The 142,880-nt window shown below is 35.6% G+C and overlaps 1 protein-coding gene and 1 long non-coding RNA gene across 18 annotated transcripts; one reads left to right on the forward strand and one right to left on the reverse strand.

Moving 5' to 3' along the window:
• Window positions 1-2,872: 2,872 nt before the first annotated feature.
• RBM26 (RNA binding motif protein 26) lies at window positions 2,873-85,707 on the reverse strand. 16 transcript variants are annotated; one of them, XM_042978920.1, is made up of 22 exons: window positions 77,379-77,641; window positions 55,242-55,360; window positions 54,490-54,626; window positions 52,358-52,446; window positions 51,470-51,687; window positions 49,514-49,774; window positions 48,509-48,748; window positions 47,911-48,081; window positions 47,391-47,546; window positions 42,604-42,715; window positions 41,352-41,511; window positions 38,538-38,702; window positions 37,716-37,847; window positions 36,426-36,497; window positions 28,667-28,792; window positions 28,211-28,285; window positions 26,394-26,561; window positions 24,728-24,832; window positions 21,402-21,602; window positions 19,005-19,091; window positions 10,397-10,510; window positions 2,873-3,065 (listed from the first exon to the last, which is right to left on the reverse strand). In XM_042978920.1, exons 1-22 carry the CDS (start codon window positions 77,462-77,464, stop codon window positions 3,045-3,047), a joined length of 3,015 nt encoding a protein of 1,004 aa, XP_042834854.1. In that variant the 5' UTR covers window positions 77,465-77,641; the 3' UTR covers window positions 2,873-3,044. The 16 variants fall into 16 exon arrangements, with proteins under 16 accessions (XP_042834854.1, XP_042834844.1, XP_007098446.2 ...); XM_042978910.1 differs by having other exon boundaries at window positions 2,873-3,068; XM_007098384.3 differs by lacking the exons at window positions 2,873-3,065; window positions 77,379-77,641 and adding exons at window positions 8,011-8,668; window positions 85,209-85,707 and having other exon boundaries at window positions 37,716-37,838; window positions 47,911-48,051.
• A 12-nt stretch (window positions 85,708-85,719) lies between these two features.
• Window positions 85,720-100,701, forward strand: LOC102950157. Of its 2 annotated transcripts, none has more exons than XR_006214785.1 (3): window positions 85,720-86,283; window positions 100,089-100,205; window positions 100,528-100,701. It is a non-coding gene; the product is annotated as an uncharacterized LOC102950157 (long non-coding RNA). The 2 variants fall into 2 exon arrangements; XR_006214786.1 differs by having other exon boundaries at window positions 85,720-86,088.
• Window positions 100,702-142,880: the final 42,179 nt, after the last annotated feature.

A 142,880-nucleotide genomic window follows, 5' to 3' on the forward strand; every position in this document is an offset into this window, starting at 1 on the left:
TTTTACCTTTTTCAGTTCAAGTTTTATTATCATTTTGAAAAATAAACAAAAAAAAAAGCTGCTACAGCTTAACCAATTACTTTCGCTCCACTCAAAGAGCAGGGAATTTTTTCCCCATGCCAACACACATTCGTGAAATGGGATACTTATGGGCACAGGTATTAAAAACTGGAACAACCCAGTCTCCAGACAAGAAAAGACTCCTTTGGTGTTTTTAGGTTCAACAATCCACAGAACTTGAGTACAACTAAACCACTTATTAAAGGAAATCTTGTGCCAGATAACATGTTCTGAAGTAATAACACACCCAAAACAGGTTCAGGATTCTGAGAATCAAAAGTAAGTATCTATGAATGCTTAGCTGATACTTAAAAATTGTATCTTTAGAACATTCACTAAGGTGCTGGAATGAGTCTTATAGATGTAGAGAACAATCTACACAACCAACGCAAAACTTGTACAATGTAAATAATACATCTCTTTTCAACTCATCAAATGTTCTATAAATATTTAAGAATTACCCTGCCTCCTGTTCAGCAAAGACAGATGGGAATTTGAAGCAGAGCAGGATTACACCATATTTAAGACTAGAAAAATTTTCCATGTGAAATATGGGAAAACTGAGCCATGCTGAATGTATTGTTGTTTTTATTCTAGCCAGATTAAATTCCTCTTATCAAAAGAGCTAATGACAAACTGAAGAGACTATTTTCTTTTTTGGAAGCTGGGCACAAATAAGCATACTGTCATTCTGTATCGTATCTTTAAATTATGGGGTGTTTCTAATGGACTGGGCTCTTTTCCTGACTCACCACAGACCACTTTTATAATTATGCTGCTAGATTAGAGTAAGTCACAAGTGATCATACATTAAAGCCTAGCAAAGTCTAGATAACAGGTTCAAAAATGATATTGAAAGGTTTTGTAGCACCAATAACTTTTTCCTAAGACACTTGAGGGGCTGCATCACTTTAAAGTATTATTTATCTTGTAAACAAGATCAAAAAATATTCAGTTGATCTGTATTTTGAGCATAAATATTTATAAACTCTATTTAAAAAAAACAAATATAGCATGACTAGAGCCGCTAATAGTGTAAAATCTAAGAATATTGAAAAATATAAAGATATATAAAAGGCTTCCATAATGCAATCATGCAGAGGTAAACTGCTTCAATCAATTACACAAAAGTGATTCTGTACAGTTATCTACACATAGCTCCATGAGAATCCTATTTAGGAAAATGAAATAATGAAAATCCTCATCTTTAATTAATCAACATATAAGGATTTAAATATGTAATGACCTATTGGCTCTCACAGAAATTTTCAAAAAGCACAATGATCTTAATGAGAATCAAATCCTCTCGATTTCTGATTCCCAATGGCATATTCAATTTTGTTTTGCTTTATTTTGTTTTTAATTTAAAAGCAAGGGAAAAAAAAAAGAAAGATGACAAAGTAAAGTTGAGGGGGCTGGTATGTGGTCCACATCTAAGAACCAACTGAAACTGTTAACAAGTATGGTCTCTTCAGACTATGTTCTTTGGGCTTCTAACCTAGCAAGTAAATCACTATCACAGGGGAAGAGAATTTTCTTTCCTTAAAAAGAAAAAATACTGAACTAATCTGGGAAAATATCTCCGAACTCCTTGTGGCTATATGCTAGTTTGCAAATGTGAACTAAAACAAAAGTCTAATTTTAAAAATGCCCTGCAGGCTACCAAGTCATAATTATATTAGAAGACTTTCTGAAACATGTACTTTTCCCTTAAATCAAGCCTAATATTCAGGAAGCTGTTGTCAACTAATGTGGATCAAAATAGATAATTTACATTATGATTGATGTGTTCATTCTTTTTATTTTTCACGAAGACAAATGCATCGAATACTCAAAAAGAAGTGTTTGCAGAATAGTCAACTTGGCACAAAAACTATGAAAATATGAGCACGGCTGAATGAAACTAAAAAAAAACAAGGGCAAATAGAATCAAGTGTAATTTCCACTTTTCTAATAAAGAGCTGCTACTAAGAACAACTTCCAAACTTCTCAAATGCCTCATGAGAATCTATGAAGAAATACTCAGAAATTAATTTTCTGAAAACTTCTTTATATGGTGCCCATTACAAAAAATGGTATTTTGGGTGAATATTTAGGATAAGATTTAATCATACTCTTTATAAATAATTTTAAGCCACACTGCTTATAAATAAATATGGACATACACCTTTTAAGACAGTAAAACTATAATCTTTAACAATGTTACACACACAACACAATTTCCCCTTGCTTTTAAGATTGTCTTTGATGTCTTGATTGCAAGTGAGGAAAATATGGACAAACTGTGTAAACCAGACATTTAATAGAAATTTCTCAATATTTATAATCCACAGATCATCCTGTATTATTTGAAAAGAAAGAAAATTATTCTCCTTGTTGGTTTTGAAGAGCTAAGAAATTTTTTAAAAATATTATTTGGGTAAGTGGCCTTGGCAACAACCTCAGTAAGTGTATTTAGAAGAAATAGGCAAGTTATTATAGTGTATAAAAAAGTATTTTAGCATCTGTTCAAAATCATTTAAGTGACTACCTTAACCCCAGAAATGTATCCTAAAACCCAGAAAAATTAAAACCAAACCCATGCTTAACTTTTTAATCATTTTCTTCATTCTAAATTGTTCATGCTAATGAACACAATATCATGGCTTTATAGATTTCTTAGACACAATTTTCAACGTGGCTGAGACTGAACTTATCTCATATTAGGAAACCAAAAGGTCTTTTTCCTTAGTGTTTAAAAAATAAATGGATATAAAGTAAGGGGAGAAGACGTTTAAGAATAAAGTCAGACAAAGCACACACTCAGACATACTTCTGGACTCGGATGTACCAATTAGAGAACTGTGAAGAGACAAAATGCCAATTATAGTACATGTAAACATCTATTCAAATTGATAAAGAGCAAACATAAAATGATAGGATGATATTTTAACAGTCGTCTCCAGACAGGAACAGGTCTTGCTGTTGTAGTCACAAAGCTAAATTCAGGCAATGATGATCTCTCTCTGCTGGAAAAAGAGAAGACTATTAAAAACACTTTGAAAATAGTAAGTAAATCTAAAAACTGAATCACACCATAAATTGATCGCCAACTTTTCTAAACATTAAAAAAAAAATCTATTTCAGAAAGGAATCAAAATCAAAGTTGAAACAAATTCCACAAAGAATCAGCTTTGGGTTAATGATATTAACAAAACCTCTCTGCATCATGCTTCCTTAAAACATTAAGCCACAAAGATCTCAGCACTACAGCATGGCTGTGGTCTACAATTTCTGCTTAGGAAATGCAGTAACTGACAAAAGAGTAAACTGTTATAGAAGTATGGGTAGGCAAAGTAGTTTTAAGAAATTATGAACAAATTCCAAGACACTGTATATAAAAATTAAAGCAAGAACAATCTTCTTAAATTTCCCAAAGATTTCAAAGTAATTGTGAGTTGGATCTACTTTCCTTAAGCTCCATATGATAATGACTTCATTCTTTAATTAATATAGGACATAAAATTCTATACTAAACACAATGATTAACAACCAAAAATAAAAAGAACACATCAGAATGAGACAGTGCTTGGTATACAAAAGAAGACTAACTTTGGATGATGGGAAGATAAGTGGATGGATGAAATAAAGTTAATAGGGAGGAGTAATTAAAAAGAAACAAGTAATCTTAAATTGATACAAAAAAAACGCAAAAAATGCTTTCAGTTACACTAAGTAATGAGTACATATTACTGATAAACTGCAAGAAAGTTATTTACCAAATTAAGAATTTTTCTACTAACAAAGTATGACGTTTTCAATTAGAAATTACTGAGAATGGCAGTCATTTCACCAAGATTTATTTCTTTCTTAGAACTTTTAGGTAGCTAATCTGGAAGATAATCTGTCATCTGATAGGTGTATAATGATCGGAGAGAGAAAAAAAAAACTACTCTTCTCTAAAAGCCTGTATACATACCTTAGAATAACTAGCCAGTTCAGGAAGTTAACAAGAACAAGGTAGTTCCTGAGATCTGGGAAAAGGAAATTTTCCTCTCTGCCTTACACACATCATTCCCTGATGGTTTAATCCTAGATTGAATTTTCATTTTTATTTATAGGGCTTTAGAAGAGTAAGAGAAGCCCTGAGAGAAAAGACCAAAAAGTGAACTAATTTAATTAGCCAGAATTTCATGCAGAATTTCATGCAGCCTTTGTTTTAAAAGGCTAAAAGGGAAGGGAAGGGAAGGGAAGGAAAAAAGCTTACAAATATTTATACAAATTCTAGAAGGACTAAAACTAATTTTCTACAACTGGTTCACATCATGTGTAAGGGGAAGGAAAAAAAAGAATATATAGATTGATAAAGTTTGTATAACACTCTAAAATAACCATTCATATTTCCACATATCAAACAAGCAACTGTTTTTGCTTTCTTAAGTAACCCTTAGAGTCAATGATTAGTGTTCCAAGTAAGATTGGAAATACAGTTCCCATAAACAGTTCTAGTCACAGGAAATTTCCTACATTTAAGCTCAGCCATACTTTCTACAGGTCATCAGCTAAAACACTAAAGTCTCATCTTTATAGTAAACTACTGGTTGATACACTTGATCATATTACAGTAAAACAAGAGCTATGGAATACTCTCCCATTCCTGCAACATGATTTCATTAAATGGTTGGGCATCAGTTAAATACTAAAATTAATTTTTTAAATCTTACAATTATCCAGTAACATTTAAACAACACTGCTTAAGTAGACATAAAATATTGAGTGAAATATGTAAAATGACAACTCAACCATCCCTTGAAGTAATCCTAATCAATCTTTTAACCAATAATATATAATTTCTCTCAATTTTTTCCTGTAAGCAGTGACTACTACATTGTTCTCAATCCTTTTTGACTTCAAATTCAGCTCAGATCTATACTAAAACAAAGAACTTGTTGGGAGAACTGTAGAATTTAAAATGTGTTTCAAGTTTTAGGTAGCATATTGTAATAGGAAAAGTGTTTTAGCCTTTGAGTTTAGAAGCAAAAGGAAAAGTTATAGGTAGGAAAAGTCTAGTGAATTTGGAAGTTTATCTATACTCTAAAGGTTAAATGAATTTTGCACCAGCCAACGGTGAGCATTTGGGAACACTTACATATAAAACTGTACCAAGACATGATATACAGATTATCATAATCAAATCTAAGTTGCTTCCATTGATGACAGAAATAATGGCAACAGATAGGGAGAACTGGTACAGATATATTAAATTGTTTTAGATCAAATACTAATATACCACCAAGGAAACTGTAGATGTGCAAGGGACCTTACAGATCATCTAGTCCAAGCCTTTTCATTTTACAGACAAGGAAACACTCCTGGTTGACACTTGCTTAAGGCCAGAGAGTTAGTTGCAGAGCTGGGACCATAAGCTAAATCTCTTATCTGGTATTCTATGCGAGGTCATCTTTGGATATAAAGAAAATTAGTGGGATGGACTAGATTGGTGGCTCTTGGTATTTCTATTCTTATACACTGACAGAAACCAAAAGCTGTTTTACTCCTGAAACTGACAACATTTAATACTCCAAATTATTAATGTCTCACTTAATTGCTGTGGAAATTCCACTAAGACTACATGTACATTCCTCCAACAGTATTTGTAACCCCACTGTTGCAATACTTAACTGTATCACTTGTTTAGCAAAATAGTCTCAATAACGGAGAAGACCTTCAGGAGAGACTTTTGAAAAATTGATAAGAATTAACAAGGGTGGTAATTGTCACTCCATTATTGGAGATTTAAATATGCATTCATTCGTTAATTCATCCAACAAACATCTGAGTGCCCACTATGAGCCAGGCTTTGTGATAATCACTAGAGATAAAAAGATGAATAAGACATGGTCCCCTTCCTAGAGGAGCTTGTAATTTAGTGGGGAAGACAGACATATAAACCAGATAAATTATATTACAACATAAGTACTGTAACAGAGATATGAACAAAGTGCTGTATTAGAAGGGAGTGTAAAGGTATGAACTAGCTAATGACCAGGAAGTCTACTAATTTTGTGCAAGAACTACCACATTTACTGCAAACACAATCTCATGCTCAATCAATAATTAGGAAGGAGTAACAATGTAGAAGTAAAAAAAATAAAAATAAAAATTGGCACTGAAATCAGAATGCCGGCATTTAAATCTAGTCCTTTCACTCACTAGCTGTGACTTTGGGCAAGTCACTCCAACTCTATTAGCCTAAGTTTCCTTATCTGTAAAATGGGAATCAGCAACTACTTCAAAGGGATATCTTAAGTTTTAAATCAGAAACATGATAGTACATACAGAGTACTAGTATTTATAAACATATTAATTTTAAAAATCCAATCATTAAATACTAAGTAATATTTATAGCTAAGATCTTATTAATGAGAATAATAATATAATTGTGACCCTAATGAATGTGTGTAATGTTTAATCCCCATACTTTGGGACCAAACTGAAACGCTTGTTTTCTGATTCATTCAAAGCAATATGGCTTAAGAAAACATTTTAATTTTGGGTTACTAGAGAATTTAAGACTAGGGAAACTGATAAGCTATTTATGGATTTAAATAAGTAGGAAGTAATTATTTTACAATAATTTTTAAAATATCAGGCTAAAATGTATTAATCAAATTATAAAGCCAAAAAATCAGCATGGAGATTTAACTGGCCTTTGAAAGATTTTCTTTCTTTATAATACCTGTTTGGTGTAAAGAGAAGAAACGTGAGCCTCTGCCAATTTGGCACCTTTCACGACTACTAAAAAGAAAAGAAAACAAACTTACCTAATGAATCAGAATAGCACATAGTCAACATACAAGAGACTACATAAAAATATATCACAGATCTAAGTAAAGAAGTTTTTGAGTAAAGTCACTATTTTGACAAAAGAAATTGATTTTGAAATTTTAAATATTAACACGTGTACCAACTGCAAGCCCAAACATTCCTATGAAATAGCATTATCATCAGGAACATATATACAACTTTAACCCTAAATGTGGGAGGAAAAAAAAAAAAAGAGGAACAGCATCCATTATTTACCCCACTGACAGAAGATTATGGTGTTTGGAATTACAGTTGTGACTGTGAGGATCCCAGTATGGGAAGAAAGTGATTTTTTTTTTTTTTTTAATGTGACATTTAATATAATCACTATAATCTCAGAAGGGGCAGGAACACTTGCAACTGAAATGATGAATTTTAAAAGATAAACAGGTAATCTCCCACCCCCTCAATCTACAAAGAATGCATTTATTTCCTGAAACTGCTGTTTTATCAATGATCACGTTCATTTGCCAGAGAAATCCACTTAAAAATCACAATATTGTGTCAAATGTCAAAGATTTTTATACAAAGTATAGGAAATGCACACTTAAAATATCAGACTGGAACACTTACCAAACAGTGTTTTCCTAAAGTAGTATCTATAGTACATTTCTTTATTCATACATCTTCAAATGGTCAAGTTTTCTTTCATACATCCAAAATGTAATGTGATGTTTTCTTATTCACCAAATGTTAGCTCTACTTGAAGTCTGGTTCCAAACTAATCAGCCTGCTTTTAAATTTTAAGACAGCTGTTGAAAATTTATAGGATCAAACCAAACTGAAGTGGTATAAATTTTTAACATTGGATTGTACATTATTTGTAAAGGTACCAGTAATCATTATTAATAAGTTAGTGATTATAGCTCCTTTTGTGATAATTGGGGGGAAGGGTAGATCACCATCTGGAATGGTCTATTTATTTTAATTTTTTTTCTTTTCTTTCTTTTTTTTTTTTTTTTTTTTCTTTTTTAAAATCAAGGAACATTGTCTTGGTCTTTGTGGGCTTTTTTTTTTTTTGTCATTTTCTTTTCTTCTCTTTTCTGTTCTTTTCAAGAGACCATTCCGCTTTATTTTTAACATCTGAATGTATAAGGACTCATATGCAAAGCAGTCATACACCGTTATCATTAAAACCCATATGGTAAAATACATACACAAGTCCAACAAAAGGCTAATACATAGTAAAGCCTAAGCATACTACTATGTAATATTATGAATACATAACTTGGAGACTTTAGTTAGAGTACTATGTTATCTATTCATTTTTGAAAACATTCATTAAGATTTTAAATGCAAATTCATTCCTTATTTGGAGTAAAACAAAATCCTCTAAGTTATAACAAGTATTGGTCATAAGTTTTTAGACCTATTCATTAAATTACAAAGAACCCAAAGAATTCTGTAATGTTCAGTAGAAGTATGTAATAAAAACATTGCATATGTTTCTAGTGTGATGTCTTTAGCAATTGTTTACTGAAATAAAATGCAAACATCAATCTTTCAAAATACAGGATCAGAAGGTAGTTTTCTTCTCTTTTGTCTATTTGTGAAATCCATCTTCATCACATTTTACCAAAAAATTGTTTTTACAAATATGTAAAAGTACATTAGATAATACTAATGAAACACAGGTAGAGTTCTAGCATATGCAGATCAATGATCAGTCAAATCATCTTCTCCAAGAACGAGATTCATTGTCCTCTTCTTCTTCATCATCATCTTGAAGTAATGAGTCATCCACCAAAGACTCTTCCTGAAACTTTAGGTTAAAATGCATTTAGGAATTTACCCAAAAAAAAAAAGAAAAGAAAAAAGGTGACACTTTTAAATACTGATTTCTCTCAACAGAGTCGAATACAAAAGGTATTTCTATAGCTACAATATTCAAGAAACAAAGAAAAGCAACCTTTATCCACTCAATGGTTTCTCTACAGTATCTATTCTATTGCTTCTAGCAAACAAGCACTAAAAAAATATCTAAGTAAGCTTTTTGTACATGCCATTTCTCCTGCCTCACTCAATCAAATTATGCCATCTTCTACACCTACAAAACATTGCTCAATACCTTTTGTTGGAAAAAAAAAAAAAAGAAAAAAGAAATGAAAAAAAAGAAAGAAAGAAAACATCAATAAATCTTCTCTGACTTACCCTAACCCTGGACACTAAATCAACCAATTAACTTGTAGAAAAGTCTATCAAGATTTATATTTCTTTTCTGCTATATGTAACAAACATTTCTTTTATAGAATTCCTTGCTTTTCCCCATTCCCTTCATAAAAGCTTCTCAGACTGCTTTTCAAACTTTTCAAAATACCTAATACCAGGAGCTCTCCTGCTTTTCTCCCCATTCAATTCAAACTCATGGAAGGACAAAGGTATAATCTAAAATATAAAATGACAAATCATGTATATGAGTTTCAAAATACACATTTTATTCTTGCATTTGACTACGGATATGTATAACAGCCTTGAATGCTCTTCAAACAAAATGAAGTGCCATTACAAGAATCTAACAAAGGTAAAACATGGAATCAGTTCCCCACCTTACCTTTATTTATTAACTTCCTCAACTTTTTCCTACAGCTTATTTCATGATTAAAATAGAGTTGCTTATTTTTAAGTGTATGGTTTCAAAGTGCTCTCCCATTTCACTGTTCCTTATGCTTACACCTCTAAGCCACCATACTGATTGCTGTACCCAAGAAAAAGGGACCCTTCCATACCTATTCCTCTTCCACACCTAAAATGCCTCTCTCAACTATATTCCCAGTCCCAGCTCTTGGTTATGGAAAGCTTTCTTATCCTTCAGGGTTCAGCTCCACTGTCACCACCTTCTTCAAGATTCTTCTGGACAGAAATAATCACTCCTTCCCGTGGGTTCCCACAGCGTATTGTTCAAATCTTTATTGAGCATATCACTCTGCCTTTCATTATAATTAATTTTTTATGTGTCTGTCACCACCCCCCTTTCCAGATTATAAGCTCCTTGAGGATAGGGACCGTGTCTTATTCATTTTTGTGCCTATCACAGTATCTACCATTTAGCAGGCATTCACTCTAATCAACTAAAACAATATGAATTAAAATAAAGGAAACCTGAAATGTTAATAAAGCAAATAAGTAGGATATATACTCTAAACTTAAAATATTACAAGATTTCCTGTGGATAAAAATCTAATGAATAATTATTGTTTTCTAAGAGTAAATGAAAACTGAGTATGTGTGTGTGTATATATATATATGTATATATGTATATACACACACACATATATATATATGATTTTCTTTTTCTTTTCTTTTTTTGGATTAGCAATCCACAGTTCTCATTAATCCAGAAAATTTAAAGTTGTCTGCATTTATCTGATATCCCCTGCCTGGAATATGGCTCAGGAATAAAAGTTTTATGTTAAAATCACAGCCATAAAATCACATTTCATAAAAAATGTGAACATTTGAGGGCAAAGACAAATTAAAAAAAAAAACATACTTCCTCTTCATCAGGTTCAACTTCTTCTGTTTCAACAGCTGAAATATTAGTTATTGGTTTATTCCATGCCAGTTTTAGATCCTGCCCTTTGAAACGAGCTCCATGAACTGCAGCCTAAAACAATTAAGAACATTAGAATGTAGAACATTAATAATTTCTGAAGAAAACAATGAAATGTTACAGTACTTAATATTTAAATCAGTAAAACAAAAGTGAAGACAGCTATCCGTTTACTTTGTGGTTATTTCTCCATTTACTATTTATAATTATATTTATAATTTACTTTTTATGGTTATTTACTTCTAAAATCAGTCTTGTGATTAGAAATACCTTTAAACAGGAAACAAGAACACTTTCTCATACTTCAACGGAACTACTTTACTACTGGCCGGTATCTGACTAGAGAACTATGTCTACATGTTTATAATACAATGATAACTGCTATTCAAGCAACAATCTCAAACCATTTCAAGATCTTGGCTGTAGGTTCTGAACTGAAGTCTCAATGAGAATCAATAGGCTAAATGTATCTTAATGCATTTTAATTCTTGTTAATTTACGAATGACATATGTAGTAACTACAAACTGGAAACCTTTAACAAATATAATAATTTTGCATGCGTAAAGTATCATATTATTTTAAAATTACATCAGTAGTTTAAAGTATCACATTATTTTTAAATATACGATGTATGACATATCACTGTTACAAAACGTAAGTATCTCCATGAGAAAAGAAACCCTGAATGTTTCTATTGAAACTAAAGTACTTCCTACAAAGCTTTCAGAACTGCATATGATATAAGTTAAACTTAGTATTTGTTACATTAAGTGGCTGGTGAAGAAATCGTCCATTCAAATTAAAGTAACATGAACTAATAATATAAATCAATGTTAGCAACATACTGAAATAACTCATAGTCACAAAAGATTTATAGTACAACCTCAAAGTATAGCATAATGTGAAATCTAGAAACAATTACATGTTCAATGACAACTGATCATAAGTTGTATGACATTAAAGTCTCTAGGTATAAATTTTAAATCTGCACATAAAAATCCGTGATAAATTTAAAAGATTCCGCGCCTATTAAAATGCAGCTCGGGAGGAGTTTTTAGTCCATGGCTTCATCACAGTGTCACGTAACTGAAAGAATTTTTAAGTACTTATATATGATATTCCACTTAACAACTTGCAAGTTTTTAAACCTGTAACTATTACATAAAAATATACTACAGTAATATATGTACATATATATACATATATTACCATAAGGAACTCGAATAGACTCATGCAAAATGTCTACTCAGAAAGTCCATCTTTTCATCTAGTTAAAAAAGGCCAAAAATTTCAGTGACATTTTCTATAGGTTCTTGACAAACATTTCTGATGACCTAGTATTATAAATCTCTATATTTAGCACACACATCTTCAAATTTATAAGGTGAGTCTACAACTCTCTAAAGTTTTAATTTTAACATTTTACAGGATGATTTTCAAAGTTAGATGTACTCAACATTTTATCAATGTTCTCCATTAGAAACTTTTGACTATTTGGCTGTATAAATTTTTGAGATAACGGAGTCCTTGCTTTGTGAAGAGGCAAATTTATTTTAGATAATCTGTGACATAAAATCTTTAAAGTTAAAAAAAAAAGTTCTGCAATCCATCCATTTTATTATTTAAAAAATTCAAATATTTCAGGTCACATAATATAAAAAATTGTAATTCATGATTAATCTTCCCAAAGAGATAACCACCATTCCATGAAGAATTTGGGAAAAAGCTCTGCAATACACTAAAAAAAGTCCTGTACACATACTAAAAGGGTTTGTGTATATACATATGTATGATATGCACATGGGAACATACTTTACATCATACTTAAACTAATTTCTTGAATGGAATTTTGTCATATTTGGCAAAATACTCTTATCTCAAATGGATCTGGATTTTTGTTTATAATGCATGTTTTTACTGCTGTTGTATTTGTCATAAAGAAGCTTAAATTTTCATGTTCTGTAATTTATCTATCTTGTGCCAGTCCTTTAAAAAGCTTTTCCACACTAGGATTATTTTCAGAGATCCCCTAGCTTTTTACTAGTCATATGTATTAAAAAAAGAAAAAAAACTTTTATTCATCTTGATTTTGATACCAAAAATAAAGACATAATAATGTACTATTTTTTTCCTAACAGTCCATTGTCCTAACACTCTTCACAGATTATTCAGTAAATTTAAATTCCCTGACTTAAATAAAGCATTTCCTTGTAATCCTCTATAATTTTTATATATACTTATTATGTCTTTTCTAGACTCAATTTTGTCCTAGTCTCTATCCATACCATTACTATATTCTTTATTTCATAATGAATTTGGTATGCTTTTCAGAATATTTTTGGTTATTCTGACATTATTTTGTCCTATGACCTGTGGAATCTTTTGGCCAAGTCCAGTATCATACTGTGTTACTGATGCTTGATAATATAGTATCAGCTAGATCAGTGCTTTTCATTTCTGTGGCATTTGCTTCAAGAGTTCTGCCACCATTTTATTAAAATGTACATTAAAAAATGAACTTCATAACTACTTATAAAATGTTAATAAAAAAACATGTTTAAATATATTCCAGGGGATGCTTATCTGAGCAAGGTGGCAGTGGTCATAAAGGTGGAAGTGGGGCTCAACATAAAAATATACAAAATAAGAAAGGAAAGTGGGAGCAAGTAACTTCAGAGAAAGATATGAGGAAGATTCAGAGGAAGAAATTAAATTTGCTCATCTCAATGTAAACAGTTGATAATCCAAATGAAAAATTACCAAAGTACCAAAGTAAAGCCAGAAAAGGAAAATATATATATAAACAAATCTTTTCTAAAGAAAAAGGTTTTAAAACGATACATGGTCTAGGGGGCGCTGGGTGGCTCAGTCAGTTAAGCGTCCGACTTCAGCTCAGGTCGTGATCTCGCAGTCTGTGAGTTGGAGCCCTGTGCTAACAGCTCAGAGTTTGGAGCCTGTTTCAGATTCTGTGTCTCCCTCTCTCTGCCCCTCCCCCACTCACGCAGTCTTCCTCTGTCTCTTAAAAATGAATAAACGTTAAAAAAAAAAAAAAAAAGATTACATGGTCTAAAATCAGTAAACCCTGATAATTTCACAGATAAATTCTATTAAACTTTTGAGAAAATATATCTCCAATGCTACTTAAAATTAACTCAAAGCAAAAAATGGAAACTTTTCAAGTAGTTTCTATGAAGTCAGGTAAAACGGATAACTGATAAAAAATAATATCCACTCCCCCAACCTACAAACCAATTTTACTTTTGAAAACTGAATTAAAAGTAAAAATAAATACAAGAATAAAACCTTGCCATTTGCAAAATCATGGATGAATCTGGAGACTATTATGCTAAGTCAAGTCAGAAAAAGACAAATGCCACATGACTTCACTTACATACAGAATCTAAAAAAACAAAAACAAACACTCTTAAATTCAGAGAACAAACTGGTGGTTGCCAGAGTCCGGGAAAAGGGTAGGGGAATGGTGAAATACACATAGGGGATTAAAAGGTAAACTTCTGGTTAAAAAATAAAAAGTCACAAAAATGAACAGTATAATACAGGAAATATTAAAACCGTAATAATGTACATGGTGACAGATGGTGACTACACTTGTGGTGAGTACTGAATAATGTAGAGAATTATCAAATCACTATGCTTGATTGGAACTAATTGGAACTAACTTGGAACTAAGAACTAACTAATTGGAACTAACTTAATTGGAACTAATATAACACTGTATGTCAAGTATATCTCAATAATTTTTTTTTAAAAGTGAAACAAAACCAAAAACAAAAACAAAAAACAAAAAACCAAAGAACAGACTTCAGATTTCAGGGATTTATCAAAGAAATACAATACTGTGGGAATTTATACCAGAAGCAAATAGTTCAATTTTAGGAAACAATATAAATAGATGAAAGAAAACAAAAACCCTCAAATTTCTAACAAATACACAAAAGTTATGATATAAAATCTGTTTTTGATAAAAACCCAAAAATCTCTACAGCATTCAAAAATGGGAATCATTTGGGGCGCCTGGGTGGCTCAATCGGTTAAGCCTCCGACTTCAGCTCAGGTCATGATCTCACGGTCCGTGAGTTCGAGCCCCGCGTCGGGCTCTGGGCTGATGGCTCAGAGCCTGGAGCCTGCTTCTGATTCTGTGTCTCCCTCTCTCTCTGCCCCTCCCCCGTTCATGCTCTGTCTCTCTCTCTGTCTCAAAAATGAATAAACGTTAAAAAAATTAAAAAAAAAAAATGGGAATCATTTGCATGCTACCTTCACCTAAAAAGTCAGCATCATATATATTACTAAAAGTATTAAAAATGTTTTCATTCATTTACCATTTTCATTCATTTCATGAACAAGACAACGAATGACATTTCATGAGTGAGTAAATGAGTAAATACACAACTACTACTACTACTACTGTTATTTAACATTTTTCTTTTTATTTTTTTAAGGTGTTTTTTTTTTTAATGTTTATTTATTTTTGAGAGAGAGAGAGAGAGAGAGAGAGAGAGAGCAAGCGAGCAGGAGAGGGACAGAGAGAGAGACACAAAATCCGAAGCAGGCTCCAGGCTCTGAGCTGTCAGCACAGAGGCCAACGCAGGGCTCAAACTCACGAACTGTGAGATTATGACCTGAACTGAAGTCAGACACTTAACCAACTGAGCCATCCAGGTGGCCCTATTGAATAACATTTTTCTGAAGGTACTAACAATTAAACAACACAAAGTAAGAAGTTATAAACATGAAAGACGAAGGTAAAACTACCATTACTTAGTGTTATGATTGAATGAATACTTGACAAACCCAAAAGAACAAAATATAAAACTATCAAAAGATAATTTGGTAAAACAACAGTTACATATTTAATAAAAACAAATAGTTTTTCTACATACAATCAAGAGAAAATACAATGGAAAAAATACCTCATTTAAAGTAACTTTAAGTTAAATGATTGGGGAGAACTACTAATATATTTACCTATACAAAGAAATTGTACATATTGTTTATATATATTTTATATTATATAATCTGCAACACATGTATATTACCTACATCTTATATATAAATAAAATACATACAAATATATATATATCTAATCTATATAAAGAAAATCTTTAAATGCTCTCAGAGGATAAAAAAAGGATTGAAATACAATGATATGCTTATGCTAGAGGAGTATTTAGTATCATAAAGATGTTAATTCTACTATAAAGTATTCTTCTTTTTAGAACCAGGTAAGTAATTTCTAAAGTTTATATGAAAAATAAACACATAAACATCTACCACGAAGATTCTGAAAATGAATAATAATAGCTGGGCATAATAAGAGGGAATTCAAACAACAGCCTTGAAAAGCTATTAAAATATATTATAAAGTTTAGCTTAATTAAAGATGAGGAAGAAGCACATGGAAAGAAAACTGATCAATGGAAGAGAACAGTACTAAGTAAGAGTACCCTTACATCCTACAGGTGAAATTATGGGAAAACTAGCTTTACTCAATGAAATCAAGTAGACACCTAGTTTATTCCTTACATCAAATAAAATTCTTATGAATTTTCATAAAAATGTTTAGAACTAATGAGCTAATTTTCTAGTATATAAAGAATTCCCATAATTCATTCAGAAAAAAAAAATCAGTAGAATAGACAACTCAGCAAGATAATAGGCAAATGACACAAATAGTTGACAGAAACAGAAATAAAGAGTATTTAAACACGAAAATGTTCAACTTCAATCATAAAAGTGTATTAAAAATGAAATGAGTTGCCATTTTTACCAAAATAAAATTGCCTGATATCTCACGATGGCTTATGTACCCATGTATTTTACATAAGCAAACCACTATGCAGAGTACACACATATGGCAAGTGTATGGGGAAAAGGCACTCGCATACATCTTTGGTGGGCAAGCAAATGTGGTACAACCTATATGGGTGGTGGGTGGTGGGCAATTTCAGAACTTTTAAATGCATATATCCTTTCATCCAGTAATAACGTTATCAAGAATATATCTTATAGTCATATTCACATACATACATAGAGAAATATTCACCAAGAATATTCACCGCTACACTGTAAAAGAATAAAAACAACTTAAAGTCCATTAACACGGTTATGTTTGGTATATCCATTTGGGGACAATCTCTCACTTTTCAGTCATATTTGAATGTCTCGTGTACCTTATTTTGTACTTTCACTTTGAAATATTGTGCATCTACGGATTATAGAAAATACAGAGACATTCATTCACTCATCTAGGACAATGGTTCAGTAAGAACAATGATATATTTGGAAATAAACACTGAAAAAGGTTGACAATTTTTTTTTCCCCCTTGGGAAGACTTATCACTTACCTTGAGTTTACATCCTCTTATATTTTTGGTGTTAAAATTTTATTTATTCTATAAAATGATGATGATGGTGCATGAAATTTTGTTTGTACTTTTAACACATTTTCCTTGATAAAATTAAAAACTGATACCTCTATGTCAACACACTAATTTTTAAATTCCTAAACGTTAATGATCCCGGACATCCAGAAGTTTGAAAACCAATGCCTTAGCCTATATACCCTGCTTGTAGAAGATCAGCTTCAACTTAATTTTCTATTCTCTTCTACAATAGGAAGGTTACAAAATTTTAAGAATTTTTTGGTTTAAGCAAATGATTATGATTTAACAACTTCCATAACTTAATTTCAAATGTGTATCATGGCAATGGTAGTTCTTCGTTTCAGCCTACTGAATAATTCCAACTAAAATGGTATTTACTCTGAAAAGGTAATTCTTTATTATATCTAACTTATTTTGTCACATATTCAAACTCCATATAATTCAGCGTTAAAGTCTTGTTTATGCATTAATCCCTAGTCTTTTGAATTGATTGCTATTCATTTGGAAAACATGAATTGTATTACACACACACACACACACACACACACACACACACACACACCTGAGGTGGAAAAAGCAACACCCAAGAAAGAAGGTATATGTCAATAAATCTTGTAAGAGCAAAACTTCCAATACTTATTTCAGGGGTAAGAGGTTTTTATTCCTCAGTCACATAAGCAAGGAGAAGTTTTAACAATGACAGCTACCATTGTTTTATGACTACTGCCTAGAAAATAGAACATAAAGAGACATACTCAAGCTACCTAACATTACACTGAAAATTGTCACTAAAGCATCAATTAAAGGAAGCTTATTCTTAACTTATACTCAATAATACTTTTTGAAAAAACCTGATCAAAGATTTACTTTGGTTAAGTACCTGACTCCTTCCTCTCTCTCTCAAAAAAAAAAAAAAAAAAAAAAAATTTATAAAGTATTTTAAAAAGGGTTTAGTTTTTAATGTAACATATATACATACAAGTTTTAAGAAGTTTTAAACTCTCATCAATAATACTCTCACAAACGATCTTTAAGTGAAAAGATTACCCAAACGAGATTTAAAAAAACATAACTCTAGGATCCATTCCTATTCTATAAAATGATCCACTTCCTACATCACTGATCTTAAAACTAGTTATTCCAGGGCCCCAGCTGAATGCTTAACTAAGATTTTTCAGACCCACACTCTTTTACTGGTTATAATGCCCCAAGAGCAACTCCCACCAGGTTAGGTCCCCAATAAGGTATCATTGTGTTGTCAAGGAGTATTCACTATAAAGAAGATAAATCAATTTAGAAAGTTTTTTTAAACTTTAACTTAGACCACAATCAAGTTAAAACTTCTGAAAGGCATACCACTCTTCCATTCACATTAGGTTAACTGTTTGGAACTCTTACAGCATTTTTCCAAGGACAAAATGGTACATGTATCTCTCTATAATCCTGAAGAAAGAACACACAAGGCTAAAAACATTTCCTATAAATCTCCCACACCTCATATCCATTTTCCTTTTTTTTAATCTTTTAAACCCAGATGAAAGACAAGGTTGCATATACTTGACCATTCTTTGTAAAGACAATTCAAGATACATAGCTTAAGATTACTATAAAGACCCTAAAAGCTAGAGCTATATATCATACGTTGCAAAAAGTTGTAGAGGCCTAGTTGGGGGTATGCTAAACTAGGGACACTTCTTTAGAGTTCAGCTTACTGGGACTAGTAAGTGGCGGATGACAGATGGCTTAGAAGGACTGCCATCAGGATTATATCTTAGCTTCTACCTTATCTCTCATCACTCATTCTCCCAAAGCAGACTTTGTTCTGGGCCAGCTGAGAAAAAGTGTAATGGAAAGTGGGATGGCCCTATCCCAGGTAAAAGAGAAAGGAAGGAGAAATGCTGGTGTCTCAAGACAATACAACTTAACATTCAACTTGGTAACTATTCTATCATGTTATAAACAGAATTGCCTAACTGCTTTAGGACATTCTTTGTGGCCATGAATTCCAATTCATATGACCTATCTACTGTCAAAGTGCAGTTATCTAGTAAGTTAAAATGTTTTCCTTTATATAAAACTTAAAAGAAATATTTATAAAACATTTAAATCTGAATTTTCAATAAATTAGATTTCTAATACTTACTGCTTCAGCTTCTGCTCTTGTCTTGAATGTAATTACTGCATGAAGTGAAGAGTCATCAATCTGACAATCTTCAATTTCACCATATTGCTTTAAATTAAAAAGAAGTATTTTCTCCAAATAAATATTTTGAAACATCCAAAATCCTAATGGTTTTTAAAACACCAATAAATGTAACCCAGAATATATAACAATTCATGGTGATTAACAGAAAAAAAGATGAATAATTCATTTAGTACTTGATGTTACAAGATAAAGAGTAGTCCTGTTTACAATTCTACACTTTTTAGAATTAGGGAAACTTATACTTGATTGAACTGTGCTTTAAATCAACGAAAGAGCGTCAAACACTGGGTTTCCTTATTGCCTTTCCTTGTACACTCATTATTCCAATCCCATAACGTGCCACCTTCTTTCTAAAACAGAATATTTAATCCTCAGAATTCATATTTTTGTGTGTGCCGTTCTCAATTTAAAGATGGTGCAAATAAAAAGAGTCAGAATTTAAATAATTTTCCCAAAGTAATTCAGTTAAATACCAGAAGAGTCCAGGTCTTTTAAGTTTAACATTCAAACTGACCCTGCTTTCACTCTTAACACATACTCCTCTACACCACACTCTTATAAAGAGTTAAACATGTTAAACAATGCTTGCTTCTGGTTTGCTGGATTTTATTTTTTCCATATGTAGAAAGATTTTTCTACAAACAACCTTTATCATATAAATTTCTAGTCCTTTATATATCATCACTAATACCTTTCTTCTTTTTTACCCCAAAATAAAATTATAATTATAATCTCATTAAATACACACGCACACACTCTATATCGAAAATTTCTATGAAGATAATGGACTCTAGAATCTGTTCTGTCAGGTACTAGCTTTGTGAACTTGAACAAGTTACGTAATCTCTTCATGCTTCATCTTCATCTCTAAAGTGGGCATAATAAAGGCACCTACCTCATAGAGTTGTTGAAATAATTCATAATATATTGAATTATATAAAGCACTCAGAATAATATCTGACACGAAATAAATGCTCTATGATTTTTATTACTACTACTACCACTACTACTGCCACCCCACCACCACCAGGCCCAGTGGGTAAATTAAAGAAAGCATTTCGTTAATCACAATTTGTAACAGTCAACAGTCCTATGAAAATGTAGGTTCTTTTCTGTTACTTGCCACAGGTTCAAATTCCAGGTTGAGACAGAGAACTACACTTTAAACCTGCATTCTTAAAGACTGATCAGTTTTAAATGTGCATTACCACTACTAAATTTGGACTTTCCAGACTCCTCTTCCTTAAATATTAATTTTAGTAATTTCATAAACATATACCACTTTTTTCAGTAACTCTCTATGTCCCAACAAACTATAGTTTCACCTTTGTAACTTCTGTTAACAGCTTAGAATGTGACTGTCAAACATATAAATCTGAATTTCCAAAAAGATTTAATCATTTCTGTAAGCTTATTGATCCTTCAAGATCTAAGTTCCAGTTTTACTGCCTTATGAAATTTTCTACTATCCTTTTCCGATCATATGCCTGTGTAAAAGATACTTCTCTAAGTTACTACTTACAGTTTTTAATAAATGTAACTTGATTATGCCACAAATTATGTTTATAATTTACTTTAACTTATCTGTGTTAAAATAATATATATAAAATCTTTGGAAGGTAAAGAACTGGTTATTTCCTACATATCTCCAGAGCAATTACTATAGGCCTGAGGGCATGACTGACGCTTAGTAACTAACCTTTGGGATACCACTAATCACAACGTTTAAGTTGAAACAGCCTTTAAACAAATATAATTTCCATTCTGCACATGAGCCAAATGGATCCCAGGAAGTCCAAGTTAAATAATGGCTTAGCCAGGACTAGAATCTCATTCTCCTTTCTCATAAGTCAGTCAGTCTGTATTAGACTGTATACCCTGGCACTGACTAAGGCAACTTCAAGATCATATATCAACATTTCATCTTGCTTCATTTCTAAGGTCAGCTTGATCAAGAATACAGTATTAACAAATAAAATTCCATCGTAATTTAAAAAAATCTGGATGGCTTACATATGTTAAATTTTCCCTTAAAAGTATCAAATGACACTAAACTACTGAACTTTTCCCTCTGCGATAGCAAAGTTTAAATCATTCATTTCACAGTATCTGAAGGCCTACGAGGTGTTAAGAATGGTAATGTTTCTTCCAGATAATAAACAAACAAAAATATGTCTGCTTTTTAAATAATTAACAAAAGATAATTATAGATTAATCAAACCCTTTGGTCAGATTAATGGGATTAAATTACTCATCATTTTCATAATTTCTCCTTTAATCATTATCCCCAACAATGACTATCAGTACTTGTTTTGTTGGACAGTAAGAAAGTACCGCAAAATGAGGAAGAAGATCTTCTCTATCACTCTCTGTAAATGCAGAAATTTCCAATGCCCTGGGACGATGATCCACCACAGCATGACCAGGCACACCTCGACCTCGACCTCGACCCCTGCCTCGGCCGTGAGCTGCACCTCGACCTCTTGAGTGAATTCCTCTACCCCGACCAGATGAAAGAATCCCTCGTTTTGCAGCCTTGAAGAGATTATAGACACACAAGTTAAATGCCACAATTTCTAACACAAGCCACACGTTATACATACTCTATCAAACTTTTATACAATCTGATATCATATTCAAATACTGGCTTAGAAAAGGGTATCATAATTTAAGGCTTTAGTTTTTAAAGTGAGCGTAAACTTAGGTAGCTAATGCATTTAGAAAACAAAGTAATATTTAAGTCATGTTTAAAATTGTTAAATGTGCCTTTTTCTAAGTTCGTTATTTTCCAAGATCTCAGATAGTATCATTAGATGACCAGCAATTCTTGATTTCCAAATAATACACGGTATGAAAATGTTACTTCACTAGCTTAATACATAGATACATAATTAATATACAATAAATTAATTTTTCCACTTAGGACCTTTAAATACAGTGTGTCTATTTATTTGCCTGGTGGCTTCAGTAGGTATAATTATCTCAAATTATCACTTTGGTCACTTACACTAACATCATCATACAACCAATGTAGCATGTTTAACTTCTATTCCACCACAGTGCTCCACATGAAAAGCACACCGTTCCTTCATTCCACAAATATTTAAAGAGCACTTCCTATGCTCAAGTCCTTACCTTCCTGAAACTCAAATCCTAGAGGGGTAAAGAGACATTTGGCAACCAAGTTATTTAATTATATTAATGAGAAGTAATTAAAAAAGTAAGGAAATGCTTTACTTAAAGACTTGAACAGAAAATTCAAGATCTTCAATAAATATGCTAGAATATCCATGAGGATATTTTTTCCTTGTTTTATTCTCCACCTGATCCCTAGCACTTACAATGGCAGCTGGCAGACTGTAGATATTTAGTATGTGTTCAATGACTCAAAGAAGAAACAAAGAACAAGCAAGGTAAGGGTGAGGGGTAGGGGCTACAACATGAACAAAGGAATCAAGGCTAAAATAAACACCGTACTCAAAAATACAGGAAATCCAGTGTAACTGGACCACATGGGACGAAGAAATGAGGCCACAGAGATAAGCAGAACCAGATCATGAAAAATTTTAAGGATCACTAAATTAAAGATTTTTATTTTTGTCCTAAGAGCCATGAAAACCAGTGAAAACATTTTAAGTAGAGAAGTAGAGTGATAACAATAAATCAGTATTTACAATGTTATTCTTGCTAGTTTTAAGAACATAGTAGAAGAAAGATGAGAATAAGCTGGGAAAGCAGTTGGTAGGCTACTAACGTAGCCCCAACAACTGAGGATGGAAGCTATGTCTACACTGGTGGCAATACAAGTAAGAGAGAAGAAAACATATTTATGACATACTTGGAAGTAACACGTATAACACTTGGTAACTACTTAGATATGGATAATAAAGGAAAGGGAGGAATCAATGAAGATTCCCAGATTTCTGGTTTGTGTAACTGTGTAGATGGAATTTAGGGGCAAGATAAGCTCAATTCTGAACAAGGGGGAGTCTGAGGATGTGAGATATCCAAGTGGAAATGTCAAGCAGGCACCAATGACAGATCTTTTCAAGTATTAATATTTGTTTCTTCATCTCAAGACAATTCATCTTAATTAACATTAGCTAAAGTAATAACCTAAAATCCAAATAATAAACTTCACAGGTCAAGGATTAATGTTCATAACGGGAGTAGCATATACAAAAGCATGCTCTGAGGAATACTCTCTCAAAATGTTGCCTGAAAAAGGGGGTCCATGGACAAATAAATTTGAGCAATATGGAATACTGATTATGTATATTTAAGGATTCACAAATTAAAAACCTCTAAGAAATCCTATGGCAAAAAGAATGTTTAACCTTTTCCAAATTTATTTGGCCTTAGAAGTTTTTGCACTAAGATCTGTTAACAAAGAATGGAACTGGCATGTTAAATGACACACTCCGGGACATACTGCATTATAATATCTGCATATGCTAATAGTAACTACAAACTATAAAGTTTAGCGATCATACAAGAAAAGCAGAAAATGCCATTCAGTGTTTAGCTAGATCATGATAGAGAACCAAAGCATGGACTAATAAAGAATACTGGTAGAACTATTATTTACTAAAATTTTATGCGCCCAAACTTTTTATGTGGTAGCTTAAGTCCCATCAACACAAGCAAGTATCCTCCATAATAAAGAAAACACAATTTCTATATTAACATAAAAGAAATACATGTTTTTCAAAACCTGTTATCTTGTCTAAGACGTACAGGCAGCCCTACCAACTTTCCAGAGAACGTAAGATGTACACAGGGTTAGAGGCCATCCTATGCTTTCCTATGACAAACAAGACAGAGCTTTAATACAAGCAAAGTGGCTGCTAAATGTGAAGTCTGTTAACGTTAATACCTGGACGCCAGTACTAAATTCAGATCTGTCCTAGGTCAGAAAAAAAAATCACCAGGGTGCTAACAAATTTGGGAAAAAACCCCATAATTCTCAGATGAAGCAAAATAACCTGAACCATAAAAAAATGCTAACTGTGGCATCAAACGATGATAAATATAGGCAAGTACCAATTACATTGATGGCATTAATGTCTCTGTACTTCAAAATGTAAACATTTTTACATTTAATTTTAAACATCTTTTTGCTAAATGTTACAAAATGCTAATTTGTAATAATTTCATAATGTCACTAGATTTTTCTTACAAAAAATAATCATATAGCTAAACTAGAGAAGAAAGTAGTTTATTTTCCTTTATAAACATCCACAGCACCATCTATAGGCAAAACTTAAGTAAGCATGTTTTCAATACAGTTCTCCAGTAAAAGTCTGGGCCGTATAGCAATTTAATATAATATGCCTATATATGTACAGAAGATCTCTTGAAAGAATACCTGAAAAGGCTTTAATAGATTTTGGTCTCAGGGAGGAGAGCTAGAAAAGGAACCAAACTTACTAGAAGTAGAGGGACTTGGGTGTAGAGGTAGAACTGCTGCCACCCCTCATTAAATGAACGATTTTATCTACCAGGTCTGAAACATTTGCTAACTTCTTCTCTCTTTCCTGTATTTGTCAGAGACTACCAACAATTATTGATTAGGATGAGGGGATACATTTTCAAATTGACCACCATGCCTACTACATCTGCTCATCTTTAGCATACTGGGTAGTTGTGGTGAAACGTACTTCCAGCTGTAATTCCGTATACTTTCTCCTAAGTTCAGTGACTTCTTCTCCAGCTTGCATCTTCTTATATAAATCCAGTTCCGTATCAAGCAATTCTTTCTGCATCTAGAAAATGGTAATTAATAATTTAAATGACAATAATTCATATCCTACATTTATAAAATGTTTTTTAATAAAAAATGTTTTTTAATATATATATTACTTATATATATAATAGTTTCTGTATTTATATATATATATATATATATATATATATATATACACACACATATATAGAGAGAGAGATATATATATATTATTTTTTTTTTTTACAAAGAACTTTTATAAATTCCCATTTAATCCATACATTCCTTCTCTATCTCCATCCAGTCCTACAGCCCTAGTCCAAGCCATCAATCATGTCTGGTCTACACTCCTACAATAGCTTCCTAATTTGTTCCTACTTCCGCTGATTTCCCTATAATTCATTTTCCGTACAGAAGCCAAAGTGAGGTTTCTATGGACTCATATGAACTAATTTTCAGGAAATAACTGGGAAAAGAAAAACAAAAAAACCCAAAGTGTTAATGAGCGCTATACAGTATGCTTTTATGTAGGAAAGAATACATACACGCCAAGAGGGAGGGAAGAATGGGAACAGAGTGGCAGGAATCAAAGGGAAACAGTCTTCTATATATACCTTTTTATATAGTTTAACTTTTGAATCATGTTTATGTTTTATTTATTCAAAATAATGTTAAATCAGCAAGAATGAAGGGAAGGGGTTCAAAACAGACTATCAATAGAAATACACCTAACTTTACCAAATTGATAACATAACCGCAGAAAGAAAAAAAAAAGTAATCCTAGGCCACAGTTCTGACTCTATATCCTTAGTCGAATATACAGTGAACTTTTAAAGAATACAAATAAATTTTGAATCTTTTACTTAGTCGTTGGAAGTGGACTTCTTGTAGCAATTCTGGAACTATTTGGAATGTATTAAATGACTGTGCAAATGAGTACCGTATTGGTGTTAGTGGGAAGCAAGTTGTCATTATGGGAACACAAAGGTAAAATATGGAATAAGAAGGAAAAGAACCCTGGGGTGTTGGATTAGAATCAGAAATATCAATATGAACTCATGATTCTACACATGTATGTACATACACACAACACCAAGTATAAATACTATATAACTCTGAAGTTTTAAAAAAATTGCTTATCAGGTAAAATTATCTTCCTTACTTATTTATATCTAATGGATTGATCTATCTAAATTTCCCTCCTTTTAATCAATTCTATATAATGCTGTCAAAATGTTACTTTTGTTTATTAACCTTTTAGACTATGAACTTACAAAGTTCAAACTCTTCAGTCAAGTATTCATCAAGCATTCAAGTACCTGTATCACTTTGTCCTCAAGATATCTTTTTAATTATTATTATTATTATCCATAAATATTCTAATTATGGACTTTCCAACTGAAATCTAAAAAGTTTAAAAGATGAATAGAGTTTTGTTTGTATATATTTACTATTAATTAATGAAGGAGGGGAAAATGTTAGCATGTAACAGTCAGATTTTAAGCAAAGGTTATTACCTAAAAGGAAAACAATGTTAAGCAATGCAGCACTGTAATGTTTTCAGTAAGTAGTAATATGAATAACAACATAAATTAAAATACCTGAGTCTTGGTTTTTATACTCTTTGGAAGACAACGTCCAGGAGAAGCAGCTTTGACCTCATCTTTCAACTTGGTAATATTTTTTGTCAAAACTTCTAAAGTTTTCATTATTTCTGCTTTATCTTCAGACTTCATTGCTTTGTTTTTCTCTAGTTTTGAAATTAACATCTGCCAAATTTTTAAAAAGAGAAAAACTAAGATACACAAAGTAAAATAGCAAAATAAATATAAAAATAAGTAACTACTAGTTTTAGTTTACATATTTATGGCAAGGCTTACAACCACTAAGACAGCAGAACAGATTTGGTGATGCTATCTGAACTCAAGCCTTAATCTTGGCACATTTTGTGAAGAATTACATTGCCACTGGTCTCTCAGAATGTAAGTTCAAAGAATACAACCTTAAGAAATTCAACTGAAAAGCTGTCAATTTGAAGCAATACTTCAGAAAGTAATACTTTTACTTTCTAATGTATTTGTGGGTATTATGGTCTCTAAGTATTCCCACTCCAAATGTAGTCTACAACCCAGAGAGACGCACAGAAGTTTTATGGTTCCCTTCACATAATGAGATCTTAAAACAATTAATTACTTTCTTTGTCACAGGGAATAGAAACTGGCTAACGTATGAATGGTATCGCCAACGTGGACAGGAAACAAAAGATAAACAAGGTGATATGGGGTGAAAGATAGCACATATTATATAGGTTTTATGAGTCAAGGTAGCTTCAGGTTTTGGTGTCAAGTACTGTGATTTCTTTATCAAGTACTGTATATCCAAATTTAAATTAGAAAAGATACATTTTAAGCCAATATGTAAAAAGTTTCTGTGTTTTTAATATTTTGAGATGCCATAACCTTTATTACGAGACATAATCAGGAACTGGCACTAATTAAATGTCATAACCTAGAGCAACAATGTACAAAAGAAATACTGTAAGCCACATAAGTAATTTTACATTTTCTAGCAGCCACATTAAAAAGATAAAAAAACATAAAACAAAAAACACCCAACCAGTAAAGTTAATTAATACTGTATTAAACTCAGTATATCTAAAATGTTATAAGCTTCAACAAAAACTATTGAGACATTTTACTTTTCTTCTTCGTATTAGGTCTTTGAAATCTGGTATGTATTTTTTAAAAAAAATTTTTTTAATGTTTATTTATTTTTGAGACAGAGAGAGACAGAGCATGAACAGGGGAGGGGCAGAGAGAGAGGGAGACACAGAATTTGAAACAGGCTCCAGGCTCTGAGCTGTCAGCACAGAGCCCAACGCGGGGCTCGAACCCACGAACCGTGAGATCATGACCTGAGCCAAAGTCAGACACTCAACCGACTGAGCCACCCAGGCGCCACTATATTTTATATACTTACAGCACATATCAATTTGAACTTGGAACATTTCAAGTTCTCAAAAGTTGGTTGTAGCTATTAGCTACCCCACTGGACAACACAAAAGTAGAGGATCCCAAGAAAATTAAAGAAAGGTACATATCTCAACACTGAGAAAAAGTTTCCAAATTCACTGTTGACAAACTACTGTGTAGCAGCGTATCTGGATAAATATTCCTTATTTCTACTTCACCGGCCACCACAGTTCCTTTAAACCAGTATAATCCCCAGTTCACCATTTAATGTATGCTCTTCATCCCCAATACACATTAATCAACTGACATACACATTATCATTTATATACATTTCAGTGTTACCCTTATCAATTTAAAGTTTCTTAAAAGTAACTATATAGTGTGAGATTAAATTTACTCAAAATTATAACATCTATATTTTGCCAAATCTAGCTTAAATATTTTACCTTCTGTGTTTCAATGTGCTTTTCTAAAATTTCTTGTTTCCTTTTCCTTACATCCTGCTGAAGTTTCAGTGCCTCCTAGAGAAAGATATCAAAATATCACTAGTATACTTACTGTTTATTGTTCTGATAAACAGATATTCCAGAGGAGACAAATGGTTGTGGATGCAGAAGCTTGGCAATAACAATTAAATGCAAAGTTTTGGTATGCAAAAGTTAACTATGTATGTAAGTTTCTAAGACCAATCAAGAGAACCTTTTGTCCCCCTCCCCAAATTAATATTTACTGCTATACAATGAAAAATAAAAGTTCAGTGGCAGCCAACATACACTTTTCTTTTAGCTCTATTTTGTGATAAGCCTTAAAAAAAAAAAAAAATATATATATATATATACACACACACACACACAGAAAAGCTTTCCTACATGCAAATTTTGTACACTGCTAACTGTATTTACCTGTTTTTTTTTCTGTGCTTCATTATTATCAACTGCAGAGGTGGAAACAAGTAAGGTTTTCTGTGCAGCCTTCAAAGCAGCTGGATTATATACTGTTTTAGTTAGGCCAGTAGATGTAGACAACACCTACCAATACAAATTCAGTTTCTTAAAAAATGTACCAAGCATTCATGATTACCTATCTTGTTTTCTATAAAACTCAATTTTAAAACACTTTTGTCAAAATTCAGTACATTGAAATAAATGTATTATATACATATAATAACTAAAGCACATTTAGCGATTTGAAAGGAAGGGTATGAATGAGGCTTAAACTATAAAATAAAAAAATTAACAGAATATACCTATAGAAAAAAAAGAACATACAAAAACTTCAAATCAAGAAAAAAACACTGACGTGATATAGTCACAAAGCCCTAATCATTTATTTCTTCTACCCAGATCCTTCCATGAAATTTATTCCTACAGTTACTCAAATATTTAATAAAAATCATCTGATGATATATTAATTTATGTGTCTCTCTCCCTGTCTACAAAACCATGTTTTTCTCCTCTTTGTGCTTTTTCTAGTACCTAAACCTTATTACCAATAATTATGAGACCCTGGTTAACTTTAGGCACTTTTTTGGGGCCTCAGCTTGCTCATCTCTAAAATGAGAATGTTTAAGTTGATGGCATCTAACGTCCTTACAAATTCAAAAATTCATTCCATGAGGGTAGGGATGTTTGGCTTGGTTTATCACTCTATCTTCAGTGCCTAAAACAGTGCCAGGGCACGTAGTCAATACTCAATGAACACTTTTGCACCAAATTAAACTGAAATGATGATAGATCAGGATGGACAATCTTTTCCACACAAGGGTCAACTCAAGAAAATAAACTGTACAGGCTACCTTTTTTATCCTTCAAAAGCAAAAAGTTGTAGGTTCAATGGAGTGGTTAGTTACTGGTTCTTAGGAGTTTAGAGATCCCTTAAGGGAAATCCATGAATGTTATAAAAACTAAACATGGAACCATATGTGTGAACAGTGTAACTTTCCAGAGGAAAAAAAGTTTCCAAAGAGTTAAGGGAGTTCATGACCTAAAAGAGGTTAAAGGAACTACACAAACAAGATTATCAATGAGAAAAAGAGCCCACCATTTTAGCTAGTAAAATGTAAACATCCAGGTCTATTAGAGAAGTAACAAGCAGACACTATTTTCTAATCATCTATCATACAGTTAGATTAGGGAACATCACAAAGAATAGGCAATTCATCGCTGTTCTAAGTATTCAAGAATGTTTTAGCCTCCATGTGAAACAAATCTAGAATACTGTTGGGGTGCCTGGGTGGCTCAGTGACCAACTCCTGATTTTGGCTCAGGTCATGATCTCACAGTAATGAGTTTGAGCCCTGCATCGGACTCTGCAGGCAGTGTGGAGCCTGCTTGGGGTTCTCTCTCTCCCTCTTTCTCTCTCTGCCCCCATACCTTGTTCTCTCCCCACCCCCCTCAAAATAAATAAACTTAAAAAAAAAAAAAAAGCTTAGAATACTATTATACTGGTTGCATGCAATGCAGATGATGTTTAAAAATAAAAGTTCTTTATAATACTTGACATATATCAAATCTGGTAATTTTCTTATATAATGAAAAGTAATACCCTGACATCACTAACAAATAATGAAATTGTTGCATTCAGTAAAATATGGAGTAAATCTAGAGTTACTTTGCAGTCTGACTTCAGTCACTGTTCTCTGTAATACTAGAGGCAAATTTCTCCCATGCTACCTTACCATACTACACAATGTTAAACTGCAGGATTGTACAAGGATTAGACAGTAACTTCATAAAGAGAGAAACACAACATTATATGCTAAAGACAGAGTTTGAGTGTCTCCTAAACTTTTCTTCACAAGGGTTCCAAGACAAGTTGAAAAGTTGTGACCAAAAAGATTTCTATACTCAAATAAGTTGGAAGTGACGAATATCATAACCCTATCTTCTAGTTTCAAAATGTCTATTACCATAAAAGTTGTGAGAGAGCCTGAAGTAAAGAAACCCATGTAATGCAATCTGTTTAATTCAGCATTCCTTAATTTCAGTATACTCCTTTTTCAAAGTATACTTATTAACTAATATCAGGCTAAGTAAGAAGTGGTGATGCAAAGTAAATAAAAGTATATGACAAGATTCCTTTAAAAGTATCCCACTTCCTTGTTTTATCTAGAAACTCCTTCTGTACAAACAGAACATCAGCTAACATATTTCATTGAGCTCAAGACATCACTATGAAACACATTATGATAATAAACCGCTATTAAAGACAAAAAGGGTGCCAATTATAACCATGAGCACCAATACCGTAAGATATTCTGGTGTTAAAAAGTGAAAGCAAAATGTCTTAGAAACAATGAACTATATGAATCCAAATACTGCTCAGTATTTGAATCTATTTGATTCCAGAGTTTAGAAAGTCAGAGTATGAATAGCAAGGGACATCTGTATTTTCAAAAGAACAGAGTTGTGATAAAAGAGAAGAAAATCTGTTAAAAATGAAACCAGTGGAATGAAGTAACAAATCCAACAGAAAAGAAGATGCTGCAATTCCGAAGAACAAAGTCAAAGCATAGGCTGTGGCCTTTCAAACAACCACACTGTCTCTATTTTCCAAATGAGTTTCTTCATGTGCTATATTTTTATATATTGACCTTACTGCATTCACCTGTGAATTCCAAAGACTTGTAAATTCTTTTGGATTTTTCACATATACTATCATGTCATCTGTGAGTAAATATAATTTTGTTTCTTCTTTTGCCACCTTTATACTGTTTATTTCATTTTCTTGCCTTACTGAACTGGTTAGGCCCCACCCTACTGAATAAAGTGGAGAATGGATATCCTTTCTCGTTCCTGATCTCAAGAGGAGAAGTATCCAATAATTCACCATTCAGTATGTTAGTAGATAAAATTAAGGAAGTTTCCTTCTATTCCTACTTTGCACATTGTTTATTATGACTAATAAATTTTATCATATGCTTTTTCTACTGAAATAGTCATAAGAGGTTCTTCCCACCCTTCTGCCCCTTAGGTGAATTAAACCAATTTTCAAACGTTAATTCAAACTTGCATTTCTGGAATAAATCCTACCTGGCCAGGATGTATTATCTTTTTTCATATCACTAAACATTTGGTAATATTTAGCTTAGGATTTTTATGTCTACATTCATGAGCTATTGGCTTGTAATTTTCCTTCCTTGTAATATACTTGTCAGGGTTGGTGTCAAAGGTCTGTTGAATTCAAAAGGTGAGCTGAAAAGTATATGCTTCGTTATTAAAATGTACATCACTCATACCTCTTACTTCAAGACAAAAAACAATTCCCTAATAAGAAAGAAGTTTAAATCCATTAATACCTCTTTATCTTATTTCCAATGTAAAATATTACCAGCCATAACTACCATTAGTACTTGTAAAGAAAGAGAAAAACAGATTTTTCTCATGGATAAGAGTGGAAAGGAAAAAAAAAGTGTTTTGTAAAAATTACTAAAAATAGAAGACTTATATATTAAGTCATCAGAGTGTTATTTTTTTAATAACTAATGTCCAAGTTGGAATCAAATATAAAAGGAACAGTTACTATGGTTCACTGTGACAATCAAACTAAGCTAGCTCTAACAGGTTTCTACAGCAGAAATGCCTTGTTTAAATGTAATAAAAAGAGAATATGTGAGGAGTTATGTGTATATAGCTTATTAATACAATTATTGTATGGTCAACTTTTATTATAAGTAAATTATTTTAACAAATCTAAACATTAATATATGATATTCTCATAAAGCAGCAAACTGATGTTTTTTTCTACAGCAAAAACCAACCTTAATTGGGAATTCTAACGAGAATAGCATTTTACTTTAAAGTTACATTTATAAGGGGCGCCTGGATGGCTCAGTTGGTTGAGCGTCCGACTTTGGCTCAGGTCATGACCTCATGATTCGTGGGTTCAAGCCCCGGGTCAGGTCTGTACTGACAGCTCGGAGCCTGTGGCCTGCTTCAGATTCTGTGTCTCCCTCTCTCTTTGCCTCTCCCCTGAACACACTCTGTCTCCCTCTCTCAAAAATAAACATCAAAAAATATTTAAAAAATAAAGTTACATTTATAAAATATTTTCAGGGATTAACAGGTTTTTTCCCCCAAGAATATAAGCAGCTTAAGAGACAAAGGGATTAAAGAGCTTACAAAAAAAAACATTTTAATGTCAAAGAAAAAAATGTGTAGTCAGTAATCAATTGCTGCTGCAACAGCTTGATTTCCCAAAAATCCAACATAGCAAATAATTTTATAGAAATCATTTTTCTCCATAATAAAAATAATCGTAATAATTCTAACTAAATAATCTAGGTAATAATCCTGAGAGAGGTTAATGCATTAAAAAAAAAAAAATCAGGGGCACCTGGGTGGCTCAATCGGTTAAGTGTCCAACTTCAGCTCAGGTCATGGTCCAACAGTTCATGGGTTCAAGCCCCTTGTCGGGCTCTGTGCTGACAGCTCAGAGCCTGGAGCCTACTTCTGATTCTGTGTCTCTCTCTGCCATTCCCCTGCTCACTCTCTGTCTCTCAAAGGTGAATAAATGTTAAAAATTAAAAAAAAAAAAATCAAAAGTAGGAAATGATCATACATTCCCTTAACCTTTATATTTACAACAGCAAAATTACACAACAAATGCAAATTAAAAAAATCAAAGGGTCACTTAGATGACTGCATTTTATAGCTCATGAAACAGAGGGTAAGACTTGTGCAGGATCATACAGACTGTCAGCTGCTAACTAAACAGCTGAAGTCTCCAAAAGACATGCAATGTTCCTTCAGAATACCACACAATTTCCCTTTCAAAGGTTCCATAGTACATATGTTAACATGTCATAACACAGAGACCAAGATATATTTTCAGATTGCAACAACAACAAAAAAAAGTACTGCTAAGGAACAACAACATCCTGTATCACAAAAGTCTGATACACCTAAAACTGGTCTGACATACAAACATTAAATATTCAAGTGATTAATCACTTGCTTCTTAGTCTTTAGAAGAGCTTTGGGAGATAATCTGGACAGTCTAAGAAGTCTTTTTTCTAGACTAACCACGATGGTATACACACAAGTGCCACCTTATTCTTGATAAATTGCTCTATCTCTTGACAGGTACTCAAACATCATTTCACTGATCACTCTTTCCAAATAATACCTATTTAACAGCTACTGCAATACCTTAAGATTTAACAGTTATCAATTAGGTTTTAAGTTTCCTCTCTCAACCCTCTCACAAAAATGGAATTTTAGAATAAAGAATCACTCAAGGGTTACTCAGTGTTGTTCATAGAAAGGGGAAAATCTGTGTATATGTGTACTTCTTTGGTTTAATAATGACAGAAATACTGTATAATTACTAGCTTTGAGTACTACCCAAAGTACTCTTCTTACTTCAATTAAGAAGAATAAAAAAAGAATTTAAACAATATTTGATGATGGGAAACATTCTTCTAACCTTCCTAAGACTTCTCTGAATTACTAACCTCTAAGGATTCTTCAGAGAAAACCCCTATAGACTTGGGGAACAGGAACAACCAAGAATAAGCAAAAACAAAACGCTATTCTATAAACAGGTTCCCTGAAGATGACTGCAAGTTACACATTTGTACATTATGGCTTTCCTCAAAAGAGTCTTTACAGTATTTCCTAAGTAATTCTTTTTCACAAACAGCCCACTACCATTAGTGATTTTTCACAAATTTAGTTTTTGGTATCTATATTAGTAAATGTATACTATTGGTTCCAAGTTTATATCCCTTTTATCCTAAAGCTATACAAAACACATTTAAAAAAACAAAAGCAGATGCAAACATACCAGAAAGATTCTGTAAAACCTATAATAAGTACACATCAACTTCAGAGTTGAAATCTTAACATAAACAGATGTTAAGCGTAAGGTTTTTAGGCCTCTCCAGAATTGCTCAGTACTACACAAAGTATAACAGACTTTATTTTCTTTATTCCTTAGTTACTTATTATCAAGGAAAATAAACCTAATCAAAGTAAGTATTTAGATACAGCTAAATTCAGTACAATAGATTAATACATGGACAAATTCACAGACATAAGGAGGCATGATATGGAAAAAAAATTGAAGATTTCATAGAATAAAGAGATTTTCAATCTTTAAAAGAATGATTTGAATCCACTTAAGAGGAAAATGCAATCCAGGAAAATCACCACCAAAAAAAGGAAAAAAAGGCAGGCAAGACTGAGAAACAATGAGCAGAAAAGGGAGCATTAAGGTAGAAAGGAAGGACTAGAGCAGAGGTAACTGCGCCAGAATAACTGAGGTCCAATGAACTATAAATCAAGCAGTTCTTTAGCCGGGGAAATGAAAGTTTCTGCAAGAGTTAACACTGAAGTGAGTCTCTGAGCAGGATGGTGGTAGTAGAAAGCACAGGAGGAACACGCAGCTAGGACACCACAGTTAAAGGCTGGAAACTGAGGGTGGCAGAAAAAGAGAAGTGGGTGACAAACACAAGTGAATGATTCTTGGGCTTTTGAGACAGTACAACTTAGAAAATGCTGATGTAACTTCAACAGGTTGGGGTACCAGAAATTCATTTATGTGGGAAATGGTCATTTCAGGCACATCATGCCTGAAGTATTGCTGAGGTGCCCAAGATGAAAATCAGATACACAGAATTAGATTCAGATTCAAATTTCTACAATTGCCTTAGTTTAACATGGTAAATAAGGAAAAGAATATACTGAAGAACCAGTGGAGAAAGAAAGTCAGCCATCTCATGGGATGCTAGTCTATGGACACATGAAGTCAACTTCCTACATAATCTTAATAATGGAAAGAGCCACGGATGTGAAATAGGAGACCCACATTCCAGTCCTGCCTCAAAATTCCTAATGTATCTATCTGAGCCTTACCTTCCTTTTAAGGTGAGGACATAGAAATGAGAAAGACTACCTAATTCTATTCTATAATTCCACATACCTCAAATAAGACTAAAGAACAAAAGCATTCACTCATACCTAAATAGAAAAAAAAAAAAAAAAAAACAGTAACAACACATCTACACCGAACTGTTAGACAGGTACTTAAATAGTCTTAATTTAATCAGTGTTCATATCCTCATTTAAAAAAAGAAATGACAAACTGTCAGGCTATGCACAATAGCTGTTAGTAATAAATAAAAAACTTGCATTTACATCATCCTGTCCAGTTAAATACTTTTAAATCAATCATTTTATTTAATCCTCACAAACCCCATGAGCAAGACAAATATTACAATCATCATTTTACCAATGAGGAAGAAGAATCAGAAAGGTTAGGAGCACTGCCCAATCTCATGCTGTTAGTATGTGAAGAGCCAGAAACTCAAACTCAGGTAAAATTCCTACTTTGTGGTCTTTTCTATTAGGCTGCCAGAGTTTTCAAATCAAAATGCACAATATCTCTAAAGAAAATATAGTAAATAAAAAGAAAAAACAAAAAGAAGGAAGCACATGGACACATACTGAAAGGCAGATATTAAAATGCTAATGCAAAAAGTAAACAAAGGCGGGCAAATAGTTTTCTTTTTCAGCAAATGAAAAGCAAAAGGGTAGGAGTAAGAGGTACAGATACTATTAAGAAGCAAGAGTTTGGAACTATGAAAAAAATTGAAAACTTAAGATGCCACCTGAAAACATTTATGAAGCCAAGACAAACACATCATGCTATTCTTCTTACCTTTTCAGTTGCTGAAACAGATGGCTTTGATACAAAACCCAACCTGTCCTTCACAGATAATTTAGTTACATTCTAAAAAAATTAAAATGGACATATTCAGTGTTTCCCCAAACATATAGGTCTGTTGGGATTTTGAACATTCTGATTCTACTAATTTATACTGACTCTTTTAAGTATTTTGATGTTAATGACAAAAACTTGGGCCATTTTCAAAGTGACAGAAAGAAAATGTGTATGGAAAAACAAACAGTATGCAGTATTACTCAATCATAAAAAATGATGCAGTAAGGTATTTACTAAAAGCCCCCTCCATCAATACAGAATCATAAATTCTTAGAATCCTATGTTGACAAGTAGGAAGTTTGAACATTGTAAATATTAGATGTGAGTATGAGTAATTAAAATATATGACGGCTTCTCGAGCTTAAAAGTAAATGCCATTCTTGCCTAAAGTATGTTTGGTTTGTAGCCAAATATACTGGATCTGGTGATGATTTGAGATCACAGGACTGGGCTTCTTTTTTTTTTTTTTTTTTTTTTTTTTAGTAACTAAGAATTTATCAATTTCCATTCGGCATGTTTTCATAGAATCTCAATACCTCATGCTTCAGGAATTATCTAGGAACACTATTTTAAGGAAGTGGCATCCTATCAACATCCTACCTCTAAACAGCAAATGCTTAAACATCTAGAGACAAAAGAAAGCTAAGTTTCAGAGGCTTAGGGTGTAGAAACAAGAAATTACCACTCAAGTGTGGAAGGGAGGGGAAGGGAATGACATGTGGAGAAGAAAATCTGAAAGTCAGGAATAAGTGATGCAAAGTTCGGAGACTGTTGCATATATAACTGGAAACAAGATAGTATCAAAGCGTGCTTAAACTTGATGGTTTATCCCTTCCCTTCCCAGAAGCTTTTGGTTCAGTTTGGTGTACAATTTTCTCTGGAATAAAATTCTAGTTAAGTAAAAGATGACAGGAAAAATAAGATTTAGTACACTGAACTTCATTTTTCAGGCAGTTTTGCTTGAAAAGTACCTCCTCCACAAAGTGAAAGAAAAATAAGTATTAATGAGAGAGAGGAATTTAAAATTCAAATACTATAGGAAAAAGTAGAATATGAAAATGTTATGGTAATGGTAAAAAGAAAATTTACAGGTGGAGTTCAAATATGTACAGACTATGATATTTCTGTATGAAATATATACAATTAACTATAATTCAAATCACAAGGGAAACTAATTTACTGAGAACCTGCTATGTGACAGACACAATGTTAAGACTTTTCATTTACCTGAGGAAGGTCTGAACTGGCACTTTGGGCTTCTGCCGGTTCAACAGTACTTGAAGGTACTGGACCCAACCGCTCTTTGACTGACTGCTTCACAACAGGCAAAATGGGCTGCTGGACTAAGGGCTGCATTACCTCAGAACAAGAAAAAAACGTTAAACAAGAGGATTAGTTCATGAACTTGGAAAGTAACTTTTGCTAGTTTGTTATTAAATTGCCCACACAGATACAGTTTTAAAAGCACAGCTTACAATCAAAACCTGTCTTCCAAATTCCTTCACACATACCCATAAACGCTTTTCTTTGCATAAATTATTTGTAAAGTAGGGGAAAAAAATTAAAAATCTACCCTTCACTGTATCTTTTGTATCTTTTAAATGAAAAGGAGAAAGTTAAATCGAGAAACAAATTGCTATAAAACTCTCCTACAAGCAACTGATCTAACTTTACAGACTGATTGGCTCAATGACTGAAAAACAGAAAGAGGGAAGGAAGGAGGGAGAGAGGCAGGGAAGGATTTCCAAGATGAACACACAGTCTGAGTTTCTGGAAAATGTATAGCTGCCATATACTGAGTGTCTACTACCTACCAGGGACCTTTCTCTAACTTAGCATCCTATAATTGTCTAAACTAGGAATTCACTTCATAATAAAATGAGAGAACAGGTTGGAGACATTAAGTAACTTCCTTTAGTCTCTACAGCCAGCAGTGAAAGAGCCAGAATCTGAACTCAAGTCTACCTGACTGCAGTAACTCTGTTCTTAAACACTATGCTAAGAGCTTTCTAAGGAAAGCACTGAATTTCACACAAATCTCTCTCCTACCTTTGGAGAAGCAGTTTGTAACTGCTGGGTACTTCCTTCTCTGTGCCAATAAACCTTAATAAAGCGATTGTTTAGTACTGCTTCTGTACTGGATATTGCTTTCTTTGCTTCTTCATATGTTGCAAATTGGATAAGGGCACCTTCAGGATCCCCATTATAAGCAACCTAAGATTTAAAATATGAAGAACACTGAATTACAAATGAATCCAGTGCTTCATCCAATAAAATTCCTCAAGAGATGAGGTTCTGGTCCTTCCCGGTACTATTCTTTGTTTACCCTTTCTTTAAAGCTAGATTATTTACCATGGTCTACTTTCACTCCAGAAGAAAGGTAAACTGAGTACTGTTCAGAACAGAACCAGAGCCTCCTCTATGTAATACTTTGTAAAGAACGCTCATTGCACAAATGTTATATACAAGCAATCAAAACGTTTCATTTTTTACCCCCAATATTAATACTGAGAAATAATCTCTATATCAATGAGTGATGAGGCCAAGATCCAGAGTCAGGAGAAGCCAGTAAACTACTTTGAAAGAGGTGACTCAAACTAAAAATTACAGAAAAATCCATTTGTAAAAATTTCCATATTTGCAGCTGTCAAAAAAATATTTCCAAGAGTGTGAGAAAATTTAAGGGGGGGAAGGGATTTACATAACAATAGCAATTACACTTCACACATAAAGAAAATGAGATTCAGAGTATGTGAGTCTGCAGATCCATACAAATAACAGGTAACAGATCCAAGGCTTTCACTTCAAATTTCTTGTTCTCTCAGTAATAGTAGTGTTTTCTAAAGTGTGGTACACAAGTCATTGGTAGTGAAGCAATACAAAATAGGGACTAAGAGCACAGACTCTAAATCAAACTGCATGACTCAAACCTTGACTGCTATGTTCATGGGAGACCATGAGCAAGTTATTTAACCTGTGACTCTGTTTCCTCTTCAAAAATGGGATAACAATACTTCACTCTGTAGTGTTAAGAATCAAATAATAATTTATATAGAACAGAGAATATATAGTAAGTATTCAATAAATATTTACAAGCGTGATTTTAGGTAGCATGTTAATAATCATACATTTATTGGAATTTAAAACTTCAATTTTACCCATAGGCCTAATCAGAATAAAGTTAATTTTTAAATGATTTTTAAAAACATGTTTTGCAAATAATAATACAGGTCGTATGCATACACACCAAAGGCCTAGTAAAGAGATGAGATATTAACCTCACTAGTAACTGAGGAAATGCAAACTGAAACAACAGTGAGATACCGTGTTTTGCTCCTCAGCTGAAAAATTTCTTAAATTTAATTTTACCAGGGCAGTTAAATTGCACAAGGAAAAGAATATTCTGAAAACTTTTTGTGTCTGGATCTAAATGTGGGAGATACAATTGTATTGCTGTAAAAAGATATTCAGAGACATTCAAGATTAGATAATTACAGGGTAATACGTATACCACGGGCCTATATATTTTTTACTTATTAAAAATTTTTTTTCCGAACATTTATTCATTTTTGAGAGACAAAGCATGGCACAGAGAGAGGGAGACACAGAATCCAAAGCAGGCTCCACACTCTGAGCTGGGGCTCAGACTCACAAAGTGTGAGATCATATATTTTTTAATATATATATGTTTTTGATGTACTGATTGATAAGCAGACACAGAAATACAAAAAAAATCTAAAATACATGATAAATTGTTAATAATGTAATTATGGGGATATATGGTAAGGGGAACTGAGAAGGACACACAGTTGAAGGAGAAACACTTTCTTTAAATTCTATATAAATCTCTATTGCCCCATACCAAGAAATGTTACTTTTGTATTATTTTTTAAATGTTAAGAGGGGCGCCTGGGTGGCTCAGTTGGTTAAGTGTCCAACTTCAACTCAAGTCATGATCTTGAGGTTCATGGGTTCAAGCCCCGCATTGGGCTCTGTGCTGACAACTCAGAGCCTGGAGCCTGCTTCGGATTCTGTGTCTCCCTCTCTCTGCCCCTCCTCCGCTCGCTCGTGCTCTCTCTCTCTCTCTCTCTCTCTCTCGCTCGCTCTCTCTCAAAAATGAATAAACACTAAAAAAAGAAAAATTTAAATGTCAAGAAAGCAAAATTTTCCAAATAACATCAGCTGTACTCTCTAAAATTTATTCTTATTTTCATCAGATTAATGGAAAGAATTATTTTAGCTGACAAAAATGGGGAAAAAAAAGGCCCTACATTATTTAACACTTTCAGTATACCTAATAATGTAAACTTAATACTGAATAACCTTACAAGTTAATATACACTCCAGCCAAGGTCTGATTTTAGGTGAAGTCAAATACAAATTACATTGATATTTAATCTTGAAGGACATTCAAAAGTGATAGGGGAAAAAGTAAATGTTTAAACTAATTATGGATTACATGGTATTTGGTCCCCAAAGGTATCTGTTACATGCTTCCCAACACATACAGGCAGCAAAAATAATCAGACTGAAACTTTCTGCAGTAATAATGTGGAGAAACTAAGGAAATGAACACTACCATAAAGACTAGATTTTCCTAGCTTGATGATTTAAAGTTTTTATAATTCTATGATAACTTCTATCAGGTAAACAGTACATAAAATGTGATCAAACTCCTGCTTTTTGAAAGTAAAAAAACTTACTCAAAATCACACAATATTTCAAAAATATAGTTTCATTTCCAATTTTCCAAATTTAGAACATAAGCAAATTTTCCATATTCCTTTATAAAAGTATTCTTCTACTGTATTAAGTTTCCTCCTAAAATAAGCAAAAACCACAAAATTACTTCATAGCTCTTACCTGTAAGTTAACCAAGGTTCCAAATCGACTAAAATGTTCATTAAGTTTGCTGATATTATTTAATTCTGGAGGAACTTTTCTAAGTTCAAGTTTGGTATTTTCATTTCCAAACTGAACCTTTTTCTGGAAGCCTGGGCTGTTTGTTCTATTAAAATTTGGCCTGTAACAAAAATCAAGCTGATTAATACATTCATTTGTAAATCCTGACCCCTATCAAGTACAAATTAACGAAGTTTTACAACTTAAGCTTAATTTTTTTTTCAAAACTGAAATTACTGGTTGATAAAGAAAATTTAAAATTCTTCCAAAAACTGAAATTTCCATTAGTAGCATATATATCTTTCATAGAAGCCAAATGAGAAGGGTTCTTGTCATTTATCATGTTCCACTTTAAATCCATTCCTACTTAAAATTCTTAGCAGGAAAGATCCAGCACCCTCTTTCAATAAATTTGCATATATAATTTTTGTTGTACTCCTGCAAAAGCTAGCTTACTGAAATGTATCCTATTCTAAAACACTGATTAAAAACAAGAAATGACTGTTTCAACCACTTTCCAACTCAGAAAAAATGTCAAAACTATAGCCCATAAATTTGACTATTGAATAAAGGACAAAACTGTGGCCCAGGGAAGTTACACTGCTTGCCTTAAATCACAGAATTACAGGCAGAGCCAGAACTAGGTATTAGCCATTATTAAATGATATTAAAGTATGAAAGTGTGATCCTTTCCTTTAACTTGCAAATATTCATAAGAGAATCATCACACGCACCCCAAAATTCAGATTCCTTACCTCTTTCTCTGAAGCCCTTCCCTGACAATTTGTGTCTATCCAGCCTCCCCTGCTCCCCAAAAGATCACTTTCTAGCTCTTAACAGGACCAGCCTACATGCTAAAGCCTCCTCCCAAACCAGACCCAACCTCTTTCCTTAATGGGCTCATGACTATCCTTTACATAGGTAGTTTTCAGTGACATCTCTAAGTGAAGGGGTGTTTTATGGGGAGATGCAGGATGACAGAAAGAGGAAAAACTGTGTCAACTACCACACCGATTCCATTTGAAAATGCCTCCCAAGTGCCAATTAACTTAAAAACTTTTGGAAATCAATGTACACACTAGTGTGGCATCACCTATAGAACAAAGTTAGAGAGCGTTCATTTTAAAAGAGAATACTATACTGTCATAATAATATTCCAGTATTCTAAAAATCACTGCATAATAAAATTCCTCAATTTTCCCTGCCAGCTTACTTATCAAACCAGGTCTTCTTTGTAGGAGCTCCAGGCTCCCCGGAACCAATGGTTCTTTTCCTTGATTCAGAATCCACTACTATCCTCATACTGCTTTTATTAGGAGGCTTTTCTATTTGAAAAGAAAAGAGAGCACAGATTAATATTTTCTGTTTATCATAGCTATTTCCTTAAATGCAGAGTGAAAACAAAGTTCTGGCTTTTGTCCAAATATGCATTCTTAGAAGAAATAGTTAAATGTATGTTCACATATAGTAATTTAAGGGATTTTAACTTATTTTGAGTTCATGTCATACGTAAGTAAAGAAGACTCAGTAATTCTTACATGTCAAATTAAATATGACTTTGTAAGCTACTTTTTGAGGGTGTGGAGGGTAAAATCCGTATCACTGTTTCCATTTGCCATCACCCTCGCCATAAATAAGTAAATGTACAAACAACAAATAAACTATCTTGAGGCTTTGAGTTCATAGTTTTGAAATCAAAGGCACAACCTAAAAGATTCAAAATTTAACATTAATCCAATGACCTTTCTTTAAGAACTGATAACTCAGAGTTGCGACTGAAGTGAGTTGCCTATTTAAGTATCAACATGGTAACATAAAGTATACTTGACTTTAAAAAGTAAATATTCAAGATTGAAATACAGTGCAGAAGAGCTATATATATCTGCTACTTTCAACACTTTACATTTACTTTGTTGGAATTTGACAAGCACAGTACATTTAACCTGTTATTCCCAAATGACCCTAAAGCTTAAAACATGCAAACCTTAATCCACACAGAAAAATATAATGGATACACTGATTGCATATATCCTATTCTTAGTATTTCTGAACAAATAGCTAACCAAAGGAACTGAGGATTTTTCAGCATAATCTCTCTCGTGGATGGCTACAACTATGATCTCCACACAGAAGATCGTATCAATCTTTCTACCACACACAAGATCGTATCAATCTTTCTACCACACACAAGCTCTGCTCTAAGAATAAGTCCGAAATTTTTAATTTGTTGGTTTTCTTTGGCCATCTTCTGGAAATCCTACAGGCTTCTCAAAATTCACTACAGTATATACAAAATACAAATTATCTTTATATCAAATGTATGTTTTAAAATCTTCATTAAACATTACTATCAATGAAACTAACATTCTCCCAATCATATTGATTTGTGACTCTGCCCATATCCCTTCAATTCATCTTGCATATATTTCCTCTCATTTCTCACTGAGACAATCTTAGTACAAACTTGCATTACTTTTCACTTAGTCTACTGTACTAACTGGATTTCTGCTTCTGGATTCTCCTTCCAGAAATTTATCCTACATAAAGAACTGGCAAAATCAGTGCCCCACAGCTCTGCTGTTTTCCTCCCTCTTCAGCCTCTTCCTCTAAACTGACACTTCCCTCCCATTAACATTGAAGCAAGCTCGGGGCGCCTGGGTGGCTCAGTCGGTTGAGTGGCCGACTTTGGCTCAGGTCATGATCGCACAGCTCATGAGTTCGAGCCCTGCGCTGGGCTGTGTGCTAACAGCTCAGAGCCTGGAGCCTGCTTTGGATTCTGTGTCTCCCTCTCTCTCTGCCCCTAACCCACTTGCATTCTGTCTCTGTCTCTCTCATAAATAAATAAAAACATTAAAAAAAAAAAAAATTGAAGCAAGCTCAAATTACTCCATATTTATTTATTTATTTATTTTAATCTTTATTTATTTTTGAGAGAGAGACAGAGTGTGAGCAGGGGAGGAGCAGAGAGAGAGGGAGACACAGAATCCAAAGCAGGCTCCAGGCCCTGAGCTTTCAGCACAGAGCCCAACATGGGGCTCAAACTTACGAACCGCGAGATCATGACCTGAGCCGAAGTTGGACGTTCAACCGACTGAGCCACCCAGGCCCCCCAAATTACTCCATTTTTAAAAGAAACTGCCTAAAACTACTTCCTCTCCAGATACAGGTGTCTCCCTCTCTCTCTCTCCCTCTCCCTCCCACCGCCCCCCCCCCCACCAGCTATTTCCTAAGAGGTGTCTGTCTACATTTGCTAACTTGCTTCCCTACCACCAATTTCCTCTGGAAATTGGCAGCTGCTTCCATTACTGAACTTAACTTGTTCATCCTAAATTCCCTGATGTCCTAACTTGTTGCTTAAGCTTATAAATAAATCCCAATCCTTCTCTTATTTGACCTCTCAAGAGTATTAAATGCTGTTGATCACCTTCTTCTCCTATCTTGATTTGCAGGACTCTGCAACAGGATTTTTGACCTTACTCCTGTCTCCCAAGCCTGGCTCACTAGGTTTTTTGAAGTCTTTGAGCTATCAAATGTCCTTTTTTACTTTATTATGTTCTTTACTTGAAGGTTCACTAAGAGAGACAGTAGTAAGTTTTTCCCCCAGTCACTCTGATGTGTTTGTTCCAACTCATCTATGTTCTCTATCAGATTCTCTTCCATTGTTATTTATTTAAGACTGTTAAAAAACAAAAGCAAATTCTTCTTGGTATATAATTAGCAAACGTGTCTATTAGTTATATGTACTGAGTTTTCACCCCAATATCCTTTTAATGAATTGGTTTTTTTGCTGACAGCAAACGAAAAACCACTCAGCCCTTATTTCTATATATATCCAGTGAAAGGAACATCCATCAAATTCTCTACCTCCTTAGAAATCTGAAAAGAACAATTCTCAGAGCCCCTCGGTCACTTTTATACTAGGAATTCTAAGGCATCAATGCACCTATATTTTTTCATTTGTTTAATAATGAGAATTCCTCATAAGTTTAAAGTATGAAACATAATGATATAATTATCACATAATAGTCTGTGACAAATTTAAATTAAGGCCATCTACAGACTATAAGAAATGTACATACAGTATTATATAATAAACAATATTAAAAACTTTTAATTATGCATCCAGGACAATAAATTTCAAACCAAATAGGCAAAAGATGAAAACTTCTTAGGGGGAGAAAGAATGACAACAGTTGAGAAAACAGAAGTATAAGTACTACTCAATTTAAATGGGCTGCTAAATCAGTTCTGTGGTACCGAGAAACAATGTTATTACTGGAAAATATATTCCTAAACCAGGTCACAAAAATAGTACGGGATGTATCTGAAGAACAGTACTAAAATAATCACTATGTACAATGATTCTATAGGAAAAGGCATTTAAATGTCTAACCATATATACTAGACATTTCTCTCTCAACAGGGCCACTTCCTGTAACTTGTAACTACAAGCATGTGGAGCTGAAACTACCCTCAGTGCAACTTCTACATTGTTGCAAGATTGTTTGCAGGGAGTGTGGTCCTTCTTCCTTTTCTTAATAACCAACAAAAAAGTTTGCCTGGCATTGGAATGGGTCTACTAAAGACTGATCTGTAGTAGCATATATTTATGCCATTCCAAAGCAGCAAGGTAAGAGCTGACTTCACGTGGGAGGTTCCAGTAAGAGCAAGAAGTGTTGATTGGCATGATGAAAAGAAAATACGTGCTAAGTAGTGACCAAAGAAAAAAAGGGTTTTCTCTGAACTAGTCAAGTAAGAGATTTGAGGGATAAAGAGCCACAATCTTAAGTGGCTTATAACTTTCATTTATGAGAAATCTTATGTCCCTTACATAAAACTGTTAAAAAATCTTTTCTTCTCTAGTTGTTGTTAATGATAGCTATTAGAATTCCTCAATGAGAATTTAAAAGGTATGAAGGGAAAGGTGGCATCCACATGAAATGCTTTCCTCTGATGTCAAAGATGATATAAATTAAACTGGATATAAATTATCATGTTCCTCATATCTCTATTATAAAAAGTGCTTTGAACACTGAAGTTAGATGCTCAGAATCCGATAGCTTCAACAAACAAATCAAAAAATGCAAAGTATAGTAATCACAAGCTTACTAAACCACATTAGGTATTGACTGTTATTTAACAAGTTGGGTTATTTTATTTGTGATTAATGAGGCATGACTTTTTTTTTTTTTTTGACTAGAAAAAAAAGACAGCAATACTAGAAAGAAAATGGGATTTAAAAATTAGTTGAATTAAGGAAAAAGATCTGTAAGTATTGGCCTACATAATATTTTCCATTATGTCTAACAATCCCTCATCCCCTGATGTCAAATACTATCTGTAACAAACGCTCCCTCTTTCAAACAAATACCAGTGCTCTCCCTCCTCTGAACCTTCCTATCAGTTTGCACCCCCAGGACAGCAGTTTTGCTCCCAGCAGTCTATACATAGGTCCCCCCAGCTTCTGACTTTATCATCAAAACTCTTATCGTCTTCTCTCATTTAGAAATCTTATCATATAGTCTGTCTCCTGTAAGAGAATTTTAGAAGCTAATGAGTCACTTCCTAAAAAATAATTCTTTTTGCTTAACGTAACAAATTCAATACATGTAAAATGCGTATCAACCACAAGTTTGTAAAGCTGATTTCATTATCCAATCTATGAAAAAAATATCTATTTTCAGGAATTAAGCATTATTTTCAAGAGTTTAAATGAACCAATTAAGACTGCAAATGATAGAAAATACCCCAAAAAGCTACCTTAGAAAATATGCACTTTTCGGAAATTCCTTTCCCCTTAGGTGGCAGAATAAAGTGGCACCAGTAACAGAAATAGAGAATCACACACTACCTTTTCTCTTAAGAGAGACCAAAGCATCAGAGGAATAAACTTAATCACCATCCCTTTATCAACCCCAATAAATGCAAAACCACATTCTTTACAAATGTCTTGCCATTCATGATATGAAAATGATAAGAACAGAAGATTAACTGGGGTACCTCTGGGTGGCAAATCCATATCCCCTGATGTCAGTCCTATCAAGTTAGGCCGCTGTGCGTGCACTCTGTGTCTATACATAGGTCTGGAAGTGTTTGTTATGCTGGGGGCTTCAGGATTGTAGCCGTCTGTGTCATATGTATCTGGTAATACAAAAACTGTAATTAAAAAACAATTATAAAACGCCACTTGGTAATATTTTTACGCTGATAATAAAAAAAAAGTACATTACACAACATATTCTAATATACAGCTAACATGCTGTATGCATTAAAAAGAAAATTTAGTTTTATAAAAATGAAAATGTTATTAAACCAAATATAACTTAGTTTTTAAAACAAATCACAAATGAGGACTTGCATTTAACATCCATTCGCTAATCTACATCTTATTCTATAGGATTTTAGTGAGAAAAATAAACCTAATAGAGCTAGTCAGTCTCTAGACGTTTTTATATTCCTACCTAAAACTCTGCTCTAAAACTTCATTACATTATGAATACAAAGAGGGGCAAAACTGCACCTGCAGTAAAAAGAGAGGGTGGAGCAGGAGGAGGCTGGTGATGGATGCCAGTCGTTACTACGGTAGGAACAGAACTGGTTGCAGAGTTTGGGGGAGCATCCATGCCAGATGGCTGCAAAGGAGGAAGTGGAGGTGGTGGTCCTGTCAAAACCAAAGAATAAGAAATATCATCTGAAAGCAAACAAATAAAATAAGTTACTATATATCCAAACATGATATTCTCATTTATCAGCACAATTATAATATCTACAAACTCCCAAGTTCTTACAACTGTATTAGTTTTCTAAGGTAAGATATCCTGTTAATGTATACCAAAAACAGGTTTGTCTTATAAGCTATAAAGGACTACTGGCAGCTGGGATTTATCAGGGACGTGCATTAAGTCAGGGCCACTCCAAACCACAGTAAACCATAGGTCTGGCAAAGCCTGCGAAGTCAAGAGTATATTCTAAGTAAGAGTACCTTGCTCTTAGTTTTTAGCAGGCAACTATAGGATTACTTTAGATATTTTTAACAAAAGCAAGCATCAAACCATTAACTTTGTAAAGACTATGAAGAGACAGATATTAGGCACCAGCAAGCAAATGTAGTTACTTACCTGTGACAGGTGGAAGGCTGGGTGGTAATGGGCCTGGTGGTGGCACTGGGGGTCTCAGATTCACAGGTGGGGGTGTAAGAATTGGTGGAGGTGGGGGAAGTCCAGGAGGAGGCGGTCCTTCAACAACTGGAGGCTGTGCTGGGAAAGGCAGCATGCCAGGAAGATTCACATCTTCTACAACTACGGGGTCACTTCCGTGGTCAAAAGGGCACATGTCTCCTCTCATACAGAAACCTTTTTCTGTAAGGAAGAATAATTAAAAATATGGTTAAGTGCTGGATATATAAATTTTCTATAAGTTATCAAAGGCAAGACTTTTAAAAATAAAAAAATTTTAACATTGGGCCAGTTTAACTATGTGAGAGCTAATTTCCAGTAATATAATTTTGAAGTAGATAATATAGCTAACACACACATTAAAAAATACATCACCAAATTAAAATAAGTCTACTTAGCTAGCAAGACATAATATATAACTTTTATAACATAATATACATATTATAGTATATATACTTTTTGTCACTAGAAATACTTCATTTATATCTCACCAAAAACTTTAAGACTATTGCAACTACAGCCTTAATACAAATTATAAAACTTTTACAGTAAAACTTTAAGAGTCTTCATTAATAAAATTCTTATACAGGTGAGTCACATGTCTAGGTTCTGCTTACATGCCAATAACTATTTACTTCTAAAGAAGTAAGTTTTGTCAAGAATGTTTCAGTAGCAGATTCTCAAATAACTCAGTAAATATTTTTGTTTGGTAAACTTCAAAAATCTATTAAGATTTATGTGTAAATAAGCAATATCTTTAAATTGGTATACAACAGTGGCGACTAATGAAGGTTTAAATAATATGAGGAATTCAAGAAGTGCTAAGACTAATTTACCACCATTTCCAATACATTAATTATCTTTGAGTAACTATAAAATCTAGACTCATGGAATGCTGTCAACTGGAAATACTGACTCAGTACGTCATGAAACATTAGAAAGACTTACCATCATAGTCTCTACACCGTTTCTTTGGCATGGGTGGTCTTACATATGAGTTATGGTCCACTTGGTCTTCATGAAATTCAGACCAACTTTCGGTAGTGTTATTACCATGATGAGTAGGAGCAATTACTGTAATAGTGCTGCTCAAAGTAGGTACAGGGTAGTGACCAGATGATATATTGGGTACCGAAGAGACTGGAGTATAATTGTTTTCTAGTGGATCTGTTCTATCCAGGTCGTATTTAGGTTTTACTAGATCCCTTTCTGCAACAAAATATAAATGACTTATAAAATTATACTCTATTAAAAAGAAGTCCCAGATCTACAAAACAGTGGTAATTTTGCTGAACAGAAAAAAAATGTTCATATTTTACACAGTCCTCCTTTTCTTTTGAAAACTACTAAATGAATATACAATGTTCCAAGATCAGCGGTTTCTTTTCAATATGACCTATACTATAAAATTACATATGTTGCTACACTTAATGAACATTTTTTCTGTTTACAGAAAAGAGATTTTCTTCACTACAATCTTAGTATGCGTAACTTCAGCCCACAAAACATAAACTAAAATATGGTTATTTTCTCTGTGATGAACATTTGTCATCTACCTAAAGTTCCTAGCATGCCTTTTTAATAAATACCATGCATTATTAATAATATTAATGGTGAAAGCTATTTATTGAAGATAGAAATGGATGAGCAAAGAGGAAGGAAAAAAAGTTCATATTAAACATGAACAAAAACATTAGCTAGGCTGTCTATGGTCCCAAGGAAAGAGAAAAGGATTAAGGAGACTAGTTACATAAAGCGCTATGTGGAAAGGCCTAGTACACCTAGATCACAGAGGAGGAAAACACTAAGAAAAAAGTAACAGCGAAGTATAAAGCTTATACGCAGACTTGGTATAATAGAAATAAAAACTGTTTCCCAATAACTAAAGGTGACCGTACAATATAGGCTGAAAGAGTAGCAAAAAATCTAAGCTTGAGTAAAGGTGTTTTATTTGAAGGTGTTTTAGTTGTTTTTATCTCCTTTGGTTTCTTCCTTTCAATAACACACACTGGAAGAAAAATTATACATGTTGGAAATGACATGCTCTTGCAAATACACACAGCTGAAATGAGAAATTTAATTGTTTTCTTAATTTTAAGGTATAAACTGAATACATTTATACAATTTAATGAATTTTATCTATGTATACACATGTGAAACCAAACACCGTAACCAAAATAATATACACACTAATACATAATCATCACCCCCCAAAAGTACCCTTTGCTCCTTAGTAAGTCATCTGTCCTTTACTCCATGCCAGGTGACCACGGATTTGTTTCCTATCACCATAGATTAATTTGCATTTTCTAAAATTTTATATATATATTCTTTCTCATCTAGCTTCTTTCACTCAGCAGTATTATTTTGAGATCCATCCTTGTGTCACACACATTATCCAAAGTTCTGTTCTTTTCATCCACTGTACGGATGCATCAGTTTATCCATTCACATGACATCTGAGTTGTTTCTAGTGTTTGGCTACTGCAAACAAACGTACCATGATCACTCATGTACAGTCTCTGTAGAAATACACTTCTGTTTCTCTTAAATACTCAGGCGTTAGGACAGCTGGGTCATTCAGTATGTATAGATTTAATTTTTAAGATACTATGAAAGTATGTTCCAAAGAGTTCAGTTTATCTCCATCGTTACTAATACTAGATAGAGTCAGCCTTTTCACTTTCAGTCATTCTGAAAGGCATGCAGTGGTGATTCACTGTGGTTAAAATGTGCGTGAAATAAAAATTTTAGAAGAAATTTTTAAAAAAGCATTCACTTGGACCACAAAATACATCAAAATGGAAAAAATGAAGACAACACTAACAAAAATTAAAACTCAAATACAGTTTTTTCACAACAGAAGAATGCTAATCAGAACATACATATATATGAATTATTTACCCCGGCTTCGTGTTCTGCTTCTGCTTCTAGTCCTACTTCTATCCCTATCCCTGTCACGAAGTCTCTCTTTACTCCAACTTCGACTCCGACTCCTGCTGTAACTGCGACTTCGGCCTCGTCTTCTATTGTACCGATCTCTGTATGAATCTCTTCGAGGAGGGTTTCGATCATAATCTCTTTTGCGAGAACGATCATCTTTTTTCCTCTCATCACGACTTCTAAAGAAATAAATGATCACTTTTAGGAAAATAATTTTTAAGTGGATACAGGAAAAGAATCATTAAATGCAAAAGTATTATTTAATTCTTATAATGTTATGATTCTTTAACCCACCGCAAATATAGGAAACTCAAACTGAAAAAACTGAACATGATCTGCTCAAGAACTCTAAAACACTTTAAAGGAAAAAAAACCTCCCAAATAACTCCGTCCTTTCTTATACACAAAGACATTTTTACATTTAGCATCTGTACATCATGTCGTATAGAACATACGATCTTGTACATATAACTCATACTTACAGGCATGTATCACATATAATTGGCCTCTAAATGCTTTTGAAGCCTTAGTGGGGAAAAATAATTTATTCACACTAAAGGGAAAAATTCATGCAAAAAACATTCTCACACTAAGATTTCACTGGAATTTGAAGATGGAAATAAAAACAATAGCAATAATTAATGCATGCCAAGCACTTTTTTAAACATCACTTCCAGAACCTACAAATCTGACACAAATACTCTTGGTAAGAAAGGACTGAGTTGCACTGTCCTAGACCAATAGAAGAGTACACACTACTTGCCCCTAAACAAAAGATAATCAGTCTAAGCATTCATATAAAAGATATCCAATGTCTGAACAGTGAACATGGTTCAATAAATCGATCACCTATTTTCTCTGTATCGGGAACTTGACTGGGGAGGACTATGATTTAGCCTTCTGGAAAACTTCTTCTCTCGCTCTTCCTCCTTTGTGATCTGATAAACAAAGAAAAATTTGCTAAGTTTAGCAAGTTATTCCTTGCCATATTACTATTTCAGTGACTTAACTGATATTAAACCAGAAAAGTGTTTTCTTCTAAAAGCATTAAAAATATACATTTCGAGTACAATCATTTCATTTAACAATAGAAAAAAGGCTTGTTGAAAGTTAAAGTAAATTCAAACAAGACTCAAAAATGTTTATCTTAGATAGTAACAGCTGTGAAAAAACATTTAGACAAGTGTTCTCATTTTAACATTATTAGTCTAAAGCCACTTTTATTCCTTCTTTCAAAATTCCAACATACATTCATGTTTTGGTTTCATGAATTTGGTCTGGCACCAAACACATTAATATAGGAGAATGCATTAGAACTAACCAAGTCAAAGGGCAGCTAGGTGGCTCATTTGGTTAAGCATCCGACTTCTGCTCAGATCATGATCTCACAGTTCCTGAGTTTGAACCCCGCATTGGGCTCTGTGCTGACAGCTCAGAGCCTGGAGCCTACTTCGGATTCCGTGTCTCCTTATCTCTTTCTGTCCCTCCCCCCACTTGTGTGTGCGTGTGCGCGCTCTCTCTCTCTCAAAAGTAAATAAACATTTAAAACAATTAAAAAATTTTTTTTTCAAAAATAAACAAAAAACTAACCAAGTCAGAAATAGAGACATATGAAAAAACAATAAACAAGGTGAAACAGTTCTTCAAGTTTCTCATAGCAATACAGCAACTATATATTCCTCCTTTCTACAAAGGGCCTCCATTCATATTACATTATTAATAGAAAGCACCCCTGGAAAATATTCCCTTTACCAATGCTACTTTTCTGAGGCCAGAATTTTCCATGCTGTACTGTCTAGAACACAGGTTACATAGGACATTAACAGGTGTTACCAGGAAAAACAGGATTTAGAGGATAAACAAATAGAGGAAATATTGAACATGTGGCTTCTGTAAATATGACAGGGCTCAAGGTTTTCCATTTTTAACAAGAAGTCTAAGATATTCTGATGCAGGCAGTCTACAGGATAATATAACTGTGTCCATTTATGCCAGTTGTTCCGATATCCCTCTGGGAGGAGCCTCTCACTGTCAAAAGTGTTCTATGTTGGATGAAAAATGGAAATCCTATCACTAGGCCAAACTTCGAGAAACACTGCTTAAAAGCCTTTTTTAATGCAAGTCCATAGTGTAAGATACTATGCATAAGAGAGTTAAAAGTAAACCTGAGACTGTTAGCCTCAGAAAGGCCTGCTTCTTGTAAGATAAGCTCTTGGCTTGCATCTGTGAACTTTGATTTCTGAAGGGTTCCCATCATTCCCTGACAATAATAGCTCACTATATGCCTGAATTGTTTGTGTAAACAATATGGTTTTAGGCTGAACACATGCTCTCCTCTGGGAGTTTGAAATGTTGGTACATATTAGGCCGAAGGTTCATGTGTGACCAGCCCTAAATTGAAACCCTGGACACTGAGTCGCTAAGAGCTTCCCTGGTTCACATGTGTTGAACTACTTGTTAAGATCTTCTGTGATTCCACTGGGAGAAGCCTATGGAAGCTTGTGCCTATTTTCCCCCAGACTTTGCAACACCCACTTTTTCCTTTTCCCTATGCTGATTCTGCTGTAAGAAATCACAGCCGTGAGTATGACAACAGGCTAAATCCTATGACTGCTCCAAGGGATGTTCTTGAGAAATCTCGATACAAATACAAAAAGTAAAATTCAGTTTAATTATTCCATGTATGTTAAAAAAAATTTTTTTAATGTTTATTTTTGAGAGAGAGAGAGAGAGACAGACAGACAGACAGACCATGAGTGGGGGGAGGAGCAGAGAGAGAGAGACAGGGAGACAAAGAATCTAAAGTTGGCTCCAGGCTCTGAGCAGTCAGCACAGAACCCGATGAAAGGTTCAAACTTGTTCATGAACCATAAGGTCATGACCTGAGTCGAAGTCGGACATTTAACCAACTAAGCCACCCAGGCACCCCTAATTCCTTATATGCTTTTAAAGAACATCCAAGGTTTAACACAAATCCTTACCTCTTCTTTTTTTATATCTTTTTCTTGGTGCTGAAAAAATTCTACCTTTAAGCTTCCTGATGATGGCTGCTCTGGAGGAGGTAGATAACTCTTTGTATTCACAGCATCAAAAAGTTTTTCCACAAATATCTGTGTCTCTACAAATAAACCCAAAAAAAACCACAGATTAAAGAGATTTGCTAAGACATCAATTCTTCCCCTCTACACATCAGAGTTCAATATGATGAAATATACACTGACTTTTATAAATCTAGAACACTATAACACCAAGAGCTTTCCAACCAGTGTGCCATGGCACAAATCCTATGGTAATACTAATCCATTCAATTTCAGGGTAGAGGGACTAGGATGGCCAGAGCTTCTAGGCCAGTTGCTTCCAGCCATGACTTGTCTCCATGTACCCCGTGCCCTGTGTGCCAAACATAAATATCATCATTATCTAGATGGTGGCAACATGAAAAAAGTTAGAAGCACTATCTAGACAACATTCAAAGCAGTTTCTTAAGCAGTACTATTTTTAAATAAACAAGCATTCAATCATTTAATCTTTTAAGGAAAAGTATCAGCATGCTTTAAAAAAGAGAATAAAGATGTTAAGGGAAAAAAAGCTTCCATATATGGCTAACATCAGTAATAATACTGTTTATGACAATTAGAGCCTATTCTCTGAGTTTCTTTCATACTGTGGAAAATCTTCCTTTAAATGATTTATTGAAATAAACTAGTATTTTTAAACCAAAGATTTTTTTTACCTTTTTGAAGAAATACATCCAGTTGATCAATACATAATGCCTTTAACTCTTTTTCACTTTTATCTTTCTTTACCAAAGCGAGAACATATTTTGCTAGGGCTGATGGATCTGCATCACAGCTGAAGAAAAAAACAATGTTGAAGGAAATTTAGCCATAAGCAATTAATTACACATTCTAAAAACTCCAGTTATAAAACTGACTCAGTCAGTATGGTAGTTAAGTGAGTTAATATATGTAAAAAGCACCTAGCCCATAAAGCAATGAAGAAATCGAAGTTCTCTCTTATAGGAATGTATTTTACATGATATATGCGGCCATTACTCAGTATCCTTCCACATATATACTAACATATGTATTAAAAACTCAGCAGGCTTTACTATTATTTAAAAGAGAAGTTTTAACAAAGTAAAAACAGTATCAAAACATCAAAAACGTAGTATTAGTGTGGCACCAATAAAAATCCAAAAAGGCTTCCCCTCCATCCCAATAACTAAATTAGCTAAGAAAATCCAGACAGAGAGGGCACTAAAATAAAACCTGAAAACCCACTGCATAGTACATTAACAACAGAAACTTTAGCTTTTATAAAGGGCATTAAAGTATCCGGAAAAAAATAAGACAGTTACTTTAGAACTCTGGAGTAATGAAGACTTTTTGAGTTATGGCAAGTTATCACAAGAGTAATTTGATTGTACAAAAAAAGGGCAAAACTTCAGAATGAAGAGTCAAAAGACAAATAAAAAAAGCTCAAATGGTTTTTTGCAAAAGGTAAATTCTCCTAATATGCAGAGTTTGTATCAATTAGTAAGACCAAAACCATAAAAGAAAAAAGACAAAGAATACAAATAGATGCTGAACAGAAAAAGAAAAGTCAGTCTGAATATGAGTAAAAATACACCCTCATCCATAAGAGAAATTCAAACTTAAGCTATACTGAAATACTATTTTTTGGTTATAAAATTGGCAAAAATCTAAAAAATATGAAAATATATTCTGGAGATAAGACTATGAGCATACAAGCAGTTTTTCTCAAACACCGTGGCTGCTGTGAGGAAAGCAGCAGCCCCTAAGGTATGGCAGCTTACAATCACAAGTACAACGGACAGCAGTTCTACTTCTCTGAAGTTGCCTCGCAGACATACTTACATACTCAAAATGACACATGGACAAGTCATTCACTGTCACACTGATTGAAAATAAAAATGCAAATATCCACTTACAGAGGACTGGAAAAAGCAATTATAGTATAGTAAATCTACACAAGGAATGGGATACACCAAAAAAATGCAAAAAAGAATGAAGAAGTTTTCCTACTACAGAAATGTTCCCTATGAATTTGTTAAGTTTAAGAGGCAAGTTTAAAAAGGTAGAGAAAACCAGGTATGTTACCATTTGTGTGGGGAAAAAGAGAAGAAATTATATATTTGGATTGGCTTATGTCTGAGTAACAAATATGTGAAAGTATAAACAAATAATTATGGTTATTGGTTGTTTTTTCTTTTTCTTTTTCTTTTTTTTTTTTTTTTTGAGTGGGGGGAGCCGGTAGCGGGGACAAGTGAAGGAGGAACAGAGTGAGGGGAGAAAGTTTCTGATGCCTGGCCCATGCCCACCCTAACAAAAAGTCAGATAACTCTTTTTCAACTAAGCTAAGATTGTTACCTATTTAATTAATGACCATTTTACAAGTCAGGGTGAATAACAATAAAATACTAGCAATAGCCAAGCATTAATATCTACTAATCTAGTTTGTGCTATGCACGGTACATACTGTATTTAGCTCTATTCTGTAACAGTTCTACAAAAGTATAGCGATAACCTATGTCACTGAATCAAAAAGTACATCTTAAAAAAAGACAGTGAACAGCTTTGGTTGTACAATAGAAACACCTATGGAAAAACCTGAATGCAAGTCAATCAACAGGCCTAATACAACCATCTATGTTTTGCTTCAATGTTTCATAAAGGCTGCACAGGTTAAGTCTAATACAGTGTCAGAATTGACAACTACTCTATTAAGAAAATAGTATATAGCATTTATCATATACTGTAAGACTTCCTACTCTACATTGCTGTGATAATTAAGTATGTCTTCAAATTCTTCACTCTTCCCTTCAGAAGGTACAGCCTGATTCCCCACCCTTTGAGAGAGGGCTCAATTTAGGTACTTAACTAAACAGAACAGCAGAAGAATGCTCTCTTTCTGGATTCACTTCTAGAGAAATCAGCTGCCATGTTCCAAGGACACTCAAGTAGCCTTATGGAAAGCACCATGTGGCAATGAAATGAGAGCTCTGTTGGCTAGAGCTCTGGCCAACAGCCAGACGACTGAGTCTCTTGCCAATAACCACATGTGAGTGAGCTTGGAAGCCGATTCTACAGTCTCAGTAGAACCTTGAGAAGACTACAGAACTGATTGACAGCTTAACTGCAATCTCATGATTCCGAGGCAGAAATACTCAGCTAACCTGCTTCTAAATTCCTGACACAGGAATGATAAAGGTCATGAGGTGATAAATGTCTGCTGTGCTACTAAATTAAGTTTCAGGGTAATTTGTTAGTAATCATAAGTCAACTTTCCTCATAGGTCTATTTCCATTTATTTACAAAGACTTGAAATGGGCTATTACCTAAACAAGAATAAAAAAGAAATCTGTTCCAACGGTACATGAAAAAAATTTTTTAAGACTTTTCCTTTGAAATTTATTCCAATATACGTACTTAAACCCACACTTTAAAGAAAAGAGACAAAATGATTTATGGCAATTTTTTTCATGTTTTATCATAATGGGCATAGAAATATTTACATCTGTGATAAAAATAAGCATGAAGAAATGGGACAAATATAATCTCATGATGTACCTATAGCTTTACTTAGATCCAGCAATCTGGTAATACTGCATGAGAGACCCTGAAACAATACCTATTCATGTTAGGTAACCTGAATAAACACAGTCGACTAAACACTTAACCAGACATCAAGCTAAACAAACTTCAATTTGTTGGAAATCACTGTGATACATAATACTATCACTGTGTTATACTGTTTTATTGCACTGCTGTTAATAAACCAATTCAGACTCTCTACACTGAGTCCAAATGATACAATTTTATTCAACACTGGTCTGACTGTTGTGGTGAATTTTCAACTTAGTAATGGCTTTTCTAATGACTTAACTGTGAGTTTATATTTCTCTTAACTAAACACCAAATCTATCTCATTGTTGCTACATTATTTTTCTAAACAGGACACTGTAAGTCAATTAAAATTTTACCAGCTAAAAATCTAGAAAAAAAAAACCCTTGCGATTTCTGTAATATTATGGTTTACAGACTATAATTTCATAAAACAGCAGGACGGAATCATTTCTGAACAATGATTACTCAACATCTTCTACAGGAAGCAACTGAATCAAATCAAAAACCAATAAAAATAACAACCACCACAGCAAATTAACTACCATACACAAATATTCTAAATGCTTGAAATTGTCTGAAAGGGCAAATTACTTTTTAAAATCTGTTAGACTGTAAATTATATGGTAGAAGCAAGGTTTATAATTTCACATTTAACAGAAAAATGGGTAAATTTATAGTTGAGAGGCAATTTTTCTTAAATCTTATAAGATTTCATATTTATTTTTAAAAATAAAAAAGGTATGTACTTGAAAATTACAGCTCAGTAAAAAAATCTGAACTACGAAGTAATATGCCACAATGTCATAAATCAAGAAGAAAAGGCAAAATATGTGCTCTCTTTTCTATCTTAATTAAATGTGCCAATGCTACATTACGTGAACACCTTGCAATAACCTGCTATGCAAAATTAATGCAGTAAAAACGTTTAAATCACCTAACCAAAGAAAATCATATTAAAATAGTAAGGGGCTATTTAAAAAAGTCTCCATGGCAAGCAAGACTGTTCATGTGGTACTTTACTGCACCAGTTGCCACTGTTGATGAGAGATTTGTAGACTGAATGAATATATCTTGTCAGAGCTAGACTTTGCCCTATGCTATGTTACTAGCATTCTAGAAACAGTGAAAGAAAAGTGAGACTGAAATCTCCTTTCACACCAGAGACAGCGAAAGAAAGAACAGATTTTGAAAATAGTTTCAGTACAAAGAACACTTAGTGACCAACTTCATCCCTATCTTAGAAAACAGGCCAAATTCCCTGAATCTAAGTTCCATTAAGTACTTCTCAACCAAGCAAGTACATAATCTGCCAATAAAACATCAAATTAACCACAGAGTGCCCCAACTCCAATTACCCTTGTGCCTGTGTGTGTGTGTGTGTGTGTGTGTGTGTGTGTGTGTGTTGGGGGTTGAAGAGGGCTGGGTGGGCAAAACACAAAGAAACCATAAACTATAAAATAAAGCAGGCATAAGACACGATTTGCCAACAGCACTTGTGAAAGATGGAGTGGAAGAGGAACAACTAGGTATTTTAGTTATTAAGTCATATGAGACAAAGTGTGAAGTGGTTGGGGAAAAACTTAAATCATAAAGATGCAATAAAATAAAAAACTAAGTACTAAAGAGGACAGCGCAGCTCTCCTATACAGTAAAGAGAGCCAAAGCTTTCATTTCTAGGTACCACCTTTTATAACTACATAAGCAAACTCAAACGGATTCCTGGGAAATGACCAGAATAGTAAATGAGTATCATTATCAGATAGCTTACTAGGGATTCTCAGCCTGGAAAATTGAAATGTCAGAGAAAACTTGGTGGGTTTTCAAATAATTGAAGGGCTATCACAAAAAAGATTACACTTATTCAATACATCCTCCATGGGATATAATTAGAACCAGTAAGTGGAAGCAACAGATTTTGGCTTAAAATAGAGATGAACTTTTTTTAATAACCAGAGGCCTCCCAAAGGCAGAATAAACTGCTTAGAAGAAAGGGAGTTTTCCATCATCAGAATGGTCTTGAGCATAAGCTGAACAGCCCCTGGCAGATAAGCACTGGAATGGATAGTAAATCGCTCACAAAACTGTAAGAGTTTAATCCCTTAGGTTTAATTTTGTTCATGCAGATATATGAAATATAAGATAATACAGTATTGTTTATAATTATGGACTTGTAAATATTAGTAATAAGAAAAATTAAGTTACCTGGCATTATAAATAAAATAGACACTATTACATGAGAATTTTACCAAAAACATACGAAAATCCAAAAATAAAACGTCTTACTCACATATGTAGCCTCTGGGCCTAATACAGCATCTAAGACAAAATATACTGAGACAGAGAAAGAAAATATATTCAAATCTATCTCACTAGATCAACCGCTCACTTTTCTCAGGGATCCTTTCTTTTTCATCTTCAGAAAGTACTGAAAATAACATGATTTACTGATTATCTTCCAAATATCACATTCATCTTTTGAAAATATTTAAGCACGTACTACGTAAGGCGCTATTCTAGATCTTGAGGATACAACTTTGAAAAAACTTAAGTTCCTGTTCTCACAGAATTTACATTAGGGGTATAGCGAGGAGACACAATACACACATAGATCTACACAACATACTGTCACGTAGACAAGTGCTCTGAGGAAAAATAATGTAAAGCGTGGGGATAAAACAGAGTAAAAGTAATGAAGCAAAGGAAGGAGGAAGAAACAGGAAAGAGGAGAGGAATGAATGAATACATATTAGATAAGATCATCAGGGAAGGACCCTGATGAAATAACATTAAACTGAATCTAAACAGGGATCAAAATGGAGTACAAACCAGCTTTGGGCTATCTGGAAAAAGGACAGCCTAGACCAAGGGAACTCAAGAGAAAAGGCCTGGAGTGGATGCTTATTTGACACTTGAGGCACAGAAGTCTAGTGGAATGGAGCAAAGACAGCATTCATGAATAGCTGGATTTCTAACCTCTCCTGTAAAGATTTAAAATTAACTGTTTCAGTGAGCTTTGACAAATTAAAAGTCCAAATCACTATGAAGTCATTCAAACCAAAAATTGTAAAGACATAAAAGTAAAATTTTAACAATCTTTGAATTTATGTTAAGGATAGAGTAATAATAGTGAAAAGCATTAGCACGGGTGACCATCTAAGGTCATTCTCTTCCAACAGTATCTGGGGAGGGAAGTACATACACTAAGTAAGCTGGAGAAGCCAAAGTAATGCAGAAAGTCAAATGCTAAAATAAAATCTCCCAGGGGCGCCTGAGTGGCTCAGTTAGTTGAGCATCCCAACTCTTGGTTTTGGCTCAGGTCATGATCTCATGGTTTGTAGGATGGAGCCCCATGTCAGGCTCTGTGCTGGGCATGGAGCCTGCTTGAGATTCTCTCTCTCCCTCTTTCTGCCCCTCTCCTGTGGGCACAGGCTCACTCTCTCTCAAAATAAACATTAAAAAAAGTAATAAAATACCCCAGAGGAAGAGACTTTTATTAAGTAATACTTTAAACAGCATGAATCAAATTGCCCCTAGTTACAATGATTGTAAATTAATCCTCCTAACACACTTTTCATATTAGTTTTTACCTTTTAAAATAGTAATGGCACATTAAAATTAAAAAAGGTACCCTTCTAGTACATTTTTTCAAAAAGAAGTTTGTTTTGTTTTACTCAAGTTTCTCAAGCAAGGCTTTAGAAACTCAGTGGAAGATAAATGAAGGAACTGAACCCAAGCTTCCATTTTCGGTAATCTTGAGAAGGTGTAGCTGGAGGTGGCAGTGGAAATTAAAAATTAAATTTAAATATGTTAACTCAGTAACTTTAGAACACGGATATACACCCACATCTGTTCCCACCAAATTTTCACTTTATATTCAAGAAAAATATCTAATTTGCATCAAAGTCATAGTTCTATTATTCTATGCTTAGGATTATCATTTAGAAATCCAAATCCCATTGCAACAATTATAATGCATATATTGAAAAACTCAATTGCCATAGGTTATTATACAGCTTCATTCAATTCAAGTAAGGAGGCAAAAATAGATTATTTGTATGCAGTAATTAGCTACCGCAAAAACCTTCAGAGAAAAAAATCTTTAAAGAAAGGTTATTCTTTAGAATTATCACACCACTTCATTCTACAAGATAAAATATAAGCATATCTAAACATGATCGATCCATGAGCATCATACCAATCACTTATCACTGCAAACACTTACCACAATATATATAATTACAACACTGAAAACTGTTCAGTCAGTTCTTTCATTCCCTATATTACCCCCAAGAAATAGCAGCAATACCTTAACAATGGTAGTTTTCAAACATTTTGGTCTCAGGATTCCTTTACATGTTAAAAATTATAGAGAACTCCAAAGAGCTTTTATTTAAAAGGGGTACATCTATCTGGGACTGCTGGGTGGTTCAGCTGGTTGAGCGTCTAACTCTTGATTTTGGATCTTATGGTTTGTGGGTTCAAGCCACACAAGCCTGCTTGGGCTCTCTCTCCCTCTCTCTGCCCCTCCTTCCCTGCTCGTGTGTACATGCACTTCCTTTCTCTCTCAAAATAAATAAATAAACTTAAAAAATAAAAGGTTTACATCTATCAGTATTTACCAAATTAGAAATTAAAACTGAAAATAATTTAAATTATTTAGTATAAAATAACAAATCATAAAATAAGTATAACAATTATTTATATAAATATAAGTCAAAAAATAACAAATCTACAATTTAACATAAATAGCCCTTTGGGTGGGGTAATCAAAAGGAGGAATTTAATAAATGGGAAGTGTAAAGCTAAAGCTAACTTTAGGCACAGCTGGATCCAGGAGTTGAAATGATGTCACCAGGATCCTCTTTTCCATTCTGTTTTGCTCGGAATTCACTTCATTTTAAGGCAGGCCCTCTCCAGGTGGCAACAGAGATGACCCTGAGCAGTTCCAGGCTTATGCATTCTGATAGCTAGTGAATCCAGAGAAAGGCAGCTGCCCCTGGTCCTTGAAAATAACTAATCTTCTCTAGTTTGGGTCCTATCCCTACACAAGGCAGGGATGGGCAGAGTTCCATGACTAATAGCCTCCTCTGAAACTAAATACCCTGTTTTTTGGTTTTTTGGTTTTTTTGTATGAAAAGATAATTATATTTCCACAACAAAATAAAAATGTAGTGAGAGGACTGATGATGTTTCACAATTTTTGGAAACACCATTATGTATGGCTTAAAAGAAAACAGACCAATTCTAATATCTACTTTTATATTCAATCTGTTGGGATATGCTATTCTGGTTGAAATACATAAAGAAATCTGACCTCAAACAGATGAATAGTTGGAAAAGTGAGGACTTCACAGACCTTAGTCTCAGGAAAGCCCAGGAGTCCTCCCACCACACTTGAGAACCACTGTTTTAAAATTCATTTAGAGGGGCACGTGGGTGGCTCAGTCAGCTGAGCATCTGACTCTTGGTTTCAGCTCAGGTCATGGTCTCACAGTCTTGAGACTGGGACCACCTTGAGTAGGGCTCTGTGCTGGGCACGGAGCCTGCCTGGGATTCTCTCCTTCCCCCTTTCTCTCCTCCTCCCCCTGCTCACGCTATTGCGCATGCACTCTCTCCCTCTCTCTCAAAATAAATAAACTTTAAAATTCATTTAGAAAGTATCTGTTAAGTATCTAATTCAAAGACAAAGTCAGTCGTCAGCTTCTCAAAGATAAGACCCACTAACTCAGATTGTAAAACTGTATTGTTCATGGAACCATTACTCAGCCATCAAAAAGAATGAAATCTTACCATTTGCAACAATGTGGATGGAACTAGAGTGGATTATGCTACGCGAAATAAGCGAAAGACAAATATCACAGAATTTCACTCGTATGTGGAATTTAAGAAACAAAACATGAACATAGGTAAAGGGTAGCAAAAAGAAGTTAAAAACAGAGAGGGAGACAAACCATAAGAGACTCTTAAAATGCAGAGAACTGAGGGTTGCTGGTGGGGTACTGGGTGGGGGAATGGGCTAAACTGGCAATGGACATTATGGAGGGCACTTGTTGGGATGAGCACTAGGTATTATATATAAACACATGTAAGCGATGAATCCACTAAATTCTATTCCTGCAATCATTATTACACTATATGTTAACTAACTTGGATTTAAAAAAAGAAAAAAGAAAAAATAAACAAACCTCTATATTGTTCAGTGCAAAGAGCAATAAATAACCCAAATGGCAAACTGAGCACAGACACGTGTGGTTATAGCATGTTGTCACAGAACTCTTTCTTAAAAGAAAAGTGGGGACTGGAGGTGAGGTGCTGATATGGCAGCCCACAATAAAACCCCACATTTCAGTACAAGTTTTACATTCCAATTCATGGAAAAGTTGAGTTTTCTGGGAAAGGACTCTGGCCTCCAAAGGCATCCCCTTCAGTTACTCATTCACATTCTACCTACTTATAAACCAAATCTGAGGTACTTCATTCCTTCAGTTACTAAGGAAGGAAGAAGCTAGGAAGTGTTTTCTCTCATGACCAAGAAGCAGCAGAATTATCCAATAGAAATAGCAGTCATAGAATCCCCCTTTCTGAACACTCATGAGCAAATTTTAACACCTTGGGAGAGATAAATAATAACGAAATTCAACCAAGTAGAAACATTTTATAAATTGCCAGACCTTAAGATCTACACATATTTCTATCACTATTAAATTGTTACTCTTGGTATGCTTGTCTGTTTCCCCTACAGAAATTCTAGGTAACTATGTCTACCTTTACCCCAGACCCGACCACAATGTGTTGAGAAATATCTACTGATTATCACATTATGTAAGCGTATACTAAATCGAGAGCATTATCAACAAAAACTCACAAAAAACAACTCTCGGTTTAGGTCGAGACCAATTATGACACATATAAAGGTGTACTAACAAGTTTAAAGATCTGTCACAGATACAAAAAAAGTCAATAAAACATCTCCTAGCACACTGACGAGTCCTTCCTCATTGCCTTTTCCTCCTATACCCTCACCGCTGATATGGTCTTCATATACATTTAGTACAGACTCTCCCAAGAATATCACCATCTCTCTTTGTACCTCCTGCCAAAGTCCAAGTTCAGGCATTCACAACTCACTCTTAAAGCTACAAGAAAAAAACTGCTAACTAATATTATGTCTCCAAAACGCTACAATCTAATCAAATCTCTACACACCACAGTATCATTCTTTAAAAAAAAGATCTAATTAAGTTACTCCCCAGCTTGATCTTCCCCAGTATTCCATAACCTAGTCCCCCAAATGTCCAAACATTTCAGCATGGCAATAAAACCTATTCTTTACTCTGAAACCAACAAACGCTAGCTAGATTCAAAAGACTCTTCCTGACCAAAATGAATAGTTATAATTCCTCGCAGAATGGTTTTTCCAATTTTGGCTATTTAATGTAACCAGAAGATCAAAACTTTAACACAATCCAATTTGAGAAGGTGCATGAAAAACTTCATAGACTGGTCACTGAAAGTTTATGAACAGTTTTCAAAATGGGATCTGTGTCTTGCACTGTCTCCTATTATAAACAATTAAACTTTATGAAAAGTAAAATAAGGGGGTGCCTGGGTGGCTCAGTCAGTTGAGCTTCCGACTTTGGCTCAGGTCATGATCTCACGGTCCGTGAGTCCAAGCCCTGCGTCTGGCTCTGTGCTGACAGCTTGGAGCCTGGAGCCTGCTTCGGATTCTGTGTCTCCCTCTCTCTGACCCTCCCCCATTCATGCTCTGTCTCTGTCTCAAAAATAAATAAACATTAAAAAAAAAAAGAAAAAGTAAAATAAGAAACGGAGATATCATGGGGCACCTGGGTGGCTCAGTCGGTTAAACGTCCGACTTCAGCTCAGGTCATGATCTCACAGTCCATGAGTTCGATCCCCGCGTCAGGCTCTGTACTGACAGCTCAGAGCCTGGAGCCTGCTTCAGATTCTGTGTCTCCCTCTCTCTCTGCCCCTCCCCTGCTCATGCTCTGTCTCTCTCTGTCTCAAAAATAAATACAAACGTTAAAAAAAATTTTTTTTAAAGAATTGGAGATATCATTTAAAAAACAGTACAAACATATAACACATTGACAATTTCTTATAAAATGCCCCAAAGAAGTCCTAAATTACGTATCTTAAAGTACTTACTACATTTTAAACTGTATTACAATCATCAGCATCACAGTAGCCTGAGTCATTCCCTTTTTCTCTCCTCTTTGCTTTACAACTAATTGGACATCCATAACCAAACGAGAAAAAAAAGTACCTCCACACAGGATACCAGGACACCTGAGAGATCTATCCATCTGTGCACCTTAAAGTGAGTGGACTGAACCAGAGAGGCTGCAAGAAGAGCAAAGAAGGTGGTGGCTGGTCCAGCAGCAAGCCAGCAAGCCTTTCTGGCACAGGAGGTGGAAGGTAAAGGCGGGAGACTAGGAGTCTGTCTACCTGACCATGCATGCAGTAGTGGCAAAACCCAGCTGCTCTCTCTGAAGAGAGACCACAGTGCCTTCGAACAGCAGAAGGAAAGGGAAGTAGGCAAAGGAAAGTGTCTCCTGCTATCTGCCAGGGGGAGGAGGGGGAAAGGGGGAGTAAGAGAATAACTCATGGACCTCTGGTACCCACCCCACCTTGAAGATTCCCCAGCAGGCCCCTGGCATACCCAAAGCCCCAAGTGCTAAATATACACCTCTCCTCAAGCTCTGCAGCCACCTTTGCTCCTTTTTCTTTTTCCTTTTAATGCATCTGCTTACAACCTTAATATGAGTTAGTTCTGGTAAGAGAAACCAAAGACTTGTGCTATAGTGCCACCTTCTGGAAAACAAAATGAAGGCTCCTAATTACAAATCTGTTGAATTCTAAGAATCAAAGTAAACAAAACCTTGCCTAAATAAGAAAGGTGTTCACTACTTCAAATGGAGCAGAGGCACTTTCCATCTGTAATATGAAATCACAAAAGAAAATGACAGTTTTCCAGCAACTGAACCCAAAGGTCTTGAAATATTGTAATCTAACTGATAAAGACTATAAAACAGCTATAAAACAGCTATTACAAAGAAATTCAATGAGCCACTCAAAAACTCAGAAAGGCAATAAATGATCCCAGGAACAAAATTAACAAACAAGAGTATTCTGCCAGACAGGTTAAAATTCGAAAAAGAAAAAAAAATTCTGGGGTGAAGAAATGAATATATGAAGAATGAATTAGAATACCCTGGAAACAGAACAGATCATATGGAAGAGTAAGAATTAGCACACTCAAGGACAGTAATATAGAAATGATCCAGGTGGAAGGCGAGAAAAAACTAAGATTTTTTTTAAATGTTTATTTTAGAGAGAAAGAGGCGGGGTAGGGGCAGAGGGAAAGGGAGACAGAGGATCTGAGGCCGGCTCTGCAATGTCAGCATAGAGCCCAATGCAGGGCTTGACTCCTGAACCATGAGATCATGGACCTGTGCCAAAGTCTGACACTCAACCAAGCCACCCAGGAGCCCCAGATTTAAGATTTTTAAAAAGTAAAAAAAAAACCCTGCGGTGCCTGGCTGGCTCAGTCAGTAGACTCTTGATCTCAGGGTCTTGAGTTCAAGCCCCATAATAAGGGTATCTCAAAAAAAAAAAAAAAAAAAAAGAGGGAGAAGGGAGCACTTAAATGATAGTTGAGAACTTTCTAAACCCAGGGAAAGAACTGGATACAACTCCACAATGCTGACAAAACACATTATTATACCAACACACAAAAAAAACTTCTTTAAAACACATTGTATGAAAACTGTCAAAAGTCAACAATAAAGAATTAAAAAGGCAGCCCAAGGAAAAAAGACAGTAACCTACAAAGGTACCCCACCCCATAAGGCTATCAGCAGGTTTCCCAGCAGAAACTCTATAGGCCAGGAGAGAATGGAATGACACATTCAGAACACTGAATGATAAAAACAATCAAGAATACTCCATTGGCAAAGTTATCTTTGAGCTATGAAAAATAAAGAGAAGTTTTCCTAGACAAACAAAAGTTGAGGGAGTTTGCCATCACTAGACATACTTGTAAGAAATGTTAAAAGGAGTGCCTCAAGCTGAAATGAAAAGACCAAAGTACAGAAAATTCTGATTCAGGTAATAAATACTCAGAATACTCAATATTAGAATACTGTAACTCTTTTTTAAGATAGTATATTAAACTCTTAACTACAGCATAAAGATTTTAGAAAGTATTAAGAAATAACTATAGTTACCTCCTGATAATGAAATCACAATATAAAAAGACATAACTGGGGCGCCTGGGTGGCTCAGTCGGTTGAGCCTCCGACTTCAGCTCAGGTCACGATCTCACGGTCCGTGAGTTCGAGCCCCGCGTCGGGCTCTAGGCTGATGGCTCAGAGCCTGGGGCCTGCTTCTGATTCTGTGTCTCCCTCTCTCTCTGCCCCTCCCCCGTTCATGCTCTGTCTCTCTCTGTCTCAAAAATAAATAAACGTTAAAAAATATATATATTTAAAAATAAAATAAATAAATAAATAAATAATAAAAAGACATAACTTACAACATCAAAAAAATATAAAAGGGGAAGAGTAAAAGGATAGAACCTTTATAGGCAAATGAAGATAAATTTTTTATTAGCAGAAAAAGGACTTCATTACCTCTGAAATGTTTTGTGTAACCTCATAGTAATCACAAAGCAAAAATCTACAGCATAGACATGAAACATCAAAAAACGGGAGACTGAGCAAATCACCATGGAAAACCAACTTACAAACAGAAACAAAAGGAAAAACGAGAAACAAAATAACCAGAAGGAAAAATATGAAATGGTTGTAGTAAATCCTTACATATCAATAATTACCCTAAGCATAAATGAATTAACTTACCAATCAAAACACAAAGTGGTGGCACCCAGGTGGCTCAAATCATCTGAGCATCTGACTCTTGATTAGGTCATGATCTCACGGTTTGTGGGATCAAGCCATGCATGGAGCCTGTTTGGGATTCCCTCTCTCTCCCTCTGTCCTTCCCCTGTATGCATGGGTGTCTCTCTCAAAATAAACTTAACAAAGCAAAACACAAAGTGGCTTGATAGATAAACAAAACAAGACCCAACTACATACTGCCAATAGGAGACTCATTTCACTCTAATGACACACGGGCTGAAAAGTGATAGGACAGAAGATGATATTCTAAGAAAACAAACAAAAAAACAAACCAAAACAAAAACAAAAACAAAAAAAAACAGGTGAGCAGAGCCATAATACATGAAAAAAAAATAGACTTCAAGCCAAAAAGGGTAACAAGAGTCAAAGAAGGTCATTATATAATGATAAAGGGGTTAATACATCAAGAAGATATAACAATGGTAAATATGTACATTCCCAAATCCTAAGCACTGAAATCTATGAATCAACTAAAACAAATCTTAAAGGAAAAACAGACAATACAGTAAGTAAATATGAGAGACTGCAATATCCCACTATGTGAAGGAAAGATTATCAAGGCAGAACATAAACAAGGAAGCACTGGAATGAACCACATTTCAGAACCAAGTGTTCTTAACAGACATATAGAACATTCCATCTAACAAAATAAACAAAATAAACATTCTTCTCAAGTGCACACGGAACATTCTCCAACACAGAGCATATGGTAGGCCACAAAACAAATCATGACAAGCTTAAGAAGCCTAAATTCATACCAACTATCTTCTCTGACCACAATGGTATGAAACTAGAAACCAACAAGAGAAAAGTAAGATCTACAAATATATGGAAACTAAGCAACACACTTCCAAACCAATGGATCAAAGAAGAAACCAAATAGGAAATAAAAAATTACATCAAAGCAAATGAAATAACACAATATATCAAATATTGTGGATGCAGCAAGAGCAGTTCTGAGAGGAAAAATTATAGCAGTAAATGCATGTATTAAAAAATTAGAAATAGCTCATATAAACAACCTAAATTTACACCTCAAGGAACAAGAAGAATAAGTCAGGCCCAAAGTTAGCAGAAAGAAGAAAATGGTAAGGATAAGAGTGGAAATAAATGAAATAGAGACCAGAAAAACATTAGAAACCATCAATGAAATGAAGACCTGGTTCTTTGAAAAGATAAACAAACCTTACAAACCTTTAGCTAGACTAAGAGGAAAAGAAGTGAAGGCTCAAAAAACAAAAATAAAATTAGAAATGAAAAAACATTACAACTCATATTACAGAAATACATAAAATTTTAAAGTACTGCTATGAAGAATTATATGTCAACAAATTATATAGCCTAGAAGAAATGTATACATTCCTAGAAACATACAACTGACCAAAACTGAATAAAAAGACATAGAAAATCTGAATAACAAGAGACTGAATCAGTAATCAACAACTCCCAACACAGAAAACTCCAGGACCAGGCAGTTTCACTGGAGAATTCCAAGCAGCATTTAAAGAGTTAACACCAATCCTCCTCATACTCTTCCAAAATAGCAAGGAGGAGGGAACACTTACAAACTCATGAGGCTAGCATTACCGACACCAAAACTTGGTAAGAATACCCCCCCAAAAAAAACAAAAAAACAAAAAAACTACAGACTACCATCCCTAATGAATACAAATGCAAAGTTTCTCAACAAAATATTAGCAAACCAAATTAAAGAACACATTAAAGGGATTATATATCATAACGAAATGGGATTTATCCCTGGGATGGAAGAATGGTTCAACATATGCAAATCAACAAATGTAATACATTACATCAATAAAATGAAAAACAAAAATCACATGATCATCTCAATAGATGTAAAAAAAAGCATTTGACAAAATACAATATCCCTTTATGATAAAAAATCTTAACAGGCTGAGTAGAGAAGGGCCAGAACTCAACACAATAAATGCTATCATATAGGAAAGCCTCACAGCTCATATTATACTCAGTGGAGAAAAACTGAAAGCTTTTCTTGTAAGATCAGGAGTAACACAAGGATGCCCACTCTTATTCAATATACTACTGGAAGTCCTTGCTAGAGCAATTAAGCTAGGCAAAAAAGTAAAAGGCATCCAAATTGGAAAATAAAAAGTAAAACTGTCATTATTTTCTGATGACATGATTTTATCTATTTAAAAAAAAAAAAAACTCTGAAGACTCAACCAAAAAACTTTTGGAACTAATCACTGATTTCAGTAAAGTTGCAGAACACAAAATCAACATACAGAAATCAGCTGCATTCCTTTATACTAATGATGAATCATCTGAAAAGTAAAGAAAACTATCCCTTTCACAACAGCACCAAAAATAATAAAATATATAGGAATAAATTTAAACAAGGGAGTGAAAGATTTGTACAACAAAAAATACAAGAAATCAAAGAAACAAATGGAAAGACATCCCATGTTCATGGACAGGAGGAATTAATATCGTGAAAATATCCATCATTGCCCAAAACAATCTATAGCTCGTGCAATCCTTATAGAAATTACAATGTCATTTTCACTGAAATAGAAAAAACATATAATGTATATATTCTATTATAAGATATATATATATGTTATATATACATTATATATATGTATTACACACATATATATACATATATATACACATATAAATATATAACCTATATATTCTATTCACTGAAATAGAAAAAATAAGCCTAAAATTAGTATGGAACCACAAAAGACCCTGAATAGTCAAGGCAATCTTGTGAAAAAAAACAACAAAGCTGGAGGCACCATACTCCCTGATTTCAAACTATATTACAAACTGTAGTAATTAAAACAGCATGGTATTGGCATAAAAACAGACACACAGATCAACAGAACAGAATAAAGCCCAGAAATAAACCCACACACAAATGGTCAACTAATTTATAATAAAGGAGCCAAGAATTCACAATGGGGAAAGGACAGTCTATGGTCTCTTCAATAAATGGTGTTGGGAGGGGCACCTGGGTGGCTTAGCTGATTAAGCATCCAACTCGATTTCGGCTCAGGTCACAATCTCATGGTTTGTGGGATGGAGCGCCATGTGGGGACTCTGTGCTGACAGTGTGGAATCTGCTTGTGATTCTTTCTCCCTCTCTCTCTGCCCCTCTCCCATTCACGTTCTCTCTCAAAATAAAAATAGTAATTTGAAAATGGTGTTGGAAAAACTGGGACAGCCATATGCAAAAAAATAAATAAATAAAACTGGACCAGTATCTTATACCATATACACAAATTAACTCAAAATAGACTAAAGGTCTAACGTTAAGACCAGAAACCATAAAACTCCTAGAGGAAAATATGCGTGATAAACTCCTTGACATAGGTCTTGGCAATGAGTTTTTGAAGCAGACACCAAAAGCAAAAGCAATAAAAGCAAAAACAAACAAGTGGGACTACATCAAACTAAAAAGCTTCTGCAGAGCAAACAAAACTGTCAACAAAATGAAGACAACCTGCAGTAAGGGAGAAGATTTTTGTAAAGCATAAATTGGAAGCGGTTAATATCCAAAAGATATAAGAACACGGTCACTCAAACACAAACAAAACCAAACATTCCAATTAAAAAATAAGAACTAAACAGCCATTTGCCCAAAGTGGACATCAAAATGGTCAACAGACACATGGAAAAGATGCTAAATAGCACTAATCATCAGGGAAATGCAGAAACAACAAGATACTGCCTCACACATATTACAATAGCTACCACTGAGAAGACAAGAAATGACAGATGCTGGTAGGAATGTAGTGAAAAGAGAACCCTTCTACATTATTGGTGGGAACATAAACTGGCCCAACCACTACAAAAAGTAGCACGGAAGTTCCTCAAAAAATTTTAAAAGATCTATCATTCAAGCCAATGATTCCACTTCTGGGTGTATACCCAAAGAAAACGAAAACAGGATTTTGATGAGATATATGAATTCCCATTTTAATCATAACACTATTCACAATGGCCAAGATCTGAAAAGAACTCAAATGTCCGTGGCCAGATAAAAGGATAAAAAAGATATGGTACATATACACAATGGAATATTATTCAGCCACAAGAAAGGAAGATATCTTCCCTTTTTGACAACATGGATGGACCTTCAGCACATTACACTGAAATCTAAAAAAGTTAACTCTATAAAAGACAAAGTAAAATGATAGTTACCAGGGAATGGGTGGGGGTGGGGGGAGAAGGGAGATAAGAGTGATGGTGTTTAAGGGTACAACTCGTAATGAATAGTAAATAGGTCATGGAGACCTAATTCACAACATAATGGACACTGACAATAATATTGTATTATAATTATGTGATAAGTATCACTACACTGGCAATCATACATATGAAAATATATAAATGTATCAAAATAACATGCTTTAGGGGCGCCTGGGTGGCGCAGTCGGTTGAGCGTCCGACTTCAGCCAGGTCACGATCTCACGGTCCGTGAGTTCGAGCCCCGCGTCAGGCTCTGGGCTGATGGCTCGGAGCCTGGAGCCTGTTTCCGATTCTGTGTCTCCCTCTCTCTCTGCCCCTCCCCCGTTCATGCTCTGTCTCTCTCTGTCCCAAAAATAAATTAAAAACGTTGAAAAAAAAATTTTTTTTAAATAAAAATAAAAAAATAACATGCTTTATACCTTAAACTTACACAAAGTTACTCAGCAACTTTATTCAATTAAAAGAAACTATTACAAAGAGCAACAAATGACCTGCTGAACTGCATATTTTAATGCTTATATGCATAATTTGTAATCATTCAATTATTTATCATTTGCAGTAACTTTTTAAGATTTGTATGAATCTTAAATTTAAGGTTTGTATAGACGTTTTTTCATAGCAACTTTTTAATTGCCAGCAATGGAAATTGCATAAGCAATGGAAAAGTAGTAACTGGGGAATGTAGGCATAGAAGCAGGGAGTGTAGGAATAGCAGGACACAGAAAGTTACAAAGCAAAAACAGACCAGAATTTATACAGACATATTATCTCTCCTTCTGTCACTTTTTAAATGGCTGAGGCAAGAAAACTAGAGAAATTACTTGCCACAACGCAGTACGCAACTTCATAAAACAAGTTCATCTGAACTACTGGATTTAAACCACCACCACCAAAAGTACACCTGGTTAAGCTTTCAAATTCACATCTCTTAATGTTAAAAAGGCCTCCAACAGCAGCATTAGGTGACATCTGGAAAAGAATTATCTAATGAGACTGGGAGTGGGGGGTGAGGAGGAGAAACAAAGAAAAAAGAGAAGGGAGGGAAGGGGAGAAAGATATAGAATGAAAGAGAGGGAGGGAAAGGAAGGAAAGAATAAGGGAGAGAAAGAGAAAAGAAACAAACTACATACAGGAAGATGTTCATTGCAGTTATTTATAAAGTAAAAAAAAACCTAGGACATGAACTAAATGACAAGAATATGGCTAAACTATGGAAGAATCACTCAATAAAACTGGAATCAGCTGTTTTAAAAGTATAAACACTACATATTAACAATGCTAGGGTAGGAAATATGAAGAGGACTTTAACTTTTCACTTCAAAGCCTTCTGGGAAGTTTTCCTTCTTGTAACTATGTGCAGGAATTTAATACTTTAAGAAAATAAGTTAATGTTTTTCTTCCTTTTTTTTAAGTTTGTTTATTCATTTTGAGACAGAAAGTGCAAGTGGGGAAGGGGCAGAGAGAGAGGAGAGTGAGAATCCCAAGCAGGGGCTCGAACTCACAAACCGTGAGATCATGACCTGAGGTGAAGTCAGACGCTGAACCGACTGAGCCACCAGGGCACCCCACTAAGGTGTTTTTTTCCTAAAAAGTAATGACCATGTCTTACATAAAGCACTATTAAAACAAATTATAGGGGTTCCTGGGTGGCTCAGGCGGTTAAGTGTCTGACTTCAGCTCCAGTCATGATCTTCCGGTTCATGAGTTTGAGCCCCACATTGGGCTCTGTGCTGAAAGCTCAGAACCTGGAGCCTGCTTGAGATTCTGTGTCTTCCTCTCTCTCTTCCCCTCCCCCTCTCATACTCTGTCTCTCTCAAAAATAAACATTAAAAATTTAAAAAAAAAAAAAGCAAATTATAGTATATTCCCAGAACATAATACTACGGAACCACTGGAAAAAAAAAAAACACAGGAAACTACTTAAGAATATACTCATATGAGAGGATATGTAGCACGTCTGTTACCTGTAATATCAGTTACAGTAAAAATGAATAAAATTATCCTATGTTAAAAAATTACAGTCAGCTCTTGAACTAACAAGGGTTAGAAGCACCAACCCCACACAGTCAAAAATCTGTGTATAACTTTTGACTCCTGCAAATATCTTTGTTTCTTCTTCTTTTTTTTTTTTTTTTTAAAGTAGGCTCCATGCACAGGAAAAGCCCAATGTGGGGCTTGAACTCATGACCCTGAGTTCAAGACCTGACCTGAGTCAGACACTTAACTGAATGAGCCACCCACGGATGTGACAAACAGCGAGATCATGACCTGAGCAGAAACAGTCATTTAGCACACATTTTGTATGTTATATATGATTACATACTGTATTCTTACAATAAAGCTAGATAAAAGAAAATGTTGAGAGTTATTAGGAAAATACATCCAAAATGCTGTAAAATAACCATGTATAAATGGACCCATGCAATTTAAACCAGGGTTGTTCAAGGGTCAACTGTACACACCTAAATAAACATAATACATGTATATTTTTATATACATACAATTATGTGTTTATGTACAGGGATCAAGAAGGGGCTAGGAAGACTCACTTTTAGTTTGTATTTCTATACTGTTCGAATTTTATTACAAATATGTATTATTTTTAATTAAAAACAAAAACTGTGTCCAATTAACTAGTCAAAACTAAAAATAGCATGGGCATTATAACTACACAGCATGCATTGGACAATGGAATACTACACAGCAATAAAAAGGAGCTACAGATATTTGCAACAATATGGATAAATCTCAAGAACATCTTGAGTAGTAAAAACAAGTCTTGTTCAAGAGTACTCATTTTAAAATTCCATTTATATGAAGTTCCATAATAGGCAAAACTAATATATGGTAAATTAAAAAAATCAGAATAGTGATTGTTTGTATGGATAGATGGGAGTATGGGGAGGAGAATGAGGAAACTTTCCAGAATGAGGGTAATGTTCTTCATTTTAATAGGGAATTGAGTTACAAAGATGTATGCATTTGTCAAAGTTATCAAAGAGTACACTTTAAGATCTGTATATAAATTATATCAACTTTTTTAAAATTACAAATACTGAACTCTTATGATATGCATGATAAGTATTTAGGGGTAAATTCACTGACATTTGCAATTTACTTTGAAATAAATCAAAGGATAGTGGCACGTACACTAAAATGTTAACAGCAGAACCTAAGTGATGGGTATATATGGGTGTGTCATGTGATAAATGTACACACTACAATAGTATTTGTTCAGTTCATCAATACAGATAGATGGTTAAATTATGGCATATCCACTGAAATACTATGCAGCCTTAAAAAAAAAGACAACATTTTTATGATTATACAGAATGACATCCAAGTATGATACTAATTATATAAGAAGCAGAAAGAATAATACATAAACATATTTGCTTGTATGTTGGTAAAACAGCTCAAGAATCACTGAGTACCAGATTTCAAGTGAATTTCATTATTTCATACACATATACAATAGTAAATATGACCCCAAGTTAAAAATAAACTTTTACCAATTTGAGGTTATTATTTGTAGACTAACAAGGATTTTTCCACTGAGAAGAGGTAATGGGAGTAAGTAAGTCTGGTAGGGGAGGGCTTATACCATCCACTCATTTCTCTCATTCTCTAGTTTCTGGGGCTAAGGAAGCAGGAGGAAGACAAAAAATTCCTAGAAACCATTTAGCTCACGCCTGAATTAGTCATTCTTGATGTTAGACACCAAACACTGGAATATCTTATTTTCTGTTTTGCTAATAATACTATCCCTGTCTCTTGATTTATGCATATAGAATAATTTTATTTGAAAACATTATAAGCCCAAGATAAGAAAGTGCTAAAACATATAGAAAATGCTAAATCCATTTTAACTAGTCAGTGTTCACATGGAAAAGCCAAGTTGCTATGCAGCAGTGAAATGTGGTGATGAGTCAACTCAACAAATGTTAAAGGGATGAAGAAGGCAATGAAAAATATTTTAGCCAATAATTAATTATAGAAAAACTCTTCTACCAGCTGTAAAATTCATTAGACTAGAATTACCATATATTAATTATTTTCCGGGCAGCTCCATGGAGGCCAGCAGCTTGCACATAACAGTATTCAAAAATGCTTTGAGTAAATGTCATTAATACTCTTCACTGTCCTTTCCCCCTAAAAAAAAAAATCACTTAAGCTTTACATAATCTGAAGATGCTATGAAGTAAAAATAAAGAGAAAGAGACCCAGGGATTAATAACTTTTCAAACTGCTCATATATCTGCTGCTCTGAAATAAAATTCTAAAGTATGGTAGATTCTTTTTTTTAAGTTTATTATTTTGAGACAGAGAGTGAGAGAATGAGAATAAGCGGGGGAGGGGCACAGAGAGAGGGAGGGAGATAATCCCAAGGAGGCTCTGCACTGTCAGCACAGAGCCCGAATCGGGGCTTGAACTGACAAACCGTGAGATCACGACCTCTAAGCGGGAACATTAATCAACTGAGAAAGCCCAGGTGCCCCTAAAGTATGGCAGATTTTATAGTTTACACTCCTTTCTGCTTAGGTTATGGTTATATAAACTACAAATATCAACCAGTGCATTTAAACATACCACACACAAGGTATTGTACTGGGTGCTGTACACAACAGGAAGACATTTAAAATTTAAGACTTGGAGTCTACTTTCAAGAACCTGAGATTCTAATAATGAAGCTAAAATAAGTAAGGATTACTAAACAAGTGTGCAAGTGATGACTGTCACAATCGACACAAACTAGTTCTAGGCGGAGAATCATGTCACGCCTTCCAAATGGATGGATCTTATAAATAACTTTCTGGAAGAACTAGAATCACCCTTGACCTTTGATTTCAACTTATATATAAGTGAAACAGAGAAAGGCAGTATATCATAATCTACAAGGGTCTGATATCAAAATGTCTTGTTTCAAATCCTGTCTCCATCATTTATTAGCTATGAATGAAGCATATTACTTAATCTTCCTAAGACTCAATCTCCTCATATTTAAAACTGTGATAACAGAATCTAGCTCACATTCAATGAATACACAATGATTAGCATAAGATAAGTGCTCAATGTTACATTCTAAAAGTTGGGAAAAGGGGACAGTATAAACAATGTGATGATACAGAATCACAATGAAAGTTCAGCCTTGCTGAAATTAAGACTCACACACAAAAAATAGGAAGATACAAACTGGAAAGGTAAGCAGATTACTGCATATGTTTGAAAGCCAAGTCTAAATGTACGCAACTTATTTAGGAGTGCTAAAGATTTTGATCGGACAAGAAGATATAAACAAGGTTGGGCATCCAGGATGGAACTAGAGGGGAGAAAAAACCCAAAAGTTTAGGTAAGGAGTGTGAGGCCCCCTACTGAGCAATGTCATTATTAAGAATTATTAAAAGAAAGAGACAGGGGCACCTTCAGCTCAGGTCATGATCTCACGGTTCGTGAGTTCGAGCCCTGCACTGGGCTCTGTGCTGACAACTCAGAGCCTGGAGCCTGCTTTGGATTCTGCGTCTTCCTCTCTCTCTGCCCCTCTCCCATGTGCACTCTGTCTCGCTCTGTTTCTCAAAAATGAATAAACGTTGAAAAAAAAAAACAGGAAAGAAATGATTAACTGATGCAGGAAAGGAATGAAGTAAGGAAAAACCAAAAAATAAAATTCCAAGCCTGGAAAATCTGAGGAAATGAAATGGAAATCAGTGAATTCAGAGAACATTTATTCTCAGAAATGTAATTTGAAGTTCATGGGAGAACCAGGTGGATATTTAGCTAGCAACTGGAATAAGAGGTTAAGGCTTTGAAGAGTGATCAAGTCTAAAGGTACATATGTGAAAAAGTAATGCAGAAACTAGAGGTTCTCTTGGAAAAGCTCTGAAATTCAATGCAAATGTGTATGTAGCATATGCAATATCCTAAGGAAGGAAGTCTTTAATCAAACTTTCAAAGACTCTACAACACACACACACACACACACACACACACACACACACACACACGGTTTTTAAGAACCACTGGTACAGATTATAATAGAAACCATCCATGGAAATGAATGTGCAAGAGAGGACAGGAGTAGAAACAGTTGAGGGAAAAAAGGCATGGAAACAGAACTTGAAAAAATACAATTAAAAGGCAAGAAAAAGAACTAAAAAGGGTAGGGCTGATTTGCAAAGAAAGAGAAGCAATGCATTAGGGATTCAAGATATGTGATGTTAAAAAGGCAGCATTAACATTGTTAAATGTTATACATATAGGACAAAGAATATAAAATTTATATAAAAATCTCTACACTTAATTAGCATAAATTGGTAACACTGAAATATGCAATTTGGTTTGAATATAAACAGAAAGAAACTACATGACAAGGGATTAAGAAGTAAATAGTTGGGGCAAAGGAATGAAAAAATAAAGACTACTATTTCTAGATTTACTAGTAAAAGGAAAAGAAAGCTAAAGCTAGTATAAAAGTAACCAGAAGTATGATTTTATTTTTTTTGTTTTCACTGCTACTGTTGCTGAGTTTTTCTTCCTTAAAGACCAGGAAAGTGAGTTTCTATGCCCAAAAGTGTCTGTAAAAAGAGAAAGATCAAAGGAGGGAAACAGGAATAAAGTTCAGGAGTAAAAAGACCACCTTTCAGTTCTTCCTGTAAAACAGGAACAAAAATAATTTTAACGTGGTGAGAAAGGTATAGTTAACAAGTGTGAGTGAAGGGAGAAAGACTACAAAAGTTCCCGAAGAGGTTTCTTTCTTACACTGTAAAGCACTGATAACCATGACACTTTAGAACTTTATTCCTTTATAATTGCAGCTAGTATTATGAAAATGTAACAGTAAAAAGTGCATACAGTTACAAGAAAGACTACATGGTATTGTGTAGTAGTAAATTAAGAACATGGCTCTACAATCAAAAAAGTCTGAGTTTAAATTACTGTTTAGTCACCTGCTATAGCTAGCTGTGTGACTCTGGACAAGTACCTTAACTTCCTGCTTCAGTGCCCCAGTGGCATCACTTGCAAAATGAAGGTAACAGTGCTTACCTCATAGAACTTGGAAGTAATACAAAACCTTTCAACAATGTATGCAAATACAGGTGGGTAGCGCCAGCAGCAGTGGTAGTGATAATAGTAACAGTAGCAAGTAATGTAACCTATTTGTGTTTAATCAAGTAGTATTTAAGGAAGGTCGAAGGGGTAAACTCTTAAAAATGTGTTTCAATTCTTTCAACTACAGAAGAAGTATAATTCTACCTATTATACCAGTAAGGAAAGAAGAGGTTCATTTGCTTAGATTACTCACTAAGTGGCAGAACTGAGATGTGAACACCAGTCCACGTGGATCAAAGCTTGGCTTCTTTCCACTACACATTACCTCCACAGCACTACACAGCAGCAGGAGGACAAAACGAGGCATTGTGTTCTTTACTATTAAGGTCACAAAATAAGGGTACATCATTAAGTCTATCTGCCTTTCCATTTTTTGAAAAATTAAGGAGTTTATTTTTACTTGATTTTAAGGCTTCCCTCCAGCTAAAAAAAGTCCATAATTTTATTAAATTACCACACTTGGTGATGTGTAAACTCATAAAAACGTCTTAGAACACAGCAGAAAATCTTTTCTGTTTAGAAAACAAAAACAGAAAAACCGAACATCAAAAAAAAAAAAAAAAAAAAAAAGCTTAAAATTTTTTCCAGGACTTCAAATTAGCAAAAAGAAATGAATGTTAAACACCAACATCTAATTTCATTTTATTATTAGCAAGCATGACTAAGCAAATGTTTTGAGAATATAGTATCAATCTTAAGTATTTTAAGATGCCAATTTTAACACCTACATTTTCAATAATTTATGTGAAAAACCCACAAAACTCAAAACCCTGACATATCTACAGACCTTACAATCATATTAAATGCAGATCTGCCAACTTTCATTTCATGCCAAAACAGTACAACCAGACTGGATTTCGTGTTTGCTTTTATGTCAATCTGAAAACTCTCTGGCTTCTAAAACCCTTCACTGGCTTCCCACTATCCTTCAATTAACATCCAAAATCCTTAACATGACTCAACAAAGTCTTGAATGTTCCTGCTTCTCTCTCTGAGCTATCCACTGCTATTCTTCCCTTTGGTTTTTTTAATTTTTTCCAACTTGTTTCAATTTCCCCAAGACACTTTTTTTCTTCCATTTTTGGGCTTTCATACAATCTGTTTTTCAAAACCTAGGATGCTTTCACAGTTCTCCATCATTCCCATCTTTTTAGCCTAGCAAACTGCTCTTCATCCTTGCAGGCTAAGATCAAATGTTACCATATCAGCAAAGCCTTTCCTGACCTCCCAGACATATATTTTGACAGCATTCTGGACTTAGTAACACTCACTGGCCTTGTAATTACTTGTTCAACACGTCTTCCCTGCTAAGTGGTAAACAATACAAAGATAGTCCTCTCCGCTCATTTCCCACTATCCCCAATATCTAACACACCGCTCAGTACAAAGTAGATTAAGTACTCAATGTTTGCTGAATTAACATACTCAAAATGCAGAGGAAGTCCAAAACCATGAGATGCTTTACTAGCATGAGTAGCTAGATAGTTCCATACAAGTTCTGAGTTACATCTTACCCTTGGTCCTTCAAATGTTCTCCTTCAAACAGGTGCTATTTGGCAATTATAGTTTTAAAGTAAAACAAAAAAATTCCTTCAGATAACAAATACACCTTAAAGTTTCACAAAACCAAGGTTAGAAACCACAAATCTTAAATAATTGGAATTAGCTTTCAAAGTTACCAAGAATTCATCTGAAATGCAATTAAAGGGACAGGAACTTGGATAAGGGCTCAATTTTACCACAGCAGTGTACATTATGAAAGGACCAATTCCAATTCCTACCAGGGTTTAGGCTGTACTCTAGCTGGCAGTGCCTTATTTATTCTACCAGTAATGACTGCAGTGCTACAGTCATCTGAGTAAGCTATATGATACCTGAAACATGCTTTATTAAAACTGAATAAAAATCATAAGCATACACATGAAGTAACTATAAATAACCTTCTTTTAGATTATGGCATAAAATATAAAGATACTGGATCACCATATTGTATACCTAAAGCTAATGTAACATTATGTGTAAACTATATTCAAAAAAGTTTTTTTAAAAAGGAATGCTATTTCAACTTAAAACATTTTAAGTTTTCTGTTCACCTAGTACTTATTGAACACTAATTACAAGCCAGGCAGTGTTCAAAGATTAATACATATTCATTATTTCCCCCATACAGATGAGGAAACAGGAGGCACTGAGTTAAGTAATTTACCCAATTTTAAACAGCTGGCAAAGTGGCAGAGACGATATTCAAAGCCAGCCATTCTGGTTCCAAAGTTTGTCCTCTCAACTACTACACTACACTGTTGCATATTTTCTCTCCATTTGCTGAAATAAGGGATCTAGAGCACCCCACTTCAATGAAGCTGTTTTGCTAAGGCTACCAATGACTTCTACCGTTCCAAACTTAAGGGCCACTTATCTGCCTTCATCCTTTTCGGCCATTCTGTAACATCCCATCAAGTTGACAACTCACCTCTTTTGTTTCTTTAGTAACATAAATCTCCACCTTCTACCTCAGACCTTGGCCCTCCTTTCTTCCCTATCAACACATTCTTAATTAGGAAATCTCCCACAACTCCATAGTTTCAAATACTATCTGCATGACTCCAAATTTCTCTAGTGTTCACCTGAGTTCTAGACTCATAACCCAACAACTTATTTGACATCTAACTCAGATGTATAACAAACACTTTATATTTACTGATCAAAACCAACTATCTTTCCTCCTCCCCTCAATGTGTTCTCCCAGCCTTCTCTATCATCACCCATCCAGTTGCTAACTTCTTAGTCATCATCCTTGCTTTCCCTTTCCCTCATCTCCCACATCCAATCAATATCAGCAAGTTCTATCAGATCCACTTATAAAACATGTTTTGTTGTTTCCACTACCACTCTAATACAAACTACTCACATTTCTGCCTACAATGCCCTCAGAACAGTCTCCTCACATTAATGCCTGCCCCCTTAATCTCCACAAAGCAGGCAGCATTAAAACAAGAACAGGCCTGGGTGGCTCAGTCCGTTAAGCATCCGACTTCGGCTCAGGTCGTGATCTCACAGTTTGTGAGTTCAAGCCCCACGTCGGGCTCTGTGCTAACAGCTCAGAGCCTGGAGCCTGCTTCGGATTCGGTATCTCCCTCTCTCTCTCTCAAGAATAAAATAAATTAAAATTAAATTAAAATTAAAAAAAAAAAAACAAGATCAAATGAGGGGCACATGGGTTGCTCAGTTGGTTAAGCATCTGACTTCAGCTCAGGTCATGATCTCGTGGCTCAGGTCAGGATCCCGTCGGGCTCTGTGCTGACAGTTCTGAGCCTGGAGGCTGCTTCAGATTCTGTGTCTCTCTGTCTACCCTCCCTCCCTTGCTCACGCTCTGTCTCTCTCTCTCTCTCAAAAATAAACAAACATATTAAAAAAAAAAAAAAAGAGTTCAAACCAGTCCCTGCCTGCTTTAAATTATCTAAGGTCTTCTCATTATAAATGAAATCCTAGCTCTTGACCATGGCCTAGAAAATCCTACATAATTTGCCCTGCCAACTTCTCCAATTTCGTGTCCTTCCATTCTCTCCCACCCCCATCACAAGGTTCCTTGCAGTCACATTGCCTTCTTTGTCTTCCTGGAACACACTGTGATCATATCTGCTAAAGGGCCTTTGCACCTGCTGTTCCTTCTGCAAGGAAAAGTCTTTCTCCAGACTCTGACACAGATGGTTTTCTCCTAAGTGTTGTTCAAACGCTAACTCCTGTGAGAAGTCTTCTTATCACCCTTTTATATGATCCTATGTTATTACAACCGCCATTCCTATTTTTATCTGAAGTTATCTTATTTAATACTCCTTTATTATTGCCTTGTCAACTTCGGAATTTAAAAGCTCTATCACCAAAGCCTCCCAGCGTACATAGCAGACACTGGATAAACTCATTAAATGAGTGGACTTTCCATATTTTAAGTTGTTTACTGTAAATCAACCAATCTTGATAAAGCACCTGGATCAAGATATATTTTGTATGTATTACTGTAAAGACAAATCCTTAAAACATTTTTTCAATCTAAAACATTCCGGCACCCTGAAGACACAAACCTACACACACACACACACACACACACACACACACACACACACACACAATCCATCTACAGTAACCCACTTAAAACTGCTAAATATTCCATATGGATAGATAACATTTTCTTCCTCCTCTCCAACTTAACAAACGTGTAGGTGGGAAAAGGGAATCTTACTGGGTACCTTAGCACCTGTTACATCTTCAATCAGTTAGAAGAGGTGCGGATGAGCCAGATAGCACATGGGAAACGTGGCCTTTCTTTCAGGGACTGTATTTATGTAAAACGTGAGTGGCCTGCACTACAACTGCCCTAATCCCTAATAAGGGCCATTTCACTCCACTTAAAGAAACAAGGTATATTAGTCTGTGGGCAAGACGTTATGACTGGATTCATTAAACGAAAGGAAACCGATTTGGGGGCCCTCGTCCAATGTGTGTGCGGTATGGGGTCGATCTACACATAACGGGAAAACAAGAGAAGATACCAGTTCAAGGACCAACTCGGTGATAAGATAAAGATCAGCTCAGGCTCTCCTAAACCTGGGAGCGACGGTGGAAAAGAAGGGGAAAACAAAAAAACCCTGGGACCTCCGTTCACCGCTTCGGCCTCCATCACAGGCACTTGGGGGAAACTGCACAGATCTATGTGTCCGCCTATCTCCCACTTCCATCCCTGCAAGGAGATAGCCCCCGGATACTCACATGGGCTCGAGAGTCTTGCTGAGCCAGGACTTGAGTGCCTCGAAGTTTTCAATGATCATTTTAGAAACCATCCACAGCGGCCCCGAGGCCCGTCACACTCCTCCGCCCGCCCAGGTCTCGGCCGCTACAGCCGCCGCTGCCCCCGCCCCCTCCTCCGCGCGCCGCCCGCGTGGGCCGCGGTGGGAGGCGCCGGTGGCAGGTTCCCGCGAGCCCGGATCGGCGAACAGCTCTGCGGGTACCGTCGCAGGCCGCGAATCCACGGTGTGCCAGGAGCTCCCCGTCCCCGGACCCCGGCCCGGGCTAAGGCAGCAACGGTTTGCCCGAGCCCTCCCCTTTCCCTCCACCCAAGCAAATCTTCTTGGACCGGGAGGTCGACACGCGCCTAGATCCGAGCTTTCTCTCAGCCTCGGAACCAGGTGGTGTTGGCAACGGAGAACAGGCAAAAGTGAAGAAAGCGAAGACGAAGGGCAGCTCAATGGGAACGATTCAGGGGGTCTTCCCGGCTCCCAGCACCCCCAAGAAGATGGCTGCCGATAAATCTCGCGAGAATTGATGAAGTCTCGCGGTGACTCCCGGAGCCTGCTGGGAAGAGACGTAAGCTCGGCGGAGAGCGCGCTGGGCGAGTGCGGTACTTTGATATTTTGCGTATTTGCCTCGTTTGAGGCCTTTGTGCCTTTTTACGCTTTGGTCCGCTTATGGAATAAAGACTTTATTTTTATGCGCGGAGGGAAAGGCCTCTGACTTCAGAAACAGCGGGAGACCCACTCGTCCTGTGTATAGACGGCTGTGGCGCATCAGCCGGAACGAACCTGCGGACTGGAGCGCTCCTTGAGAGCGTCTACACGTTGTGCGAGGACGCACGGCGGCCAGTGGGTTCCAGGTGTGCTGTACTGCCTCCTCCGTTTATCTCAGTGTCCTGCAATACCGTATAGTGTGTGCTGTGGTGTGGACAAGGTTGGGAAGCACAGGCTGGTATAATCTAACCCAGTGAAACTTCCAGAGGATTAGTGTTTTGTCCAGAATTACTCAACTTGATGGTAGGACAGTAATGATCTAGGGATGCCCCAAAAGAAAGGTGAGATAATCTTACTAGTTCTCTAATAGTTTTCAAGCATCTGAAACTTCAGACTTTTCCCTGGCTAAAGATAAGAACAGTGTGTTTTTAATTCTCTTTATGTAGAGCCGATTCAGTCACAGATAGGGAAAATAAATAGTATCAAAAGACAGAGCCTTCATATCAGCATCCTAAATTAACTTCCCTTCTGAGGAAGTTTGGATCCTGCCTGAATTGGTCTATTTGCTATTATTTACTATCATTAAGGTGCTAGGTGGAGGTGGGGGCGGGGACGGGGTAGGAGGCGCCTGGGTGGCTCAGTCGTTGAGCCTCCGACTTTGGCTCAGGTCGTGATCTCCCGGTTCACGAGTTAAGGCCTCCGTTGGGTTTTGTGCTCACAGCTCAGAGCCTAGAACCTACTTCAGATTCTGTGTCTGTCTGTCTGTCTCTCTCTCTCTCTCTCTGTCTCTCTCCCCGCCCCTTCCCTGCTCCCGCACGCGCTCTCTCTCAAAGTAATAAAATAAAATTTAAAAAAAGGTACTAGGTGGGATTTTGCAAAAGGTCTAGTACCTGTAAAACTATAATGAAATGAAAATAATTTGCAATATAAAGACGCTTAGAGTAAGTAGACAATGAAAAGCTCTTTAATGATAGATAGTGGTAGAGTAAAATTGCCCTTAGGAGCCCTTTTTTATAATTTGCTAGATTGAAGTGTCCTTAAGCAATAAGTGGGAAAGATTATCAAGAAAGCTAGACATTTGTTTTAAAATATAGCATGTAGAGTAGAATGAAATTAGAATTCAACCACTGAATAATCAGGGTGTTGATTAAAGTGATTTAGCTGAGTGAAATAAGCCAGAAACGAAAGGACGAATATTGTATGATTCCACTTACGAGCTACCTAGAGTAGCCAAACTCCCAGAGATACAAAGTAGAATGGTAGTTGCCAGTGCTGGGCCGGTAGGGGAGGATAGGGAGTTATTCTGTAATGAGTAAAATGTTTCAGTTTGGGGTGTGGAAGAAGTTCTGGAGATGAACATTGTTGATGGTTGCACAACAATGTAAATGTACTGAATGTCATTGAATTGTACATTTAAAAATGATAAAAATCATAAATTTTATGTATATTTTACCACAATAAAAGTGATTTTTTAATTTAATATTGCTGTGGGAAAAGCAAAATCCTAATTGTTTAGCCTGTTTGATAGGTTTGTCACGGGCTGACTCCAGCATTGTTTTCAACTTCATCACCAACTGTTCCGGACCTGGCCTTCTGCTCCAGCCTTCCAAAAGCTAATCATTTTTCTTCTGTCAAATATTGTATACTCCAGGCAAACTGACCTGCTCACCCTCCCCTTCTGCAAACATTTATATCTATCATTTCTACAAGGAATGCCTCTACTTCTTTCTCTGGCTGCTCAAACCTTACCCATTCTTAGTACCACTGCTAGTATATGTTTGAAGTCTTTTTTTATTTTCCATAAATAATAGCAACAGCCTTTTAATCTCTCTGCCTCTTAGGCTGCCCCCATTATCATTTCATCTTCAATTGCCTTTATCATCATTGCCTTTAATAGTAATCATTGTAAAACTTGAATCTAATCATGTCACTTCCCTGCTTACAATCTTCATCAACTCCCATGTTGTCTTCAGGGTACAAATCCAAATTCTTTAACATTCTATAAAAGGCCTTTCATAATCAAATCTCTACCTATTTGCCTTAGAAATTTCCTTCACAGGGGCGCCTGGGTGGCTCAATTGGTTGGGCGTCCAACTTGGGCTCAGGTCATGATCTCACAGTTCACGAGTTTGAGCCAGCCCTGCAAGGGGCTCTGTGCTGACAGCTCAGAGCTTGGAGCCTGCTTTGGATTCTGTGTGTGTGTGTGTCTGCCCCTCCCCTCCTCTCAGAAATAAATATTAAAAAAAAAAGAAAAGAACTTCCTTCACTGCTTTTCAGCCATTACTTTGAGCTATTATTCCATGTTCCTTGAGGGAGGTGTGTTCTCTCACTAAATGGAGCCACTCTCACTAAATGGAATGTTTTTCCTTCCCTTTCACTTGATGAAATCCTACTCATCCATCATAATTCAGTGCATACAGCATCACCTTTGGAAAGCCATCCCTGACCTCCCTGCTCTAAAGCAAGAGTCCCTCTGAGGTTTTCTCACATCAGCCTATGCTTGCCTCTGTCATAACACTCATTGCTTTATTTTTTGCGAGTATCTGATTATCTGTCCTTCAGTAACTATAGTTTTGAGTTTTGAAGTTCCTGCTCCAAGCATAGCTCCTGATATATACAGTCAGTTCTCAACTCTTGAATGATTAAGTGAAGCTTTGCCACTTGCATGAGATCTTCCCTGACCAATGAAGCTGACAGCAACCTCTTCCTCCTCTAAATCCATTATACAGTTGTTACTACTCCACACTTAGTCGTCAGTGCTTTGCAGCATGCTTCTCTTTCTTAACCATTAACATTTACCCCTTATCACTTTAGTACTTCTTTGGCTGTGCCTTCAAAGGTGATCATTAGCTAGTGTGATTATCAATGCTGCTAAGGGAAGACGAAAATAATCTCCATAAAGTACTTTCTGCATTCAATAACAAACATTTCAGAATGTTCATTATTAGGTTACCTACTTAACATTTTCCAATAAACTTTCAAAGTCCTGTTTCTTTGTTAGTGATGTTGCCTGGAATGACTTTCCTCATTGCTCAAAAACCAGCTTTTCGGGGTGCCTGGGTGGCTCAGTCGGTTAAGCGTCCAACTTCAGCTCAGGTCATCATCTTGTGGCTTGTGAGTTCAAGCCCCACATCTGTGCTGACAGCTCAGAGCCTGGAGCCTGCTTCGGATTCTGTCTCCCTCTCTGCTCGTCCCCTATTCTCACTCTGTGTCTCTCTCTCTCTCTCTCAAAAATAAAAAAAAATATTTTTTTAATTAAAAAAAAAAAAAAAACAGCTTCTCACTGATGTCCTAGGCGAAGGTAGATGCCTCTTGGTTTCTACCTGTAGGATAGGAGTTAAAACATTTAGTTTTCTGCTCTGTCTCCCTGACTAGATTATGAACTTTTTAAGGACTAGAACTCAAGCATATTCGTCTTTGTACTTCCTATACTTAACAGTGTCTGGAGCTCAAAAACGTTTATTGAAGGATACGTGCTTAATTTTAAATAGGAAGGAGGTAGAGGCAGGGGAAAATATTTTGGACAGGCAAGTCATAATGACACTTCCTAACAGACTTATATCTCCTTGTGGTTTCCTTAGCTGCCCTCATCCTAGGAATATTCTGTATAGTGTACATAACTCCTCCTTGGGTTCTTCCAGTTCTCTCTCCTAGCTGATGGATATAATCTTATCACTCTCAGTGTTGCCTTTGGGCTCTTGTTTAAAAACTCAGCCTGCATTTTGACTTCACAAAAATATCCTACATTTTCTATTTCCTTTATTGTTCATTACTCTCCAGAGAATCACATTTAGATTGTTATTCTCTCTGGAATATATTCCTTTATTTGGTGTAAGGTGGGCATCTAGCTTATTTTTCTCCAGATGGCAAGCCAATTTTTCTCTGTAATTATACACAATAGTCTGTCCCTTCCTCATTTATTTTTGATGCCACTTTTGTCATATATCATATTTCTATTTATATATGGCTCTGGTTCTGAACTTAGTTGGTCTCTTTGTCTATGACTACACCAGTGCCATGTTGTTTATATTTACCATCATCTTACAGACTGTCTTAGAGCAAATCCCTCCTTTTTGCTCTTTTTTCCCCTGAAATTTTACTTAGCTAAACGTTAACCTTTCTTTTTCCAAATACTTTCTACAAGATTGTTGAGCTTATCAAAAAAAAATCCTTTATTGAATTTATAGATTAATTTGGGTTGAATTGGCATCCTATAATGTATGGCAGTCGCAGGTACACTTCAGCTCTGCCTCGAGAAAGGACTCACTGCCCAGCTGAAGGCATGTACTTAGCTGATAGCCTCCGGCTGTTAACTTTGGGTTTGCCTCAGATTTCAAGCTTAAGTTACACTATTCTCAGGGCAGCCCCTTCCCCCATGCCCATCCTCAGCCAAAGACTGAGTCAAGCATAGTATAAAGACCTACTCAACATTAGGAAGACAGAAGCTTTGTCAGACCTGCATGGCAGTCACATGGCTCCCCCTGCCCAGTCCTGCTTCCGCTCTCTCCCTTTCACGAGTGCCACTCTGCAATAAATCTTTTGTACTTCTAACTCATCTCAGCATCTCCCCAGAGAGCCCAACTTATGATACAACTTAAGTCATCTGACTAATTCTGTTTTCATAAATTAAAAAAATTCATAGTTAATAACAAAATCTAACCATACTTTCTGGCCCAATTACTTCTTTGAAACCATCACTACCTGACTCAATTTAATACACTTTCTCCCGGGGCTCCTGGGTGGCTCAGTTGGTTAAGCATCTGACTTCGGCTCAGGTCATGATTCACGGTTCATGAGTTCCAGCCCCACATTGGGCTCTGTGCTGACAGCTCAGAGCCTGGATCCTGCTTCCGATTCTGTGTCTCCCTCTCTTTCTGCTCTTCCCCCACTTACGCTCTGTCTGTCTTTCTCTCGCTCGCTCAAGAATAAACGTTAAAAAAAAAATACACTGTCTCCCACAACATACATTCTAACAAGGCTTTGACTTGCTCTGTCCATCATTGATTTAGTACCTGTCATTTTATTTTTTAGTGTACATATATTTTATCCTCCATCAAATGCTCTGAATGTAATCCCCAGTGGCCTCCTTGAGTACTTTGATCAGTTACTTTCTTATCTCCTGTGTTCAACCCTTGAACTCTACTGGGCCTTTCTAATGGCAATGTTCAACAAATGTTTCCTGAAGGTCTGCTCTACTTGCTGACAATACCATATCATCATGCCATTACTTGCTGAGAATATAGTGGTAGATAAAAAAGACATGATACATGCCCTAAGGAGCTTACAAGTTAATAAAGAAGGCAGACTTCTAACAAATAATCATATAAGAAAAAACTTATGCTTACAAGTTATGTTAGGTATTATAAGGAGGGAAATAACCATTTGAGCAATTTAGACTGGAAATGCTCAAACATGGCTTCTCTGAGGGTATGTTATTTAAATGGTTTAGGAAAGTGAATTATGAATACAGGTTAGCCATGTGAAGCAAAATAGAGATGAACATTCCAAGCCTACATGATAGCTTGTGGGATGTTCAAGGTAAGGAAGGGCCAGCATCTTAAAGGCCAGAGAGGTGAAAGCATGTTGAATGAGGAGGAAACATACCTGTGGGTCAAATTAGGTAAACAAATTAGGTAAACATAGCTGTGGGTCAAATTAGGTAAATTAGGTTAAGATTTTTAAACAAGATTTCATTTAAAATATGACGAGAAGCCATTGAGAATGTTTCAATGTGGCGGGATGAATTGAAAACCTGAACATCTCATAAGAGAAAGCTTAATTAAATTTTGGAGTTTTTTAATCTATTTTTTTAATTTAACTTATTTTTTTAATATTATTTATTGTGTGTGCTCTTGGTTTTGGGGGTAGATTCCCATGATTCATCGCTTACATACAACACAGTGCTCATCCCAACAAGTGCCTTCCTCAATGCCCATCATCCATTTTCCCCTTACCCCCGCACCTCTCCATCAACCCTCAGTTTGTTCTATGTATTTACGAGTCTCTTATGGTTTGTCTACCTCCCTCTCTGTAACTATTTTTCCCCCACCCTTCCCCCATCATCTTCTGTTTTCTCAAGTTCCACATATGAGTGTAAACATATGATATCTCTCTTTCTCTGACTTATTTCACTTAGGATAATACCCTCCAGTTCCATCCACATTGCTGCAAATGGCAGGATTTCATTCTTTCTCATTGCCAAGTAATATTCTATTGTATATATGAACCACATCTTCTTTATCCATTCATCAGTTCATGGACATTTAGGCTCTTTCCATAATTTGGCTATTGTTGAAAGCTCTGCTATAAACATTAGGGTACATGTGCCCTATGAATCAACACTCCTGTATCCTTTGGGTAAATTCCTAGTAGTGCTATTGTTGGGTCATAGGGTAGTTCTACTTTTAATTTTTTGAGGAACCTCCACAGTGTTTTCCAGCACTGAATGAATGGTTTGCATCCCCAACAGTGCAAGAGGGGGTCCCCTTTCAAATTTTGGAGTTTTAAATAAAAACAAAAAGGAGGCAAATCACTTTTAATGTAACACTAGGATTTTTATTTCCCTAGAAGAAGAATCAAGATCATGTTAATAAAGGGAATATGGTTTTCTCATCTGAGACTAGAAACCAATAACTTGGAAAGAGAAATAATGCTTTGTGCCATGGTGAAGTATGTCCTTAGGTAATTCAAGAGGAAACCCTTCAGCAGTTGCTAATAGTGTAAACTAGGAGCAGAGGACATACTATAATTTCCCCCTTAATAAGATCAGAGTACTTCTGGTGGCAATAAAAGAATTTGAAGGACAATCACCAATTCTTTAGTGGGCACTCCATTTATACCCATAATTGATTATAATGACTCCCTATTGTAGTACTTTAATGGAAGGGATCTAAAACCTAGCAGAGCAGTACAGAGTAAGAGGACTAGAAGTTGTGCTACTAATACACTGAACTCTTTGTAAGAAGAGGAGGGGCCCTGGTGGCTCAGTCGATTAAGCATCCAACTACGGCTCAGGTCATGATGTCATGGTTTGTAGGTTAGAGCCCTGTGTTGAAATTCCTTGAGTTTTGACATACATTGTTTTCTCTCACCTTCTTACCATTGCTCAGGATCTTTTCTGTATAATTATTTTTCTCTACCTCCTCTCTCCACCTAAAAAACAAACAAACAAACAAACAAAAAAACCAGGGGCGCCTGGGTGGCTTAGTTGGTTGAATATCTGACTTCAGCTCAGGTCATGAATTCATGACTAGTGGGTTCAAGCCCTGCATTGGGCTCTGTTCTGACAGCTCAGAGCCTGGAGCCTGCTTCAGATTCTGTGTCTCCCTCTCTCTCTGCTTGCACTCTGTCTCTGTTTCACAAAAATGAATAAACATAAAAAGATTTTTTTTAAAAGAAGAGGAAAAGTTCTTCCATTTTAGAAAAGCACTATCCAATAAAAATATAATAGGAGCCACATGTGTAATTTTACATTTCCTGGTGGCCATATTTTTTTAAAAGTTAAAAGAATGGTGAAATTAACTTTAATATATATTATTTTACCTATAGTATCTAAAATACTCTCATTTCAATGTGTGATTATATAAAATTTATTGATATTTTACTTCTTTTGTTTACTAAGTCTTTGATATCTAGTGTATACTTTACAATTACAGCTCACCTCAACGCCACATCACAAGTGCTCAATAGCCACACATTGCTAGTGGCTCTCTATTGGACAGCGCAGGTTTAAAACTTTAGAGAGTGTCTCATGTGGGTATTTAATTGTGGCTGATGTCTGTTGTTTCAGTGTCATTGGTCATTTTCCTCTGGTCAGGTACTGGCCTTCAATAAAAGTGGGCTTGAATTTCAAAAGCCCTAATTAAGGTTCTACATCATTACTTTTATAATAGACAATTTTGTCCTAGGGCTACTATGGAAACAAAAACAAAGCATCTAGGTGAACTTTCTCCAAAAGACTGTTCCTCCCCTTATTTCAGGTGGAGAATGAGAAGGGAAGGGACAATAGGGTATATACAATTTTCTTCTGATTCTTGGCTTGAAGGACAAACACATCTCCACAGTAAATATTTGTTGGATAAAAAGCAATGAAATGAAATGATATGGCAGAGTCCCCACAGAAGCTCTCTGGGGATCTTATGCATATAAGCATGTAAATACCTACTTCTCATGGAATTCCAAAATGAACTTTGTCGATCTGCTTTGCTTTCTCTTTGGATGTGTTTGTTTGTTTGTTTGTTTGTTTGTTTGTTTGTTTTCAGGCATTCATCTTTACAATAGGTAATGGAATGCTATATGTAGCATGAAAGATAAAGGGAACCCCAGGAGTCTTGGCTCTCAACCTAAGCTGTCAGACTGTCATTCAGGTTATAGGAATTGTTCTCCAGTGTTAATTCATTCAACAAATATATATTGATCATATTCATCATATATATATATATATATACATATATATATATGTATATATATATATATATATATATATATATGTATGTATCTAGGTCCTGGAAATATAGATGTAAACAAGACAGGCGAGGTCCCTACCTCAACAGATTTTTTTTAATGCTTTTTATTTTTATTTTGGAAAAAATTAAACATACACAGAAGCAGAAAAGAGTATAATATTTCTTATTCAGTTTCAACAATAACTCATAATCAATCTTATTTCATCGATACTCCATCCTCTCCTCTTACTCCATTTCAAATTATTTTGACAGCATAAACATCATATCATATGATTTCCTTGACAGATGGTTTTAATATTACACATTTTCCCCGTCTGGATACTGGAGATTTATACCTGTCATCATCTATAGCAGTTTGCACAAGAACTTTGTAAATGTGTGCTTATGTGTGTATGAATATGTAATGTATATACCTGCATGTATGCATATATCTCTTCACCCTCCATCCAATCAATCTTTAGTATTTATTGAGTCTTCCTCATAAGTACACCTAGAATCTACTCATTGTCATTCAACCCAGGCTATACACTGAAGCCAAAGAAATCCATAAAAGTCCATGCTAATCATGTTACTATGTAAAATCCTTTATTGACTCCCCATTTACCAGGTTGAAGTACAAATTTATTCATAATAATACCTAATTGAAATTTAGCGTGTTTTATGGTATTAAACACCATGCTAAGTGCCATAGAGAGACAGAGTGTGTGAGAGAGAGAATATCAGAGGGAGAAAGAGGGAGAGGGAGAGAGAATGTTAATCCTCACAATTGAGCATTCCCATTTTATAGCTGATGAAATTAAAGTCTTGAGTTGCCTAAATATATTCAGTGAGTGCTCAAGCATGGTAGAGCTTGAACTCAGATCACTAAACAACAAAGACCACATCTTTAACCACATTTTACTAAATCTTTCATTAATTGGTATCTGTCTAGCTCTCCAGCTTTATCTCACTTCTTCACCTTTCACACTCTACAGTACTGCCTTACCAAAGTATTTGTAGTTCCCCAAATAAACAATACTGCATTCTGCAATAAATGAACTGGTATATTCTGAAGAAAACATCAAAACAGGGACATGAATATATTTTTTAGAGAATTTGGAATTTCTTTTCTTTCTTTTAATGTTTATTTTGAAAGAGAGCGCAAGTGAGCAAACATGGGGGAGGGGCAGAGAGAGAAAGAGGGAGAGAGAGAATCCCAAGCAGGCTCCACAATGTCAGCATAGAGCCTGATGCAGGGCTTGAACCCATAAACCATGAGATCATGACTCAAGCTGAAATCAAGAGTTAGACGCTCAACCGACTGAGTCACTCAGGCATCCAAGTGATTTCTTTTAAAGTATCAAACTGAATATGATAAGAAAAACCAGACAGAAGGAATTTTCTGCATGTATTTTATCATTAGCATTATTTTTATTTTGAATTTCAAATGGCAAAGCATTATAATATTCTTGATGCATTGGGCCTATAAAACCCTCAGTCTATTCCTAGCTGTCCTTTATTCTGTTCCAAAACACACTGCCCTTTATTCTGTCCTTTGCACAAGGAGCCCCTGCTGTTTAGAGCATTTACCATGCCCAACTCTATTCTGTATTTAGCTCCTAATCACACTTCAGTGTTTAACTTAAAAACCACTGCCTCTGGGATACCTTTTCTGACTGGGCTGAGTGTTCACAGTATTTATTCCTGTTATAATAATATCACCTTGTATGGTTAATAGTTGTCTGTCTACCACATTGAAGGATTATGTTCCTTGAAGGCAAAAGCTTTTTTACCATTCACTGTTTTATTCCAAATATCTAATGTATAATAGACAGTATTTTTCTTTTTTCTTTCCTTTCTTTCCTCTCCTTTCCTTTTCTTTATTTTTCTTCATATTTAGGTTTACTAGTTGGCTGCTGCAAGGGAGAGTGTACACCATGGAGAGTTCAAATTTCAACAGGTGGCAGTTATGAAAGAATACCTATAGAGTTTGAAGAACCAGAATTAGTCAGGATGGCCTTGGCAGGAATTGGTCAAAATTTGTAAATTAGAAAGTTGCTAGAACCATCAGTGGTCTTATCTTTAGGACACATGACTTTGTTAGGTTAGTTTGTTTGCCTGTGGTCTTATTCAGAATACCATGGGTCTAATGAGTTGGTATTAAGGGTCCGAAGATAGTTGTGGTGCATGTCATGGGTTTATACAGTTTTGCTATTTTGTGAGTGACAATACAGTTTTGCAAGTTGTGGTTTCTGTTTCAACTTTTAGTTCCCTTTTCACATCCTGGTTTCCAGCTTAACTAGTTTTTCCCTTTATCTAAAGAATAATGACAAAGCTCCTGTCCTCTAAAGAAGTTCCCAGTCTAGGCTATTATAACTTGATATAATAGAGATATGAATAAAGCATTATGGAGTTAAGAAGAAACAGCCAACTTTTTTTTTAACTACCATTTGTTGAAATCCTGCCATATGTAAAGCTCTATATATGATAATGTACTAGGCAAGTTACATACATTATTTAATCCTCAAAAATCCTATGAAATTGATGTTATTTTTCTTATCCTCATTTTAAAGTCAAGAAATTGAGATGCAAAATGAGATGCAACCTAGCTAAGATGTTATAGATCTAGGACTTCATTAGACAAATATTTGCTGGAACTGTTCTAGGTGCTTATCTAATCTCCAAAACAGACCTTTGAAGTAGCTACCACTCTTTATCCTATTTCACTGTTGACGAAACTGATTCACGAGGAAATAAAGTAACTCATCTAAGATCACAGAGCTTATGACTACATTGTAGAGGCAGGATTCAGGCCCAGGCCACTTTGCTGCTTCTCTTGAGCCCTGTTCTTGGGCTCTCACATCTCTTTACTTAACCACTGTGCTGATGTGCCTCATTGGTAGAGGAGAAGCTTTACAAAAGAGTTGACTGTGGGCTGGAACAGGACAATTTTAAGCAGGATACTTCCGGATGGATCAGAGAGAGAAGGCTATGCCATTTTATTCAGGAGGAATAGCTGGTGTGGAGCCCTGGGAGCAGGAAAGCTCCACTTGTTCAGGAAATGGTGAGGTTTGAGGAATTCTGAGTGCCTTGAGTGAGGAGTTGTGGCAGCTGAATAGAGCTGGACACATGTATTGGGACCAGATTAGGACTTTACAATTGCCCGTCCCCTGCCCCCATTTAACCAAAAGGATTCCCCTCTTAATACTGAACTTGGTTCTCATTGACCATTCTGGTCATAATGCATCCCCAAAGGAAAGAGATTTGTCACCAGTAAAGATATTCATGCTGGAGGCAACTTCAGAAGAAAAGTTCCAAGAATGTGTTAAGCAAAGAGACCTTTAGGGAAAAAATGCTGCTTAGAGATGTTCTTAAAGCAATTGCTTTGTAGAGCATAAGGCCCATTTGAATGTCTATGTCCTTGTAAATTAAAGAAAAAATATGTCATCATCTTCAATCAATCCAGGTTCCTGAATAGGAGCTTTTATTTATGGGGTTCTGGGAGCTGACACGCATTTATTCTTCACATCAATCCCATAAGGTAGATACTATTCATTCCTCAACTGTAGAGATGAGGAAACCAAGGCAGAGAGGACTGCAGGGATTTGGGCTCATAGCACAGTGGGAGGTGGTAGAGCCAAATTTTCAACCCAATTTGCCTGATTTCAGAGCCTGTTCTATCACATGGCCTTAAGGAGTCTGAGATCTTTTAGCTTGTGGAAGTACAGAATATCCCAAACAGAGCAGGCAGTCAAATGTCTGGAGAGCTAGCAGTGTAGAGAGAGAGGGCAGTGCCAGGGCCAAGAGGAGGGGACTTGACAGAGCTTTATCCATCCCTGCCCCTTTCTGCATCAGACCTGCCCCTGTTTGCATGCATCATTGGGATTCATTGGTTTAAAATAGTGTCCTCAGCCAGTGTTACTCCTTGGACAGCAAGAGATAATCCAAAAAGCTAAGGACCCAAATGCTGATTGCCCTTGGGCGGCAGAGCTTCAATCAGGTTTGTTGGAACATGGGTGCATCAACCAGTTAGCAGATATATTTGTATTGACCTTTTTGTTACAACCTAGTGATTTGCTTATTTAACTAATGACAGGTGCTCTCATCAGGAGCTGTGACCACAGAAAGATCTTTGCAGACTCTGGACAAGTGATGATCTGTGTCAATTTTTGTTGTGGCATTCAGTGTCTTCACAGCATCAGGGAAAAGTGGTGGCAACAGCTAATGAGCCCTCAACTGCACATTTTGAAAATGAAGGAAATTATCTTTTTTTTTTTTTCTATAGAGTGTGCTTGTGGATTAGTTGTATCAACTGGTTAACTTAACCTAAGAATGACCTGGTCCCTTTGCCCTGTATTTGTTCCTACTAGGGGCAGTGGTATATAGTGTGGCCAATGAGAGCCTGAATTGTAGTTAGGCCACCAGAGTCTGAATCATGATGCCTTGGCTTATTTTGGGCAAGTTACTTAAGCTTTCTGCACCTTAGATTCTTCATTTCTGAAATGGGAGTAATAAGATGATACATTTTTAAATTGTCATTTATTGATTTTTGGTGGTCTTCTGCATGGTAATTATCATGGTATCATGCTCATAATGTGAGTTGCAACTCACAGAATGATGAGAAATAATAAATGCCTTTAAGCCACTAGGTGGTGGTTAGTTTGAGTTGGCTAGTTATATAAACATTAATTGTTACAAACGCCAATGTACACTGAGGCCTATACTCTCTATCAACATATACTCTTCTTATGACACAGACTTAACTTTCATTCCATCGTTCATTCAACCAATATTCATAGTTGATTTATGTATATCAGGGAGATTTTTTAAGACAAAATTAAGGTAACTCATGACATCAAAAAATGTTTAACAACAAGCCTCCCAAGCAACAGAACCAGCACACCTCTAAGAATCGTACCAGCCAATTTGTTCCTTCCTGGACCTTTTCTATTGAATGCTCCTGCATTCCAATGACACAATAACAACCACCCACTCTGAGCTTCTCTGTTCAAGACATGAATAATAGGTATAGAGAAGCTAATTGACTTAGCTTGATTATATTCCTATCTTTTCACCCAATGAGCGATTTTACTTCCAACGTAAGTTGTAGGACAAAGCATGTTATCACAGTTGGCATGTTAAAAGTTGCAACTTTAAAACAGTAACAATAACAAGATTAAAATTCTGAGTCTTTTCCTTCAATAAATGATCTTCTTTGCATATAATTTTCCAGAAGGTGGATATTAATTTAATTTGAGAGCTGATGTCCAAAAGGCAAATTCAAATCACAAATAAAACACTCAAGCTCACAAATACCCCCAAACAAAACCAATAGAAATTATCATCATATAAGACTTACTTGGAGCTGAAGAAGTAGTAATGATCAATGAGAGCTGCTTAGCTGGTAGGTTCTGGCTCAGGGTCTCTCATGAAGTTGCAGTCAGGATGGCTACTGGGGCCTCAGTCTTTGAAACCTTGACTGGGGCTGAAGAATCTTCTTCCAAAACGGTTGTTGGTAGGAGTCTTAAGTTCTACACCACATGGGCCTCTTTGCATAGATGTTTAAGTGTCCTCTATCATATGGCAGTGGGTTTTCCCCAAGACAGGCAATGCAAGAGAGAGCAAGTCAGAAGTCACAGTGTCTTTTATGAATTAGCATGGGAAATCTAACACTGTCACTTTCACCACATTCCATTCTTTAGAGTCACCATACAGCCCACATTTGGTGGGAAGGAGAATTAGGCCTCATCTTTAGAAAGGAGGTGCATCAAAGAATGTGTGGACATATTTGAAAACCACAGCACTTCTAATGAGGCTGGGTGAGTAGGACATCAGTGATTCCTCCAGGAACCCTGGCAGAGAATTGACTGTTTGCCTGCGTATACTACCTTTGCAGATAGAGACTGGTGGTGTGCTGGTTAATATTTAGCAACTGGCTTTCTAGAAAATAGAATACATGGATACATATGTATGTATATAAGTTTTACTGCTGTAAAAGATATGTAGCACACAACAAATGATAAAATATACAATACTCTTTATTATGAATTCCATATAACAAATCAGTTCTGACCATGTTTTTGCTGATTTTTGCCAAATGCTTGTATCTATAACATTTTATGCACATTTTTTTGCATCTAGACAATCAACGAAACAAAAAATCAAGCCCAGCTCTGTAGCAATTGCCAATTTCCATGGTGTAAATGCTCCCAAAATAGCCAATTTTGGGTTATCAACATACCACTGAATGCAGAGTTGGAAAGAGATTCACAGGAACACATCATTATACAGTAGTATTTCTACCATGAAGATACAATAGCTGTAAGTAACCTAAGGTGTACAAATAATAATAAAATAGAGTAAATAAGAAGTGATAAATTTTTAGTATTTATTGCCTTTTAAAATACAACTGATGTAATTTTAAGCTTAGATAGTTTTTAATACAAGTTGTATAAACCTCTAGCTTGTAAAATTCTTGAAAATAAGCTCTTACAGGGTGCTAACAGCCAGCTCCAGCACACCATTGACTGGAAACACCTTTACCTTCCACTACATGAGGTATTCTCAATTTTTCAGCAACCAGAATTGAACACATGAAACAAGAAGCACAAGTAGTTTAAGAGAGTAATATCGGTCAGAACAAACAAGAGAAAAATGAAACTGATAAAAAAGAGGGATGAAAACCTGAATTTTTTTTGTTTTATTAAAAAAATTTTTTTTAATGTTTATTTATCTTTGAGAGAGACAGAGACAGAGTGGGTTAGGGGCAGAGAGAGGGAGACACAGTATCTGAAGCAGGCTCCAGGCTCCGAGCTATCAGCACAGTGCCCCACGCAGGGCTTGAACTCACAAGCTGTGAGATCATGACCTGAGCTGAAATCGGATGCTCAACCGACTGAGCCACCCGGGCTCCCCCTGAATTGTTTTTTCTAAAAGGCATCCTTAAAGAGATTTCAGTTCAACCCCTCTCAAAATTAAAGAATTTAGTAGATAAAGAGAAGGATAAGATGGTCACCACTGAGACATTAATCAATGATCTGGAAGATAAAAATAGAAATCATAAAAAGAGAAGAGGTAACTTGTAATTTTGCAAAGCACATCATAGTTTAGTACATCATTGATTGCGCTGCCATGACAAATAACTATAGATACTCAGAATTGTCACGTAAATTATTTTTAGCTATGCAAATATTTTATATTCCTCTTAGCTTCAACATATGCATATGATATTTTTAATCTATTAAACATTAATATACTAACACAACAGTAACATTTATGTTCACTGTAGTTTGAAAGCCATAATAAATTAAAAAGTTAAAATACTCCTTCGTGTATATATTGTGCATGTAGAGATTTTTTGTTGTGCAATCCACTTATGTGGTACCATATTTAAAGATGTATTAAGAGGAACAGGGACATATTGAATAAAACTTTAACATTTATATTGAAATGCTCATCTTACTTGCTAATATTAGTGGTATATTAGCAGAACTTAACGTATGTAAGATTATGGAAAACACACAGTTTAAAACTACTCTCTTTAATATTGGCAAATGAATTAATGGCATTAACCATGTGCTAGTTTGTTTCTAAATAAAACCAAAATACACTCTGATATGCTACTACAGAGCCGGCAGAGGGAGCTCAAACATTTTTGCTATGTTTTTTAATTTACTATTGAAAATATTTTCTCTTTTAAAAGGTGTTAGATTCTGAAAAATATGTAGTTATCATTTAAATAATAAAATGTGTTCATAAAAAGTCTTTCAGTTAAAAATATATTCACATAGAAGACATCAATATCACTTAGCTTATTTAGAAATGTCAGGCAATTGAAATTACGTTCTTTCCATTTACTTTTTCCAATAGCCTGCACTTCCAAAAATTTTTCTAACCAAGATTTCTGGTTCTGGTAAGGTGGATGAAACTAAAATGGAAACTTTCCAGCTATAAACATTAAACATGGTAGATAAAATATGACACATTTTAAGTTTAATTCTTGTATATGTAATAAAACAGGAACATATTCCCATTCACTCATTTCTCAGCTCCTCCACATAAACACCATTCGTTATTATTTTTGTAAGTATCCTTCCAGAATTTATTTATGAATACACAGACACATATGAATATAAAGTCTCATTCTAATGCACTTTTTCCTATACAATAAGTAGCATTTCATACACCCTATTCTGTATCTTGGTTTTATCACTAATATATCTTGGAAACCTTTCCATAGTCTACAATTGAGAACTTAATCACTTTTTAAAACATTTGTATAGTGGATAGCAAGCGTTTTATGAATATATCACAATTTATTTACATGTTCCCATTTGGTGGGACATTTTGAGTTCTGATATTTTTCGATTGCAAATAATTGAATAATTATTGAATATTATTGAATAATAACCTTATATACATGTACCAAGTTGTATATGTAAAGAGTATACCTGAAGGATAAAATCCCAAAAATGGGATTGCTAGGTAAAAGGACATATGAGTTTATAATATTGATGGATATTGCCAAGTTACCATATATGAAGATTTTTATCAATTTATATTCTCTCAGGAGCAGTGTACCTATTTCATAACAATATTTGTCAACTGAATGTTATCAAACTTCTGAATTTTGCCAATCTGATAGATGACATGTATCTAGGTATAATGTACATTTCTCTTATTATGAGTGAATAGAACATCAGTGCCAGAGCCATTTGTATTTCTTTTTCATGACCTTACTGTTCATAATCTTTTGCTCATTTTTCTGTTGGTTTGTTGGTCCTTATTACATTGCATTCTCTTCTTATTAGGGCAATTAGCCCTTTGTGATATGTGTTGCCACTTTGTTGTCTTTTGACTTATGGTATATATTTAGCACGCAGAAATTTCCATATTTACATAGTCAAATTTATCAATCTTGTTTACAGCCTTTTAGATTTTGAGTCACAATTAGAAAATCCATCCCCACTCCCAGGTTATAAAGAATTCTCCCATGTTTTCTTCCAATAATTTTATGGGCTTTTTTTAAATCGATTTTTGGATTTGAACTGTATTCTGAAGTACAATGTGAATTATGGAACCAACTTCATTTTTCCAAATGGGTAGCAAAATGTTCCAAGACTGCCAATAGAGTATAACATCCTAATGACTTCACCAAAAAATCATGGCAACTAATAAATGAATTCAGTAAATTTGCAGGATACAAAATCAACATACAAATATTAGTTGCATTTCTATACACAACAAAAAGAAACAAAACAGTCCCATTTGCAATAGTATCAAAAATAATAAAATACTTAGGAATAAATTTAACCAAGGTGGGTAAAGATCTATACACTGAAAACTATAAGAAAAAAATTGAAGAAGACACAAACAAATGGAACAATGTTCCAGTTTTCTGAATTGGAAAAGTTAATATAGTTAAAATTATTGTTAAAATACTACCCTAAGCTATCTATAGATCCAGTGCAATCCTTATAAAAATTCCAATGGCATTTTTCACATAAATAGAAAAGGTAAGCCTAAAATTAGTATGGAATCACAAAAGACCCCAAGTAGCCAAAACAATATTGAGAAAAAACAAAGCTGGAGGCATTACACTTTCTGATTTCAAATTCTGTTACAAACTTATAGTAATCAAAACAGCATGGTACTGACATAAAATCAGACATACAGACCAATGAAACAATTAAGAACCCAGAAATAAACCCATGCATATATGATCAAATAATATTTGACAAGGAGGCCAAGAATCAATGAGAAAATGATAGTCTCTTCAATAAATGGTATTGGGAAAGCATGCAAAACAATGAATGAAATTGGACCCCCATCTTAAACCACTCACAAAAACTAAACTGAAATAGATTAAGGACTTAAGGTCTATAAGACCTGAAACTGTAAAACCCCTACAAGATAACTTAGGGGAAAAGATCTTGACATTGGTCTTGTGAAAGGTTTTTTGGATATGACACCAAAAGTGAAAGCAACAAAAACAAAAATCAACAAGTGAGATTACATCAAACTAAAAGCTTTTGCTAGCAAAAGAAATGACCAGTGAAATGAAAAGGCAACCTATTTTCCTGTATGCAAATCATTATCTGATAAGGGGTTAATAGCCAAAATATATAAGAAACTCATACAGCTCAATAGCAAAAAATACCAAATGATGTCATTAAAAAACGAGCAGAAATTTGAATAGACATTTTTCCAAAGAAGGCATACAGATGGCCAGCAGCACATGAAAATATGTTCATTGTCACAAATCTTAAGGAAATGCAAGTCAAAATCACAGTGAGATACTACATCACACCTGTTAGAATGGCTATTATCAAAAAGACAAAAAGTAACAAGTGTTGGTAAGGATATGGATAAAAGGGAACCTTTGTGCACAGTTTATGGGAATGTAAATTGATGCAGCTTCTATGGAAAACATGTAGGTTTCTCAAAAGACTAAAATTAGCACTACCATATGATGCAACAATTCTTCTAAATATTCATTCAAAGAAAATGAAAACACTGATTTGAATAGATATGCATTCCCATGTTTATGGCAACATTATATCCAATAGCCAAGACATTGCAACAGCTTAAGTGCCCACTGACAGATGAATGGATTAAAAAAAGGTACACACACACACACACACACACACACACAAACTGGAATATTATTCCACCGTAAAAAACAATGACTTCTTGCTATTTGCAACAACATGGATGGACCTTGAGGGCATTATGCTAAGTGAAATTGGTCAGACAGAGAAAGACAAATACCATATAATTTCACTTAGATGTGGAATCTTAAAAAAACAAACAGACAAGCTCATAGATACAGAGAACATATTGGTGGTTGCCAAAGAACATATTGGCGGGTCGGGGGGTGGAGGCATGATGGGTTAACTGGGTCAAAAAGTACAAACTTCTGGGGGCACCTGAGTGGCTCAGTCAGTTGAGTGTCCAACTCTTGATTTCACATCTGGTCATGATCTCACAGTTTGTGAGATGGAGCCCCATTTGGGGTTCTGTGCTGACAGTGCAGAGCCTGCTTGGGATTCTGCCTCTTTCTCTGGCCCTCCCCCACTCACGATCTCTCCTCTTCTCTCTCTCTCTCTCTCTCTCTCTCTCTCTCTCTCTCTCTCTCTCTCAAAAATAAACATTAAAAAAGTATAAACTTACAGTTACAAAGTAAATAAGTCATGGGGATATAATGTACAGCATAGTGAATATAGTTAATAACATTGTATTGCACATTTGAGAGTTGCTAAGTAAGTGGATCTTTAAAGTTCTCATCAAAGAGGCACCTAAGTGGCTCAGTCAGTTAAGTGTCTGACTCTTGATCTCAGCTCAGGTCTTAATCTCAGGGTTGTGAGTTTAAGCCCTGTGTTAGGTTGCATGCTGAGCATGGAGCCTACTTTAAAAAAGGAAAAACTTAATTAAAAAATCTTTTATATAAAGTCCTCATCAAAAGGAAAAAATTTTAACTATATGTTATGACAGATTTGGGTAGACTTATTGTGGTGATCATTTCACATTATATACAAATATTGAATCATTTTATTGTACACCTGAAACTAATATGTTATATGTCAGTCATACTTCAATTTACAAAATATCTGTTGACTATATTTATGTAGGTCTATGTCTGGGCTTTCTGTTCTGTTCTATTGGTCCATTTGTCTCTTCTTTGACCAGTACCACACTGTCTTGATTACTGTAGCTTTATAGTAAATCTTTCAGTTCTTCAACTTTGTTCTTTTCTTTCAATGTTTAGTTGGTTATTCTGGGACTTTTTCCCATATAAATTTTAGAATCCATAAAATAACTTGCTGGCATTTTGTTTGGGATTATACTATACCTATAGATCAAATTGGGAAGAACTGACATCTTGATGCTACTGAGTCTTGCTGTCTATGAACATTGAATATCTCTCCATTTAGATCATCTTCATAAAATCTTTCTTCATTGTTTGGAATTTCCTCATACAGCTCTTGTACATATTTCATTAGATTTATACATAGGTTTTTCCGGGGGGTGTGCTGCTAATTTAATGTGGTAGATGTATTTTTAATTTCAAATTCCACTTGTTCATGGCTGGTATATAGGAAAGCAGTTGATTTTATATCGACCTTGTATCCTTCAACCTTTCTATAGTTGCTTATTAGTTCCAGGAGGGTTTTTTGTCAATTTGCAGAGGGGGGGAGGTTCTACATAGACAATCATGTCATCGATGAACAAAAACAGTTTTATTTCTTCCTTCCCAATCTGTACAACTTTCATTTCGTTTTCTTGTCTTATTGCATTAGCTAGGATTTATAGTATGATGTTGAAAAGCAATGATGCCAGAGACATCCTTGCCTTGTACCTGATCTTAGCAGGAAAACTTCAAGTTTTTCACTATTAAGTATGACATTCACTCTCAGGTTTTTGTAGATGTGCTTTATCAAATTGAAAAAGTTCTGCTTCTATTCCTAGTTGGCTAAGAGTTGTGTTTTGTTTTGTTGTTGTTTAAGGTAGTTAACATCACTGAACTCACAGGATCTTTCCTATGGAGGGCAGCAGCTGCAATCTCTGTTCAGATCTTTTGGCCTTATCTAGGTTACTTTATGTTTTTATTTTTTATTTTCTTTTTATTTTAGAAAGAGAGAGAAAGCATCAGCATGGGAGAGGGACAGAGAGAGGGAGAGAGAGAGAGAGAGAGAGAGAGAGCATCTCAAACAGGCTCCATGCTCAGCACAGAGCCCGATACAGGGTTTGATCCTAGGACTCTGGGATCATGACCTGAGCTGAAATCAAGAGTTGCCTGCTCAACCAACTGAGCCACCCAAGTGCCCCTGGGTTACATTAAATATACCCTGAACAGCTAGAGCTTAGGCTTCAACTAAAATATGAGCAGAGTATTTGGAACTCTGGACCTCTCTTATATGAAATCTTCCTTTTTTCCTTCCAGCTATAGTTGTCATCCCAAACTCTATGCTTTGTTTATTTCTTGAAGTCAAAATGTGGGTTTCTCTCCAAAATTTAGCTCCTTCACTGGAGCCTGCCCTTAAGATAGAAATTATATATAAATATATATAAACCTGTAGCCACTTCCTTCAAGTGTTGCCCTCCCTCCAGTTTCTGCCTGATTTTGGTCACTCTCCAGTTCATTTAGGTAGTTGTTTTCTAAGGAATTTTTAAAATTATGATGTATTTGAATGATTAGTGTCAGTGCAGAGAATTGGGTCTAGTGAACAAAGGTTGGATCCAAGAAATTACACATAATAAACTGATGATAGTCTGAAATGGAATAATGAGCATAAGAATAGGGAAGGCAAAAAATTAGGATCATCTACAAGCTCATATTAAGAGTATCATAACTCTGAACTGCCACATTTGACCAGTCTAAAATTTTCTCTATCGTGTAGAGAGGATTAAAAAAAGAATTGAGGTAGTAGCAGTCAGAATTATTGTCACAAAAAATTCATAAATGAGGTAAAAATAAAAGAAATTAGTGATAGGTTGAAGCAAAAATATTTGTTCCATTTCTCCTTAGTTTCCACTACAGGAAATAAATCCAAGCATTTCATGGAGTACCATTGATAGTTGACTGCATAGATGTATCATATTACATAAGAATTTTGACAACTACTAGCAATGGAAACCTGACTACTATGACTTAAACACCTTAGTGTTTATTGTTTTACATAAAAGAAGTTCAACTGTGGGCTTTCCACACCAGATGGAGTTCCACAAAGACAACAGGAATCCAGGACTTTCTGTATGTCTACAGTGCTTTTCTTGATTCATGGCTCTATCCTCAGTGTCACAAGATGGCAACAGGAATTGTAACCATCATATGTCCATGCATATGTCTCTATGCAGGCATACCCCATCTAGATGTTCAAATAAGCATTAGGAAGTCACTTTCTTTATCTGTCACCTGTGTTTTTATATGGAATGGAAATAGGCTTTGACATATTCTTCCCTTCTGGTGGCAAGATAACTACTAGAAATAATGATCTTACATTCTCCCAGTTTAGTGATCTCAGTGGAAAGAGATCACCTGTTTCTTCATTTTAGAAAGAGTCATAAGAGGGACTCATGGTCCTTGGTATCATGTGCCTAATCCTATAATAATTGTAGATAAGAGTATGTGCTGTTCCGATTGGTCAGATCTGTGCTGTGGACCTCATCCTCCCAGGTCAGTCCCAGCTAAACCATATGAACTGAGTTGAAGGAGATATGTCTTTCCAAATTAAACTCAATGCTAGAGAAAAGATGAATGGATTCCAGGCAGACAAAAACAACAGGCCTGGTGCAGAGGGTAATAACTTTGAAGAAAAAGTTTAATTCAGGTATTTTCAGTCCAGAAATGAAAAGACAAAATAGGCAAAATACTGGTGACCTATGAATCCCTTGCATGATTCCTATTCTCTCAATATTATTCAGTAACAATGTCCACAAGGAGAAAGTATACTCCAGGCCAGTGCTGGTAATACTTTGAGCATTATGAAAAGCTTTTGTAGTTCTAAAACAACTACCAATATACCAAGAAGTTTTTCATAAGTATGCTATTTATAGGGATATTTATTTGTGGTAACTCTTTTAATACCTAAATCAAAGAGATTTAAAGTGATGCACAATCATAAGTTAATCCTTTCAACACTCTGTATTGTACAAGATTATAAGGAGAATGGGGCTCAAAGCAGTGATGTGGTTTTTTTCCAAGGTCACGAATTGAATTAGTAGCTAACCAAAGTTGCAGACTCCCAAAATATGACTCATTCTGCTCCACATTTCTATACCTTATTTTAGTTTATCATAATGATTGTTCCTTTTTAGAATTTTTTTTTGTAGGTGAATGGCAGAAAATGAAAATGACCATATGTTTGAAGCTCAGCATCATCTGCCCTAGGGAAATAATAAACAAAACAGGAGAGCACAAATACTCAAACGAAAGAAGCAAATAGGGCACAGCCAAAAAAATCTACGGAGAAAAATTGCCAGTACCTAAAAATAACCAATAGTGGTGTGTAAATTGAGGTATTAAAACTTTCAGTATTTGCCATGACAGTGAGTACATGTAGAGCTGGCTGTCTTTTATTTTGTTTTAACATAATGTCATACTTACAGAAAAATTTCAAAAGTAGTACAAAGAATTCCAGAAAACCCTAAACTCAGATTCCCCAAATGTTAACTTTTATTGTCTCATAATCTTCTTCTTCATTCTCTGTCTCTACACGTGAATGTGCACATGCACACACACACACACACACACACACACACACACACACATGCACTTGCGCTTCTGAATCATTTAAGAGTAAGTTACAGATACAATACTTCTTTCCTGCTATATACTTCAGTGTGTGTTTTCTAAAACCAAGAACGTTTTCTTATATGACGACAGCACATTTTCAAAATTGGGAAGTTAATACTGATACAACACTATTACCTACTATACAGCCTTTATTCAGCTTTTACTAATAGATCAGTAGTAGCAATTACAGCAAAAGGAATTTAAGATCATGCATTACATTCAGTTGTCATATCTCTTTACTTTCCTTGAATATGGAAGTCCTGAGACTTTCTTTGTATTTCATGAAGCTGACATCTTTAAAGAGTACAGGACAATTATTTTGTAGAGTGTCCTTCAAATTAGGTTTTGTCTGATGTTTTCTTGTTATTAGATTCAAGTTATGCAGGAATATCACAGAAAGGATGCTCTGTTCTTCACAGTGCACATCAGAAGGCATATACTGTTCATTTGTCTCACTACTTGTGCTTAACCTTGATCGTTTGACTAAAGGCTATCTGTCATGTGTCTCCACTCTGACATTATTATGCTACCTCTTATAATTAATAAATGACTTTTGGAAAGATACTTTGAGATTCTGTAACTATCCTGTCACTCCTCAGACATTTACACACTAGTTTTGGCATCCATTGATGACTACTACCTACTACTAACTAAAGTAAGAATTTTTTAAAATGTTTATTTATTTTAAGAGAAAGTGCCAGTGGGGGAGGGGCAGAGGGAGAGGGAGACAGAGAATCTTAAGCAGGCTCCACACTCAGTGCAAAGCCCAACACAGGGCTTGATCCCATAACCGTGAGATCATGATCCCCTGGCCAAAATCAAGAGTTAGACACTCAACTGAGCCACCCAAGTGCCCCTAGAATGAGTATTTTTCAATTAAACTTGTTTCCAAAATGTATACCACTCATGCCATGCTAAGCATTAGCATAATCATGGGACTTTTATTATAGATGAATTCCTATAAGCTAAAAAACATGATAATCAGGGGCTCTTGGGTGGCACAGTTGGTTAAATATTGGACCCTTGACTTTGGCTCAGGTCATGATCTCACAGTTTATGGGATAGAGCCCCACATTGGGCTCTGCACTAACCAAGCCCTCTCCCTGTCTCTCTCTACCCCTCTCCCTGCTTGCTCGCTCTCTCTCAAAATAAATAAATAAAAAATAAAAGGCATGATCGGGGCGCCTGGGTGGCTCAGTCAGATAAGTGTCCGACTTCCGCTCAGATCATAATCTCGCGGTCCGTGAGTTCGAGCCCCGCGTCGGGCTCTGTGCTGACAGCTCAGAGCCTGGAGCCTGTTTCAGATTCTGTGTCTCCCTCTCTCTCTGACCCTCCCCCGTTCATGCTGTGTCTCTCTCGGTCTCAAAAATAAATAAACGTTAAAAAAAAAAAATTAAAAATAAATAAATAAATAAATAAATAAATAAATAGCATGATAACCAATGATAAGGTTATGGGATACATTTTCAATATGCCTAAAAATGAACTAAGGACTGTTAATAGGCACCAGTGATTTTATTGGGGGGGGGGATGTTAGTGTTCTAAAACTGACTCATGGTGGATGGTTGCACCACTCAATAATGTTACTGAGTCACTGAATTGTACACCTGAAATGAGTGGATTTTATAATATGTAAAACATATTTCACTAAAGGCATAAAGGTATAAATATAGGAAAAATGTATGAGTTAAAGAAATAATTGACTGATTTGAGTCAGAACCCAGAAACAAAGACCAGTGAAAGCAACTTTTAAATGTCATGATTTACATAAATAAGAAATAACTTCTAACTCAAGGGTTCTTAACCTTTTCTTATATCATAGGCCCTTTTGGCAGTCTGGTAAAGCCTGTGGATTCCTATTAAGAATAATGTTTTGAATACATAAAATATATAGGATTACCAAAAAAGTAACTATATTGACAACGTTATAAAATATTATTTTTCTGGAGCACCAGTTTGCCTCAGTCAGGATAGCACATGACTCTTCATCTCAGGGCCATGAGTTTGAACCCCACACTGGACATGGAGCCTACTTTAAAAAAATTATGTTTGTAATGTAACAATATATGAATTTTTAAAAATATGCTACATAACAACAGATTTCAAATATAGGCAAATCAAAGTTAAATTGTATTTTTATAACACTTATCCGTGTGAAGGCCATTGTTACTTAATATGAATAAGAACGATAAACTTTCTTTGACAGGGCAATGTGTATGACATGTAAAATATCCAATTGATTTCCAGTTTGGGGTTTTTTTGGTTACAAGTGTTGACAATCCAGATTATCAAAAATATATTATCATAAATTTAATTAGTTTCCAGAGGTTGCTTAACAAGAAGTGGATAGGTTCCCCCAAGGAATACCAAAATTCTTTGAAGCTGTTGAGTTAAAGTTCTATTATGAGGTTATATAGCTTCAATAGGTGAAGGCCCAGATTAGTACTCCAGTGCAAGAGTGTCCATGGACAGGGAGGCTGAAAGCTAATACCATAGTACTTTTGAGGAGTGATCAGCATAAATAATATTTTAATATGTCTATAACAACTTCACTGTGGTCTGAAAGTATCTGTGGATTCTAATGGTGACAAGGTCACAGGGACCAAGATTTCTGCCAACATTCATGTTTGAAGGACTCTCTAAATTTCAGTTAAATGTTACTGAACATAAATTTTGTTTTTACCCATCAAGTTCAAATACCCTCTGAATTCTATCCATGGACCTTTTGGGTACACAAGGAGTTCCGATTAAGAACTCCTGATATAAACAGATAGATAAATTGAACAGAATTCATAAACTCTCATATTTTGGTTATTTGGTACAGGGTTCCTAAAGACAATGTAAATACATCTTTAAGCCAGGCTGTTTTAAGAGAAAAGTCAAATTCCCTGGGTTTCATCTGTGTCAAGTTTAAAGACTTGAAAATAGGGGCACCTGGGTGGCTCAGTCAGTTGAGCGTCCAACTTTGACTCAGGTCATGATCTCACGGTTCGTGAGTTCGAGCCCCGCGTCAGGCTCTGTGCTGACAGCTCAGAGCCTGGAGCCTGCTTCCGATTCTATGTCTCCCTCTCTCTCTGTCCCTCCCCCACTCATGCTCTCTCTCTCTCTCTCAAAAATAAATAAACATTCAAAAAAATTTTTAAAAAAAGCACTTGAAAATAGAGTCCTAATTCTCAGTTTCTTTCAAGTTCTTCCTCATAAAACATGGTCAAACGACTTAGTGCTGTTAAACAAACAAACAAACAAACAAACAAAACAAAACCAAAAAAACAACTCCAATGATGAGACATCTCTTTCTGCTCTTTCATTACTAGGCATTCTTGCAGCTTTGGTTTTTTTCTGCCTCATCACTTTGACAAGAAGAAATTGGTCTCTTGTTTTTTATTCTTATTTCCAATTTGGGGCTACCTTTTTAATTGTTTCATTCTCATCTATATTTAGATGTTGAATTCTTTTTTTAGATGTTGAATTATTTTTAAATTCATTGCAAGTGGGAGAAGTCCAGTTACTGTTCTCAAGCAATTAGTTCTTTCCTATTACAAAACTCAATTTAGTCCCAAATTGTATTATCTGCTTCTTTAGTTCTCTGAAAGAAAAATACTAGAGATGAAGTTTCTGCAACCTATATTCTAATCAAAATAAAAATTCTTGGAATTAAGATATAATGAAATATACTGCTGGAAGTCATATATGTTTAATCTTTATAAAATGTTTTTAAATTTATTTTTGAGAGAGAGAGAGAGAGCATGAGCAGGGGAGGGGCAGATAGAGACAGAGACACAGAATCTGAAGCAGACTCCAGGCTCTGAGCTGTCAGCACAGAACTTGACAGGGGGCTTGAACTCATGAACTACGAGATCATAACCTGAGCTGAAGTTGGCTGCTTAACCAAGTCACCCAGGCACCCCTGTTTAATCTTTAATCTACGTTGTGCCAAATCAGGTACTCCTAAGACTATGTCTCTGAGCCTCAGTGCTGGTTATGTAGAAAATGAGTGGTCATGTTCTATCTAATCTCTAAAGTACATTCTACCTCTAAACACTTAATAAGTCATGACCATATCTTACACAGTCATCAACTGGACTATGTTGGTGGCCACCTTCCCTTGATCTGGCTGGTTTGTCTACCCCTAATCCCCTAGCTGTTAGGAGTATTTGCTGTTAGCAATTCATAGATGTCCCCATCTCAGGCAAATTGCTCTCTTCCTTTCAGCAGAACAGAGAGAGACTGGAGCAGCCACACCCTTGAAGGGCTAACATGGGGCACATAAGTTGGCCCCTTCCCTCAAGATGGGATGAGAATTTCCTGGGGGACTGGACTAAAGTTGAAGTTAATGTCTTGATGAGATTACATCCTTGCTAACCTTTATTCCATGTGCCGCCTTGCCTCTCTCACTCACCTCTTGAGATCACTTCCTCAACTAATCATTTCAATAAGAATCCTCATCTCAGGCTCTGCTTCTAGGACTTGATACAAGATAACCTCTTACAGCAGGCATTCAGCAAATCTTTGTGGACTGAATGAATGAATGAATGAATGAAGTTAATCTGTTTGGTGTTCATCATAAAAGTTTTAGACAAAGCCTTAGAATGTCTCATGTAGTTTTCCGCAATTACTATGTGTTGGGAATATTTCCTAGCAAGTACTATGAATATGTCTGTAAACTTGCTTCTTTCTGTCTTTTCTGATAAAATTAATTAGTTCATTTGCAGAAGGAGCTTCCCGCAGATGCTTATTCAGTGTTCAGCCGAAGATGGACTTAACCACTGGCCCAAGTGATCAAAGTTACAAACTCAATATTTAGGGAGGAAAGGAAAGCTGCTAGCTCATGTTCCCAGAGTTCAGCACCTTTAATTAATTATTTATTTCTAATATAAGGGGGTACATTATCAACTTATTAGCAATACAATATTAAGAATGTATGAGAAGACAGTGCAGTAAGTGCCCAAATGTGAAGCTAACTTTCAATTATTCAGTGATAGAGAGGAGTCATGTAAATGAGTAGGTTGGAACAGATTATACAGCTTGTACCAAGCCACAGAGAACAGACAAAACTCATTTATCAACATATCTTGTTTTAACTAATAACCCAGTGTTCTTTTTTTTTAAGTGGAAAAAGCAGTTGTATAAATTTTTAAACTTTTCACTGGAGAGGAATTCTCTGTAATTACTCTTCAGAACAATCGCAAATACAAGAGCTGCTCCTGTTTTCTAATAGTAAAGTCCCAGATACCGTGGTTTGGATTCTAGCTCTACTGGTGTATGGACGCTTTCTCTACTCAGCTCTAGGTATCAGTTTCCACACCTCAAATTTTTATCTTTTAGGGGGTATTTAGTTGTTAATGAACACCTGTTTGGAGATCATTAGGACATTCTCCATTAAAAGTAGTAAAAGTTTTATCATTTTTGCATTTGTGCTTCTTGCAGTAGTGTGGTTAAGCTGGAAAAAAAAATGTTTTTCCTTAATAATTTTTCCATGATTAGGCTACATTTACATGTTATTGTGGGGATTTACGTTATTACAGTCAAAAAGCACTAAGATTTTAGTGATCATGAACAGAAAACTCAATTTTCTTTTGTTTATTAAAGAATGTAAGAGAATATATACATATATTGTTTATTGTTCTGCTTGTTAGAGAATACAGGATTGATCTACCACTGTAGTCTTCAGCCTAGTTAAATCTGAATATTTTAAATTTCTTGAGTGAAATAACTGTTTCTTAAAATGCTCGTATTTCCCACAGTGCCTAGCAGACAGGAAGCATTTTCAACTCACCTTGAAAAAAAATACTTTAAAACCCCTTGTGTTTGTTTGATAGAGCTGTCATAACAAAGTAACACAGACTGGGTCATGTACACAACAGAAATTTATTTCTCATGGTTCTGACCACGGTATCAGCAAGTTGGGTTTCTTCTGAGGCCTGCTTGGATTGCACATGTGCATCTTCTTGCTGTGTCCTCACATGGTCTTTCTCATGTGTGCATGTCTATGTCCTGATCTCTTCTCATAAGGACACCAGTCGTATCAGATTAGGACCCACCCATATAGTATCTTAATTACCTCTTTAAATGCTCTATCTTCGGGGCGCCTGGGTGGCTCAGTTGGTTCAGCCGCCGACTGCGGCTCAGGTCATGATCTCGCGGTCCATGGGTTCAAGCCCCGCGTCGGGCTCTGTGCTGACAGCTCAGAGCCTGGAGCCTGTTTCAGATTCTGTGTCTCCCTCTCTCTGACCCTCCCCCGTTCATGCTCTGTCTCTCTCTGTCTCAAAAATAAACGTTAAAAAAAAAAATTAAAAAAAAATAAAATAAAATAAATGCTCTATCTTCAAATACAGTCACATTCTAAAGTACTGGAGGTTAAGACTTCAACATATGAATTTTGAGGAACATAATTCAGCCCATTACATTCCTTTATGTTAGTCTCATACATTTTAACTCTTATCAAGTTTGTATACTAAAACAAAAAATAAATACTTAAATTATCTTTTTTATTTAAAATTTTGATTTTAGAGGTGCCTAGGTGGCCCAGTGGTTAAGCATCTGACTTTGGTTCAGGTCATGATCTCGTGGTTTGTGACTTCGAGACCCATATTGGGCTCTCTGCTGTCAGAACAGAGCCAGCTTTGGATCTTCTGTCCTCTTCTCTCTCTCTGTCCTTCTCCCACTTGTGCTCCCTCTCTCTTTCTCAAAATAAATATACATTAATATATATACATATATAATTTTCATTATATTTCACTTTTTTTTATTTTTGAGAGAGAGAGCTAGTGCAAACCAGAGAGAGGAGCAGGAGGTGAGAAGGGGGGGCGGGGAGAGAGAGAGAGAGAGAGAGAGAGAGAGAGAGAGAGAGAGAATCTTAAGCAGGCTCCACTCATGCCCCACTTCAGGTGAGCCCCACTTCTTTCTCTCTCTCTCTTTCTCTCTCTCTCTCCCTCTTCCCCTCCTGGGATTCTCTCCCTCTCTCTCTGCCCCTTGCTCACTTGCACACTCTCTCTCTCAAAAAAAAAAAAAAAAAAGAGTCAGACGCTCAACCTACTGAGCCACCCATGTACCTCTTAAATTATTTTTTTTCTGTTTTTGTGAATATATGTTTTATTTTTTTCTATTTTTTTATTTTTTTTAATTTACATCCAAATTAATTAGCATATAGTGAAACAATGATTTCAGGAGTAGATTCCTTAGTTTCCCTTACCCATTTAACCCATCCCCCCTCCAACCAACCCTCCAGTAGCCCTCAGTTTGTTCTCCATATTTAAGAGTCTCTTATGTTTTATTCCCCTCCCTGTTTTTATATTATATTTGTTTCCCTTCCCTTATGTTCACCTGTTTTGTTTCTTAAAGTCCTCACATGAGTGAAGTCATATGATTTTTGTCTTTCTATGACTGACTAGTTTCACTTAGCATATATACCCTCCAGTTCCATCCACGTAGTTGCAAATGGCAAGATTTCATTCTTTTTGATTGCCGAGTAATACTCCATTGTATATACATCCCACATCTTCTTTATCCATTCATCCATCGAGGGACATTTGGGCTCTTTCCATACTTTGACTATTGTTGATAGTGCTTCTATAAACATTGGAGTGCATTAGTCCCTTTGAAACAGCACACCTGTATCCCTTGGATAAATGCCTAGTAGTGCAATTTCTGGGTCGTAGGGTAGTTCTATTTTTAGTTTTTTGAGGAACCTCCATACTGTTTTCCAGAGTGGCTGCACCAGCTTGCATTCCCACCAACAATGCAAAAGAGATCCTCTTTCTCCGCATCCTCAAAAATATCTATTGTTGCCTGAGTTGTTAATATTATTCATTTTGACAGGTGTGAGTTTTGTGATTTTGATTTGTATTTACCTGATGCTGAGTGATGTTGAGCATTTTTTCATGTGTCGGTTGGCCATCTGGATGTCTTCCTTGGAGAAATGTCTATTCATGTCTTTTGCCCATTTATTCACTGGATTATTTGGTTTTTGGGTGTTGAGTTTGAAAAGTTCTTTATAGATTTTGGATACTAACCCTTTATCTGATATGTCATTTGCAAATATCTTCTCCCATTCTGCGGTTGCCTTTTAGTTTTGCTGATTGTTTCCTTCACTGTGCAGAAGCTTTTTATTTTGATGAGGTCCCAGTAGTTCATTTTTGCCTAAATTATTTTTAAATAAGAGTTATGATTATAGCATTTGTTTTTTCTAGCATTTGCTTGGAAAATTAGGTATACTAATTACAATTTAGTAGCTGTTATAAGCTATATAAATGTTCCATATGTGAAGAAGCAAATATTAATGAGGCTAATGAGAAAAATTGAGCTTCCATTTCCTAAACACTTCATATAAATAAAATACAGAATTCTCTGAGACAAATCTAGGACTTTTAATTAGCATCTTTTTTATTTATTTAGTTTTTGAGAGAGAGAGAGAGAGCACAGGAGAAGGGCAGAGGGAGAGGAAGAGAGAGCAGACTCCACACTCAATACAGAGCCTGACTTGGGGTTCGATCGAGTCGGACGCTTAACCAACTGAGCCACCCAGGCACCCCTAAAATCACTTTAAGTGTAATGTAAGTAAGGAAAAACCTGGGAGTGTTCTCAACAAAATTCCTTTTTTTGTTGTAATTATAATGAAAGGCATTTCATTTATATGAGAAATTTTTGTCTCAGAAAAGGTAAAAAAGAGAATAAACTATACTTTGGAATTTTGTTTTTTTAAAAAATAATTATTTAATTAATTTTTTATGTAAGGCGAGTCAAGTGAAGTAGTGGGAGTGGAGAAGAAACAAAGAAATCTGTAACTGGCTATGATCAATTAATTGTAAACACCACTGCACTCAGACCAGCCTCTGGCTTTTTTTTTTTTTTTTTAAACCAAAAAAGTTTGGATCATCTGAAGATGATACAATATCCTGGGAAAATGGAAAGAAGGGGATGATTATCTTCTTTATGTGTTATGTATGCAAATAAGTGACCCAAGTCACCTATTACAGAAGGCCTCTATATCAACTTTATAAAATATGGATATCTTGCCTATGGCAAACATATATATTTCAAGAATATATACTTGATATTGGATTGAGGCTGTTCAACTTAGGGTTAGCTATAGCCTTTTCATAGATGCTATTATTAGGTTGAGAAAGTTCCTGTCTATTCTAGGTTTTGAGAGTTTTTATCATAAATAGGTGTTGAATTTTGTCCAATGCTTTTTCTGCATTAATTGGTAGTGATCACGTGGTGTTTTTCTTTAGGCTGTTAGTATAGTGAATTACAGTGATTGAATTTCTCATAGTGAACCAACTAGCCCTGTATTCCTGGGACAAACCCCACTTGGTTGTGATGTATTATTCCTTTTTATATGTTGTTGGATCTAATTTTCTAATATTTTGCTGAGGATTTTAGCATCTATGTTCTTGAAGGTATGATTCTGAATTTTCTTTTCTTCCAGTGTCTTTGTCTGGATTTGGTATGAGAGTAACTCTGGCCTCATTACATGATTTGGGAAGTGTCTTCTATTCTATTTTTCTATTTACTTCTACTTATTCTATTTTTTGCTTCTATTTGCTGGAAAGAATGTATTGAATTGTTTTTATTTCTTCTTTCAATGTTTACTAGAATTCTCTAGTAAAATAATCTGGCTGGATATTTCTTTTTCAGATTTTAAACTATGAAGTCAATTTGTTGAGTAGTAATAGGATTATTCAGATTAAATTTTAGTAGTTTGTAGTTTTCAAGGATTGGCCCTTTTCATCTTAGGCGCATAGGAGTTATTAAATTGATGTGCACAGAATTATTTATAGTATTCCCTTTTTATTTTCCTTTCCTTATTATTCTTTTATTGTCTGTGGGATCTATAGTGATATCCTCCCTTGCATTCCTGATATTAGTATTTTTGTACTATTTCCTCCATCTTGCTAGAGATTTATAGATTCTGTTTATCCTTTAAAAAAATTTTTTTTTAATGTTTATTTACTTTTGAGAGAAAGAGACAGAACGTGAGTGGGGGAGGAGCAGAGAGAGAGGGAGACACAGAATCCGAAGCAGGCTGTAGGCAGTCTATGAGCTGTCAGCACAGAGCCGGACTTGGGGCACAAACTCACAGACCGCAAGATCATGACCTGAGCTAAAGTCAAACGACTACTACTGAGCCACCCAGGCGCCCTTCAATTCTATTTATTCTTTTCGAAGACCCTCCTTTTTGTTTCATTGGCTTTCTCTATTGTTTTTCTGTTTTCTCTATTGTTTTCTGTTTCAACTTGGTTGATTTCTGCTCTAGTCTTTGTTACTTCCTTAATTCTTCTTGCTGTGGGTTTCTCTCTTCTTTTGCTAATTCCTGAATTAGAAACTTAACATTATTGATTTGAGACTTTTCTTCTTTTCTAATATAAATATTTAATGCTATAAATATCCTAGTAGGCACTGCTTTAGCAATTGTCTTTCAGTTTTAAGATTCATTGTATATTAAGATTATTAGCCCTTTGTCCATCTTATATGTCACTAGTATTTCTTCCTGTTTGCCAGTTTATGACAAACTTTACGTTTTTTTGTCATGCAAAATTTTTAAATTTTTATGTAGTCAAAATTATTATTTTCTTATTTGTCTCTGGATTTTGAATCGTGTTTAGAAAGTCTTTCATTACACCAAGGTTAAAAAGGAATTCACTCATGTTTTCTCTTTTTAAAAAAATTTTTAAAAATGTTTATTCATTTTTGAGAGACAGAGAGAGACAGAGGGTGAGCAGAGGAGGGGCAGAGAGAGAGGGAGACACAGAATCTGTAGCAGGTTCCAGGCTCTGAGCTGTCAGCACAGAGCCCGATGTGGGGTTCGAACCCATGAACTGTGAGATCATGACCTGAGCCAAAGTTGGACACCTAACCGACTGAGCCACCCAGGCACTCCACTCATGTTTTCTTTTAGTACTTTTATAATTTTTTAATTTATGTTTAGATTTCTAATCTATTTGGAATTTAGATATGGATCTAATTTTATCTTTTTCCAAATGGTTACCTAGTTGTCCAAGTACTTTTATGTTCTGAGGTTAATAGAAAACTCAGCAACCAAAAATGAATGAATAGATAAATGAATGACAAGATTGTTGAGAATACAGACTCCTCAGGAATTAAGTTTGAGATCATTCCACCAAGTGAAGAGCCCCAGCTAGCTGATATCTTTCCTGAGAGCAAACAAAATATGGAAAGGATAGATGTCAACGACAGTCTCATGGCCAATTACAAAAGCTGGGGCTATAGCAGCTTTGCATATTTTCTATTTGCTTAAATGCATATATTAGTGATTTTTTTCCGCTCTCATTTATGATTTTATATACGTGTTTTTGAAGGTTACATTTACAGTTTAGCCTTTAGATAACAGAATATTCAATTGGACTATGATTGAATTATAATACAGTAACTCTTGGCATTGTGTGTCTCTCCATTTTGGGAAGAGGGTAAGAACTTTTTCACGTGTACAGAGGACAGCTGTAACTTACTGGTGGAGAACTTGAGTTGTTTTGTCATAGAATAGAGGTCTAAATGTGTGGAGAAAAGTGTATATGGAAGCTGAATAGCCAGAGGATGGGCTGTGAGGTTATCGATTTATTGTCTGTCAGCTACAAATCCACCATTATTTGCCCTACTTTGTAATATTACAGCTGGACTTTAAACAACTGGTGTGACCCTCCAGGCAATAGCAGCAGGAACATACTTCTCTTCCAGATTCCTGTCTTCCAATATTATTCTTTAGAGCAGATTAGCAGCTGGCTGTTCAGAGGAGCTCCTGGCATACCCTAAGGTTATGATCTCCCTACCAGAAGCCTGAGCAGCTCTGGTCTGCCTACGCTTTCAGGCAATGGTGTATCACTTCTAGAAACCAGCTCCAGCCCACTCACAACTGCCAGCAATGGTGCACCCTTTTCTGCAGACCTATACTCAGTCAACTTCTTCGGCTACCAGCAGGCTATGTGCTACTGTGGTAGCCACTTTCTCTCTGAAGACATCAGAATCTCAGCCTGAGCTATGGGATAGCCTGCTTCTGGTGATTAGTTCCTTTATTATCTATGGTTTCACAGTCTTTGTACAAAAAGTAGCTGCTTTTTTACACCTAACATTTCTGGACTCTTTTTATTCATTTTGGTAGATGACCACCTTCTACTTTCTAGCAATTCTTTATATTGTGTTATTCCTGTTCTAATAACTGGTGTGATTTCTGTCTCCTGACTGGACTCTGACTCATAAACCCTTTGAAAAGAATATCATTTTTTTGAATTGTAAATTGCCTATTCTCATTGGTTTACTAGGTTATGAATAAATGTCCTACATCAGATTGCATTTTGTTTTATAGTGAACTTTCTGTTCTCTAAGCTCCTGTCCCCAAAAAGAAGATGTGCTATGGAACTTGATTTCATCTATTATGAAATACACAATAGCAACCTTTGTACTTGAGTAAGTGTAAAAGTTTTGTTGAAGCATTGTCATAAATAATTGCCTAAAGTCATGGAGTGAAAATTGATGACGGTTCGTAAATTTTATCGGTTGGTGCAAATGAATCAGCAGCAAGTTTACTGTTTTTTAAAGTCTTTCATTTTCAGAACTATGAAAAGTTCATTGTAACTCTCAGTAGTTAGAAAAAAGCAGTCACTTTTTTTTCTGCAACAGACCTTTTCAACAAAAGGATTTGTGACAGATTCCTGAAATCTAAACACAATGCAAAAATTTTGGATGGCTTTTTTTTTTAAAAAATAAAAACCATTAACATATAACAATCAAGACAAATACTGGCCCTTAGAGTTAGACTGAGCTTTCTACTCTCATTAAAATAAGCTGCAGGGATGCCTGGTGGCTCAGTCGGCTAAGCATCCTAACCATCCGACTTCAGCTCTGGTCATGATCTCACAGTTTGTGGGTTCAAGCCCCGCATTGGGCTCTGTGCTGACAGCTCAGGGACTTGAGCCTGCTTCAGATTCTGTGTCTCCCTCTCTTTCTGCCCCTACCCTGCTTGTGCTCTCTTTCTCTCAAAAATGGAATAAACATTAAAACATTTTTTTAAAAAAGCTGCAAACACTAATGTTATAGAGAAGTAGTTCTCAAACTTTAGCTAAATCACCTCCTGGGCTTGTTAAAATCTGGGTTGCTGGATCCCACCTAAGAGTTGCCTATTCAGTAGTCATAGGGCAGGACCAGAGAACCTGCATTTCTAACAAATTTTCATATGATACTCATCTGGGGTCCACACTTTAAGAACCAATGTTTTCTAGAGCAACCACTCAGGGCCTACTTCCTCTATTATCTCCCATTTCTCTCCCTTTCCTTCCATTTAGTCCCAAACTGTTTGCACTTGGTATTATTATCTGGGGTTCCATATTCTTCACACCATATTCTGCCTTAAATTCCTGTAACTCTTTTTCCAACATTATTGCAAGTTAGCACATTTTTTTTCTCTTTTTTTCCTCAGTCACCTGACCTTGACATTTCCCATTGCCAAAGACTTTTAATTGCCTGCCCTAATGTTCAGTGTAATATTATACTAACTTAAATTGCAGCCCTGTAGCCAGTGTCCCTCCTTTTCCCCTCTCCCTCTCCTTGAAGATCACAAACACACTCTTCTATTCCTAGTAATGAATGGTAAGTGTGAAATTTGGAGAGATGAGTTCAGGGTGTGTTGATCTTTTCAAGTTAGTCCATGCTGGGAACTAGGAGGACATGAAGCATTCCTTAATAATCCAATTAGAATCCTCCCCAGAATCTATCATTTCAAAAATTTATGGAATGATCTTATCTCTTCTGAATGTTATATAATCTTTATTTTACTCCTTCTCTGCATCTGTCTTTCATGTGTCATGTGGGTAGCAGTGTTAAGAACAGGATTGCAACATTTCCTCTATGTTTAGACTTGATATTTCTTTCCTACCATGGTTCCTGATGCTTTTCCTCACTTCCTGCTTTTTATGATCTGATCTTTGCCTCTTGCTCCTAATGATTGATAAAATTCTTCTGATACTAACCAGAGGATCATATCCATTTATATGTGTCCTCTCTGAGTAAGCCCTATTTCTGGGACCATAATGTAATGACTTAGTTTTGTAGAAATTGGCTTTAGAGTAGCAAAAGTAAGCACTCTGACATTTATGTGTTATACATTTTATTGTGTAACTTACAGTGATACATTTGCAGGAAAGAATAACAGAAGGTATGAAGCTAGGGAAGTCTTTCTTAACTAATTCCAGGAGAGAATCAGGCCTTACTGCAATAAGGCATCCCTTGCATGCAACGGATTGACTTCTCTCCTATGCATCTAGAGTGGTACTAGTTATGGAATCAACTTGGGAAAATTAAGAAAATTGTCACTCAAATCATTTTTCCATGTTCTTTGGTTGACATGGGTAGAAATATGGCTTCTAGTGTCCCACATAATGGTGCCTATGGTTTTGTGATTGTTCAGGGTAAGGTCTTGCCACACTAAAGAAAGTCCCCCGTTGGAGCAAAGGCAGATTTAAGCTCAAGCTTTAGGGGTCTTTGCTTGCTTAAGCCTATCCCCAGGCCTTTGGAGAGACCATATAAATTTTGAATTTGTCAGTTTTTATTTCTTAAATAGGGCCCTGCTCCCAAACTGACTACATTTCAGACTGCAGAAAACCTGAATCTGTTACTGTTCTTATTCAAACTATGTTCACCCGAAACTCCAGGATAATTACATTTTATGGTTTCTAAACTGTCTTAAAAGTACATTACATGCATCTCATCCAGGTTCTAGGTACAATATTTACTGTCATAAATACCATATTGCTACATGGTACATCGGTTATATAAAAATGACTAGGGCTTATCCATGTAGAGTGGCACTGCAGTCATGTTACCTTGGCAGTATGCAACAGTGACCAGTCTGCAAACATGCATGCGGCATGGCAGGCCTGGCTGGGACCCATCACATGTGGGTGCCAGCCTTAGGAGCTTGAACTTCGTGTTCTCCTTTCTTTTTCCTCTCTTTTCCTTTTCCTTTTCCTTTTCCTTTCCTTTCCTTTTCTGTTTCCTTTTCCTTTTCTTTATCTCTTTCTTTTTTCCTTCCTTCTTTTTTTTGTGAAATATAACAGAAAAAGAAGGAAGAAGGGAGGAGAAGGGGGATGCAGGGAAGTGAGCAGAAAGGAAAGAAACAACTTGCTGTGTATGGTATTTTAAAAATCATCTCACTTTATTTAGGCACATTACTGCCCTCTGACATTGCCCATAGTTACATGCTTTTATTTCCATTACATATACATACGTACACGCATGTGTGCGTGTGTGCATGTGTGTATAAGTAATATCACAATCAAAAATATAACTTAAATGAGAGATTACTAAAAAATTCACTGTGAATCATATTGTTTCTTTTGATATCCCCCCATTCACTCACTCATACTAAACCAATAACACTCTATAGTCTAGAGTATTTATTGGTGTGATTACTGATGCCATTTGAACTATATAATGAGAAATAGATTTCTGGAGTTGCTTTTTTTTTTTTTTTTTAAGACTTCTGGAGTTTTAAACCCTCTTGAGCTATATAGGAGCCTTAGAATCTGTTCCTCTGAGTTTTTTGAAATATAGTTTCTTAAATTTAGGAAAATTGATTTATTTTAGATTTTAGACTTCCCAAAATTAGATTATGCCCAGTTTTTCTCTCCAGACCTATGACAAACTCTAAAATTACAAAACTTAAGCTCTTTAACACTGTCTCTCCTACGTCATCTCCTGCCATTCCCACCTTCGCACCTTGTGTTCCAACAAAATTGGGCTGCTTAAAATTCTCTAATCCAGTTGGCTCCAGGCCAGTGACAGGAGTTGAGGACATTCACAAAGACACATGTTTCATAGCCCCTCCACGTGGGTACTCCACTGTATGGGAGGTTAAGTTGCAAATAAGCATGCCAAGATCTCCAACATAAGATATCAATTCTAAAAGGTGGAGGATATTGACCTGTAACACTTTTAAGCTATAATATAAAATAAAACAAAGAAACGAATATACTGGAATCATGATTTTTTTTTTAAAAAATCCATTGACATTGCAGAATAGTGCAGAGATCAGGTGCTGCAACTCTAGTTGCGTTGGGAATCCTTGTCATTCCAGGAGAGGTATTGTATGCAAAGCTATGAATAAACAGATCCCAAATAGAATGCCAAGGATTGCAGTTCTGTATCTTATTTTGGACAATTACTGATAGCATTTAGTGGGAAATACAGTTGACTATACCACAGAAAATAAGATCTTCCTCCTGCACGGATTTTTTCCCCCGATGGAAAGAAAATATTTAACTGAGAAGCAGAATAGAAAGCCAATTTTATATAAATGATATGAAAAACAAAGTTACTGATTTTAGACTTAATTTAGCTTGTGTTCAAATAAGTAAGGAGATGCCTACAAGAGAAATGACCAAAAATAAATGAAGTAAATAAATAAAGATAGGAGTTATGCTTGTCCTTTAAAATGGCCCTAAGGAGAAAGAGGATGAGTCATAAAGCACCTCAGCAGAGCTGAAGATTGGGGCAATTCCCCAGAACTCTGTGTGTGGGGAGGTGCAGGAGGAGTATGTTACTACTGAGCTAACAAGTACCTGGCAACAGCAGGGCAGTGACTCATGGCAGGGAGTCTCTTCTGAGACAGGAAGTGGCTCAGCCACTGCTAGACCCAGTCCTGAGATCTGTGTCTGTATAATGAAATTCTACCTGAATAAAAATGTTGGCTAACCAGTTGGAGGGAAGGGTGAAGCTGTGATGTTTGTCCCTGCCCACCCAAATTGTCCTAGAACTCCATAAAGAGAAGTTAATGCTGTTAGATCATTTGCAGGGGGGGGGGGGGGGAAGGGGTAGAAAGAGAAAAAGAACAAATCCAAGGCAAATTCAACAGCTAGATAAGGTGTAAAGATTTTTGGCTGGGGCAACTAGGTGGCTCAGTTGGTTAAGCATCCAACTCTTGGTTTTGGCTCAGATCATGATCTCACAGTTCATGGATTAGAGTCCCGAGTGGGGCTCCATGCTGACATTGCAGAGCCTGCTTGGGATTCTTTGTCTCCCCGCCCTCCCCACCCCCCACCTCTCTGCCCCTTCCCTGCTTGTAGCAGGCTCTCTTTCTCAAAATAAATTTAAAAACTTAAAAAAAAAATTTTTTTTTGGCTACTTGGTTGGGCTTTTAGGAAAGACCTAACAACAGCAACAAAAACCTGAGAGAGTTACAAAGTGTAAGTTTAGCCCAGTTAGGAAAGAGGGTCATAAAGAACGAAACTGAGGGAAATCATTCTGGGTGATAAAGTTTGTGGACCTCAATTATTACTGTGCATCATATCAAAACAGAAACCCTCTTTCTAAAGCAGTGTGATTTACTTCTGAACCTAAGGAATCCTATAGCCAGAAAATTAGAAGACAAAATGAAATATAAATTGATCTTTTGGTTCTTGTGAGAGCTCAGTAATAAGAAAATAGACTTCTTTTCTTAGAAATCATTCTCCATCTGTTATATTGTCGAATGCCTGCTGTAAGCTAATCCACACAATTTGAGCTGTATCTGAATTCAAAAATTGTAGCCCCCCTCCGCGTCGCCCTGCCCCGGGGGCTCAGTTGGTTAAGCGTCCAACTTTGGCTTGGGTTGTGATCTCGCGGTTCATGTGTTCGAGCCCCGCGTTGACAGCTCAGAGCCTGGAGCCTACTTCAGAATCTGTGTCTCCCTCTCTCTGCCCCTCCCCTGCTCATTCTCTCTCTCTCTCTCTCTCTCTCTCTCTCTCTCTCTCTCTCTCTCTCTCCCAAATATAAATAAAAACATTTAAAAAAATGAATTCAAAAATTGTCGTTCCATTGATTTAGACAAGGGAAGTCCTGAAGCTACTTTGAGAAGTAAAAAGTCGGATCCTAAATCATTCCTGATGATGTTAGAAAGTGGGTCAATGCATTATTTCCTCATATTTCTCTAAAGACTTTTCAACGATCTTTTCTGAACCAATCCCCAAATTCTAATATACTGGTGCATACCTAACCCCCAAGATACTGCATTCCTAAAAAATAAAAATAAAAAAACAGGATGAAGTGGAAAATGGTAAAGAAGAGTTCTTAGAAATTATACAATAGACAAAATCTTTGTTAGAAGAGATGAAGGATAATGTTAAGAAAATCTCCCAGAAAAATAGGACAAAAGGACAAAGAAAAAGACCTTCAAAACTGTAATGGAGCCTAAGGATTGATCTAGGAGAACATCTGAAGAAAAGAGTAGTTCCAGAAAAAAGAGAACAAAAAAAATTTCCTGGAATTGAGGTCATGAGTCTTCAGATTAAAAGGACCCCATTGATTACTAGCAGAATAAATGGAAAAAGATCCAAACCAAGGCATACAGTCATGGAATTTCAGAATATCAGGGATGAAAGAGTCAGACTTGCTAGCAGTAATTTAGCATCCTAAAGGACAGTATAACTATTCTTCCATTATTTGTGAGACAATGATTTTCACCTAGACAAGTTAACAGTCAAATATGAGGGTAAATGAGGACATTTGCAAACACATGGGAATTCAAATGTATGACTTTTGTAGGAAACTACTGGAGAATATACTCCAGCAGATGAGGGAGTATACATGATAGCAAACTTCAGAGACTACAGGAAGAAAGGGATCCAACACAGGTAGGGTCCCCCTCCCTGTTTTTATATTATTTTTGTTTCCCTTCCCTTATGTTCACCTGTTTTGTCTCTTAAAGTCCTCACATGAGTGAAGTCATATGATTTTTGTCTTTCTATGACTGACTAGTTTCACTTAGCATATATACCCTCCAGTTCCATCCACGTAGTTGCAAATGGCAAGATTTCATTCTTTTTGATTGCCGAGTAATACTCCATTGTATATACATCCCACATCTTCTTTATCCATTCATCCATCGAGGGACATTTGGGCTCTTTCCATACTTTGACTATTGTTGATAGTGCTTCTATAAACATTGGAGTGCATTAGTCCCTTTGAAACAGCACACCTGTATCCCTTGGATAAATGCCTAGTAGTGCAATTTCTGGGTCGTAGGGTAGTTCTATTTTTAGTTTTTTGAGGAACCTCCATACTGTTTTCCAGAGTGGCTGCACTAGCTTGCATTCCTACCAACAATGCAAAAGAGATCCTCTTTCTCCGCATCCTCGCCAACATCTGTTGTTGCCTGAGTTGTTAATGTTAGCCATTCTGACAGGTGTGAGGTGGTATCTCATTGTGATTTTGATTTGTATTTCCCTGATGATGAATGATGAGCATTTTTTCATGTGTCGGTTGGCCATGTGGATGTCTTCCTTGGAGAAGTGTCTATTCATGTATTTTGCCCATTTCTTCACTGGATTATTTGTTTTTTGGGTGTTGAGTTTGATAAGTTCTTTATAGATTTTGAATATTAACCCTTTATCTGGTATGTCATTTGCAAATATCTTCTCCCATTCTGCGGTTGCCTTTTAGTTTTGCTGATTGTTTCCTTCACTGTGCAGAAGCTTTTTATTTTGATGAGGTCCCAGTAGTTCATTTTTGCTTTTGTTTCCCTTGCCTCCAGAGACGTGTTGAGTAAGAAGTTGCTGCGGGCAAGATCAAAGAGGTTTTTGCCTGCTTTCTCCTTGAGGATTTGGGTGGCTTCCTGTCTTACATTTAGGTCTTTTATCCATTTTGAGTTTATTTTGGGGTATGGTGTAAAAAGTGGTCCATGTTCATTCTTCTGCATGTCGCTGTCCAGGTTTCCCAGCACCACTTGCTGAAGAAACTGTCTTTATTCCATTGAATATTCTTTCCTGCCTTGTCAAAGATTGGTTAGCTATACATTTGTGGGTCCATTTCTGGGTTCTCTGTTCTGTTCCATTGATCTGAGTGTCTGTTATTGGGCCAGTACCATACTGTCTTGATGATTACAGTTTTGTAGTATAGCTTGAAGTCCGGGATTGTGATACCTCCTCCTTTGGTTTTCTTTTTCAAGATTTCAAGATTGCTTTGGCTATTCGGTGTCTTTTCTGGTTCCATACAAATTTTAGGATTATTTGTTCTGTGAAGAATGCTGGTGTTATTTTGATAGGGATTGCATTGAATATGTAGATTGCTTTGGGTAGTATCAACATTTTAACAATATTTTTCTTCGTATCTGGGAGCATGGAATCTTTTTCCATTTTTTTGTGTCTTCTTCATATTCTATAATTATAAGCTTTCTATAGTTTTCAGTGTAATAGGTTTTTCACCTCTTTGAAATCTAACCTCTTTGGTTAGATTTATTCCTAGGTACTTTATGGTTTTTTTGTGCAACTGTAAATGGGATCGATTCCTTGCTTTCTCTTTCTGTTGCTTCATTATTGGTGTATAGGAATGCAACCGATTTCTGTGCGTTGATTTTATATCCTGCAACTTTGCTGAATTCATGAATCAGTTCTAGCAGTTTTTGGTGGAATCTTTAGGGTTTTCCATATAGAGTATCATGTCATCTGCGAAGAGTGAAAGTTTGACCTCCTCCTGGCTGATTTGGATGCCTTTTATTTCTTTGTGTTGTCTGATTGCAGAGGCTAAGACTTCTAATACAATGTTGAATAACACTGGCAAGAGTGGACATCCCTGTCTTGTTCCTGACCTTAGGGGGAAAGTTCTCAGGTTTTCCTCGTTGAGGATGACACTAGCATATGGCTTTTATGTTCTCGAGTTATATGATCCTTCTATCCCTACTTTCTTGAGGGTTTTTATCAAGAAAGGATACTGTATTTTGTCAAATGCTTTCACTGCATCTATTGAGAGAATCATATGGTTCTTGCCCAATTGCTTTGTTGTAGTAAACTACATAATGTAAAATTTACCATCTTACCATTTTAAGTGCAGAGTTCAATGGTATTAAGTCCATTCATATTGTTGTGCAATCATCATCACTATCCATCTCTAGAACTCTTTTCATCCTGCAAAACTGAAACTCTAGTCCATTAAACAATAGTTCCCCACTACACCCTTCCCTCAGCCCCTGGAAACCACCATTCTACCTTCTGTCTCTATGATTTTGACTACTTTAAGTACTTTATGTAAATGGAATCCTACGGTATTTGTCTTTTTGTGACTGGCTTATTTCACTTAGCATAATGTCCTCAATGTTCATCCATGTTGTAGCATGTGTCAAAATTCCCTTGCTTTTTAAGGCTGAATAATATCTCATTGTATGTATATACTGCATTTTGCTCATCCATCCCTCTGTCCATGAACTTTTGGGTTGCCCATATTTTAGCTATTTTGAATAATGATGCTATAAACATGGGTGTACAAATAACTCTTCAAGAATCTGCTTTCAGTTCTTTAGAGTGAATGCCCAGAAGTGGAATTGGTGGATTATAGTAATTTTAGTTTTGATTTTTAAAGAATCAAATGGTATGACAATACTGCTTCCCACAATGGCTGCACCACTTTACATTCCCACCAACAGTGCCAAAGGAGTCTATGTTCCCCACATTCTCACCAACACTTATTTTCTGTTTTGCTATTGTTGTTTTGTTTTGTTTTTGATAATAGCCATCTTTTTTTTTTTTTTTTTTTAATTTTTTTTTTCAATGTTTTTATTTATTTTTGGGACAGAGAGAGACAAAGCATGAACGGGGGAGGGGCAGAGAGAGAGGGAGACACAGAATCGGAAACAGGCTCCAGGCTCCGAGCCATCAGCCCAGAGCCCGACGCGGGGCTCGAACTCACGGACCGCGAGATCGTGACCTGGCTGAAGTCGGACGCTTAACCGACTGCGCCACCCAGGCGCCCTGATAATAGCCATCTTAATGAGTGTGAGGCAGTAAGTTGTTTTTGTTATTAGGTTTATTTGGCCTATTTTAAATAATTGGATAGCCTAAAGTGATTTTTAAGTATGTTTGTGGAGTTTTTTTTAGTTGTTGTTAGCAAATAATAAATAAAACACACTGAGCTCATATCCTGAATATTGATCTCTAATGTTTCTGACACCAAGTGATCGGTCACCTTGAATTGATGACAACCTTGAAATTTGGTGTTAAAGTCAGAAAAGACAATTGGCTTTTTTTTTTTTTTTTTTTTTTTGGTTTAATGACTCCATATTTGATAATATTAAGGGTTATTGTTAAGGGTTTTTTTTTTTTTTCAGTTTGCTTTTAGCTATGATATTGGATATTTTGATTATGCTTTAAAAAAGAGTCTATACATGAATTCAGCAAAGTTGCAGGATACAAAATCAATGTACAGAAATCAGTTGCATTCTTATACACTAATAATGAAGCAACAGAAAGACAAATAAAGAAACTGATCCCATTCACAATTGCACCAAGAAGCATAAAATACCTAGGAATAAATCTAACCAAAGATGTAAAAGATCTGTATGCTGAAAACTATAGAAAGCTTATGAAGGACATTGAAGAAGATATAAAGAAATGGAAAAACATTCCGTGCTCATGGGTTGGAAGAATAAATGTTGTCAAAATGTCAATAATACCCAAAGCTATCTACACATTCAATGCAATCCCAATCAAAATTGCACCAGCATTCTTCTCGAAACTAGAACAAGCAATCCTAAAATTTATATGGAATCACAAAAGGCCCCGAATAGCCAAAGTAATTTTGAAGAAGAAGACCAAAGCAGGAGGCATCACAATCCCAGACTTTAGCCTCTACTACAAAGCTGTCATCATCAAGACAGCATGGTATTGGCACAAAAACAGACACATAGACGAATGGAATAGAATAGAAACCCCAGAACTAGACCCACAAACGTATGGCCAACTAATCTTTGACAAAACAGGAAAAAATATCCAATGGAAAAAAGACAGTCTCTTTAACAAATGGTGCTGGGAGAACTGGACAGCAACATGCAGAAGGTTGAAACTAGACCACTTTCTCACACCATTCACAAAAATAAACTGAAAATGGATGAAGGACCTGAATGTGACACAGGAAGCCATCAAAACCCTAGAGGAGAAAGCAGGAAAAGACCTCTCTGACCTCAGCCATAGCAATTTCTTACTTGACACATCCCCAAGGGCAAGGGAATTAAAAGTAAACATGAACTATTGGGACCTCATGAAGATAAAAAGCTTCTGCACAACAAAGGAAACAATCAACAAAACTAATAGGCAACCAACGGAATGGGAAAAGATATTTGCAAATGACATATCGGACAAAGGGCTAGTATCCAAAATCTATAAAGAGCTCACCAAACTCCACACCCGAAAAACAAATAACCCAGTGAAGAAATGGGCAGAAAACATGAATAGACACTTCTCTAAAGAAGACATCCCGATGGCCAACAGGCACATGAAAAGATGCTCAATGTCGCTCCTCACCAGGGAAATACGAATCAAAACCACACTCAGATGTCACCTCACTCCAGTCAGAGTGGCCAAAATGAGCAAATCAGGAGAGTATAGATGCTGGCGAAGATGTGGAGAAACGGGAACCCTCTTGCACTGTTGGTGGGAATGCAGACTGTTGCAGCCACTCTGGAAAACAATGTGGAGGTTCCTTAAAAAATTAAAAATAGACCTACCCTATGACCCAGCAGTAGCACTGCTAGGAATTTTCCCAAGGGATACAGGAGTACTGATGCATAGGGGCACTTGTACCCCAATGTTTATAGCAGCACTGTCAACAATAGCCAAATTATGGAAAGAGCCTAAATGTCCATCAACTGATGAATGGATAAAGACATTGTGGTTTATATACACAATGGAGTACTACATGGCAATGAGAAAGAATGAAATATGGCCCTTTGTAGCAATGTGGATGGAACTGGAGAGTGTGATGCTAAGTGAAATAAGCCATACAGAGAAAGACAGATACCATATGTTTTCACTTTTATGTGGATCCTGACGAACTTAACAGGAACCCATGGGGGAGGGGAAGGGGGGGAAAAAAAAGAGAGAGGTTAGAGTGGGAGAGAGCCAAAGCATGAGAGATTCTTAAAAACTGAGAATAAACTGAGGGCTGATGGGGGGGAGGGTGGGAGGGAGGGGAGGGTGGGTGATGGGTATTGAAGAGGACATCTTTTGGGATGAGCAAAGGGTGTTGTATGGAAGCCAATTTGACAATAAATTTCATATATTTTAAAAAAAGCGTTCTTAGTTAATTGTGGTAATCATTTCACAATATATGTAAGGCAAGGCATTATGCTGTGTACCTTAAACTTATGCAGTGCTGGATGTCAGTTATATCTCAATAAAATTTAAACAAAATAAAAACAACAACAACAAAAAAATCATCTTTCAGAGATACATACTAAAATGTACATAGACAAAATGAAATAATGTCTGATATTTGCTTCAAAATAATCCAATGGAGGTCAGGGTGAGAGAAGGCAAGTTATAGATAAAGGTTGGTTATTAATTGATAATTGTTGAAACTACCTAATGAACCCAGGAAGATTTATTGTATCAGTCTCTCTACTTCTGAGCAAATTGTGATTTTTCATTATACAAAGTTTGTTTTAAGCAGAGTTTGATCTATTAAGTATTTAAAAAGATAACAGGGTTGCCTGGGTGGCTCAATAGGTTAAGCATCTGACTCTTGATTTCAGCTCAGGTTATGATCTCACAGTTCATGAGTTTGAGTCCCTCGTCAGGCTCTTTGCTGACAGTTTGGATCCTGCTTGGGATTCTCTCTCTCCTTCCCCCCACCCCTCCCTCTATATCAAAATAAATAAATAAACTTTAATAAATAAATAATAGAGAGATAAATGAACAAATAAGTAAGAAGATAACATTTGTTAAATATGATAGGAGTAAGTTTTCACTTAATGCAGAAAAGAAAAATGTGAAATAAAACATTTGTATCACACTCACATATCATTTTTCTTACATTTGATCCTTACTATAGATGATTAATTTAGTTCTGAAATAATATTAAGTTTGTAGTATACTATAAAAAAAATTTCTGGTTACCAAAAATTGAGTAATTTATTGAATAAAATGGAGGCAAAAAACATAACTCATGAATTAATGCATAATCCAAACATGCCACTTTCTGCCTAAAGCCATAGTACAGCTCCATCCAACAGAACTTTCTGCAATAATTAAAATATTCTATATCAGCTCTATACAATATTGTAGCCACTAGCCACATAGGGCTATTGAGCTGGCTGGTGTAACCAAGTGGCTAGTGGGACTGGGAAATGGAAATTTAAATTTTATTGATTTTCACTTGTATTTTTAAGCACTTTTCATTATATCTGAGAAATTATGTTTTTCAGTGAAAATGTATATCCCTTGGACAAGTGAAAAATAAAATTATAAACTTAGTCCCACCATATATTAAAAATTGGTAATTAGAAGTCCTACTACTTGACCTAAAATACTTTATAGTATTTATAGTACTTTATAGTATGTTAAAATTTAAACAGAAGGCTGTATAAATAATCTATAAATAATATTACAGATTTTAAGAGTAGTTAATTATTGTATTTGTCTTGTTTTAAGATTTCAGTATTTAGCATACCAAATATGCACTTAATAATTGCGTGTGTATTTAATGTGTTGTAGGTTAACACATTTAATTCTTATACCAATCCTATCAGGTAGGTACACTATTTATATTCCCATTTTTCAATGAAGAAACTGAGACACAGAGAAGAAATAACTTACTCAAGTTAATGCTAGCAACTGGTGGGACTAGGATTTGAACACACAAATTTGGCTTAGGTCTACATTCTTAATTGCTTTGTATGTTTCCTCTCTTGAAATAAGTTACCAGGAAAGGAGTTAAGAAAGAATAATTAGTTAGTTGTTAAAAACATGTTCATAAATTTAGAGATTTTCATCACCTTGAAAAAATTGTATGTAAAGTATTATAAGTTCTAGTGGAAAAGGATATAAAATTGAATACAGAGTATCATTGACTATGTTTACTCTCTCCATTAGCCCCCTAAAAAAACTATGTCCAGGAAAAGAAATCAGAAATAAATATTTTATCTATTTTTTCATATATACATATTTCTAAAATTAAAAAAAATGTTAATTATAAAACTTTATTATAATCATAAAGCATACTTAAATTTTCTTTATGGTATAAATTAATATTTTATATCAGATAAAATAAAAAACTATATTATTATAAAAGTTCATAAAAAATTTGTCTGAATAGTTTGGTTGTTTATTTTCCCAGATGCTAACTCTGAGAATCAGTTCAGTCTGAAGATGCTTTTATTTTTAATAAGTTATTAATTCCATATTCCTTAAAGATATGATTCTACTTACTTGTTAGAAAAACAAAATGAAACATTTTCTCCCTGAAGAGACAAATCACTGATACTCCTTAACCTCTTTGAAGTTGGCAAATAGATTGGGGATAGAGTAAAAAAAAAAATGCATGTTTCACAAATGATTCTTTTCTTCCTTGGGTGATCTGAATATTTTCTTTTATTTTTTTAAAGTTTATTTTTGAGAGAGAGTGGGGGAGGGGCAGAGAGAGAGGGAGACAGAGGATCTGAACCAGGCTCTGCACTGACAGCAGTGGGCAGGATGCAGGCCTCAACCTCACAAACAGTAAGATCATGACCTGAGCCAAATGCTTAACTGACTGAGCCACCAGGTGCCCCAAGTAATTTGCACGCTTTAGAAGTCAAAAATACCTTTTGCATATGCCATATGTATATGACCTGAGATGACTTTTTCACAAAGCAGGTGATGCAGGAGATACATTGAGTACGTTAGTCTGGACTTCTGAGATGAATGGCACAGACTCTTGAATTGTTTGCCATCAACATGAATCATTATGTTACTAGCTACCCTTTATTTAATAGCAATTATATGACAGGCACTACACTAGGTATTTTGTTATCTTATTAAATTCTTACCCCAGTGAGATGGGTAATTTCATTTCCATTTTACAAGTGGGGAAATTAATATGCAATGGGAAAATTCAACTTGACCAGAGTCAGTTGCTATGTAAGTGACAGACTCAGCTTTCAAATTCAGGCCTACCAGGACTGGTAATTGTGAAAATTAAATAAAATAACCCAAGTGGAAACAACCCAAATGTCCACTGATGGATGAATGGATAAATAATATGTGATATATACATACAATGTATATACATACAATGTATATACATACAATATACAATACAATATACAATATACAATGTATATACATACAATGTATAATTCAGTGTTAAAAAAATGAAATTCTGACACATACTATGACGTAGATAAACCTGAGGACATTATGCTAAGTGAAATAAGCCAGACGCAAAAGGATGAATCTATGATTCTACCTACATGAAGTACTTAGAATAGTCACATTCATAGAGATAGTAGTGGTTGCTGGGAGCTAGGAGAGAGGAATGGGAAATTCGAATTTCATGGGTACGGAGTCTCACTTTGGGATAATGGAAGAGTTCTGGAGATGAATCATGGTGGTGGTTGCATAACAGTGTGAAAGTATGGACTGTGCCCTTAAAAATAGTTAGAAGGGTAAATTTTAAATTTTTTTTTTTAACGTTTATTTATTTTTGAGACAGAGACAGAGCATGAACGGGGGAGGGGCAGAGAGAGAGGGAGACACAGAATCGGAAGCAGGCTCCAGGCTCTGAGCCATCAGACCAGAGCCCGACGCGGGGCTCGAACCCACGGACCGCGAGATCGTGACCTGAGCTGAAGTCGGATGCTCAACCGACTGAGCCACCCAGGCGCCCCTAGAAGGGTAAATTTTATGTTATGTATATTTATGTGTTATGTTATATGTTATATGTATATGTATAAATATATGTTATGTATAATAAAAAGCAACTTAGGAAAACTCTTCTTTTTGTTTTTAGAGAGAGAGAAAAAGAAAGTGTGAGCTGGGAAGAGGGATGGGGTGGGGGGAGGGGGAGAGAGAGAGAGAGAGAGAGAGAGAAAGAGAACCTTAAGCAGGCTCCATGCTCAGCACAAAGCCAGACATGGGGCTGGATCCCAAGACCCTGGATCATGACCTGAGCTGAAATGAAGAGTTGGGTGCTCAACCAACTGAACCACCCAGGTGCCCCCCCACCCCCACTGCACCTTTTTTTAACTAGGCTTTATAACCAGTACAGAGCACAGCACAGGGCTTGAACTCACAACCCTGAGATCAGCACCTGAGCTGAGATCAAGACCTGAGCTGAGATCAGGTGTTGGACACTTAACCGACTGAGCCACCCAGGCACCTCATGAAAACTCTTTTTAATTCCTTTTTTTGGTGGGGGGCGGGGGTGTCTGGGTGGCTCAGTTGGTTAAGCAGCAGACTTCAGCTCAGGTCATGATCTCAATGTTTGTGAGTTCACGCCCTGCATCAGGCTGTGTGCTGACTGCTCAGAGCCTGGAGCCTGCTTCAGATTCTGTGTCTCCCTTGCTCTCTCTGCCTTTCCCCAGCTTTTGCTCTCTGTCTCTCTGTCTCTCTCTCAAAAACATTTTTTTTAAATGCTTATTTATTCATTTGGGGGTGGGAGGTGGGGAGGAATGGGCAGAGAGATAGAAAGAATTCCAGTCTCTGCACTGGCAGTGCACAGCCCAATGCAGGGCTCGAACTCAGAACTGTGAGATCATCACCTGAGCCGAAATCAATAGTTGGACACTTAACTGACTGAGCAACCCAGGAGCCCCCTCATGAAAACTCTTAAGTAAAGTTATAGCCCATTATAGAACCAGTACAAGGTTGAGAATCACGAGACTCTATCTGTAATAATAAATGAAAGTGGGGCGGGGCGCCTGAGTGGGTCAGTCAGTTAGGCATCTGACTCTTGGTTTGGGCTCAGGACATGACCTCATGGTTTTGTGGGTTCGAGCCCTGCATCAGCCTCAGAGCTGACAGTGTGGAGCCTGCTTGGAATTCTCTGTCTCCCTCTCTCTTCTGCCCCTCCTCCACTTTCACTGTCTCTATCTCTCTCAAAATAAATAAATAAACTTAAAAAAAAAAAAAAGTGGGAAGGAGATCATTAGTGAGATGCTATTTAAGTGGTCAGACCTAGTTCTATTTGCATTTAGTATAAACCAGGAAAATATTCATGGAGAAATACTAGAGACTTTCTAAACCTCATTTACAAAGTATGGCATTTTTTGTTATCTCTTGGAATATTTTTTTTTTTTTTGATGTTAAAGATTCTTAAGAAACAAGACAACATTCTATGAATGGATATACTATGCATCTATTGCATGGCAATCAAATGGAGGCTTCAATCAATTACAGTCAACAAGTCAATAATGAGGGCCTACTTTATGCAAGGACCCATATTAAGTACTGAAAGCAAACACATACATCCTATCCTCTGTAGCCAGTGCTTGTAGGCAGGGGAAGTGAGCATACATAAAAAACTGTAAAAAAGACAGGCGAGCAGGTCAAGTGGCTAAAGGCTTTGAAAGGAATGTTGAAAAAACAAGGCAGATAGACAGTCTGGCACTCTGACAGACATGCACACACTCACTCACTGAAACCAAAGGTCAGACTTAAAAAAAAAAAATCCAAATAGACCAGATGCTGATGGATAGTTTTGCACTAACTTATTCCTCCTGTCACTATTTTAGGATATGATTTTTCACCTTCTACTCCTGGCATTTTAAGGACGTGCATAAGAGAAGGCAGAAAGTGAAGCAAATTACCTATATCTGTCACTTGCCTGAAGCCTACTTCCTAACTCTGAGAAGAGTGAAAAGGGATATATGTGTATATATGAAGGACCCATTATCTCTGAAAAAATGAGTTACTGCAAGTCCCAAATAAACACAGGTAATTAAATAGAAAAAAAAGCAAATGACCAGATCAACAAAATGATCTCCACATGATTAATAATGATATCAAAAAGGAGTTCGACTTTATTAATCATCAGAGAAGTCAAAATTGAAATCACAATGAGATACAACTATCTTCCCATCATGATGGTCTAAATAAAAAAGACACCATACAAAATGTTTGTGAGGCTGTGGCTCAGCTGGAATTCTCATACATCGATGAGAGGAGGGGATATTGGTATAATCATTTTGGAAAACTGGCAGTACCTACTCAAACTGAACATATACGTACTCTAAAATCTATCATATCCACTTGTGGGAGTATACTCAGCAGAAATAAGTACATGTATTTACTGAAATATGTACAAGAATATTGTTAGCAGTGTTGGCCCTAGTAGCCTTGTTATGGGTTCAATTGTGTCTCTCCCTACCCCCAACTTACATGTTGAAGTCTTAACTCCCAGTGTCTCAACTGGGGCCTTATTTGGAAATAGGGTCATTGCAGATGTTCTTAAGGTGAGGTCATAGTAGGGTGTGGCCCTAACCTGACTAATGACCTTTTAGAAGGGGAGACTTCGGATACAGACACACACACAAGGAGAATGCCTTTGTAAAGATGAAGACAGAGATTGGGGTGATGCTTCTATAAGACAAGGAGCACCAAAGTTTGCCAGAAATCCGCCAGAAGCTAGGGGAAAGGCATGGAATAGATTCTTCCTTACATCTCTCCAAACAAGCCAATCCCGATGACACTTGATCTCAGACGTCCATCCTCTAGAACATGAGATAATACATTTCTGTTGCTTAAGCCACTCAGTTTGTGATACTTAGTTATGGCAGTTCTAGGAAACTAATATGAGCCCCAAATTAGATGCAACCCAAATTTCAATCAGCTGTATTTATTCAGCAAAACAGATAATTAAGATAGGATATATTCTTGCAGTGAAATACTGCACAGCAACAAAATGAACTAGCTACACCTGTACTCAACAGTGTAAACAAATCTTACAAATATAAAGTTAAGCAGAAAAATCAGACTCAGAAGAGTACATATACTATGATTCCATGTATATAAAAGTCAAAACTATAAATTAGTCCAAACTACTATATGGTGTTAAAAGTCAGGATTATGGTTACTGTTTGTCTGGGAGAAGGCACAGGAATTAGGCCAAGGGTTTTTCTGAGGTTCTGGAACTATTCCATTTCTTAATATGGGTTCTGGTTGCATGGATTTTTTAGTTTATGTAAAATCTGTGAGATGTATGTACACTTACAAAATGCATACAAGTATGTATATTTCTTTTTTTTGTAATGTTTATTTTTGAGAGAGAGAGAGACAGAGCATGAGCAATGGAGGGGCAGAGAGAGAGAGATGGAGACACAGAATCCGAAACAGGCTCCAGGCTCTGAGCTGTTAGCACAGAACCTGACATGGGGTTCGAACCCATAAACTGCAAAATCATGACCTGAGACGAAGTTGGACACTTAACTGACTGAACTACCCAAGCACCCCAAGTATATACATTTCAATAAAAAGTTGTTAAAGTAAACAAACAAACAAACAAACAAAAACAACAAAAACAAACAGAAAATTCCTTTTACCTCAGTTGTTGGTGACCTTTGGTAAATTTCTTGAGACTCTAGGTCTCAGTTTTCTGATATATAAAGTGGTAGTAACAATAACACTTATTGCATACATTTGTTGTAAAAGATATGATGCACTTAGCAAACTGACTGGCAGCATTTAATGAATGTTAGCTATTATTACCATAATTATAATGATTGACAAACATACTTCTGGATAAACAAATGACATATTTTCTATGGTTACACATATTGGAGTCTTTTATTTATTTTAGGATGACTCCTGCAGAGCATACGCCCAGACACTTAGCTTAGAAAAAATAAGATGTGGCCAAGTTGGGAGGCCTAACCAGCTTCTGGGTTCTTTCAGCAAGTCTCCATCTTCTCCAAACTATAATATTTATTCCACATTTTAAGTATAAAAGGCATTAAACATCACTTTTTTTTTTCTCTTGCAGTCACTAGAAAATGAAAGAAAGGAAAAGACCCTCCAGGATTAATATTACTTTTTATTTGTATGGCTACATTTCATTTGAGCTTCACAACAGGCTGTGAGACAGAGAGGGAAGGCATTAGTATTCTGATATTTAAGAGGAGCAAACCAGCTCAGCAGGTTAAGTGACTTGCCTAGGAGCCACACTGTTAAGATATTCAGAGTTGGGACCAAAGCTATTAGAAAATTAGGCGGATAATTCAGGAAGTAAAAGAAGGAGGGTGGGGCGCCTGGGTGGCTCAGTTGGTTAAGCACCTGATTCCGGCTCAGGTCATGATCTCACGGTTTGTGGGTTCAAGCCCACCTCAGGCTCTGTGCTGACAGCTCAGAGCCTGGAGCCTGCTTCAGATTCTGTGTCTCCCTCTGTCTCCACCCCTTCCCTGATCACACTCTGTATCTCTCTCTCAAAAAATAAACATTGAAAAAATTTTTTTAAAAACGAGGGTAATTTAAGATGAATAGTAAGAGAACCTTTGCTTGAGCAATGATGGCAAATGGAACTTTCTGTGATGATGCAAGTGTTCTTTATTCGCCCTGTCCAACACAGTAGCTGTTAAACATTTATGGTTAGTATCACTGAAGAACCAAGTTTTTAATATTAGTTTAAATGTAAATGATCACCTGTAGCTATCATGTGTATGTGCAATGTATATCATTTCCAGGAATCATGACAAAGTCCCATGGTCAAGGGGTTGGGGCTGCACTGAGAGCTGGCATCCTGTTCACTGTATGTGTTTAGGTCATCTTATATCCCAACCTTATCTGAATGGGCATGCTTGTATGGGATTGGGATTGTTTAGTTTTTAAGCTTGCATGCAAGCTGTAACTTTAGTTGTAACTAATGTTAGGTATCTATTGTATTTTCAAAGACTATCTTTTTGGAGGGCTCATTTATTGTATGTTAAAAAGTAGACTTTCATGGGGAACCTGGTGCTAAACCATTTGTAGACGACCTGCTTCTGCATCGGGGTTTCATACTTAGCAGAGCAGATCTCTCACTGTGATCTATTCAAAGTCAGGCCTCAATGAAAGGGTTTGAAAAAAAATATATATGAAGAGGGGCACGTGGCTGACTCAGTTGGAAGAGCATGTGACTCTTGATCTTGGGGTCATGAGTTCAAGCCCCACGTTGGGTGTATAGATTATACTAAAAAATATATATATAAACTTCAAATAAGAGAAAAAAGAGGGGCCCCCGGGTGGCTCAGTCAGTTAAGTGTTGACTCTTGATTTTGGCTTAGGACATGATCTCATGGTTTGTGAGTTCAAACCCCATTACGGGCTCTGTAGGGACAGTGCAGAGCCTGCTTGGGATACTTTCTTTCTCTCTGCCTCTTCCCCTACCCCTCAAAATAAATAAATAAGTAAACAAATAAATAAATACATGAATAAATAAATAAATAAAAAGGACAAGAGATAAAACAATATTTAATATCTGTTTATAAAATTTTTAA

This window comes from Panthera tigris, chromosome A1 (assembly GCF_018350195.1).
Source record: "Panthera tigris isolate Pti1 chromosome A1, P.tigris_Pti1_mat1.1, whole genome shotgun sequence".
NCBI classification, from domain to species: domain Eukaryota; kingdom Metazoa; phylum Chordata; class Mammalia; order Carnivora; family Felidae; genus Panthera; species Panthera tigris.

Excerpts from the sequence above, each read along its gene's own strand:
- RBM26 (XM_042978849.1), bottom strand. The coding sequence starts at position 77,464 with ATGACATTTACTCAAAGCATTTTTGAATACTGTTATGTGCAAGCTGCT. Across the intron at positions 51,688-52,357 it reads TCCCGATACAGAGAAAATAG|AAGTCGTGATGAGAGGAAAA; the intron begins GTGATCGATTTA and ends TTATTTCTTTAG. Across the intron at positions 48,749-49,513 it reads ACGGTGTAGAGACTATGATG|AAAAAGGTTTCTGTATGAGA; the intron begins GTAAGTCTTTCT and ends TCTTCCTTACAG.